This window comes from Ambystoma mexicanum, chromosome 13, assembly GCF_040938575.1.
Source record: "Ambystoma mexicanum isolate Mex_15411 chromosome 13, UKY_AmexF1_1, whole genome shotgun sequence".
NCBI lineage: Eukaryota > Metazoa > Chordata > Amphibia > Caudata > Ambystomatidae > Ambystoma > Ambystoma mexicanum.
The window spans coordinates 805,283,298-805,427,476 of NC_090938.1; the positions used below are offsets into that span (position 1 = coordinate 805,283,298).

General features: G+C 50.3%; 1 protein-coding gene across 1 annotated transcript; it reads right to left on the minus strand.

Moving 5' to 3' along the window:
* Positions 1-289: 289 nt before the first annotated feature.
* Positions 290-80,184, minus strand: SLC39A7 (solute carrier family 39 member 7). The gene is made up of 8 exons (XM_069635245.1): positions 79,894-80,184; positions 31,993-32,393; positions 18,784-18,952; positions 3,638-3,718; positions 3,197-3,331; positions 2,644-2,787; positions 1,774-1,970; positions 290-1,304 (listed from the first exon to the last, which is right to left on the minus strand). Exons 2-8 carry the CDS (start codon positions 32,389-32,391, stop codon positions 1,053-1,055), a joined length of 1,377 nt encoding a protein of 458 aa, XP_069491346.1. The 5' UTR covers positions 32,392-32,393; positions 79,894-80,184; the 3' UTR covers positions 290-1,052.
* Between the last annotated feature and the right edge of the window lie 63,995 nt (positions 80,185-144,179).

Genomic DNA, 144,179 nt, shown 5'->3' on the forward strand with positions numbered 1-144,179 from the left:
CCATTTGAGAAAGTTACTCAGCTGTAATTCTGCATTACCCTTTTCTGTAAAAAATAAAAGTCGATATATGCTGGCTACCATATTCTGTGGACATTCCTATAAGCACCCAGATCCCCCCCTGAGCTTAGCTTTGGCTGCTTTGCTACGCTTACCACTAGGAGAGGGAGGCAGACTAGATGTACATCCTGTTTCCTAACGTCAATCGGGTTTTCCTAAACCCTGCGTTCAGGATATGAGGAAAACCAACATGCAGCAGCTTCCTGCAAGAAACCCAGAAATAACTCAGAGCAGCTGCTTCACTTTCTCTTTTATTCATTTTTTTAAAATCACAATCTTAGATTTTGCTGAAGGAATATTGGCTGTTAAAAAAGTGCCTTTAGAATTTGTACAAAACATGAAAATCATGTCACCGGGATGAACATTGACCTAAAATAGGTATTTCATTAATCAGGCACCACATAACTGTGCAATCCTTGACCGTTTCCAGAAAGTAACATGCTAAGAAAGCAAACGCACACAATGCGTGGCTCTCAAAGGCTAAAATTAAAAAGACACACTAAGCCCACAAAAATGCCTTGCCACTATCAAACCCTCCCCACCGCAGAACCAACAGGTTTGGAGCTACTGCTTAGGAAAAGGTGGACCCCAACCCCCTTCAATTAGATTCTCTCTGAAGGTTTCTTTATTGCGTTCCAAGTACCCTCCCACCCTCCATTTTGCAGGATGGGTGGAGTGCAGCAAATGTTCTCTATACAATCTATTTTAGGAAGGTGTGTGACAAGACCGGATCCCCTCCATTTTCTCATGATATCACATGACAAACGCCAGAATGCACTTGGTCCTGATTCCACAAACATTGGATAAAAACTGTTACAAAAAAATTTCAAAAGTAAAAAAAACAAAAATGGATACCCTCCACATAATGGAATGAAGCAACAGTTTTCTCACACCCTGGAAGGGAAAAATCCAGTCTTCTTTCCAGCATCTAGCGCGCTGGGTCAAACAGTGATCCTCAACAATCACCAATCCAGCAGCAGTTCCAGACTACGCTCCTATTCATACTGAGCGATAAGCACCATCATACCAACGCCAAGCAAGAGACCCAGGATCTCCAAGAAGGACTGCACAGGGCGTGAATCCTTCAGCAGTTCAGGAATGACTGACACTGTAGCAATGTAGATGAAGCCACCGGCCGTGAAGGGCAGGATCCAGATAGTGGCAGTCTCTCCGATGCCTTCGGCCAGCAGGGAGCAGGTGGTGCCCGCCAGCGCCCCCAAAGCCGTGCTCAGCTGAAGCATCATAGCCTAGAAGGGAAAACAAGGACATTGGCCACGGGGACAAGAGAAGAGCCAGGGCAGAGGTAGGACTTCAGAGGAGATGCACTATGATAGCATGAGGATGAAGGGCACAGAATCATTATGCAGGGGCTGTAGCATGATGGCATCATGTGGGCAAACTACCATTTAAAGAGGCACAAGTAGCTCTTAATCCTATGATGTGGCAGGAAGTAGTATCCGGGCACACTGCATGCTAATCCTGCATGCCATCCGTTTCAATGACAAGTGGGACATGAAGTGGTTCTAGAACTGTAGCATCCTGACCCGGCAGAGAGGAAAGGGTGTAAGCTGAGAAGTTGCAATGGAGGAAGTTAAGTTGAGATGTACAAAGGAAATGTGCAGAAAAGAAAGTGCGCAAGATAGGCAAAGAACTAGGATGAAAGATGAAAAGGAACCACAAAGTCGCAGAAAGAAAAGCAAAACAGGAGGAGCCTACCTTCCTCTTGGTACAACCAGATTGCACCAATATAGCAAAGTCCCCGATTTCATGGGGCACCTCATGCAGCAGGATGGTGATTGTGGTGACGATGCCAACATTGGTGCTGACCAAGAAGGATGCTCCGATGGCCAAGCCATCTGTAAAGTTGTGGGTGAAGTCTGCAGCAAGATTCAGGTAGCCAGACACCTTCATTTCTAGAGTTGGAACCAAAGACAGGCCTTATAAATGGGGGATTGCCACCAGACAAAGGTAACCATAACCAGGGGAACAGCTTCATCCATGCAACAACAACCTTTGAAGACCTCGACCGGTCACAGAGAGCTCAGGTATCAGCCAATACTACAATGCCCCCACCCACCATCCATCCCATCAGTCTGTGATGCCATTAAGCGCAAAGGCACCCAGCTTAGTACCTCCCCAGATTTGGCTAGACAATGAATGACAATCACCCACCTGCAGGTCATCTCAACCATACAAGACCATGGAACATCTACAACCTCTACTCAGCCAATTCACAAATAAGTACATTGTAAAGTAGTACCCACAGCCAGACTCAACCGGTGCCTTCAGCCACCCACAGCCAGACTCGACCGCAGCCTTGAGCCACCCACAGCCAGACTCAACCGCAGCCTTGAGCCACCCACAGCCAGACTCAACCGCAGCCTTGAGCCACCCACAGCCAGACTCAACCGCAGCCTTGAGCCACCCACAGCCAGACTCAACCGCAGCCTTGAGCCACCCACAGCCAGACTCAACCGCAGCCTTGAGCCACCCACAGCCAGACTCAACCGCAGCCTTGAGCCTCCCACAGCCTTGAGCCATACTCTACCATAGCCTTGAATTGTCCACAGGCCTGGATCGCCTCACCACTTCCTGGCACTGCCTCCTGTGGCTGTGCACTGGTTTTCTTGGACTTGTCCGTGCCGCTGCCCTTTTTTCGCTGTCTCACACCATCTGCTCTATCCTCTGCACCATCACCTTCCTCCTCCTCCGTCGAATTTACCTTTGTACCTGTTGCCAACAAAGTAAAAAAGACGGGGCTGAGTGGGGGAATAATACTGCAATGTAATACAATACACTACAAGCACGCAACCTGCCTATTGGAACACTACCACATTGCTTAGAGCAGAGGAGTGGACAGGGATGGGATTCAACATTTTAAAAACAGAAGCAGAAATAGAGCCTCAGCTTAGTGTGATTTTCCCTTACAAAGTGTGCTATACAATGAACACAGGGCATTTCCAGGGGGACAGTATTAGTACAAAAAAAGGTGTGCCCGACAAATTACCCATTACCAAGGAGAGTGGTGGGCTGCTTGCAAGGCTTGCAATACGGCAAGGGAACCTGAGGAGGCTCAATGCTGGTAGAAATAGAAAGAGTGCATTATTTCATACAAAGAACTGTTACTTGCAATACGTACCATCCGTCTGGGCATGGCCGTGCCCATGGCCATGACCCCCCTTAACATGGCGAACAAACTTCTCCACAATGAGGAAGGCCACGATCCCGGCCAGAACCCAAAGCCCCACAGACATCATCTGGAAGTGATCATGGCCTAGTAAAAAACAGACGGGAGAATCAACAAACGCCAATACAGAAACAATTTAAGTTAAGGTCACAAAGCTTCCAATTTCTCCCACATCAGGCCACCTCCCAGATGCAGATAGGCAATGGTGGCCAGCTGCCCCACCCCTCCATTCAGCTACACCTTCACCCAATACTCCTGGCTTGAGGAGGGGGGGGGGGGAGAGAGAGGAACTCCATGCCATTTCGCCCTGAAACCAAAGCATGGTTATTTCGTGGCACCACATGGAGACCTACACACTTATGTCATGCAGAGAGCCGCTGTGGTCCGCTTTACCTCCATGAGAGTGTCCATGGCCGTGGGAATCGTCTTCAGCCTGGGAGTGACTGTCACCTTCTCCATGATGGGAATGAGGCTCTGTGGAAAGACGGATCATCTGGAGTTAGAGGTACATTAACTGCATGGCACCTCTCACCACAACTGCATCTCCAAGCGCAACGTTGCACTGGCAAGAACCTATATGCTATGCATGTTTTACACACTGTGGCTTGCCTCCAAAGGGCAGCTCTAGTAATGTACCCAAAATAACCTCCAGGGAGGTATTTAGCACATCCATGTAGCCTAGAATAAACTAGTTAGCTGGTGTGACGAAGCACAAGACAACCACTTGAGAGAATCACCTTGGGGATGTTGAATACAGTAATAAATGGACAAAATGAGAAAGAATGCTATAATGACATTTCCACACTTTCCTCATTTGATAACTGTCTAAGTCCACCCACATAAAAACCTATGTAGATGCCTAACAGAACCATTCTTCCATCTATGTAATACTGTGACGAGGAGAACAGGATATGGATGCATAAGCAGGTCGCGAGAACCAAGATGAGCTTTTGAGGCAACCACAAGTGTCAAGCCGGCCACGTAAAAGGCAGAGGGACAGGCAAGGCCAGTTGGTACACAGCAGTACTAGTAGAAGTCGGAGTGGTAGAAGCAAAGGAAGCAGACTAAGTAAAGAAAGATGCAGGGAAAGAACGCATACCCAGGAATGATCCAGCCAGGATGTAAACGGCTCCTGGTTTGGGTGGAAGACAAGCCACTGGAAGCAGAACCCCTCCCCACAGGAACTTCACCAACTGGTGTGATCCTCTGGGCAGAGACACACACATCAAAGCCGTGGCAGCTCCCTTTCTCCCGGCGGTGGTGATAACCAGACCAGACAGCAGCAGAGCTATGCTAAAAGGGTACTGGCAGGATGAGGAGTGGTCCGGAGACAAGAGGCACAGTTGTCCAACATGAAACCCAGACAAAATATCTTGTCAAAAGCTATTTAAGCAATAGCTTCCTCTGGTGGTGCAGGGGAGGAGCGCAAGACATGGCCTATTGGGGAACCAAGCCCAGAAAATAAACGACTCACCACAATAATAAAAACAAGTAGTGCTGGGCAGATGAGAAAACTCAGCCTGCTGATAAGTAAGACCATGCAAAGGAGAAGCATTACTCTTCCTTGTCCGAGTGTTTGGATTAGCAATACCATACATGGGAATAAATCCAGTTCATCGCGGAGAGGAGCCAAGAGGAGGGAGTTACCCTGCGGGCCCATGTAGAAGTGGAAAAAAACCAGGGGAAGAGAACTGTCCCCCTTGGACCTGGTCCAGGGGAAGGAAGTCATTGTAGAACTTCCTTTTTGGAGGATCTTGGTTTATGAAACACTATTTTGCATCACTGTTTTGCCAGTGAGGCCGGGAACTGTTGAACCCTTGTTACGTTCTAGAAACTATGCTTACTCAGTTGTCTTGACTTAAGCGTTAGGGACAGTAATAGGTTTTTTGACACGACCATGACAGACTCTTTTAGTTTCAGACTTCCTGGCAGGTTCACTAGTTTTCCTGTGAGGCAAGGAAACCCCTCTTAGCGTTGGGGTCAGAGACATTTTCCCACCCCTTTATTATTCGACAAAAGCATATCAAGAAATATGCCACGACTGTCAGTCTTACTTCTGGTCCCTCACACTGGCCATTGACCGGTACCGGGAGCTACGTTTTTCTCCCCATGTAAAAGTGGGCTGGATAAACAGACAAACATAGCTGTGACATTAACTGTGTGGGCGTTTGGGATTATGTAGAAAATAGCGCATCTAGGAGGACATTTAAAGCACAATGGATCACATGTAAAATGGGCAAAAAGCTTTAGCTTGCATCTCGTGTGGAGGTTAGATTTACAGCACACAATTAACCAGTTCCTCGCTCACCCAAAGATAGCTTCTGCTACTGGGCGAAGCCCGATACCCAGGAGCCAGTTTTAGCTCCTGCTCATAACATTCAAGATTCAAGGCAGTCTGTGATTCTTAGCGTTGGCCATCAGAAGGTCACAGCAAGGAATCAGCAAGATACACCGGCAGCAAAATCCCACATGGCAAACTGCCATTTCGTACCCTTAGCAGTCCAACGCACTACATAAGTATTCACACAAGGAAAAAAGGGAGTTCAATCTGGTCCCAAACAGGCGGTACAATCCATTTCCCCACTTCTCCAATTGAAGCCCCAATTGCAGACAGGGTGGTGTGGACTGATTGGGAAGTGAGTGAGGAATGGGGATGGCTAGAGGCTGGTAAGAGGCACGAGCGAGGGTCAGGTCGCTGAGGTAGCAGGGAAAGATCAGAAGATAAAGAACAAAGATAAAGAACACCTGACGAAAGGAGGAGAGTTGTCAGAGAACATGTACAAGAGGGAGGAAGTAGGAGACATCGAATAAAGGAGTTGGGTGGGGGAAAGAAATACATCTTGAAGGAGGAAGTAAGGATTAGAAAAGGTAGAGGGTGAGAACAAGGAGGAGGTGAAGTGACATCAGGGGAGCAACACAAGTTGGACTACCCCAAGACTGGCTAAAGGAAAACACAATAGTAGAGGCAAAAGGCAGTGCTATGAGGAGCCATTGGGCGTAATGCGAAGGTGGAGCAGTGGAAGGGGAAGATATGGTATGGTAATGTTTATTGGTAACGCGCCTATACACAAAGCAAGTGTTTCAAAGCGCTGAAGGAGGGAGGGAACAAGGGGGGAGAAAAAAAAATAGTCATCCAGAGCCCTTGAATTTCTGAACGATACAAATCTGCACAGGCAGAATAAGTGCATGTAATACAATTAGCAGTGTAGATAACAGCAAATAGGTTTCACAACGATTCTGCAGTATTTCAAAGTGCACTGAGGCTCCAGCATTGAAAGATGGGAATTGGGAGGGGGAGGGGTGTGAGGGGGTGACATCGGAAGACAGACAAATGTGCGCCCAGTCAGTAAGAAGCTGGGGTAAGTGCTGAGAGATGCCCCTCTCAAGGGTCACTGACCAAGTGCAGTAACGATGAGGCAAGTGCAAGGCCCCAAGGCAAGTGCAAGGGGAATGGCAGGGTGCCAGGACCTGTGAGACTCTGAGGTACACCTGGCAGCCAGTCAGCAAGATGAGCAGAAAAGGAGTGAGAGGGATAGAGCGGGGAGAGGTCAGCAGGATAGAGAAGGAAGAGGACTGTCTTAAGGAGTTTCCGGAACTTAAGGATATCAGAGTCAAGACGGAAGGCAGTTGGGAGGCTATTCCATAGGGAGACCCCTGCTGAGGATAAACATCTACCTCCACATTTCTACTTGGAGAACCGGCTCACTTGCAGAAGGTTGGAGGTAGATGAGCGGAGGGCTCGGAAAGGACAGCATTTAGGCAGTGTTGCAGATAGGTAGGTCCCAGACCCCAGAAAGCCTTGTGGACAATGTAGAGGGTCTTTAATGTGATCCTTGCAGCCACGGGGAGCCATTGGAGGGATTGCAGCGCTGGAGAGATGCAGTCCCCGGGCTTAAGGCCAAGGATAAGTCTCGTGGTTCTGTTCTGGATGAGTTGGGGAGGGCGCAAACAAGAGGCAGGGAGGTTGAGAAAGAGGCTGTTGCAGTAGTCCAGTCTTGAGAGAACCGGGGCTCTGGAGACAGTGAGCCGCTGGGGTAAGGTGAGAAAAGGAAGAGTACCTATGAGGAGGTGCAGCTGGTAGTTGGACTTTTTAGAGGTGTACAAAATGTGAGTGGAAAAGGAGAGAGTGGAGTCAAAGATGACGCCAATGTTTTTTGCCTCGCAGGTGGGTGCAGGGCCAAGGGAGGCCGGCCATAGTGTGAGTGGGAAAGCGGGAGCAGGAGTCCCAATGCAAACAATCACAGTCTTACTTGCATTGAGGCAGATGTTGTTTGCAGCACACCATGACTGAATTGCAGACAGACAGATGAGCGAGGTAGAAGGGGTGGCCGAGGATAGCCTGAAGGAGATTTGCGGTCATCCGCATAACACTGGAAGTTAGAGATGAAAGTGGCAATCACACATGCTAAGGCAGCCATGTTAAGAACCTGGGGGATAGGTTAGAACCCTGGGGGAACACCACAGGTTGAAAGAGTGATAGTAGAGAGAAAGGACCCAAGTTCCCCTTGGGATGGGCAGTCGGAAAGGAAGGAGGTTAACCATGCCAGAGCCTGACCTGCGATTCCCAGGGTGTCGCGGAGACGTGCAATCAGGATGTTGTGGTTTACAGTGTCAAAGGCAGAGGAGAGGCCAAGAAGAATGAGGACAGAGGGGGTGTTCGTGTCAAGATTTGAGAGCAGGTCTTCACGGGTTCTCAGAAGAGCAGTTTCCGTGCCTCTTGATGCTCTAAAGCCAGATGATGGTCATGGAGGCAACTAGCACATTCAGTTCGGAGGGTGAGCTTAGAGATAGCCAGTTTGCCCAGGAAAGGGGCGATAGAGATAGGGAAGTAGTTTGCTGGAATGGAGGGGTCGGCAGAGGGTTTCTTAAGCAGAGGGTGCACAAGGGAGTGCTTAAGAGAAGTTGGGAAAACTCCAGTGGGAAAAGAGATTGCAGATATTAGCCATGGCTGGAGTGAGAGTCAATGTTGTCCTTAATGGTTTTGGAGGTGCAGGGGTCCACCTGTTTGGATGAAGCCTTCATAGACCGGACTTGTCTGACGACGGAGTGAGATAAGAGAGGAGAAGTGGTGGAGGGGCAAAGGGAGGCTCCAGAGGTGTTGGTGTATGATGTGGTGTGGAAGTGAGTGAGGAAAGGAGGTCTTGGCTTTTTGCAGTGAAGTGTGCAGCCAGGGCCGAGCAAAGGTCTTGGATGGGTGTGACAGAAGAGGAGGCTGCTGCATGATTGGCCAATTCCTTACAGACTTTAAAGACACTTTCCGAGCAGCCTTGAGCCAGCCATTGCTGACCCGGAGGATCCCGCGAGTGCCCAGGACTAGGAGGCTTTACCTGAAGTGAATGACTCCCAACAGTCAGGCCTCACCTTACCATGCAGTTGAGTGGTAAGGTGGTGGAATATCCTTCTGCCATTAAATAGGCATTCACATTTATTATCATTGCGTCACTACGATGTACTGCCAATAATACACTAACCAATAACTATCCAAATAAAAAATAGGCCACACCCCCCCGAGGACATCACAACAGTAAAGCCATTCAATTATTTTCATTCCTTCCATTGGACTATCAATCATGCATGATGTGTAGGATTGGAAAGGTGTTGTTCAGCAATAATCCAGGCCAAGGACGTACGCCCCATGTGATTATAGAAACTAGTATCTGGTAAGGAAAATTGGACTGCTCACATAGCAAGATGTTGCCATGATGAAAGTGGCATCTACGTCCGCTGGCAGGAAACAGGAAGTCATGACACAGTAACCAGAAGTTGAAAATGAAACAAGGCTAGAGATCAATGAAAGGAAGTAGTGTGTAGGCGAGAGGCGGGATGCTCCTGCAGGAAGGCCTAACAATCTTTTCCAGAATGCTCTTATACCTCAATTGGGTCAGATGTCGGTTGACCTATAAATGTGAGGTGTATGAGGGTGGGTTAGGTTAGTGCAGTCTGTTCCCGGTGCACATAGGTTGCTGGGTTTCTCGTCATGAAATATAAAAGTTGAGCATGGTTTCTCCGACAGTCAGCCAAGATTCACAAACAATGTGGTACAGAATAGTATACGACTTTTTAGATTTGTGTACTCCCAGAAACAGTGCAAGAGTACTCTTTGTTGCAGAAAACTCATTGAAGTGATCTAAGGAATTGGAGGTATGCAAAAGTCATTTTGGAATGCACATAAAACATTCCACTAAATAGCGTGTTACCAATGTGGACTTAAAGTCCAAAGGCGCATCCCACTGAAACACACATCGTCGCCAAATCCCAATTGTGGTTTAATCGTGGAGGAGACTGGGTCATGCATACTCAAACTCATAACCAACAGTATTTGGAACAAAGGTAGACTAGTGTACCAAAATCCGAAAAATACGACCCTAATCAGTAAAACAAGATGAGGTGATATTAGAGATAAACACATGCAATATCGGAATATAATGATGCTTGGTTCACTTTGAGTGATGTACTTCCCCTGCAAGCAGTTTGTGTTTATGAAGAATGATTTCGCCATTGCGTTGTATGGCGATTGGTAACTATGTATTGCCACCATGTTGAAATTGGGATGAGTATGGGAGCTTTTGGTTTTGTCATTAAAGTTGGAAAAGTACCAGAAAATTAGTTCAATAAGTATGTTAGTGCCTGAGGGTCTCGAGCATGTCCAATATATTCAGAAGAGAATAGTGATAAGAAAACATAAGCAGAGGGGGAGATATAATGCCCAAGATAAGACAATTTCAGACATCTGGGAATAATGATTAGAACCATTGCCCTTGTATCAGATCAAATTAACAGGGGGTGCGTGTGGCATCACACAACCCTTCACTTATCAATGACGTCATGAGTAAAAATAATCCTTGGCCCCGATGATTGGCCAGTGAAAGCGTTTCAACAATATTGTGACAGGATCAGTTACCTTCCCCTCTCACAAGCGGAATGGAACCCATCTCAGCGTGGGGTGGGAGGCATACCAAGGTGGATGCCAAAGCCAGTCCTATCCCAGAGGGGAGCAGTGGCAGTTAAGAGGGCCCCAAATTCAGTGTCCTCAAGTGCCTTTCTAGACATGGGTAGTAGCCATTTTCCTCTCACCATGCTTTACAAATGCTTGCCAGGTGCTCACTTTCTGTTATAGACCCAAAGTTAGCGCTGCAGCCGGAGCAAGGAGGCAGCAGAGAAAGCACAACCCATTAGTGTCCCACACCATCTGCCTTTCAGCAGCAGACCAGCAAAGCTAGAAAGAGGCGAAGACACAGCGGAGAGCTATTGCGGCTGCTTGGCATGCCTCAGGGCCGGTGTGTACAGCAGTGACTAAACCAGGATTTCAACCACAACAAGGATTGTACCACAGGGGATGCCATGCCAAGGCCCATGATTACACGAAATTCAATGCAGAACACTGCTGCTCCTACATAGCTACCCGCACTGAGAAAAAAGGGAGGAAGGGAGCTTGACCCGCTAACTCCAATCCACCACCAATCATACCCAGAAACTATTCAACATTGTCAAGTCCCTCTCTAAACCACAATCCACACCTCCAACCACTGCATTATGCAACTCCCTCATGAACCCTTTCATCTCCAAAATACACATCAGGACAGCCTTCCCCATAGCGCTCCCACTCCCAAACATTCTAACACATGGAACACCTTCCACTCCATCGGCACCCTCCCTGCCAAACAAAACCTGCACACTTTCTGGATGACGCATGCCCACCTCAAGCTGCATCCAACTGCATCACTGCACTAGCTCAATATAATCAACTCCCGTCTCACACGGTACTATCCCCAATGCACTCAAAACTGAAATTTCAACCATCCTCAAAAAACCATCGCTTGACCCAACTCGCCCTGAAAACTACTGTCTCATTACTAGCCTACCATATCTTACCTGAATCATGGAACGCTTTGTGACTACCCAACTGCAACACCACATCACCACAAATGACCTTCTGAACCCATTCCCATTTGGCTTTCGGACTGGACACAGCACCAAGACCACTACTCTACACATCCTCGATGACCACCACAGCATCACAGACAAAGGACACACAGCATTTCTTTTACTCCTCGCCCTCTCTGCAGCCTTCGACCACACCGTTCTCCTAGACATCCCAGCCCACATGATGAATCTCCCTGGCACTGTACTCGACTGGTTCACCTACTTTCTCACCGACAGGACATACATTGTCTCCCTGCCCCCTAATCAATCAGACCCCACCCCTGTCAAGTATGGGACCCGCAAGACTCCACCCTATCTCCACTCCTCTTCTACCTATATGTTGAATCCCTTGGGCAGACCCTTAGCAAACAACGTACATTTCCACAAATAGAGATGGTACGAATATACTCCCAAATATCCCCTTAAAACCAGTTTCTCCATCACCAACTGGATGGCCACCGTTTCCTCAAACTCAATCCTTCCCAAACAGAATACCTCCTCATCTGCCCTCAAAGGCACAACACCGACCTCACCCCCTGGATCCAAGAACTTGCCACAGACAACTCACACATATCCCTTTCAACACCTGTTAAATCCCCTGGCTTCACCATCAACGCCCACCGTTCCTTTACACACCACATTGCCGTGGTCATCAAAACATGCAATCTCCAACCACTGGTTCCTTCTAAACTGGACTATAGAAATACTCTCCTCATAGGACTCCCCAACACCATCCTTGCCCCCCTGCAAGCAATACATAATGCAGCAGCCAGACTCATCCTCCACCTACCCAAACATTCATACATCACCCTCACTCTTGCCATGCTCCACTGGCTTCCCAAAACCCAGATAATTGCCTTCAAAGGACTCTGCATTGTATTCAACGTCATCCAACTCAAAACTTAACTTCACGACAAACTCAAACCCCACATAAACCACAGACAAGCCAGCCAACATCTTCTACACATTGCACTCTGCAAACTCACATGCACACAACAAGCATTTCCCCATTGGCCTCCGAACATCATAGCTCTTCACATATACACTGCATCCTCCATCACCACTTTCAGAAAGAGTCACAAACATACCTCAAACATAACCTAGCACTTTTCCACTGCCATCGCTTGTCTTCCTAATCCTTCCATCCCTTCTTGACAAAAATGGTAACTTATTTTTCAATTCTACCCGTTTCAATATTTGAACCATGAAGGGCGCTCCGAGACCACCCTCTAGGTAGGGCCAGTGTCGGGAAGAAGAGAGGATCTTCCCACCTCCCCTAGGTGATTCTGAAAGAGAAAGGATAGACCGCACTCAGAGGCCAGGGGAAGGGAGTGAGGGAGGGGTGGTGCGCACAGGAGAGTGCACGATTGCCTAGTGCATGCATTAGGAGCTAAATAGTAGAGGCAAGTGTAAACACCATCTTAGGTATTGGCAGCCATTTTGGAACGTAGGCCCAAGCGCAAGGACTGCACCAAACTTGTTAGTATTAGGCCTGCATTATTAGCACAGACATAACCCACACCATGAGCGAGCTTCAGGGAGTCACAAGCCTTTAATTGTCTCAGACGGTAGGCCTTCGCGACGCGGGAAGAATGTACTCTGCAAGGCCACAAGAAGGGGACAGAACACCTCTTGGCAGAATCCCATAATGCAGATAGCATGGCTCAATAGCCCCAACACCCCACCCCCGCGCCTGAGCTACAACCCTCCTATGCTGGGGCCCTAAGACCCCCACATACCAGGGTGGCAGCCAGGCCCAGACCACTGACCAAAAGACACACGATCGATCAACCGATCAGAAAAAACGCTATTTCGCCTTCACATTTGGGTCACTTGATTTGTGCTGCAAGGTGCCACGGAGGGATGAAATGGATACAATTATAGCCCAAAACGAGGGTGGAAGACCTTGCGAGGTTGCTGGCGCATCTGGGAATGAGTGAAGTATGCGAGTTGGTATGACCTCGCCTCTCCCCCTAGGCCCATATCTGTGACTGCCAGGTGCACCGTTACAGAGATAAGAGTAACATGGTTTTCAAAAGTAACCAATTGCTTACTAGGCCATGTTCTGCTGCGGATGACGAGCCCAGAAGCACTCAAGCGGACGGACAAGAAGGCTGGGTCCAATGGCCTAGCATCCCCTATGGAGTGGGCCGCCCATGTATAGGGTCTCGGCAACCAGCCTTGCGGGTGTTCACTGTATGTAATGACAGGTGCCCTATTAGCTTGCTGCACACCCCTAACTTGGCAGAAAGTTCAGCTGCATCAGAGTTCTTTGCTGATGCACTCCTGTTTTGTAGGAATAAAAACTTGCTATCCTTGCAAGCGTTGTCTTGGGCCTTTTTCCCTAGCGCGTTGTTTTTTTCTGGTGTGAGCGTAATGGGACTTGCCTTCATCAGATCTAAACAAACATTCTAACATTTGAAAAATGTTCTGTATATAATACATGCTGGGTAGGGAAGAGAGGACCAGCGTTGCCAGAGTCCAACGACAAACCAAGCATGGGGATTAAAGAGGACCCACCCCACCAAAGAAATTAGAAGTTGTGAGGTCAGAGGAGGAGGTGGCAGAGACCAGGAGGAGGATGGACGGTGGACAAGAGCGTGGAGGCGAATTCTAGAAAAGGTGAGGTATTAGTTAGCAAGTGCAAGGGCTACTGCGCCAAGTGTGTGAGATTATGAGACGTAGTGTAGGGAGTGAATGGGACGCAGTCAGCACACGAGAGGAAGCAGACCAAGTCGGCAGTGTCTGAAAAGCCCATGCTGAGATTCTCTGATAGCTACTAACAATTTGTTAGTGTAGGGCGAGCTTATAAAGTCCCTGAGGGAGTCTAAAGCGGTTGCCTTTAGATTGTCCCAGTCAGCCAGCCTCGGGCTACGGTGGGAAAGTGCTATTACTAGACGAGAGAGGGGGGACGGAGGGGGGTGGGGGCGACCGCCCTAGAGCACAGCTGAATAAACTCATAAAAACCCCTTGAACCATCTCCAAGAGTGAAGTGTCCTTTGAACCAACTGCAGCAATATGTATTGGAAAGCCATGGCAGCCTTATGTAAATAAGCAATGATCAATGACGGACGCAAACACACCACTCGCTACCAAAACTAAAAAGCTATACGATTAAGGAGGTAAAAATATAGCATTCGTATTTCCCCTCATCACACAGAATAAACGCGACAGGTTATCACTATTATTTATCCATAATTTATTAGGCGCCTATACAACCAAATGGGGTTCAAGGTACCACAAGACAAAATGAGGAGGGAGCAAGGGCAGCAAAATAATAGTGGCAAAAACAGTAAATATACTATTGCCACAAGATGAGTGGGGGGCTGGGTGAGGGGAGCAAAAGAACAGTGGCAGAACAGAGTTGGAGTTAGAGAAGCGGAGGGCTCTAGCAGAGACATATTTAGGGAGGGAATGTTCAAGAAAGCGTGGTCCCAGGCCCCAGAAAACCTTGTGGATGATACAGAGGGTCTTGAATTTGATCCTTTAGGCCCCTGGGAGCCAGTGGAGAGATATCAGAGCTATATCTCCAGGCTTAAATCATCAAAGGCTCCGGGCCAGATGGCTTGTCAAATGTACTAATTAAATCAAATCCTAAGCTGTGGGCTCTGATTTTGACCATTATCTTTAATGACGTCCTTAACTCCGGGACAATTCCTCCCTCTTGGCAAAAATCTGTGATAGTCCCCATCTTTAAAAAGGGGTCCCCATCTTTAAAAAGGGGTCCCCATCTTTAAAAAGGGGGCCGTCAACAGCCACAGAGTTACCGCCCAATTACGCTGTTGGACGTCCCAGGAAAGTTATTCTCTAGACTCATCCTACGCGACTTCACAAAGTGGTTAATGCAAAAAGAACTAAATGATCCACATCAAACGGGGTTTATTCCCGGTGTTGGGACTGCTATAAATTTGACAACAATAACTGCAATACAACAGCAGGCCCAGTCCTCGAAACAGAGCATATACTTTGCCTTTGTGGACTTTAAGTCCGCGTTTGATTCAGTTAGTTGCAAACTTTTGCTAAACAAGTTAATAGCGGCTCAATGCCCGGTGACTCTTGTGGACTTGATTTCTCAAACCCATTTTGATACGTCAATCTGCGCAAGACTAAACATGCAAGGACTGTTGTCCGCCCCAATCTGGACGTTTCGCGGTCTCAAACAAGGCTGCATACTAGCGGCAATTTTATTAAAATGTTTAATTCATGATTTTCGAATCAATTTCTGATCCTCCGCGTTTAGGTATTGATTGAGTTTCCTGGCTCCTTTATGCGGATGATCTCATCTTGTTATCCAAGACACCTGTTGGTCTTCAAAAATTACTGTCTGCTTTAGAGCAATATGCTCATTCAAATGGCTTGGAAAACACAAATAAAACTAAGGTCCTACGCTTGCAAAATAAAAAAACAATCTAGATCTTCTACTTATAAATGGCACCTAGACACTAATACACTAGAAACTGTAAACGAGTATAGATATCTAGGTGTCAGTATCAACAACGATCTGAATTATGATCCATATGTCGAGTTAAAGAGAAGAACATCCTTCTGTGCTTCGCAAGCGATTCGTATACAAGGAAAATACGGGAAGTTCTCTTATCAACCGGCTATCACTTTTTACATTCAGAAGGCGTTAGCTATAATTCTGTAAGGAAATGAAACCAAACCAATAAGGAACCTTTCTTTCTGGACCAAAGTTGAAGGACTCTTATTGGAAGAGACTATTAAATTTGCTGATGAGTCAACCAATGTGTCTCAAGACACGAATTAGGCCTTCCGTCATTATACGTTATGGCTGATTGGAAATTCCTTGAGTTATATCGCATGTTTATTCTCATACCTGATCCTAACTTTATCAAAACTTGTGAAGTACATGTTGGAATCTTCTCAAGCATATCCACGATCATGGAGAAATCTTGTAAACTCATTGATGGTTTCAGCAGGTATTTCCGAAACTCGAAACAAAATCCTACGCGTGCAAAATTAAAGCTATGGTGGTTAGATTGGAGTACCACCATGGCTTGCTGTAAAAACTACAAACATTTTCGGGAACATCCCTTTGAAGGAAAGACATTTAAAACAGATACGTATTTATAAAAATTTCCCCAGCAAAGGTTACGAAATACATTTCTACGATTCCGTTAAAATGTGTGTCTAACTAGAGATCTACGTGCCTCTAGAAAGCAGTTAGACAGGCGAGAGTTTGTCGATTGTGCTGATCGGTCGATTGATGAAACTTTACAACATCTTGTGACTGAGTGCCCTGCCTTGTTAAATAAATGAATCCTTTTATTCCAACTGCATTTCCACTGTCAGATAATCCTTACTTCTGAGGAACTATGAAAGACTTTTTAATGCAAAATCCGTGCGCTTGCAAATAGCAATTGTAAAATATATACTTTCACTTGATTTAGAAGCGTAATTGCTTTTGTAAAAATGCAAGGCGTGTTAAACCTTACATATTGATACCAGTGTTTCACATATGATCTTTAGTGGTCATTTTAACGTACGAGTCAACTTGTGACTTGGAAGGAACTGAAATTCACAACGCAAGTTCCTTAATAAATACTGGTACCGCTTGACTAAGGCGTTTTAAGTGACTAAGCACCATGCTAACTAAGAGTTGTTGCTACAATCCTAAGCGCGGCATTCTGTTTGAGTGATTTGTCATACTGCGACATTTCCTGGTCTTAAAATCGGTCTGTTAAATTTGGGGAACAGTCTAATATGAGTCCTTGAATTGAAAACGATATTCTTTTTGTATTTGAATTTTTAAGAATATTTTTTTTTATTATGATCTTAATTGTATATTATATGTCTAATAATAACTATATTGAAAAGTTGTATAACAACTATATCAATAAAACAAAAAATGTATCAGACCTGATGAGATCTGGTCCCTGGGCTAAAGGCCAAGGATAGGTCTTGCAGCCCTATTATGGATTAGCTGGAGGGGGCGGAGAGAGGAAGAGGGCAGATTGAGGAAGAGGCTGTTACAGTAGTCTAGCCTGGAGAGGACCAGAGCTCTGGGGACATTGAGCTTCTGGCGAAAGCCGAGTAAAGGGAGAATGCCACCAAGGAGGAGATGCTGGAAGTGTGCCTTCTTGGCAAGGTACAAGATGTGAGGGGTGAAGGAGAGAGCGGAGTTGAAGATGACCCCAAGGTTTATGGCCTCACGGGATGGTGTGGGTAGAAGGCCCAAGGAGGGCGGCCAGAGAGAAGGAGGGAAACAGGGTGCAGGGGTCCCAATGAGCAGGATCTCCGTCATACTGGCATTAAGAGAGAGACTGTTAGCCGCACACCATGCCTGGCTGGCGGTCAGAGTCGGGAATGACAGGAGAGGGAGGAGGAGGAGGTAGAACAAAAGAAACAACCGCATATTGGCTTTTAACATATCAGGAGCCGGATATATGGTTCCAAAATCTGTAGCTCTGTCGCTGGACATATTCTTTCTAAGTTCTTTATGGGGCAATGTTCATTTTAATTCCATCCCCTTTAGCGCTCACATTTGATAGACAACCAAATGGAAGAACAACAAGATATAGTGATGTGTGCAAGATCGCATCATTTTCTAGTGGGAAAATAAGGTTAAGGACGCAGACTTTATGGTTCCAAAGCAGTTACCGTGTTTTTGCCATGCCCGTTTCCACCGCAGCCATTTTAAAATGTGGCATTTTTTGCTGCTGCGGTTTTTTGCAATTTAGTTTTACAGAAATGTGTATGTTTGGGATAGGGGATTTGGGGTGGTGGCTTAGATGGGGGTTGGGACCCTCCCACCCCATTTAAAAAAACAATTTTAAAAATAAATTGCCAAAAACGGCCAAGGCGAAAACACCCAGATAAAAATAGCCATGGCAAAAACATGTGAAACCTTCCAAAGTTGGAAACATTTCCGCTAAACAGATTCTCTTCTCCATTTCCCACCCTCTCCTGCCTTACTCCCTCACTGGTATCATCTTGTTCCTTTCCTCTGCTGGTCGGTTGGGTGGTGCAGCAGGAAGAGGCACAATTCTCTGGTCATATGAATACAGAGTTGAGGGATGCTGCTAAGTGGTGAATGCGTATTGCATAAGTGTACTAATGTAGGAATGCGCGTGTGGGTGGTGAGGTTATGCCCGTTTTGAGACTGGGGTGGATGAAGAGTGCTGCACTGCATTGTGTAGTGTTGAAATGTTTCTATGGAGTTGGTGGACTAGTGTGTGGAGATGTGCATGTGGGACTGTTGGAGGGTTGTGAGATGCTTGGGGTGGTATGTCAGAGGTTGGATTGGATACCTGAGCAATAAAATCTCACAGCTGTCCAGTTGGTAATCATTGCTGATCTCTTGCTGGTCAATATTTCAAATTCTGCTTAATGGTCATGTCAAATGGCTCTTCTTGCAAATCCCGTCTAAGGTCATTGTTTCTGCTTGAGGGGCACTGCATGGGCCTTACTGGTTCATGAGCATGAGAGAAATGTGCTTCAAATGCAGGTTTGGAAGAACTCTTACAACGTTTTAAAATGGTTAGAGTTACTTGCTTGGAAGTCCCATACTTATATTTCACACTGATCAATCGTTTGCGGTAAATATTTTGTTTGGCAGAAGATTCTGCAGCGCTTCTCAAAGAGGAGATACTTACCAAGGGCATGGGGGATGAGGTGCAGGAAGGCGTCCCCCAAAAGCCCCCCTGAAGCAAAGCTCAGCAGCAGCTTGAGTAGCGACTGGTGCTTGGAGGTATTGGACTCTACAGGAATGAGGAAGAGGATGAAGAACGGGGCTGCGCTGATTAGCAAGGTTGCACCGATGGCCTGAGAAGAGACGAAAAGACTGCATGAAGACAGACTCCTTTAAAACTAACAGGAAAAGTGCAACCGATCCTGCTGCATGGCCAAGGTAACAGTTTCACAATACCAAAAGGCGCCAACAATACTGCAGGGTAAAACAAATACTAAAATACTATTTCATGTCTAGAACTCCACTTAGACTCAAAGAATAAGGGGACACCGAATAACCTAGGAGGAAACAAGGCCGCGTATAATGCAGCAGCCCCGGTAGGCAGACTTGTTACAGAAGCACCGGCACCAGTAGCAACAGTGCCAGTGCTTCCGTCTTCCCCACTCCCATAGAGTGCTATGGGACTATATGGGAATGGGGAGTTACAAAATCCGGCACCTGACTTCCCACGCCGCCAGGACTTGTAATGTCCCGGTGGCAACGGGAAGTTAAGCGCCGCCGGATTTGGCGTTACGGGGTTACCGCCAACTTCATAATGAAGCCCATTCTATCTCCACCAGTGACTCACAGGCTACTGCTACACATCAATTCCTTGACAGCCCTTCATTGACACACCTACAAACTCATTTTTTGTTTACAAAAGAAGACTTATTTTAGAAAAATATGGACTATATTTCATGCATAAATGTTATTTCTTAAAACAGTTTAGTCTTGAATGTATACCTTATCAAAACCATTATTTAATTCTTGAAACATACCTTACATGAATACATTCAGATTTAACTTGTTCACACAAATCAACCCTCCACCGGGGAAGATACAGAATAGGAGGGGAGTTCCACCATTTGCTATTAGCGTCAGGGGAGTTTTCCTTAAGTCCTATTGGCAGTAAGATTTTAGTAAGCTATCCCAGTGTTTTGTAGATCCCCCAACTCTTAGTAACAATCTGTACTAGCTCAGGACCTTGGTAGTGTGGCAGAGCAGTCAGGCTTATCTTGAAGATGTGAGCTGATGCAAGCACACTGAACCTTAGCTAGACATGCACATCAAAGAAACTCTTACACTTATAATTTATATAAAATTATATATTATATATACACACACCAGAATCACTTTAAATCCTTAGACGTTTACACTAGAACACTTTCGAATACTTGATAATACACTCAAAAGGGCACTTTCACTTTTGTGTTTATTCGCCGTTACATTTGTAGCAAAGTTAGAAAGAGAAAAGACAATGTTATCATATTATCGGTTACTTCGCGCACCTGTGGTTTTTAACAGTTCATTCAGCAATTCATTTACTCTGCAAACACATATAGTAAAGTTAATTCAACAAAAGGTAGCAGGCGCCCCTCTCTCGGAAGAACAAGGCATGATAACCTGTTCAGTGGTTGTTAACCACATTGAGAATTCGCAGCCATCTGCTTTTTGCTCACTGTACCTTTCAAAGATGGGAAATATCCATTTGCATATCAGTCTTTGTCCCACCCACATGGGCAGTCCAGCACCGAAATGCTATGGCAATTCCTCTCTGAACAAGAGTACCAACAGCAACCCCATACTCGTGTTTCAGCCTTGTTGGGCATCATCAGTGAGGTGAAGCTGAGCCTCTCTAAGCACAGTGAGCAGGGAGTCCACGTCTGGTTGCCCCCAGGTAACCTAGGGTGGCCAACCCCAAGTTCCTTCAAAAAATTCAACAAAGGTAGCAGGCACCCCTCTCTCGGAAGAACAAGGCATGATAACCTGTTCAGTGGTTGTTAACCACATTGAGAGTTTGCAGCCATCTGCTTTTTGCTCACTGTACCTTTCACACAAGATCTTGGTGTACATTTTTGCGTCTATAGTAAAGTAACTTTAAAGGAGGAAAATGGTTATTTAGTGTAACATTAGCCTGGTTGCGGCTTCTAGAGATGGTTGCTACACAGAGCAAGTCTATTTTTTTTTCAATTACATTTTTATTAGCATTTCTTAAACAAAGTTTCTGATGTTTGTTAATCTGTTTAGAATCACATGCTGTGCATAGTCCGACATCCAGGGGTCACTGCGGAGTATTGCATTTTGTTTTTCGTAATCGAAAAGGGGACGTCGACATAGGCGTGTCTGTAATACTATCCCTATAGTGACGTGTAGAGAAAATAAACTTAGCCCACCCCCCAACCCTCTCCCAGGACAGTCACCTTTCCTTTTTTATCTTCGTCCCGGTCTCGTTTCCCGCTGCTTCCTTTCTCGTCTCCCTGCCTCTGCCGGCTTGTCCTGTGTTATGTACTCATTGCTCACTCCTCTTTTTGCCCCGTTGGTGACGTAGCCTCTTTTTACTCCTTATGTGCATCCTTCCACCACAAAGTATCGGACGCCACCCCTATGCCAGCCCCAGAATCCTAATTTCTTGGGCACCACGCTCTCCTGGCGTCCTCTCATAAGAATTGCAAAACCAAGTCCCAGTCCAAGAGGAACTTCTGGTGTTCTCCTCTTATTGAGTATTTTCCCTATCCATTCGTGTTCCGTGGGCGCCCCATTTAGCTTTCCATTTGTGGGCCACCAGCAATGCCCCTGCCATCACTAGGATTACATACATTTTCCTTTGGCACCATATGTGCCCCCAGGACACTTCCCCCCACAACAAGCCTTGGACGCCTCTCGATATATAGTGAGGTGGCACTGGTACATCAGCTTTGCCCACATTTCTTGAATTTGCAGCGAGTTTATCAATTTGGGAATATGTACCCACAGCTCTTGCCATTGGGTCCCCGTTTTATTTCCTAATCGACCTCCCTTTCCCAGTTGCCCATGAACTTCCATTCCCCTGGACCCTCCCCTTCCTCGAGGAGTCTGTAGACCTCCACTACTAGGTGTCTATGCCCTGTATTGGTTGAAACGTACCTCTCAAATGGGGTCAACTGTCTCGCATCTGCATTCTTTATTTTATTTTTAATTTTATTTTTTTACATTTGTATAGCGCACAAGCAGCCCTTGGGCATCGATTTATGTTAGGGTGCTGGGCCCAGTGCCTTAACTGGGCATATCTGTACCTTTCCCCCTCCCCTATTCCAAAGCCTCTCTTGCATTGGGGGAAGGATTTCACCTCCTCCCCTTCATACAAGTCCCTTAACACCCAACATCCCCCTTCTTGACATTTGCCGAAACCTGGCGTGGCCCACCCTGGCATGAATTGCAGATTCTTGAAGACCGGGATAAAAGGCGATGGAAAAGTGGTGATTCTAGATGGTCGGTTGGTACCCTAATAACTGATCGATGGATTTCGTTATGTATATACCTAGGTAGCGTATTTTATCGGGGACCCAGGAATACGGTGAGCAAGCTTTCTATACCCTTTGCGTGGCGTTTGTAAACTCAGCACCTCCGATTTGTTCTCATTTATCCTCAACCCTGCTACCTGCCGAACTCCGCCATAGCCTCGTCTACTGCTTTCAGGGACTCTTGTGGGTTTGTTAGAGTGAGCAGCATGTCGTCTGCGAATGCTGCCACTTTGTGGATCTTTCCACCAAATGGGACCCCTCCGATATCTTGTGTAGATTTAATTGTGTTCAGGAGTGGTTCTAAATGAAGGGCATATAATAACGGCAACAGGGGGCATCCTTCTTTCGTGCCCGTCGGACACTGCTACCGGGTCAGAGAGTTCCCCATTAATTAGTAGGCGTTGCAACAGGTTTTTGTAGTTTGCTTCTATTTTGGACATGAAGGCCTCCCCGAAACCTATTTTACGCATCGTACAGAAAAGGAACCGCCACCCCACCCTGTCAAATACATTTTCCACATCCAGCACGACCACTAGGGCCGCGGTACGTGCTTTATTAATTTTTTCTATGATATGGCCAATTCACCTGGTGTTATGCGTTTGCCTTCCCCGTATGAATCCCGATTGGTCGGCGTCCACTAATCCTGGGAGGAGAGGTTCTAGTCTATTTGTTAAGATCTTGGTGTACATTTTTGCATCTAGATTAATCAGAGCAATTGGCCTGTATGAGCCGCATGCCGTGAGGTCCTTCACTGCCTTGGGCAAGAACACTACTTTTGCCTCCTCCATTGACCGTGTTATCCCTCCCGTACTCAAAATTATTCAACAGAGCTGCCAGTCGGGGGGCGGAGATGTCGCCGTATGATTTATAGAAGTCAGACGTAAAACAGTCAGGCCCCGGGGCTTTGTTAGTTGGGTGTGCAGCAATTGCCCTCTGCACCTCTTCTCAGGATAGCTCCTTCTCTAATTCCTCCCTCTCTAGGGCTGTTATTTCTGGCAACGCCCATTTGTCTAGATAATCTGCCTGGGCTATCCATCTGGTACACTTCCCCATAGTATTTCTCAAATTCCCTCTTAATTGATTGGAGGTCCGAACTTTCTTCCCCCTCGGCCGTCTTAATTTTTAAGATAGTGGGCCTCATTACGACCCTGGCGCTCCCGTAATGAAGGGTGCCGGTACGGGACCGGCACCCTTCATTACGTACCGGCACCCTTCATTACGGGAGCACCTAGTACGAGGTTCCCTTTGCGGGACCCGGAACAGACGTCTGGTAAAACCAGACATCCTTTCCGGGTACCGCGAGGGGAAGAGGGAGCTAATAACGAGCCGTTAGTAACGTTCCCGTCATTACCTCCCTTCCCATTCCCCAGGGCTCAAATAGGAATGGTTCCTTCAAGGAGGAATTACCGGGTTCTCCAATGTTGGAATGACCCAGTTATTCCTCATTGAAGGAACCCGGTATTGGAGCCCGGTATGGAGGCAGCCATGGCGCTAATAGTGGCTAATGCTAATGAGGCCCAGTTTATTCTTTTTCCTCCCTCCTAAGCAATCTAGCCAGGGGTCCATCAGCTCCATTAGCCTTAATGTAATACTTCTGTTTGAGGTGTATGAGGGCCCTCTCTGCTCTAGCGGATTGTAGCATTTCCAGCAGTCCCTTGACCGCCCTATATTCTTTTCTAGTCTCCCCTGATGGTTTTATCGCCATTTCTTGCATGATTATTTTCAGCCTGTTCGAGGTCTTCTGCCTTGCTGAGCTCCGTCCCTTCTCGCCTTTATCGCTATTATTTTCCCTGGAATGGTGGCTAAGTATTGTTCTATCGCTTCCCGAAGCTACCTCCTCATGATTTTATCCTTGAACATGTGTGCTGGGTACCTCCATCTCCACAGCCCCGCTACTTGTTTCAGTTGCGTGAATTTGAGTGTAATTGGGGCATGGTCTGAGAAGGCGATAGCTTTCACCTCCACTTCTGTCACTCTACCCAACAGGGGGTGCGATACCCATACATAATCTTTTCTTGACGCCGTTCTATGCATGTGGGAATAGAAGGTTTATCCCCTAGAGTCCCCTTTCTTTTCCCTCCACGAGTCCACTAATGACAAGGATTCCATCTTTTCCTGCAGCTCCTGCGATGGTCTATTGTAGGAGCTCACTACTCTAGCACTTCTGTCCCTCTCTGGGTCCCACGCTAAATTGAAATCCCCTGTGAGAAAATGATGTTCCCCTTGGCGAACCCCTCTACTTTATGCAGCGCAGTTTGAATAAAGTGATCCTGTCCGGTATTGGGTGCGTAGATTGATGCAAGTGTTATTGTTTCCCCACTCCTTGAAGAATGACTGCTATGAACCTGCCTATTGTGTCTTTTTTTGTGTACCCATAATTTTCAGGTCTAGATTGTTTTTTAGGGCTATGAGAAACCCTTCTTTCCAGGGTTATTTGCTTGTTGAATATGGCTGTATCCCTTTCTTGTTCTCTGTGTGTCCTTCTCTTTTTCTCTTGTATGTGGGTCTCCCGTAGAGCTATTATATCTGGGTTCTCCCTTGCTAAAACATCTCCAGCTTTTTCCTTTTTATTGGGGAGTTGAGCCCTTTGACATTTATGTATATAATTTCCAGTTGCCTATCCTTTGCTATCGCTTACCTGTGTTTTGTTTGACCTCCTTCACTTGCAGCCTATTACTTCCTCCCCGACCTGGATCCCCCTGATCCCCCCACACCCAACTGAGTTGGTTCAACCGGACTGTAGGCCCCCCCCGAACCTCCTCGGGTATTGAGAACCCCCCCCCCAGTGGGTCGTCCTTGACCCATGTGGTGATCCAATCATCCCCCCCGCCCCACTGCTCGTATACATGATCTTGTTGTCCCCTCCCCGGGCTCTCTTACTGTGTCTTTGAGTCATAGTTGTTGGTCAGTTGGGGCTTCTGGTCCGGGGGTCCAATTTCAATGGCGATCGGTGGGAAACTCTGGCCCCTCCTTTCCGTTGCCATTTTCTTTGACACCTGTATTGACCACTCCCATGCCTTCCTCTTCGGGAGCTCCCTCCTTGTGTGTCTTGTGGCTCTTGCCACGTCTGGTCGGCGTCTATTCCCAGCATCTCCGCCTCCTCTCCTATAGTGGTGGTCCTGCCTTTTGTCGACTTCAAACCGGAGGCCAAATGGGAAGGTCCATTTATACCGGATGCCTTGTTTAGTTAGCTCTTGCACAACCAGGTGCACCGGTCTTCTCTTGGTGAGGGTGATTTGTAATAGGTCCTGATATAGCTGTATCGCGGCCCCATTAATATTAAGGTTATCTGACCTTCTTGTAGCCAACAGAACCTTCTCCTTTAGTGAATATTTGTGCATTGTCACTAGTACGTCCCTTGGCCTAGATCCGGGTTCGTTCCTCTTGGCTCCCACTCCTTCCTTTATCGCCCCTGTCAGTTCCTCCTTCATTTTATCCAGTTGGGTTTGCATCACACTTGCCATTCTATCCCCGAAAGCACTGTTCCATGAATAGTTTTGTGACTCCTCTTTCCTCTTGTTCTTGCCCTTGGGGGTGGGGGGCTCCTCTTCCTCACTCCTGTACGCCCCCGCATCATTGTTGGGATGGGGTCCCTCCTCTCTCCTCCACATCTTTTTCAGCACCCCTTCAAGGTTCTTCGCGTCTCCCTTTGCGCTGGCCTTTGTCCTATTTTTGACATACTCGTCTCTTCTCAGGCTTGTCCGGCCGATGAGATTGCGCTACTCGCGCGTTTTCCGTTATGCTTTCCGGCTCCCTTGGTATGCCACAAGGCCTTGTTTTATATTGCCCTGGGTTTTCTCTTCGGGTGTGGGGGGCACCTCCTATATCAAGTGCCCTTGCGGTTGGTGATATGTTCACCGCTCCGCCATGTCTTATTTTCTAGGCCCCGGGCTCCCTCTTCTTCCCCCTGTCTCCATGCGTCTCCCCACTGTAGGGCTCCACCCTCTGTCCTATGGCAGTCTAAGGGGGCTTGTGGTATTCTTGCTGTACCCTAGGATTGATCGTTACAATGTTCTCCCCCCCTCGGACGGCTGCTTATTCCCCAGTGAGACCCCTCTTGTGAGGGTATACTTATGTGGGTCTTGGTGGATTGGTGCAAGCCGTGTGTCCCCTCGGAGACCTCCTTTGGCTTCCTTTTGGTGTCTACTTAGCCTGCTCTGTGTGGAGCCTTTTAAAACAAGGGGGGGGTGGACTTCAATTTGACAGCTTACCGTGTGTGTGCTGGCTCCTCGCAGCTGACCCTCTCACAGGTTCTACTCTGTACTCTTTGGTGCTATTGGGGGCTTGCTTCTTCTCCGTGCTGCTTCTAGTCCTGATACTCCGCCTCCTCTCCGTTACCCGCTGCTCTTTGCCCGCCCAGCTGGGTGTCCTCTCTGCACCCAGTCTTCACGCCCGCCCAGCTGGGTGTCCTCTCTGCACCCAGTCTTCCGTGATGTGCTGCTGGGCTTCTTCCCTTGGCTCTGGCCCGGTCCGCACCTCCTCCACTCTTCCTGCTTCACCGGAACCAGAGATGGCTTCCGCTGCGGGTCTGATGGAAATTCTCCCTCACCTGGTCTCCGCTGGTCCCTCTTTGTGGCTCCTGCTGCTCACCTGGTTGAGCCTTCTCCTCGCCTCCCACTGGTCCGGTTCTGGCTCCTGTTCTCTAGCCGCGGGGTGGGTCCACACTCTCCTTCTCCAGCTCCCGACCCGGCAACTGCTCCTCCTCCATCTCGCTGTTCTGGATCGGACCGCCCGGTGACTTCTCCTCGACGGCCGTGAGCTCCACTGTCCGACCCATATGCCCTTCAATGGAGTGCACTTTTCTCCCCAGCTTGGGGTTGCTTTGTTGCGTGGATGACAGCGCACCTCTCCTCCGGCCCGCAACGCCCCTCGTGTCCGGAGAGGCCGCCAATTTCTCCCCAGCTTGGGGTTGCTTCATTTTGTGGATGACAGCGCACCTCTCCTCCAGCCCGCTACGCTCCTCGTGGCCTGAAAGGCAGTCCCCCCGTGGCTACTATCTCGATGACGCCGCCTGCCTCAGTCTATCAGCTGAGGTTTGCCGCTGTTAGCTTCCTCAACGCTCGCCGGTGGGTGTCGCGGAGGACCGCTCCTCTCGCTTGCCTGCTGTTTTACTAAGACTGTGCCCGGGAAATGGGATTTAGCCGTGGTTTCCTCCTTTTGATGGCGGGGTTGTGGGGAGCACTGTTAACACAGTGCTCTCACCCCAGCGGGCATCTTGGATCCACCACACAGCAAGTCTTTTAAGACCAAAAACGCAACACTAGCTAAAAAAGGTAGTTCGGAGAGGGCTCAAAGTCTTGACAAGCAGCAGAATAGGAAGAGCTCCAGGGGATTTCTTCCAGTCTGTAATGTTATAGAAGCAGCAAGTTAACAACTAACAAGGGAGACCTGTAAAAGGACTCAATGAAGGAACACAAGCAGCGGCTTGAGTCTGAGGTAAGAGGGGTTGACCCTGGACACGACTAGGTGCACTCCACCGCCCTCGAGCGACTTCTTGGAATCCTTTTTCCTCACAGTACCTTAGGTTTGAAGAAAACGTTTGTGCTGGATGCTCTGCGATGTTGCAGCTCTGGACCAGACCTTCAGATTCCTTTGTCTGATGACTGAAGGCAGGACAATGGATGGGATCTCTCAGTGCACCGAGATACAGAGTCAAAAGGCTACCCTGCACTTACCATTTGATCACACAACTAAGGTGAGAGTAGTACAGATAAAACAAAATGTTTTCATATTCAAAAATGCATATATTAAGAAACATATTAAAAAACAGAACAAACAGGGACTAAATCATTAGACATGTATAGAGCAGATAAGCATACAGTTCTGTACATAATGTGGTGAATAGCAACATGAGTTATTTCGTGTACTGTTCGAACATTAACAGTACGAATCTTCTGTCGACACAGCAAATAGCGGTTTCAACATCAAGTTCACAAGGGGACACTGAATACTCATCAGGACACTATGGAGTGCTGTTTACATGAAGGCCTGTTGCATCAGATTGGCCTATTCATCCATGATGCTGGGGTGGCGTCTTGAGCTGAATTACTTGAATGCTGTCTTGGGTACATGCAGTAAGCAACCTTTTTCTTAGGGGCTTTGAAGAGAGCTGATCTTGCAGGGCTAGGGATGCTCTTTAGTGAATTAGCTGGTCATCGCATGGAGCCAGAATAGCTCTTGAAGATCAGGAAGTCTTCAGGAGCAGGGGCAAGCGTCCGGTGAGCTGCTGGCCTGGGCAAGTTAGTGGCTCCATGGGCACGCCACAGAATAAGGGCTCTTACTGCATGTACGCAAGGCAGCATTCAAGAAACTACAAGTACCAGGCCGTAGGAGGGCTGGCGAAAAAAGTGATCATATATAGGGTAAAGCAAAATCCCTGTACAATCGAAAGACTGATCTACAAGCAGTGTGAGGAAAAGGGAAGTGAATCCCACAACGAAAGTGAACCGTGAGAAACCAATTGAGTTGAATCCAAAGTCAAGAGGGGTTGGAGCTCAACCGAGGGAGATCTAGGGGTGAAGCTGCCACCAAAAGTTGATTAATGAACTGTGATATATTTTGGAATATGATTGAGAAGGATCATCCCCCAGAAGAGGGGGGATCCAGGGGTGGACCCATCACCCAGCGAACATTGGAAGAGAACTTTCATTGGTTAAAGGAACTTTTTTTCTGTTTGAACAAGTCAGGCCCTCGAAAGCAAGAGACTTTCAAGTGAAACGAGACTTGGCCATCAAAGGCCCCGATAACGGAAATCTCGAGGGTTAAAAGCTGAACTGTCATCTTGTGCTAGAAAAGCCTGAGAATGTGTCTAAGATCCGCCATTGGAACCATCGTATCGTGCTGGAGAACCCACAGACTGTACTGTGCTCCAAGCTCCCATCTGACCCTGTGTCCCAAACATGGGGAAGGGAGACCCAGGCTACTGCATCCTGACATATTATTTGAGAACACTTTCTTTTCTTGAGAACTATAACTATCCCACACACTTGTTTGTATTAGTTGTGAGGTTTGGCAATAGTATAAGCCTTTTTGATTTCACACAATACCACCAGGACTGCCTTGTTTTTCCATTTGATGGTTGACGATTACCCCCATTTTAGGATGATTAGGCTTTTTTCCAAACGGCATACAGCATTCATTATTCAATAAACACCCTTGAACTGTGATCACTTGCGTCTGTCTTACTTGTTGTCACCATGAGTTCCTCATTTGCCAATCTCTAAAATTGTAGTCTATTAAGAACTGTAGTTACTTGAGGATACAGAAAAAGAATCTTAAAGGAGGAACCAAAGGGTCCCCAGCAACACTGCCCGTAAGGAGATGCGTGCTGCAGTACTAAAATCACAGATGCCTTTAAGAGCTATGGAGCAGAAAGACTCCATAGTACAGGTTGACTACAAAGAATAGAGTTCCAAAAGACAGAGCCCACAAGAATGGATGAGTGGAAAAAGACTCCACTCATTCAGGATTGATAGAAAATAGTCCAGCGAAAAGTGCTGGGGGTCTCACTAGGAGAGGGGATGAAACACACACGATACATCTCCCTAACAATTAGCCACTTCATTTCCAGATCTCAAATGCGGGATCCGGATCTACCCAACATGCTCTGGTGCATTGCAAGTGCATTATTTGCCTCAGAACAGAAGATTCACTGATTAGGGTTTACATTGTGTTTCTACATCCTTCTACTGCGGGGGCGGGGGGGTGTGCGGGGGAATAGTAGGAACCGCCGAGTATATGCAGGAAATTGAAAGATCCGATTGCAATAGCCATTAGATTGTTGGTCTCTGTAAGAATTACCTCTACGAGTCGCAATTTTGTATTGCTACCAAGTCAATTCTTGGCTCCTCTATAAAAAGTGACAAACTCCAGCAATCAGAGACAAATGAGTTGTACATGGCCAGTCAATACAGGCTCATCTCTGGGGGGGAAATCCCCTCTAGGATCTTCACTTCCGCCACAGAGACAGGCAACAGGAGGTCACATTTCTATTGTAGGATTTTACCAATATACCACAAAGTGAGACTAGCAGCTCATTTCTCTCTAGCCATCAGACACAGCAGATGGTTCTGGTTTGATGGGCATTAAAAAAAAAACATTAAAAAAATTATATATGGGAACATACTCCACTTGGACCCTTATCTTTCTAAAACTGACATTGCAATTATTATCTTCATTTATACAATCCATTTGTTCTACAAAAATATTATTATATACACACACCACACCTTTAACAGTGCATATCAAACTCTGAAGCATGAACCCAGTTAATAGCACACTTGTCTCTTTTTAATCATTTATCTTGCTCTAAAGAAAAAAAAGATATCCTCTGTAGTAGCTCTTCTAACTGATCCAGGTTTCAATGTTTACACATACAATATCCAAAATGTGTATACACCTGACATGTTCATTTGGTGGAACTAGGGAACCTGGTTCTGTAGGACCGGAATATGGAGTACATGCATCTGCTGTTGAAGGGCTACTGTTTTTATTGCCCCAAAACACATTGTGAGGCTACGTTGGTGAAGTTTCCTCTGACTACTTCTGGATTCTGACTATCGAGGCACATAAAGTCGAATCTCAGGAACTCTTAAAAATACTTGGAAGACCAAGTATGTTTTTAAAATATCTTCTTTGTCACGTCACACTTGATCTTAGGCTGTCTGTGGCCGGAGACCAAACTATCTGCAACTTGCTCTTACTAAATACTCTCCCTCTAGATCTCTATGTTCCTACAGCATCAACTGTGTGTGTGTCAAGCGCTTCACTAAACAGAAAGCCGGTGGCGGATCCCTTTCCTCAGCTGGCTCCCTCTTATGGAACAGCAACCCCCCTTCTTCCTCGTCTCTAGGCGGATCTTCTCAAATTCCAGAAGCTCCTCAAGACTTTCCTTTTCACCTCCTTGTTCCCTTCCTCCCTTCCCCTGCTAATCCAACTCTCGCCGAGTTTGGCGACTAGGGCCCTTATGTGTCCTTCTGAGCCCTGGCCTCCCACTGCCAATCGCCTTCAGCCTAGCACTTGCCTTGGCACCCACTGGCCCATGTCCACTGTAGGCCTGCACTGAACTATTTATTGCAGCTGTCCTCTCCCTAGCACTTCCTCCACTGGCCACATACCTCTGCTGCTTACTCATGAGCATGGGCACTCCTAACACTTACCCAGCCCCCTCTCCCCCTCTCTCCCCCCCCCTCTCTCCACACTTGCACGTTCTGTATGCTCACAAGGCCTAGTAGGTACGTTTTTATCCTCCAGTGTATTCATTGTTTCAATCCCTTGTTCCTTTCCTGTTGCCCTGTGGGCGCTTTGAAACACAATTTACTTGGTGTGTGTGCCTAACAAATGCACAATAAATAAAATCTACACCCTTTGTTTATTGTCAAGAGGAGCCAGTGTTGCTCAAACCCCACTTTGAAGGAAAGAGGGAGCTTTTAGGTGGGTGGAAGGGGCGGGTGTTGCTAGGTCTGAAAACGATCCGGGGCTACGCTAATGTCGGGACTGTCAGGACTAGCTGACCTTTTGATTGTAGCCCCTGAGCTTCTATCCGGGGCTACAACCAAAAGACCTGAGGCTATAGCCCCATCAGCCCCTCCCCCAACCCTGCCAACACATCGGTGGGGCTGCGTGGGGATTAGGGGGAATGAATCACCTCTTGCAATGCGTGAGAAAAAGGGACCTGAAACTTCAACTCTGACAAACCATCAAGTACTCACCATAAACTAAAAGGGTCAACCATGAAAAATCAGGACACAGGGGAGATATGCAAGAACACAAGTGAGGTTTCAACATAGGGGAACAACGTTGAGGAAAGACTTGGGACAGCAGAAAATGAGGATGAAGCGAGCCAAAATACTCACATGTGTCCACAACTCCACAGGGTCTAACTTTTCCTTCCCAGAGAGCTGTTCAAGATTATCCTCCACATCGGCGACACGTTTGCTGCGACTCGGTGCTTGTGCACGATCAGTGTGCCCCTCATGGCTGTGTCTGTGGTGGCTTTCTTCATGCGCGTGTCCATGGTGTGCGTGGCTGTGTCCGTGATGAATATCCTCATGGGAGTGTCCGTGATGGGCATGGCTGTGTCCATGGTGTTGATCCCCATGAGAGTGGCCATGGTGGGCGTGGCTGTGTCCATGGTGAAGGTCCTCGTGGGAATGACCGTGTCCACTGGTTGTATGGACTAGCACAGCACAAACCACAAGCACTGCTACTCTGGCACAGAGCATGATTCCCGGCCTCCCAACTGGTGCTGCCATTCCTGATAGGGGGAAGAGAAAGAAGCAATTAGAACAGGTAACAAGCACCTGCAAATGAAAATCTAGAATGCAAGATCTAAACCACGGATGAACAACTTGCGACCACCTCCAGCAGTTTTGGCCTATGTCCCCAACTAATCCGAACCATTTACTACGCTGACTAGCATGATGGAAGTTAGTGAAGAGGAAGTGACGAGGGTGTATGGCAGAATGGTGTGTGACTGAATTGGGTAGTGTGAGAAGACCATGTGGTGGCTTATTATTATTTTTGTTGTTATAACTATATGAGAAGCGAAACAGAAGTGGGATCCTTCCTGAGCTAGGGAAGAAGGTGGCGCCATATTTCAAATTGTGATGAGAATATAAAAGTAGGGGCCCTGTATAATTAGAGAGCTCGGATTCCTTTGCCCAATGTATCCCGGGTGGGGGCATAAGACGACGTAATGGTTATTTTAGTTTATTGTTTTGGTTTGTTGTTTTAGTGTATTAAACAGTTATTGTGTAGCAAGCAGAGGCCAAGCGTGGGCCTGTGGAAGAAGTAATGTGGGAATGAGGTTCAAGGGTGGGCAGAGGGCGACTGGGGAACGAGAACGACGGACTGATAGGACCTTTATGGCAAAGTGTATTTGCTATATGACCTAATATCTTTTGAATATAAGGATTGTCAACATGGGGGTAGTTACTCCGTTGAAGTATATATGCGGTGCATTGCCATTGTATAAAGATAAGAGTGAGAAATATCACAAGCAGTGGGTAGCGGAGATGCAAGGGGGATGCCCTGCCCATTGCCAGAGCAGGGTACGAACAACCGAGGGATAGTGGAACACATGCACACGTTTCTAGCTGCTAAATACAAAGGTAAAAAAGTTTAAAGGATGAAAGAGATCCTAGAGTTATGGAAAATAGTTGAGGAGAGAGGGCAATGATGAGTGCAGGCCTCAGTGTGACAGCAGCCCAGCCCCAAGTGTAGTTAAAGCAATAGCACCTGAAAGAACAGTCACCCTCGCCCTAAAGGGGGCTTAGTCCGCTCGCCATTCTCTCTGCTTCAGGATAAACTAACCCGACATATGTGCCCTCGTCTGCCACAGCACTGCCCCATACCAAACGAGCCCTAACACTGCAGTAACTTTAGATAGGAAACCGCAGAAAGAACTAGAAAAATCTTTACAGGCAGCACACGCAGAGTTAGTGTGATTGAGGGCCCTCTGGGAAGAAGAGGGTAAATCGGGGCATAGCCTAGATGAATGGAGGGACGGGGACATTTGGTTTAGATTGGACATCACTGCGATCAGCGATGTGAATACTGAGAAGGGGGAAGGATAACTAGAGAGAAGCGGAGAGTGTAGCTTATGGGACAGTGAGGTTGGACGGAGATACAGAGACTTGCGGGAAGGAGAATGGGACACCATGAATGAAGAGGAGGCCCCAGAAGTTATCCCAAGGGTAGAGAGCTTGTGGGGTCCGCAGATTTGGGTGGGCAGCAGTGGCTAGGAAAAAGGGAAATGGCAGCAGGAAGACAAGGCGGGAAATGGGCATGCACATTGCGATTATTGCAGAAAGGCTCCGGTAGGGCACAGTATGATGGACAAGAACAACTTGATTAAGGGGCTCCCGCCCCTCACTGCGGGGGATGGCCAATGGATATATGCGTTTGAGAAATAAACATCGGGGATCCCGTTAGCAGCAGGAGACATAAAAAGCTTGCTCGTAGCAATCATGTGAGATCAGGCTGGGGGCATTTGGGTTAAAGCTGGGTGCTCATTAGATGATGATACACATGATGGGACACTCTTTAAAAATATCAGAGCGCATATGTGGATGGCACTGCGGCAAACCTATCCCGATACGCCCGACTTGCAGTCCATAATGCACTATATGACAAGGATGAAGAACCCGCTTAGTACATTTTGCACGTGCAGGAGATGTTCCTCTTTTCTATTCAGTTAGCAAAAGTGGATTGCCCAAAGACGTGCAGAAGGCACTCAAAAAGATAGTCGGTATTGAGGCGAAGGTGTAAGCTGAAATACAGACTATAAATTATGCAGATCTGTAAGCAGATCAAAGAAAGAGAAATGGAAATAACACAAAGGTTGCAGATTGAGGAAGCGAAACTGTTACAGAAAGAAAATGGGCAAAAACAGCAGTTGAAGGGGTGGTAACGACACTCACTCAAACACAACCAACAGAGCAGGTAGCAGCTCGAACGGAAGCAAGAAAAGCGGCAGTCTGGTCAGGCGGAGGACAGGTGCAATGAGCGGTGGACCTCAGCCACAGTATTCCGAATGATATCGAGGAGGTCAGCAGCATGGAAGGGGGTGTTCCAAGGGGGTAGAGGTGGATTTGGAGAGATGGGATCTTGACAGGGAGCAGGAACAGTTGAGTGTTGGGGATGCGGAAAGGTGGGGTAATTTCACATGGGAATGTAGAAGCAGAATGGGAGCAGGATACAATCCATACACCCCTGCTGGCCCAGTACAACAACACTTCCCTGCACCCCTGATGCCCACTTCCATACCATACAAAATACATCAAGCATACACCACGGCCCCCACAGGAGCAGCAGCCTGTCTCATCAAGCACCTAAATGCAATCCCCACCGCCAAATCAATCATACGGTGGTCCAATATCCTCAAATAATACCGTCCCAAATGGAACTGTCGCACCTTGTAAGGGGGTGAGTGTCGTGGGAGGTAATCCTTTCACTTTCCCAGGTACCAATACATATCCTGAATAATACAGCCCACAGAAAGCTCTTGCATGCTCAGTCCGGTCCGACTACTGGAGAAAACAGTATTCTTCCACCCACTCCCTCGGGATCTTTCCTTCAGGTGGCCAGGGAAGGGACCTCACTTTCGGATCCTGACCCTGGGGGTGAACAAGCAAGGGAGGATCACACGAGTGAAGGTTCACGAGGCATTGAGAGGAGGATATCTAAGGGCGAGACATGGTATTTCACCAGTACCAAAAGCACCAGACCCTACTCTTCCTCAGCATTTATGCGGTATCTCCAGTCTCACCTCATCTTCTCCTCCCCATTGCCACCAAATACTGAGACGAGGAAGATGACTGAGATCAGTAAAGATTACCCATAGGAATAACATGGGGAAAGTAAGGGAAACCTACCATAGAAAGAACTTAAAGTTTTCCCACTAATAGTGAGGCAGGGTCAGGCATTCACTCATAACCACTTGACTGGTCTTTTCACTATAAAAACGGTGTGGTCTGACACAAAGTTATGAGCGAGTAGGAGAGTCAGCAGGAGAACGGGTGGGGAGGAGAGCCGAACTGCCAGAATTGCCAGAGACCAGGACGCTGAGATGCTAAGGAACTGCTGTCCAGATGCATGGCCAGGGAGCCAAGAAGGGTCTGTATGCAGATGCAAAGAGGTGTGCTGGTGCCGCACAGATCCCGTTTGTGTGAATGCTTGCTCCCCTGGGCTGGTGAGACAGCCCAGGAGTGTGAGACGGGCAGGTGGCGAGACCCTGACGTCAGAATGACGAGCAGGAGAGAAGCGGCAGTGCAGAAGTCAGCCCGGTTATGTCGGAAAGCTTTGCAGAGCCAGGTTGTGAAGAGCGCGATACAAGGTAACGCCAGAAATGCTTAAGAAAGAGGAGTGTCTTTGAATGGGCACTGATTGAAAGATGCAAGTAACAGTGTAAGTGCAAGACGCGCATGTGTGTATTGAACTATAATACGATATGAATGATAGAGGGCCAGGAGCCAGTGGAGAAGGTGCAAGAGGCAAGAAGGAAAGCACAGTATAAAAAAAAGGGACCCGAAAAGAAAGAAGCAAGTGCAACAGTATGCAAAAGTATGAAAGAAGCATGCGAGAGGCACAAACAAGAAGAATAAAAGTCAGTTCAAGTGTGCACGGAAAAGGCTAAGGAACATAGGAAAATTGTGCCAGATGCAGCTGATGATAAAAAGTGCAAAAGGAAGTGAAAGTAACAAATCAGGAGAGGGTCAGAGTGGTCACGCTGAGGAAAAGAGACTAGCGTTTTCGAAAGACTCCGACTCTACCCCACAAAAGGATGCTATGCAGGAAAAAAAACTGCACATGAGAAAAGGCACATGCTGACCAGCTGCTTATCGTTTTGAAAGCTGGAAGAGGCCTGAGCTTGGGGAAGGGAACCCTGTGAGGCCTATTGCGAAAAATAGACTGTTGTACATTTAAAGCTGAAAGTGAGCACTTTAAAGCTTGGGGAAGGACATTGGAGGTGTTTGAATTCACTATAAGGGCTCTGTGGAGTAGGTAGTACGAACAGCACGGGTGAGTGAACACCTCTTTGCATATGGTTTTTCCCCTTCTGTGATGGCTTGGCAGGCTGAAAAACGATGGTCTGGAGGGTTGCCCAGAGCTTTGCCCGTGGTTATGATTAATTCAAAACCTTCCAGCCATCAACTTTCTGTTTTGCTAAAGTCACCCCGAGTGGGACGGGTATGCCCAGATGTGGGTCCCGAGTCTGCCGGGCCTAGAGACCCAAGCTACTCCTCACTGATGACGCCCAACAAGGCTGAAACATGTCTGGGGATGCTTGTGGTCTCGTGCAGAGGGGATGTGACCTAGCAGTTCGGGCTGGACTGCCCCTTTTTGGGGTAGGACCAAGCCTGATTTGCATATGGTTTTTCCCCCTTCTGTGAATGGTTGGCAGGCTGAAAAACGATGGTCTGGAGGGTTGCCCAGAGCTTTGCCCGTGGTTATGATTAATTCAAAACCTTCCAGCCATCAACTTTCGGTTTTGCTATTGGCCAAATTGCACCTGGTGAGAATTCCACCTGAAACTACCTTTGGTTTTGCTATTTTTAAAGAATCGCTATTTTTCCTTTCCAAAAGATTTCCTATCACATTTTTGTACAGCGTGAGGGCAAGCATAGGTTTAAGACACAGACAGACTTTTGTTTTGGACTATTAGACGTCCCATCAGACCAAATCAGTTAACCCCTTAAGTGCCAAGGACGAGATACCTTATTCTTTTTGGCACTGTTTGCGCGATTGCTGCAGTGCAATTGCTGCAAAGCAGCGATCGCACAGGCTTTAAATCCAACCCCCGGGCTATGTGAGGAGGAGGCTCCTCCACACGACCCAGGGGTTAGAATTCCTTCAGTAGGTTTCACACCAGCAGCCATTTCTGGCTTTGGTGGTGAAAAACGGAAGGCAAGTTCCTCCCTCGATCGCAGGCATTTCTATGCCGTTTTGATCGAGGGAGGTGTCGTTGCAAAGAGGAGAATCTCCCCTTTCCAACGTCACCTTCGCTGAAGCATTGCTGGGTGCGGATCCACGCCCAGCAATGCCACTAGACCACCAGGGATATATTATTGAAGTGGGGGCGAGGAGGCCGATTACTATGTAAGCAGCCCTCTCCCTCCCCGTCCCCTAAAGCATGGGGCAGTACATTTGCCCACCCTCGGGGCAAATGGACACAAACATTTTTTTAATGCTTTTTTGCTGGGGTTGTTGTGGGGCCTGAGGGGCTCACTAGACCAACAGGGACGTTTGCATGGGAAAGGGGGTGGCCCTTTCCCCCCACCCCAAATGGATGGGGAGGCAGCTCATGTAACCCTCCCCAAGGGCAGATTGCTAGTGCAATCTGCCCTAGGAAGGGGTACATTTGTGTAAACTCCCTCTCCACCCCTGCCCCAAATGAATGGGGCATGTCATTTAGCCCTCCCTAGGGGCAGATTGCTATTGCTAGAAAGGGGCAAATGTGTATTTACTGGGACGTGAGGGGATGGTTAAGGGGGGGTGAGTGCCCCCCCCCCGCCCAAATGGATGGGGCATGTAATTTAGACCTCCCCTGGGGCAGATTGGCAGTGTAAACCTAGGAAGGGGCAAATGCATTTTTACTGGGGGGTGAGGGTCACTAGACCACCCGGGATGGCTTGAAAGGGGGGGGTGGTGATGGTGATCGGAGTGTGATAGTTATGATTTGTTTTTGCTGGGCTGAACACAGATAATGAATGTTTTGTTTACAGGTATTTTCACTTGAGGAGCTTCAACGTCGATGGAAACCACATCACAACTGCCAAAGAGGTCAAAACCCTTGTAGTCCATCTCGACTCCTCACTTACTGTCTCATGGCAGGTCAATGCCATCACCTCGGCATCCTCCTATACAACGTAACGCATCACAGGCCCGTAGAAAATTTCTTACAGAAGAGACCATATCACCCAGGCTAGAGCATTAATCCTCTCCAGGAACAATTACTGCAATGCCATTTTTGCAGGCTCTTCATCAAAAAACATCATGAAACTCCAAACCGTGCAGAACGACGCTATAAGAGCAGCATTAAATAATCCCAAATCAGACCACATCTCCTCCGTCAGAAGAAACATCCACTGGCTACCAGTGAAGGACCAGATTAAATTCAAAGTACTCACGCTCAAACATAAATGCCTCTCTAACACTGCCCCAGCTTGATAACAAAAAAAACGGCCTGACAGACATTCCTGAGTTGCCTATCTGGGGCATCTGACCAAGCCTAGATACAAAAGACAAAGAGCAGGTGGCTCAAGTTTCCCTGTCATGGCGGCGAACTACTGGAATGCCTTGCCAGTGGCTATAAGGATGGATCCTGCCTTACTGTCATTTCGCAAACAAATGAAATCTTGGCTTTTCAGACAGGACATCTAGTTATACTATCTTCACCTGCTAGTAACTAGGCACAATGTACCTCCTCCTTTATAGGCCTTACCAGCCTTGTTATTACTCCTTTCAGGTGACACAAAGTGCAACACAAGCCTGTACCATGTCTCTCCTGGAACCTAATACTCAAGCATGCGTTGCTTATGTTCTGCATAACCTGTAACCAAATTCTTAAGCTTGTTGAGCATGTAACCAAATTCTTGTGCTCGCTGATCATGCAACCAATCCTGTATGCCTGCATGTCATCTAACCAATCTTGTAAGCCTGATTTTACTTGTAACCATATTCTTAAGCCAATGCGCCCAGATGCCTGAGGGTTAGGCGCTCAATACAAATGTAATAATAAATCAATTAAATAAATAAACGCTATGAAAGGTTTTTTCAACAGTTAGGGCCCATTGTCAGTGGGGTGGGTGGCACTGGGGCTGGATTGTTGGTGGTGTGGGCAGTCTGGGGATGTATTTTGGTGGGCTGTAAACAATTGCAGGGTCAGGCCACAAATTGCCCCCATGCAGGCAGAACATGTGCGTTTCCCTCGGAGCGTCCGTCTCCCATGTGGAGCGACCATCCCCAAGTGCAGCAGTAGTCCCTGGGAGCCCCAGCAGGTTCCCTATCCCTCCCCGGAGGGAAAAGCTGTAACGCAGCCCAGCCAGAGCTCCAGGTTGGGCTTGGGGACCGTTGACCTACATGGAAGACAGGCGGCCAAGGATATCAACCCCGACCATCCTGGAGCCCTGGCTTGCCAGGTTACAGCTTCTCACTCTGGGAAAGGACGGGGACCCTGCCGGGCCTCCCTGGAACCTCTGCTGGGCTTGGGGACGTTCAACCCACATGGGAGACAGGCGGCCAGAGACATGACCCCCAACCATGCTAGAGCTCTGGCTTGGTTGTGTTACAGAATTTCCCTTTGGGAAAGGGAGGGGGACCCTGCCGCGCCTCCCTGGGCTTGGAGATGTTCAACCCAGATGGCAGACCGCCGGCCAAGGTCAATCGACCAACCCGAAGCACAGCAGCAGTCCCAGGGAGCCCCGGCAAGGTCCCGGCCTTTCCCAGAGGGAGAAGCTGTGCCGCATGTCAACCAGAGCTCCAGGATAGTCAGGGGGTGATGCCCCTGGCCTTGCGTGGCCGTCTCCCGTGTGGGTTGACCATCCCTAAGTGCAGCGGCAGGCGCAGGGAGCTCCGGCAGGGTCCCCATCCCTTTCCGGGAGGAAAAGCTGTAACGCAGCCCAGCCAGAGCTTCAGGATAGTCGGGGGCAACATCCCTGGTCTCCCATATGGGCCAACCATCCCCAAGTGCAGCAGCTGTCCCGGGGAGCCCCGGCAGGGTCCCCCTCCCTTCCTAAGGAAATCCTGTAATGCAGTCCAGCCAGCGCTCCTGGATTTGCAGGGGTGATGTCCCTGGCATGGGGTGGCTGTCTCCAATTAGGGATGACTGTCCGCAAGCCCAGGGTGCACCTCTGGCTGGGCTGCGTTACAAATTTGCCCTCTGGGAAAGGAGGGGGAACTCTGCCAGGGATCCCTGGAACCACTGCTGGGGTTGGGCGGGGGAAAAATAAATAAATAAATAAAAAAAAGAGAAAAAAAACAAAAAACCGCTTACCTCTCACAAAACTGATGGTAACCTTATAAAAATATGTTTTTCTCATTTGCACGCAACCTGTTCTTGAAAGCCTGGAAAATTGTGAATTCAGAACAGCAAACCATTTGTTCCTAGCTCTTATAAGGAAAAAACCACATGCTTCCTTGTACTTTTTCTTTGTTATTTTCTCTCACGCTCCCCCTCCCCCTACAGCAACCCAAGATTCATTGGTGGCGTTATGACTGCCTACATGTGGGAAGAAAAGGGGCAAAATTTGGCCGACATATCACATGTAACAAAAACGTTACAAGGGATTGAAGGGCTCCGCACTGGGAGGGAAAACCATTGTGAGTTAAGGGGTTATGGGAGCCATCCTTTCAGAGTTAAGGACAGTCAGGCATTCCACCATCCCAGGAATCTTAGTAAATAAAGGTTTTAAAATGAATACTTTTGAGCCTGTCTCTCACTACCCACCCTGACGAGAATCCCTTCTAGACGCCGAGATAGGAAACATGCAATTATTCTTTATGGTTGATATGGGTGCCACTAAATTAATTGAGGATAGCACAGTGGCAAGGCGCTGTCTTGGGAGCAAGACCATGCAGAGCAACAGAGGTTCGAATCCCAGGTCCGCGCTTAGAAACCCAACTCAGGTATAGTATTAGGCGTGTTACAAAAAAACGAATAAATGAATGCACCAGTGAGGGAAAATTCACAGGGCTCCGCTGGTGCTGTCGCGCGGTGTCATAGACTGAAAAGGTAGCCATTAAAATAGGAGGGAAAGTAGTGCATGCACCCTTATTGTATTCAGAGACATCCCCAGTAAATTTGTTAGGGCATGACTTCTTGAGTAAGTTCAACATGACCAGCTCATTCACAGACTGAGGAATACTATGTGCCACCCCAGGAATGTGTGCCACGAGGGCAATGGTGCTAATAAAGGCCTGAGATGGGAGTGTGGGGGTGATTTGTGGCATTCCTGTTGACCTGGATATGTTTTACTTGATGCAGTGCCCCAAATTGGTATGGCTTGTTGGCAGGTACCATTTGATTTTTGATTTTATTTTATTTATAAAGCGCAAAAAACCAGGCCCAGGGGCAACTGGGCGCATACTCTTAAACATGTTACAAAAAGCAGTAGTTACAGTGAGTTACAAAAATATACAGCATATATACATGTACCGAAGGGTACCATTAACAGCGTATAATACAGGGACAGAGCAGAGAGAAAATGTATATTCAGTTCTGTACCCCACATGGAGTCTGGACTGTGTCAAGGTCTCATGAGACTTGGGAGAGCAGCCATGTTTTAGCATTGTTCTTGAAGGAGTGGAATGATGGTTCAATTCTGATAGGTGTGGGCAAGGTGTTCCAGAGTTTGGAGGCCAGGACGGGGAAGCTCACCCCACCAGCTTTTTGGAGTTTGCATCTAGGCACGATGAGGCTGCGAGTTTGGGCTGCTCTGGTAGGTTGAGTGGAGTTGTGGCGTGAGAAGCGAGTGGACAGGTAAGGTGGGGCGTTGTTGTTCAGACATTTGTGAGTCAAAGCTAGGGTTTTCAGGGCAATTCTCTGTTTGACCGGGAGCCAGCTTAAGTCCAATCTGACGGAGGAGATATGAGAGCGTCTCGGGATGTTTAAGGCTGCCCTTAAGGCATTATTTTGTACAGTTTGCAATTTATTAAGGTTAGACTGACTGGTCCCTAGGTAGAGAGCACTACAGTAGTCGATTTTGGCCATAACAAGAGTTCTGGCGAGTGTGATACAGTTGGTGGAGTTTAGGAAGGGTCTACAGGCAGTGATAAGTTTGCAGGTATAGGCCGAAGCTGACCTAACTGCATTTATTTGTCTGTTCAGAGAAAGCGAGGAGTCAAGATAGACCCCTAGCGTCTTAGTATCTTTGGAGACTTTAATGTCATTGCCGTCAATAATGAAGGACTTGTAGGTTTGGTCTAGTTTGTTGAGCCGATGATTTGATCCTAAAAGTAAGAGCTCAGTCTTATCATCGTTAAGGCAGAGTTTGTGCTGTGCCGTCCAGGCCTGGATGACCGAGTAAACATCGTTAAGGGCGTTGGTGTCAGCTGTGTAGTCTCCTGTGATAGGGATGAGTATCTGGGTGTCGTCCGCGTAGTTAGTGTAGGAGACACCCAGATAGTCAAGCACATCGAAGAGGGGCTTGGTGAATACGTTATACAACGTAGGGGATACACACAAGCCTTGAGGAACACCACAGTGAATGGGGGAGGGATCCGCTGATGCCAGCGGTGAGAAGACCCTCATGGATCTATTGCTCAGGAATGAGTGGATCCAGGCATTGGCAGAGTCGGAGAAGTGGGCTGCGGATTTGAGATGCTGGCAGAGTATTTGGTGGTTGACCAGATCAAAAGCCGCAGAGAGATCGAGAAGGAGAAGAGCTAGCTTTCCATTGTCCTTCAGTGACTCCATCTGAGTTTTCAAGTCGATCAGAGCGGACTCCGTGCCATGTTTAGGGCGGAACCCTGACTGTCTTAAGCCCAGGAGATTGTTTAGTTCGAGGTAATCCTGAATCTGCAGGTAGGCTGCGCGGTCCAGGATCTTGAGCAGGAATGGGACCGTAGTGATAGGTCTGAAGTTAGTTGGGATATTAGGGTCAAGGGAGGGTTTTTTGAGGAGTGGGATAACCCATGCATCCTTTAGGTTTTCGGGGACAATACCCGTCTTGAAAGAGGCATTTATGAATGCTGTAATGAACGGGGCTAGCTCATGAGATGCTTCTTTGATAATAGGTGCTGGGCAGGGGTCGCCTTGGCAATTGGAAGGTTTTAAATTGTTTATGATGTTTTCTACTTCGAGAGTAGTGAGTGGGGAGAAGGAGAAAGGTTTATGCGGATAGGTTAAATGTGTATTAAGTGTAGGTGTGGTCGGTGGTTGGTCAAGCTGTAGGGATTTCTGTTTGTCCCTGATTTTAGATTGGAGGGTAGCAATTTTACCCAGGAGTGATGACTGAATATTGGTGCACCAAGTGTTGTCTTTGGAGCAAGAGTCAGGGGGGGCTGCAGGTGTCTCGAGTTCCTTAAGGATATTAAAGAGTTCCTTAGTATTGGACTGGGCTGACATAATGCAGTTATTATAAGAATCTTTTTTTGCCTGGAGTACAGCTTCTTTATAGTTAAGGGTGGCTATCAGAAGACTGTCCTTGTGGGCGTCGGAGTGGTGACTTCTCCAGCGTGACTCTGCTGAGCGTTTCTCTTTACGTAACACTCTAAGCTGGGGAGTAAACCATGAGTTAAGGTGTGCTCGTTGTTTGGGTTTCCTCAGTTTGAGCGGGGCGATAGAGTTGATGGCTGCAAGCAGTGACTGGTTATACATGTCGGCTAGGTTGGTGGGGTCTGAGCAAGTGTCAGGAGCGTTATTTAGTGTGGGAAGGATACGGGGGAGTATTTTTTCTGTCTTAATCTTCTTTTTATTTCTAGTGAGGGTGGCTGGGGCGACCAAAGGCCTGGGTGGTGGGGCTGCTTCAATGCTGAAAGTGATGACATGGTGGTCAGACCACAAGCAAGGGGCGTTGGAGATTACGCTAATATTGCAATTGGTGTCACTAAGCCAGTCAAGGGATCGCCCTTTAATGTGGGTGGGTTCCTGTATGTGGCGAGTGAAACCTAAATCTGTTAAGGTATTAGCTAGGTCGAGGGCCGCAGGATCATTAGGGTCTTGGTGTCCTAGATTGAGGTCGCCAAGAATGATGGTTTGGGAGTTGGATTTAGCATTGTTGAGTACTAACGTAGAGATATCATCCACAAAGGATGTGGGTGGACCAGGGGGTCTGTATATTAGGTGGATGGTAGCCGTTTGGTTAGCTGAGAGTCCAAGCTTGACAGAGAGTAATTCTGCAGTTTCCACCTTAGTGCTTGGGATGGTTCTAAGTCCTAATGAGTTTCTAGCGATGAAAGCAATTCCTCCACCTCTCGAGGTGCGATCACATCTGATGATGGAGTAATCAGTGGGGATGGCCAATGAGAGTGCAGGGCCGGAAGCCGCGTGCAGCCAGGTCTCGGTGATGGCGATGAAGTCAAGTTCCTGAGTTTTGATAAGATCAGCAATGTCCAGAGCGTGCGCAGCTAGGGATCTTGCGTTAATCAGGGCAGCTGATTAAATCTTTAATGTAGTGGTGACCCCAGAGATTGTGGCCGGGACGATACTCACTGGATTTTCAAGGCTTGGTGGTGTCGGCGAAAAGGACGATCGTGGGTGGAACGGATTCTGATGGGTGCGAGTGGCGCACTGTGTGGCGTATTGAGCCAACGGTACCCCTAAAAGAAGTAAAAGATGCAGAATTGTTTGAGGATCAAGTGGATGGAGAAATTCTGCTGGTTATTTGTATTCCATGGAGATCATGGTGTAATACCATAGAGTGCAATGTTTGATGACCCTTGTCGCCCCGCCCTCCTTCACCGAGAAAGATCTAGAGCAGATCCCAGAAAGGTTATGGACAACCAGTGCCCACGATGTAGGGCTCCTGCCGGGAGTGGCACCGGTATGGATCACACTCTAGCCAGGTGTGGTACTGCCCGAAGCAAGACAATATCCACTGTCGAAAGAAGCAAGAGGGGATACGAGATGCCATTTCTGCACTCCTAAACCAGGGGATATTGTGCCCTCCAACTGCCCATGCAACACGGCTATGTACCCGATAAAGGCAAACGAGTTGGGAAGTTGGAGAATGATCCAGGATCGCTGCCCCTTGAATGACATTGTACATGCAGAATTTCCTGTAGTTCCTAACCCTGTGTGAATTTTGTGCAGCATCCCTAGAAAAGCAACACATTTTACTGTGGTGGATTTGAAGAATGCCTTCTTTTCCGTACCTTTGCACACAGACTCGCAATACCGTACAGCATTTACGCATGGTGGAATGCGGTTCGAACATACAAGATTACCACAAGGGTACTGTGAATCCCTGAGTATCTAATAGAATACTGCATGTTGATTTAGAAAACATTGAGGTGCCCAGTACTTTCATCCAATATGTGGACGATCTGCTAGTGTGCAGTGACAATGAACAGTGCCGAAGGGACCCTGCCACTCTCCTCCAGCTGTTCGCATATAAAGGGTACAAAGCAGAGTTACAATATTGCCTTCAAATTTTCTACTTGGGACAACTGATATCTAGAACGTGCCACATCAGTGTGCACTGAACCACAGCCGGGAACTGTCAAGGAAATGCAGAGGTTTCTAGGGTTGTGCAATTACTACAGAGTGTTGATCGTAGACTACGCAGCTTATACCAGGCCCCTGTTGCAAGGCCTCAAAAGAGGCACAAAAGAATGACAACAAAATTGTCTGGACAGAGGACCTGCTCAGTTTTAATACTGCTCCAGTGCTAGCAACCCCTGACTACACTCAAGAGTTCCATTTGTTTTCTCATTCTAATAGTCAAAAGGTGAATGCCGTGCTCACGCAGAAAAACACTATGGGCCACAAGCCATTGGCCTATTACAGTGGAGCGCTGGATTCAGTAATACTGGACCAGTTCACTTGCAAACAGGCACTTGCTGCTGCATTTGAGAAAAGCGCCAGATTGTCAATGGGTGTTCCGTAACACTGTACGTGAAGCATGCAGTATTTGCCATCCCTGAGCAATCAAAAACTACTTTGACCACGCAGCAGGCATCCGCGTATGAGATCATTTTGTCCAGTCCACACATCCACATAATGCGATACAAAACAGTAAACCCTGCTACTTTCTTAAAAGAACTGTGTACTGAAGACACTCTTACAAAACATGAATGTTTGACATTTGAGGGTGACGAAGATCTGCCAAAAGTGAAAGACAGCCCACTTGAAGGGTGTGGGGGTTTATTTTCAGTGATGGTTCAGCAACTATTGACCAGGGGACAGGCTCCAGGCACACTGGTGTGGCAGTTGTCCACCTAGTAGATGGAGAGTATGAGGTGGTGGTGCAAAAGTCTGCCCATCCACTATTCAGCCCAAACTGCAGAACTCATAGCGCTTATTGAGGCTCTTTCTCGCATCCCAGGGGTGCTGGGTAACTATTTACATGGACTCTGTCTATGCTACCACAACAGTGCACTGAGGGCTTGCACGATGGGGGAGGCAGGGGTTTAGGAGGGCCGACGTGTCCCCAGTACAGCATGCAGCATTATTGGACAAACTGATCGATGCGCTTTCCCAGGCCTCCATGGCAGCAGTGGTGAAATGCACCACCCAGACTAAATGATTAAGACGAGGTCTCACTCGGCAACACCGCCGCAGCGGCCAAACAAGCAGCATATTTCCCTGTGCCACTTATTTACGAATATCCAGTCATAACACAGGGCAAGCGCAATTGCCAGAACGTTACAACTCATTACCAATTGCACACATTATTGAATCGAGGGGCCGCGCCCAACAGGAAAAGGACATGTAGCAAAGGAGGGGATGTAAACAGTACCCTACAGTTTTACTGCGACGGCAAGAAACATCAGGCAAAGCAGTTAAGCCTAATGAGCTGCTGCTGGTCGCCTTCGACCAGCTGTACCACCAATCCCATGTGTCCAAACAACATATTGCTGCAGATTTACTGGAGGACTGGTTTGTCCCCAATCTGCAAGAGGCACCAACAAAAATGGTGATTAAATTGCACTACACGTCAAACTTACACTACTGGCCACAACCTAAGAACTACCCAAGGTACCCTACCCCGCTCAACTAGACCATTCCGCGAGTTGCATGTTGACTACGCAGATATGGGGGTGGTGTATTGAGTTTCATTCTATGATAGTTATCTTGTCCCTTCTCACAATGGGTGGAGGTAGGACCTTGTGCACACCCAGATGCTAAATACGCAGCCCCATTTTTGGTCTGCTCGGTTTTCCCCTCGATGGGGAGTCTGCAATGTATTAAGGTCAGACAACAGCACCCACTTCTTCAATGAGCTGTTCAAAGAAAACAGCATTACTGGGCATCAAGAACGAGGTGTACAATTTACCATCTGCCAGCCAGCGGGGTTGGAGACCGGATCAATCATCTATTAAAAGGTAAACTTTCAAAACTGCCATAGTTTAGCATGTTCACGCATCACTGTAAGGATAATGTATTGCCTCATGAGGTGGTAACAGGGCAGCGAATGCATGCGCCCCATCTCCCGTCAGAAGAGCTTCAGACGCTCACAGGGCTGCGTCCGTTCTGAGGGGGATGAGTTCAGACCTCATCTTGCTGCCTTAACAAAAGCAATAAAATGTTCTCTCTGCAGATAGCACCACCACGGTTTGAAGATCCAACCAGCGCTGCATCTACTTCAGTGACGTCACCACCTCTCCAGCTATTTCCAGGGGACCAGATTTTTGTCCAAAATGTTATCTGCAGATGCAGTGAGCCTAGATACAACAGTCCCTTTCCCGTTGTCTATGCCACTCCCCAGGCGAAAAAAGGTTAGGGAGCTACGGTATTGGTTACATCTTTTGGATGTCCGGAAAGCCCCCCCCCCCTACATGCCACACCACCTGCACAGGTTGAGTAAACATAAAAAGTTTGAGAACAGTGACACTCTGATCCATTGATTTGATTGATGCTCCTAAGCATATGTACATAACTATAACCAGCAACATAACATTGTTCCATGATATCACTTTTGTGATGTGTTTTAGCAGCCGGTCTACCTCCACAGAATATCAACGCTGCTATGCACAATTTGCACTTTCATTCTACCTCCCTCTTAACCTCTGCACGTTTTGGAGCAGGCATTATATGTATAGGGTCGCACCAACAAGCTACTTGGATTCGTAATCTGTATAATCTACATCACTCATGGCGCTGTGTACCTTAACTTATTGCTTATTCTGTTTTGGTTAGAGCAACCCGTAGCAGCAGAGTTCTTTGCTGCTGCATATTTGTCTTTTTTATGAGAATAAACCATGTTTAGGTTATCCTTGCAAAAGATGTGCGGGGCCTTTTTCCCTAGTGGGTTGTATTTTCTCTGGTGGGAGCGTTGAGGGGCTCATCTAAAAAGGCCACAAGTTGGCCACAACTGCTCTAAACGATTCCATCCCAGTATAAAATGATCACATAAAAGATGTAATAAGTGGGACACACTCCATGCTGTATAAGCCAATAACATATTCCCCACAACACTAACTGCATCCCCTCTCATCAGCTTGCTGCCAAGCTAGAAAGTGTGCCATTAGTGAGGTTGGCAAATCTGATAATCAACAAAGAAGTGGTGGAGACTGCTTGCAGTACTCAAACAGCCTCCAACACTGTTCCTGTGACAGCCCCTCACATCTGCACATCAAGCTGGTCACAGTGCAGTCTGGGTCTCTTCTTCCTTACCTTCTACAATTGTACCAATTGCCTGAATCTGGGGCAGATTAATTGGACAGAATGATTACATCTGGGTTAGGAAGGGAATTATAATTATCATATAACAATTGTTATTTTATAACGTGCTTAATACCGGAGACCAATTTCTAAGCGCGAGACCAGGATTCAAACCTTTGTTGCTATACGTCGTCTTGCTTCCAAGACACACACTACAGTAAAAGGCCTCTTGCTGTTGACCAAACAGACAGCATTTCGAAGCATGTTATTTCCGGTGTCCAATATATTGCCTGACAGGTGTCAACATTTTCTCCTCATCTTACATAGATGGTATCCCACCCATCACACAGGTGGGTGGCGATTCTGTGACATCCCATCCTCCATTATTGTCTACGTGAATCTTTCCTTTCCGTCCTATAAAAAGGGGTCTGTCCATCCCAGTACTGTGGGATACAAGAGCATGGCAGCCTGCTACGGTGTGCAGATGAGATTAGCACTCGTGAAGCCACACTGATACACAGAACATGGTCAAACATTTTGACCTTATTTTGGTGTGAACTGGCACTGCCCATCCCCAGCACAGCTTTTGTCTCAGAGCAGAACGATAATGCGATCTGCTCTTTGCTTAGAGCAAACGGAAGGGCACCCAGAACAGAATTAAGGTAAAGGTTAGCTTCAAATCTCACGAGTGCCTGGCCACAATGCCAACACTATTTTAGCCGCACAGAACAGGAAACCTCAAATAAAAGGAGCAGTGGAAAGCCACACCTTTCCCACGCTTATTCGAAAAGAATTAGTTGGAACAGCAAAAGAGTGTTGTCTCCTGGCCCAGGTAAGAAAATGCAGTCACATCCTAGCATTACACACTTGTACCGTAGGGATCAGAGTCTGCATGGCCAGCTAAGGAAGCCAGTCACTTCCCAGCACTGTACAACTGTGCAGTAGAGATCTCAGTCTCCAGGCTCAAGTAATGAAGCCAGTCACTTCCCAGCCCTGTACACCTGTGTCGTAGAGACCACAGAGTCACCAGGCTCAAGTAAGGAAGCCAGTCACTTCCCAGCATCACAAACCTGTGCAGGATCTATCTGGCCCACATAAGGAACACTTCCCAGCACTGTACATCTGGGAATGTAAGGCCCTCTCTTTTCTATTTTGTCCACTACTAACCATCCTTCTCTGCCTTGTCCTCCACCTATCTTCAAACAACAAAAGTAATCAGGATGAGAGACCCTCAAACAGTTAAATAGTTTTTGGACATGACATATTTATTTAAATCTCAAAAACAGTTTTACATTGCTTTCGCCAAGCACGAAAGTGACACGGACAGATTTTATACAACATAGGGAAGTACAATTATGTACCTTCCTCGAAAGTATAGAGGAAGAGTTCCCTGACAAAATGCACAGGTGAGTACAATGATTGTGTGAAAGATAGCTCCAGTGAGTGCAACCCGAGGCTGCTATTCAGTCCAGGTGTGTTTAACAAACGGTGTACACAACACTATATAGAAACATACAAGGAGTTTTTGACAGTTGTGTCACAGGTCTACTTTGTTTGGTGTATCCACCACACCACAATCCCTAGGACTGATCCCTGGATTGCCTACAAGCACAGCTACTCCGCCTCACTCGTGTTGGACGATAACACCCACGGACAAACACCCATGGACAGACCCACTCAACAAGTCTCTCCTGATGAAGGCCACCACAATAACAAGCTTTAATCTAGCCCTTGGCCGAAACACTACGTGTCGATGACCTGTGACACAACTGTCAAAAACTCCTTGTTGTATGTTTCTATATAGTGTTGTGTACATCGTTTGTTAAACACACCCGGACTGAATAGCAGCCTCGGGTTGCACTAACTGGAGCCATCTTTCACCCAATCATTGTACTCACCTGTGCATTTTGTCAGGGAACTCTTCCTCCATACTTTCGAGGCAGGTACATAATTGTACTTCCCTATGTCGTATGAAATCTGTCGGTGTCACTTTCGTGCTTAGCGAAAGCAATGTAAAACTGTTAAAAACTGTTTTTGAGATTTAAATAAATATGTCCAAAAACTATTTAACTGTTTGAGGATCTCTCATCCTGATTACTTTTGTTGTTTGATACACGTACCCTCCTGGGCATATCAGGACTCCGCCAGGCGCCCTGTAGATATCTTTGCTCCACCCATCTTCTCCAGCGTTTCCACCCGCACACCCTCCAGGCATCACCCAGTCTACCAGCTCCAGTACTGCCTCCTCTTCCATGCCATGTCACCTTCATCATCTTACATTCTGTCTCATCGTCTCCTCTTACAATTTCCATGGACTTCTACCCCCAACACTGCCTGACCAATGACCTTAAACAATTACTTTCAAAGTCATGCCTCACCCCACCTCCCAAGCAAATCCAGCCCTGTATCCCCTATATTCTCTGCACAGGCCTCCCTTTCACTCTAGCCCTGCTCCTTTTCACACACATTCTCTCAAGCACTGCACCCCTCTCTTCTCTGCCCCCATCTGACATGCTCCCTCTCTACCTCTGCCGCATTTCTCTAGCATCAACTGCCCTGCCCCCTCTACCTTGGCCTTGCCCCACTATCTCCAATAACACCCCCCTTCTATGCCCTCTACCCCACCAGTAGTTACTGCTTGTCTGCATTGTTGTCCCTCCCCCGTCATCATTGCCCCTCTATTCTCGGTGTGGTCTCCCTACTATGCCCACTGTAGCCACTGCAGCATCTGCAACACGTTGTCCTGGACCCTCCAGTATAGCATATCTTCTGTCTTGTTCACCACTAACAACTATGTTCTCTACCTTGTCATCTCTGACCCCTCCAATCTTCTATGCCACGCCACCCCCTCAACACCAACCCTTCTCCCTGGCCCACTCTTCTTTTTACCAAGTCATGGACCCCTACACCCAATACTGCCTACTCCCTGTACACAATCAACACTACTGACCGTGTTCTATGTCCTGTCCTCTCTAACCCCTTGCCCCCTTCTGTCTTCGTCACTATCCTTCTAGTTTCTGCCTTGAACAACTATCCTCTCCAGCCCTGACCCATCTCTACTTTGACCACTACCGTCTCCAGCACTGCACGCCTCACTTCTCTGCATAGGCCGCCATTCACTCCACCCCAGGCTCCTCTCTGCTGCCGTGGCCTCCTATCGCCAACAGGCATTTCCGTCTCCTCTGCCATGTCCCTTATCCTCACTAGCCCTCTAGCCTCTGCCATGTCCCATATCCTCTCCAGCCCTGTCCCCTCTCCTATACCATGTCCCCACATTTTCACTAGCCCTACCCACCTCCTCTGCCATGACCCCAATACTCACCAGCCCTCTCTCCTCTGCCATGTCCCCCATCCTCACCTGCCCTCTCTCCTATGCCATGTTCCCCCATTTTCACTAGACCTACCACCCTCCCCTGCCTTGTCCCCACCAGCCCTTCCCCTCTGCCTTGCACCCCTATACCCACCGGCTCTGCCCCCTTCCCCATCACACCAGCACGGTTCTCGTCTGCCTCCACCACCTATATCTTCTATAACGCAGCCCTTGCTCTCCTCAGCTTTGGCCCCTAATCCGCACCAGCGCTGCCCCCCCCCCTTCTCTGCCTTTACCCCACATCCCCACCCTCTCCTCTACCTTGGTCCCTAACCCCACCAACTCGCCTATCTCTTCTCTGCGTTGTCCCCATCCTCTACAGTCCTGTTATCTTTGTCTCTCTCTCTTCTGCTTTGTCCACCTGTATCCTTTCCAGTGCCGCCTTGTCTCCCTGCCCTGTCCCCCTACCAGCCCTCTCTTCTCTGCCTTTCTCAACCAACCATATCCCTTCTGCCTTTATCCCCCTACCAGCTCAGCCCCTTCTCTGACTTTATCCCCTTACCAGCCCCTTCTCTGCCTGTATCCCCCTACCAGCCCAGCCCCTTCTCTGCCTGTATCCCCCTACCAGCCCAGCCCCTTCTCTGCCTGTATCCCCCTACCAGCCCAGCCCCTTCTCTGCCTGTATCCCCCTACCAGCCCAGCCCCTTCTCTGCCTGTATCCCCCTACCAGCCCAGCCCCTTCTCTGCCTGTACCCCCCTACCAGCCCAGCCCCTTCTTGGACGTATCCCCCTACCAGCCCAGCCCCATCTCTGCCTGTATCCCTCTACCAGCCCAGCCCCTTCTCGGCCTGTATCCCCCTACCAGCCCAGCCCCTTCTCTGCCTGTATCCCCCTACCAGCCCAGCCCCTTCTCTGCCTGTATCCCCCTTCCACCCCAGCCCCTTCTTGGACGTATCCCTCTACCAGCCCAGCCCCTTCTCTGCCTGTATCCCTCTACCAGACCAGCCCAGCCCAGCCCAGCCCCTTCTCTGCCTGTATCCCCCTACCAGCCCAGCCCCTTCTCTGCCTGTATCCCCCTACCAGCCCAGCCCCTTCTCTGCCTGTATCCCCCTACCAGCCCAGCCCCTTCATGGACGTATCCCTCTACCAGCCCAGCCCCTTCTCTGTCTGTATCCCCCTACCAGACCAGCCCAGCCCCTTCTCTGCCTGTATCCCCCTACCAGACCAGCCCAGCCCCTTCTCTGCCTGTATCCCCCTACCAGCCCAGCCCCTTCTCTGCCTGTATCCCCCTACCAGCCCAGCCCCTTCTCTGCCTGTATCCCCCTACCAGCCCAGCCCCTTCTCTGCCTGTATCCCCCTACCAGCCCAGCCCCTTCTCTGCCTGTATCCCCCTACCAGCCCAGCCCCTTCTTGGACGTAACCCTCTACCAGCCCAGCCCCTTCTCTGCCTGTATCCCCCTACCAGACCAGCCCAGCCCCTTCTCTGCCTGTATCCCCCTACCAGACCAGCCCAGCCCCTTCTCTGCCTGTATCCCCCTACCAGCCCAGCCCCTTCTTGGACGTATCCCTCTACCAGCCCAGCCCCTTCTCTGCCTGTATCCCCCTACCAGACCAGCCCAGCCCAGCCCCTTCTCTGCCTGTATCCCCCTACCAGCCCAGCCCCTTCTTGGACGTATCCCTCTACCAGCCCAGCCCCTTCTTTGCCTGTATCCCCCTACCAGACCAGCCCAGCCCAGCCCCTTCTCTGCCTTTATCACCAGACCAGCCCAGCCCCTTCTCTGCCTGTATCCCCCTACCAGCCCAGCCCCTTCTTGGACGTATCCCTCTACCAGCCCAGCCCCTTCTCTGCCTGTATCCCCCTACCAGACCAGCCCAGCCCATCCCCTTCTCTGCCTGTATCCCCCTACCAGCCCAGCCCCTTCTCTGCCTGTATCCCCCTACCAGCCCAGCCCCTTCTCTGCATGTATCCCCTACCAGCCCAGCCCCTTCTCTGCCTGTATCCCCCTACCAGCCCAGCCCCTTCTTGGACGTATCCCTCTACCAGCCCAGCCCCTTCTCTGCCTGTATCCCCCTACCAGACCAGCCCAGCCCCTTCTCTGCCTGTATCCCCCTACCAGCCCAGCCCCTTCTTGGACGTATCCCTCTACCAGCCCAGCCCCTTCTCTGCCTGTATCCCCCTACCAGACCAGCCCAGCCCCTTCTCTGCCTGTATCCCCCTACCAGCCCAGCCCCTTCTCTGCCTGTATCCCCCTACCAGCCCAGCCCCTTCTCTGCCTTTATCCCCCTACCAGACCAGCCCAGCCCATCCCCTTCTCTGCCTGTATCCCCCTACCGGACCAGCCCAGCCCATCCCCTTCTCTGCCTGTATCCCCCTACCAGCCCAGCCCCTTCTCTGCCTGTATCCCCCTACCAGCCCAGCCCCTTCTCTGCCTGTATCCCCCTACCAGCCCAGCCCCTTCTCTGCCTGTATCCCCCTACCAGCCCAGCCCATCCCCTTCTCTGCCTGTATCCCCCTACCAGCCCAGCCCCTTCTCTGCCTGTATCCCCCTACCAGCCCAGCCCCTTCTTGGACGTATCCCTCTACCAGCCCAGCCCCTTCTCTGCCTGTATCCCCCTACCAGACCAGCCCAGCCCATCCCCTTCTCTGCCTGTATCCCCCTACCAGCCCAGCCCCTTCTCTGCCTGTATCCCCCTACCAGCCCAGCCCCTTCTCTGCCTGTATCCCCCTACCAGCCCAGCCCCTTCTTGGACGTATCCCTCTACCAGCCCAGCCCCTTCTCTGCCTGTATCCCCCTACCAGACCAGCCCAGCCCAGCCCCTTCTCTGCCTGTATCCCCCTACCAGCCCAGCCCCTTCTTGGACGTATCCCTCTACCAGCCCAGCCCCTTCTCTGCCTGTATCCCCCTACCAGACCAGACCAGCCCATCCCCTTCTCTGCCTGTATCCCCCTACCAGACCAGACCAGCCCATCCCCTTCTCTGCCTGTATCCCCCTACCAGCCCAGCCCCTTCTCTGCCTGTATCCCCCTACCAGCCCAGCCCCTTCTCTGCCTGTATCCCCCTACCAGCCCAGCCCCTTCTCTGCCTGTATCCCCCTACCAGCCCAGCCCCTTCTCTGCCTGTATCCCCCTACCAGACCAGCCCATCCCATCCCCTTCCTGTATCCCCCTACCAGCCCAGCCCCTTCTCTGCCTGTATCCCCCTACCAGCCCAGCCCCTTCTCTGCCTGTATCCCCTTACCAGACCAGCCCCTTCTCTGCCTGTATCCCCCTACCAGCCCAGCCCCTTCTCTGCCTGTATCCCCCTACCAGCCCAGCCCCTACTTGGACGTATCCCTCTACCAGCCCAGCCCCTTCTCTGCCTGTATCCCCCTACCAGACCAGCCCATCCCCTTCTCTGCCTGTATCCCCCTACCAGCCCAGCCCCTTCTCTGCCTGTGTCCCCCTACCAGCCCATCCCTTTCTCTGCCTGTATCCCCCTACCAGCCCAGCCCCTTCTCTGCCTGTATCCCCCTACCAGACCAGCCCATTCCCTTCTCTGCCTGTGTCCCCCTACCAGCCCAGCCCCTTCTCTGCCTGTGTCCCCCTACCAGCCCAGCCCCTTCTCTGCCTGTATCCCCCTACCAGACCAGCCCCTTCTCTGCCTCTGTCCCCCTACCAGCCCAGCCCCTTCTCTGCCTGTGTCCTCCTACCAGCCCAGCCCCTTCTCTGCCTGTGTCCCCCTACCAGCCCAGCCCCTTCTCTGCCTGTATCCCCCTACCAGCCCAGCCCCTTCTTGGACGTATCCCTCTACCAGCCCAGCCCCTTCTCTGCCTGTATCCCCCTACCAGACCAGCCCATCCCCTTCTCTGCCTGTGTCCCCCTACCAGCCCAGCCCCTTCTCTGCCTGTATCCCCCTACCAGACCAGCCCAGCCCTTTCTCTGCCTGTATCCCCCTACCAGCCCAGCCCCTTCTCTGCCTGTATCCCCCTACCAGACCAGCCCATCCCCTTCTCTGCCTGTGTCCCCCTACCAGCCCAGCCCCTTCTCTGCCTGTGTCCCCCTACCAGCCCAGCCCCTTCTCTGCCTGTATCCCCCCTACCAGACCAGCCCATCCCTTTCTCTGCCTGTATCCCCCTACTAGTCCAGCCCCTTATCTGCCTGTGTCCCCCTACCAGCCCAGCCCCTTCTCTGCCTGTATCCCCCTACCAGACCAGCCCAGCCCATCCCTTTCTCTGCCTGTATCCCCCTACCAGCCCAGCCCCTTCTCTGCCTGTGTCCCCCTACCAGCCCAGCCCCTTCTCTGCCTGTGTCCCCCTACCAGCCCAGCCCCTTCTCTGCCTGTATCCCCCTACCAGACCAGCCCATCCCTTTCTCTGCCTGTATCCCCCTACCAGCCCAGCCCCTTCTCTGCCTGTATCCCCCTACCAGCCCAGCCCCTTCTCTGCCTGTATCCCCCTACCAGCCCAGCCCCTTCTCTGCCTGTATCCCCCTACCAGCCCAGCCCCTTCTCTGCCTGTATCCCCCTACCAGCCCAGCCCATCCCCTTCTCTGCCTGTATCCCCCTACCAGCCCAGCCCCTTCTCTGCCTGTATCCCCCTACCAGCCCAGCCCCTTCTTGGACGTATCCCTCTACCAGCCCAGCCCCTTCTCTGCCTGTATCCCCCTACCAGACCAGCCCAGCCCAGCCCCTTCTCTGCCTGTATCCCCCTACCAGCCCAGCCCCTTCTCTGCCTGTATCCCCCTACCAGCCCAGCCCCTTCTCTGCCTGTATCCCCCTACCAGCCCAGCCCCTTCTTGGACGTATCCCTCTACCAGCCCAGCCCCTTCTCTGCCTGTATCCCCCTACCAGACCAGCCCAGCCCAGCCCCTTCTCTGCCTGTATCCCCCTACCAGCCCAGCCCCTTCTTGGACGTATCCCTCTACCAGCCCAGCCCCTTCTCTGCCTGTATCCCCCTACCAGACCAGACCAGCCCATCCCCTTCTCTGCCTGTATCCCCCTACCAGACCAGACCAGCCCATCCCCTTCTCTGCCTGTATCCCCCTGCCAGCCCAGCCCCTTCTCTGCCTGTATCCCCCTACCAGCCCAGCCCCTTCTCTGCCTGTATCCCCCTACCAGCCCAGCCCCTTCTCTGCCTGTATCCCCCTACCAGCCCAGCCCCTTCTCTGCCTGTATCCCCCTACCAGACCAGCCCATCCCATCCCCTTCCTGTATCCCCCTACCAGCCCAGCCCCTTCTCTGCCTGTATCCCCCTACCAGCCCAGCCCCTTCTCTGCCTGTATCCCCCTACCAGACCAGCCCCTTCTCTGCCTGTATCCCCCTACCAGCCCAGCCCCTTCTCTGCCTGTATCCCCCTACCAGCCCAGCCCCTTCTTGGACGTATCCCTCTACCAGCCCAGCCCCTTCTCTGCCTGTATCCCCCTTCCAGACCAGCCCATCCCCTTCTCTGCCTGTATCCACCTACCAGCCCAGCCCCTTCTCTGCCTGTGTCCCCCTACCAGCCCATCCCTTTCTCTGCCTGTATCCCCCTACCAGCCCAGCCCCTTCTCTGCCTGTATCCCCCTACCAGACCAGCCCATCCCCTTCTCTGCCTGTGTCCCCCTACCAGCCCAGCCCCTTCTCTGCCTGTGTCCCCCTACCAGCCCAGCCCCTTCTCTGCCTGTATCCCCCTACCAGCCCAGCCCCTTCTCTGCCTGTGTCCCCCTACCAGCCCAGCCCCTTCTCTGCCTGTGTCCCCCTACCAGCCCAGCCCCTTCTCTGCCTGTATCCCCCTACCAGACCAGCCCATCCCTCTCTGCCTGTATCCCCCTACCAGCCCAGCCCCTTCTCTGCCTGTGTCCCCCTACCAGCCCAGCCCCTTCTCTGCCTGTATCCCCCTACCAGACCAGCCCAGCCCATCCCTTTCTCTGCCTGTATCCCCCCTACCAGCCCAGCCCCTTCTCTGCCTGTATCCCCCTACCAGCCCAGCCCCTTCTCTGCCTGTATCCCCCTACCAGCCCAGCCCCTTCTCTGCCTGTATCCCCCTACCAGCCCATCCCCTTCTCTGCCTGTATCCCCCTACCAGCCCATCCCCTTCTCTGCCTGTATCCCCCTACCAGCCCAGCCCATCCCCTTCTCTGCCTGTATCCCCCTACCAGCCCAGCCCCTTCTTGGACGTATCCCTCTACCAGCCCAGCCCCTTCTCTGCCTGTATCCCCCTACCAGACCAGCCCAGTCCCTTCTCTGCCTGTATCCCCCTACCAGCCCAGCCCCTTCTTGGACGTATCCCTCTACCAGCCCAGCCCCTTCTCTGCCTGTATCCCCCTACCAGCCCAGCCCCTTCTCTGCCTGTATCCCCCTACCAGCCCAGCCCCTTCTCTGCCTGTATCCCCCTACCAGCCCAGCCCCTTCTCTGCCTTTATCCCCCTACCAGACCAGCCCAGCCCCTTCTCTGCCTGTATCCCCCTACCGGACCAGCCCAGCCCATCCCCTTCTCTGCCTGTATCCCCCTACCAGCCCAGCCCCTTCTCTGCCTGTATCCCCCTACCAGCCCAGCCCCTTCTCTGCCTGTATCCCCCTACCAGCCCAGCCCCTTCTCTGCCTGTATCCCCCTACCAGACCAGCCCATCCCCTTCTCTGCCTGTATCCCCCTACCGGACCAGCCCAGCCCATCCCCTTCTCTGCCTGTATCCCCCTACCAGCCCAGCCCCTTCTCTGCCTGTATCCCCCTACCAGCCCAGCCCCTTCTTGGACGTATCCCTCTACCAGCCCAGCCCCTTCTCTGCCTGTATCCCCCTACCAGCCCAGCCCCTTCTTGGACGTATCCCTCTACCAGCCCAGCCCCTTCTCTGCCTGTATCCCCCTACCAGACCAGACCAGCCCATCCCCTTCTCTGCCTGTATCCCCCTACCAGACCAGACCAGCCCATCCCCTTCTCTGCCTGTATCCCCCTACCAGCCCAGCCCCTTCTCTGCCTGTATCCCCCTACCAGCCCAGCCCCTTCTCTGCCTGTATCCCCCTACCAGCCCAGCCCCTTCTCTGCCTGTATCCCCCTACCAGCCCAGCCCCTTCTCTGCCTGTATCCCCCTACCAGACCAGCCCATCCCATCCCCTTCCTGTATCCCCCTACCAGCCCAGCCCCTTCTCTGCCTGTATCCCCCTACCAGCCCAGCCCCTTCTCTGCCTGTATCCCCTTACCAGACCAGCCCCTTCTCTGCCTGTATCCCCCTACCAGCCCAGCCCCTTCTCTGCCTGTATCCCCCTACCAGCCCAGCCCCTACTTGGACGTATCCCTCTACCAGCCCAGCCCCTTCTCTGCCTGTATCCCCCTACCAGACCAGCCCATCCCCTTCTCTGCCTGTATCCCCCTACCAGCCCAGCCCCTTCTCTGCCTGTGTCCCCCTACCAGCCCATCCCTTTCTCTGCCTGTATCCCCCTACCAGCCCAGCCCCTTCTCTGCCTGTATCCCCCTACCAGACCAGCCCATTCCCTTCTCTGCCTGTGTCCCCCTACCAGCCCAGCCCCTTCTCTGCCTGTGTCCCCCTACCAGCCCAGCCCCTTCTCTGCCTGTATCCCCCTACCAGACCAGCCCCTTCTCTGCCTCTGTCCCCCTACCAGCCCAGCCCCTTCTCTGCCTGTGTCCTCCTACCAGCCCAGCCCCTTCTCTGCCTGTGTCCCCCTACCAGCCCAGCCCCTTCTCTGCCTGTATCCCCCTACCAGCCCAGCCCCTTCTTGGACGTATCCCTCTACCAGCCCAGCCCCTTCTCTGCCTGTATCCCCCTACCAGACCAGCCCATCCCCTTCTCTGCCTGTGTCCCCCTACCAGCCCAGCCCCTTCTCTGCCTGTATCCCCCTACCAGACCAGCCCAGCCCTTTCTCTGCCTGTATCCCCCTACCAGCCCAGCCCCTTCTCTGCCTGTATCCCCCTACCAGACCAGCCCATCCCCTTCTCTGCCTGTGTCCCCCTACCAGCCCAGCCCCTTCTCTGCCTGTGTCCCCCTACCAGCCCAGCCCCTTCTCTGCCTGTATCCCCCCTACCAGACCAGCCCATCCCTTTCTCTGCCTGTATCCCCCTACTAGTCCAGCCCCTTATCTGCCTGTGTCCCCCTACCAGCCCAGCCCCTTCTCTGCCTGTATCCCCCTACCAGACCAGCCCAGCCCATCCCTTTCTCTGCCTGTATCCCCCTACCAGCCCAGCCCCTTCTCTGCCTGTGTCCCCCTACCAGCCCAGCCCCTTCTCTGCCTGTGTCCCCCTACCAGCCCAGCCCCTTCTCTGCCTGTATCCCCCTACCAGACCAGCCCATCCCTTTCTCTGCCTGTATCCCCCTACCAGCCCAGCCCCTTCTCTGCCTGTATCCCCCTACCAGCCCAGCCCCTTCTCTGCCTGTATCCCCCTACCAGCCCAGCCCCTTCTCTGCCTGTATCCCCCTACCAGCCCAGCCCCTTCTCTGCCTGTATCCCCCTACCAGCCCAGCCCATCCCCTTCTCTGCCTGTATCCCCCTACCAGCCCAGCCCCTTCTCTGCCTGTATCCCCCTACCAGCCCAGCCCCTTCTTGGACGTATCCCTCTACCAGCCCAGCCCCTTCTCTGCCTGTATCCCCCTACCAGACCAGCCCAGCCCAGCCCCTTCTCTGCCTGTATCCCCCTACCAGCCCAGCCCCTTCTCTGCCTGTATCCCCCTACCAGCCCAGCCCCTTCTCTGCCTGTATCCCCCTACCAGCCCAGCCCCTTCTTGGACGTATCCCTCTACCAGCCCAGCCCCTTCTCTGCCTGTATCCCCCTACCAGACCAGCCCAGCCCAGCCCCTTCTCTGCCTGTATCCCCCTACCAGCCCAGCCCCTTCTTGGACGTATCCCTCTACCAGCCCAGCCCCTTCTCTGCCTGTATCCCCCTACCAGACCAGACCAGCCCATCCCCTTCTCTGCCTGTATCCCCCTACCAGACCAGACCAGCCCATCCCCTTCTCTGCCTGTATCCCCCTGCCAGCCCAGCCCCTTCTCTGCCTGTATCCCCCTACCAGCCCAGCCCCTTCTCTGCCTGTATCCCCCTACCAGCCCAGCCCCTTCTCTGCCTGTATCCCCCTACCAGCCCAGCCCCTTCTCTGCCTGTATCCCCCTACCAGACCAGCCCATCCCATCCCCTTCCTGTATCCCCCTACCAGCCCAGCCCCTTCTCTGCCTGTATCCCCCTACCAGCCCAGCCCCTTCTCTGCCTGTATCCCCCTACCAGACCAGCCCCTTCTCTGCCTGTATCCCCCTACCAGCCCAGCCCCTTCTCTGCCTGTATCCCCCTACCAGCCCAGCCCCTTCTTGGACGTATCCCTCTACCAGCCCAGCCCCTTCTCTGCCTGTATCCCCCTACCAGACCAGCCCATCCCCTTCTCTGCCTGTATCCACCTACCAGCCCAGCCCCTTCTCTGCCTGTGTCCCCCTACCAGCCCATCCCTTTCTCTGCCTGTATCCCCCTACCAGCCCAGCCCCTTCTCTGCCTGTATCCCCCTACCAGACCAGCCCATCCCCTTCTCTGCCTGTGTCCCCCTACCAGCCCAGCCCCTTCTCTGCCTGTGTCCCCCTACCAGCCCAGCCCCTTCTCTGCCTGTATCCCCCTACCAGCCCAGCCCCTTCTCTGCCTGTGTCCCCCTACCAGCCCAGCCCCTTCTCTGCCTGTGTCCCCCTACCAGCCCAGCCCCTTCTCTGCCTGTATCCCCCTACCAGACCAGCCCATCCCTCTCTGCCTGTATCCCCCTACCAGCCCAGCCCCTTCTCTGCCTGTGTCCCCCTACCAGCCCAGCCCCTTCTCTGCCTGTATCCCCCTACCAGACCAGCCCAGCCCATCCCTTTCTCTGCCTGTATCCCCCCTACCAGCCCAGCCCCTTCTCTGCCTGTATCCCCCTACCAGCCCAGCCCCTTCTCTGCCTGTATCCCCCTACCAGCCCAGCCCCTTCTCTGCCTGTATCCCCCTACCAGCCCATCCCCTTCTCTGCCTGTATCCCCCTACCAGCCCATCCCCTTCTCTGCCTGTATCCCCCTACCAGCCCAGCCCATCCCCTTCTCTGCCTGTATCCCCCTACCAGCCCAGCCCCTTCTTGGACGTATCCCTCTACCAGCCCAGCCCCTTCTCTGCCTGTATCCCCCTACCAGACCAGCCCAGCCCCTTCTCTGCCTGTATCCCCCTACCAGCCCAGCCCCTTCTTGGACGTATCCCTCTACCAGCCCAGCCCCTTCTCTGCCTGTATCCCCCTACCAGCCCAGCCCCTTCTCTGCCTGTATCCCCCTACCAGCCCAGCCCCTTCTCTGCCTGTATCCCCCTACCAGCCCAGCCCCTTCTCTGCCTTTATCCCCCTACCAGACCAGCCCAGCCCCTTCTCTGCCTGTATCCCCCTACCGGACCAGCCCAGCCCATCCCCTTCTCTGCCTGTATCCCCCTACCAGCCCAGCCCCTTCTCTGCCTGTATCCCCCTACCAGCCCAGCCCCTTCTCTGCCTGTATCCCCCTACCAGCCCAGCCCCTTCTCTGCCTGTATCCCCCTACCAGACCAGCCCATCCCCTTCTCTGCCTGTATCCCCCTACCGGACCAGCCCAGCCCATCCCCTTCTCTGCCTGTATCCCCCTACCAGCCCAGCCCCTTCTCTGCCTGTATCCCCCTACCAGCCCAGCCCCTTCTTGGACGTATCCCTCTACCAGCCCAGCCCCTTCTCTGCCTGTATCCCCCTACCAGACCAGCCCAGCCCATCCCCTTCTCTGCCTGTATCCCCCTACCAGCCCAGCCCCTTCTCTGCCTGTATCCCCCTACCAGCCCAGCCCCTTCTCTGCCTGTATCTGTCACGCCGCCTGCATTGGGGTCCACTTACTTGAAGCGGCGCGCCCCGTCCTGGAGGCTGTACCCGCGCTTGCGCTTAGGGGTCCCTGGGTTGTTCTGGTCATCGGGCGCTTCCGGGTTTCCTGGGCAGGTTGGTCAGCGCATGCGCGGGCGGCCGTTTCGCGGTCTTCGCGCATGCGCGCTGCACGGAGTACTCGCTTTGGAGGACCTTGCGGTCCACGCCTCTCTCCGAGCCAGCCAACGCTTGGGAGACGGCACGGCGTGCGTTCCAAGCCTCCTAGGGGTTGGCAGTCCTATTTAAGGAGCCCGGTTGTTCATTCAAACTGCGTCTCAACGCGGTTTGATTAGGATCGTGTTTCCTCGCCGGTTCCTTGTGCCTTCCTTACCTGTTACCTGATTCTTGTCCTCCTTGTTCCGGTACATCTGTAGTTGCCTTGCCTTGTCCTCCCTTCCCTTGTCCTGTGGTTGGGTGGTTCCTTTTCCCCTCTTCTGAGCTGGGTGGTTCCCCTGTGTCTATTAGTTGGTCCTTGCCCTTGTACCTTGTCTGCCTGCCCATTCAGCCTCCCTCTGCCTTGTGTTTACCTTGTGAGCCATACTTCTACCTTCCTTTCCCGGATCCTGCCTCCTACCAACTTCCACTGTGTCCTCTTCCTTGGGACTTCCATCTTCCGGATCCAGTCTTCCTTGGGACTTCCATCTTCCGGATCCAGTCTTCCTTGGGACTTCCATCTTCCGGATCCAGTCTTCCTTGGGACTCAGTATCGTCATCTGGAAAGGCTCCCCCCGTCAGTGCTTGCACTGTCCTGACGTCACGTTAATCAGGGGTGAGCAGACTCGTGGCGTTAGGAGCTGGTTCATATCCAACCCGGTTCCATTCGGGCGGGAGCTGGGCTGGCTTCTCGCGTCATCAACCACATCAACGCAGGACTCCTGACAGCCTAACATCATCATCAAGGTCTTCAACCAGACGAACAGGTACGCAACGTCCTCGTGACGCAGTCTATAACAGTATCCCCCTACCAGCCCAGCCCCTTCTTGGACGTATCCCTCTACCAGCCCAGCCCCTTCTCTCCTGTATCCCCCTACCAGACCAGCCCAGCCCCTTCTCTGCCTGTATCCCCCTACCAGCCCAGCCCCTTCTTGGACGTATCCCTCTACCAGCCCAGCCCCTTCTCTGCCTGTATCCCCCTACCAGACCAGACCAGCCCATCCCCTTCTCTGCCTGTATCCCCCTACCAGACCAGACCATCCCCTTCTCTGCCTGTATCCCCCTACCAGCCCAGCCCCTTCTCTGCCTGTATCCCCCTACCAGCCCAGCCCCTTCTCTGCCTGTATCCCCCTACCAGCCCAGCCCCTTCTCTGCCTGTATCCCCCTACCAGACCAGCCCAGCCCATCCCATCCCCTTCCTGTATCCCCCTACCAGCCCAGCCCCTTCTCTGCCTGTATCCCCCTACCAGCCCAGCCCCTTCTCTGCCTGTATCCCCCTACCAGACCAGCCCATCCCCTTCTCTGCCTGTATCCCCCTACCGGACCAGCCCAGCCCATCCCCTTCTCTGCCTGTATCCCCCTACCAGCCCAGCCCCTTCTCTGCCTGTATCCCCCTACCAGCCCAGCCCCTTCTTGGACGTATCCCTCTACCAGCCCAGCCCCTTCTCTGCCTGTATCCCCCTACCAGACCAGCCCAGCCCATCCCCTTCTCTGCCTGTATCCCCCTACCAGCCCAGCCCCTTCTCTGCCTGTATCCCCCTACCAGCCCAGCCCCTTCTCTGCCTGTATCTGTCACGCCGCCTGCATTGGGGTCCACTTACTTGAAGCGGCGCGCCCCGTCCTGGAGGCTGTACCCGCGCTTGCGCTTAGGGGTCCCTGGGTTGTTCTGGTCATCGGGCGCTTCCGGGTTTCCTGGGCAGGTTGGTCAGCGCATGCGCGGGCGGCCGTTTCGCGGTCTTCGCGCATGCGCGCTGCACGGAGTACTCGCTTTGGAGGACCTTGCGGTCCACGCCTCTCTCCGAGCCAGCCAACGCTTGGGAGACGGCACGGCGTGCGTTCCAAGCCTCCTAGGGGTTGGCAGTCCTATTTAAGGAGCCCGGTTGTTCATTCAAACTGCGTCTCAACGCGGTTTGATTAGGATCGTGTTTCCTCGCCGGTTCCTTGTGCCTTCCTTACCTGTTACCTGATTCTTGTCCTCCTTGTTCCGGTACATCTGTAGTTGCCTTGCCTTGTCCTCCCTTCCCTTGTCCTGTGGTTGGGTGGTTCCTTTTCCCCTCTTCTGAGCTGGGTGGTTCCCCTGTGTCTATTAGTTGGTCCTTGCCCTTGTACCTTGTCTGCCTGCCCATTCAGCCTCCCTCTGCCTTGTGTTTACCTTGTGAGCCATACTTCTACCTTCCTTTCCCGGATCCTGCCTCCTACCAACTTCCACTGTGTCCTCTTCCTTGGGACTTCCATCTTCCGGATCCAGTCTTCCTTGGGACTTCCATCTTCCGGATCCAGTCTTCCTTGGGACTTCCATCTTCCGGATCCAGTCTTCCTTGGGACTCAGTATCGTCATCTGGAAAGGCTCCCCCCGTCAGTGCTTGCACTGTCCTGACGTCACGTTAATCAGGGGTGAGCAGACTCGTGGCGTTAGGAGCTGGTTCATATCCAACCCGGTTCCATTCGGGCGGGAGCTGGGCTGGCTTCTCGCGTCATCAACCACATCAACGCAGGACTCCTGACAGCCTAACATCATCATCAAGGTCTTCAACCAGACGAACAGGTACGCAACGTCCTCGTGACGCAGTCTATAACAGTATCCCCCTACCAGCCCAGCCCCTTCTTGGACGTATCCCTCTACCAGCCCAGCCCCTTCTCTCCTGTATCCCCCTACCAGACCAGCCCAGCCCCTTCTCTGCCTGTATCCCCCTACCAGCCCAGCCCCTTCTTGGACGTATCCCTCTACCAGCCCAGCCCCTTCTCTGCCTGTATCCCCCTACCAGACCAGACCAGCCCATCCCCTTCTCTGCCTGTATCCCCCTACCAGACCAGACCATCCCCTTCTCTGCCTGTATCCCCCTACCAGCCCAGCCCCTTCTCTGCCTGTATCCCCCTACCAGCCCAGCCCCTTCTCTGCCTGTATCCCCCTACCAGCCCAGCCCCTTCTCTGCCTGTATCCCCCTACCAGACCAGCCCAGCCCATCCCATCCCCTTCCTGTATCCCCCTACCAGCCCAGCCCCTTCTCTGCCTGTATCCCCCTACCAGCCCAGCCCCTTCTCTGCCTGTATCCCCCTACCAGCCCAGCCCCTTCTCTGCCTGTATCCCCCTACCAGCCCAGCCCCTTCTCTGCCTGTATCCCCCTACCAGACCAGCCCAGCCCATCCCATCCCCTTCCTGTATCCCCCTACCAGCCCAGCCCCTTCTCTGCCTGTATCCCCCTACCAGCCCATCCCCTTCTCTGCCTGTATCCCCCTACCAGCCCAGCCCCTTCTTGGACGTATCCCTCTACCAGCCCAGCCCCTTCTCTGCCTGTATCCCCCTACCAGACCAGCCCAGCCCCTTCTCTGCCTGTATCCCCCTACCAGCCCAGCCCCTTCTTGGACGTATCCCTCTACCAGCCCAGCCCCTTCTCTGCCTGTATCCCCCTACCAGCCCAGCCCCTTCTCTGCCTGTATCCCCCTACCAGCCCAGCCCCTTCTCTGCCTGTATCCCCCTACCAGCCCAGCCCCTTCTCTGCCTTTATCCCCCTACCAGACCAGCCCAGCCCCTTCTCTGCCTGTATCCCCCTACCGGACCAGCCCAGCCCATCCCCTTCTCTGCCTGTATCCCCCTACCAGCCCAGCCCCTTCTCTGCCTGTATCCCCCTACCAGCCCAGCCCCTTCTCTGCCTGTATCCCCCTACCAGCCCAGCCCCTTCTCTGCCTGTATCCCCCTACCAGACCAGCCCATCCCCTTCTCTGCCTGTATCCCCCTACCGGACCAGCCCAGCCCATCCCCTTCTCTGCCTGTATCCCCCTACCAGCCCAGCCCCTTCTCTGCCTGTATCCCCCTACCAGCCCAGCCCCTTCTTGGACGTATCCCTCTACCAGCCCAGCCCCTTCTCTGCCTGTATCCCCCTACCAGACCAGCCCAGCCCATCCCCTTCTCTGCCTGTATCCCCCTACCAGCCCAGCCCCTTCTCTGCCTGTATCCCCCTACCAGCCCAGCCCCTTCTCTGCCTGTATCTGTCACGCCGCCTGCATTGGGGTCCACTTACTTGAAGCGGCGCGCCCCGTCCTGGAGGCTGTACCCGCGCTTGCGCTTAGGGGTCCCTGGGTTGTTCTGGTCATCGGGCGCTTCCGGGTTTCCTGGGCAGGTTGGTCAGCGCATGCGCGGGCGGCCGTTTCGCGGTCTTCGCGCATGCGCGCTGCACGGAGTACTCGCTTTGGAGGACCTTGCGGTCCACGCCTCTCTCCGAGCCAGCCAACGCTTGGGAGACGGCACGGCGTGCGTTCCAAGCCTCCTAGGGGTTGGCAGTCCTATTTAAGGAGCCCGGTTGTTCATTCAAACTGCGTCTCAACGCGGTTTGATTAGGATCGTGTTTCCTCGCCGGTTCCTTGTGCCTTCCTTACCTGTTACCTGATTCTTGTCCTCCTTGTTCCGGTACATCTGTAGTTGCCTTGCCTTGTCCTCCCTTCCCTTGTCCTGTGGTTGGGTGGTTCCTTTTCCCCTCTTCTGAGCTGGGTGGTTCCCCTGTGTCTATTAGTTGGTCCTTGCCCTTGTACCTTGTCTGCCTGCCCATTCAGCCTCCCTCTGCCTTGTGTTTACCTTGTGAGCCATACTTCTACCTTCCTTTCCCGGATCCTGCCTCCTACCAACTTCCACTGTGTCCTCTTCCTTGGGACTTCCATCTTCCGGATCCAGTCTTCCTTGGGACTTCCATCTTCCGGATCCAGTCTTCCTTGGGACTTCCATCTTCCGGATCCAGTCTTCCTTGGGACTCAGTATCGTCATCTGGAAAGGCTCCCCCCGTCAGTGCTTGCACTGTCCTGACGTCACGTTAATCAGGGGTGAGCAGACTCGTGGCGTTAGGAGCTGGTTCATATCCAACCCGGTTCCATTCGGGCGGGAGCTGGGCTGGCTTCTCGCGTCATCAACCACATCAACGCAGGACTCCTGACAGCCTAACATCATCATCAAGGTCTTCAACCAGACGAACAGGTACGCAACGTCCTCGTGACGCAGTCTATAACAGTATCCCCCTACCAGCCCAGCCCCTTCTTGGACGTATCCCTCTACCAGCCCAGCCCCTTCTCTCCTGTATCCCCCTACCAGACCAGCCCAGCCCCTTCTCTGCCTGTATCCCCCTACCAGCCCAGCCCCTTCTTGGACGTATCCCTCTACCAGCCCAGCCCCTTCTCTGCCTGTATCCCCCTACCAGACCAGACCAGCCCATCCCCTTCTCTGCCTGTATCCCCCTACCAGACCAGACCATCCCCTTCTCTGCCTGTATCCCCCTACCAGCCCAGCCCCTTCTCTGCCTGTATCCCCCTACCAGCCCAGCCCCTTCTCTGCCTGTATCCCCCTACCAGCCCAGCCCCTTCTCTGCCTGTATCCCCCTACCAGACCAGCCCAGCCCATCCCATCCCCTTCCTGTATCCCCCTACCAGCCCAGCCCCTTCTCTGCCTGTATCCCCCTACCAGCCCAGCCCCTTCTCTGCCTGTATCCCCCTACCAGCCCAGCCCCTTCTCTGCCTGTATCCCCCTACCAGCCCAGCCCCTTCTCTGCCTGTATCCCCCTACCAGACCAGCCCAGCCCATCCCATCCCCTTCCTGTATCCCCCTACCAGCCCAGCCCCTTCTCTGCCTGTATCCCCCTACCAGCCCAGCCCCTTCTCTGCCTGTATCCCCCTACCAGACCAGCCCCTTCTCTGCCTGTATCCCCCTACCAGCCCAGCCCCTTCTCTGCCTGTATCCCCCTACCAGCCCAGCCCCTTCTTGGACGTATCCCTCTACCAGCCCAGCCCCTTCTCTGCCTGTATCCTCCTACCAGACCAGCCCATCCCCTTCTCTGCCTGTATCCCCTTACCAGCCCAGCCCCTTCTCTGCCTGTGTCCCCCTACCAGCCCATCCCTTTCTCTGCCTGTATCCCCCTACCAGCCCAGCCCCTTCTCTGCCTGTATCCCCCTACCAGACCAGCCCATCCCCTTCTCTGCCTGTGTCCCCCTACCAGCCCAGCCCCTTCTCTGCCTGTGTCCCCCTACCAGCCCAGCCCCTTCTCTGCCTGTATCCCCCTACCAGACCAGCCCAGCCCATCCCTTTCTCTGCCTGTATCCCCCTACCAGCCCAGCCCCTTCTCTGCCTGTGTCCCCCTACCAGCCCAGCCCCTTCTCTGCCTGTGTCCCCCTACCAGCCCAGCCCCTTCTCTGCCTGTATCCCCCTACCAGCCCAGCCCCTTCTTGGACGTATCCCTCTACCAGCCCAGCCCCTTCTCTGCCTGTATCCCCCTACCAGACCAGCCCATCCCCTTCTCTGCCTGTGTCCCCCTACCAGCCCAGCCCCTTCTCTGCCTGTATCCCCCTACCAGACCAGCCCAGCCCATCCCTTTCTCTGCCTGTATCCCCCTACCAGCCCAGCCCCTTCTCTGCCTGTATCCCCCTACCAGACCAGCCCAGCCCATCCCCTTCCTGTATCCCCCTACCAGCCCAGCCCCTTCTCTGCCTGTATCCCCCTACCAGCCCAGCCCCTTCTCTGCCTGTATCCCCCTACCAGACCAGCCCCTTCTCTGCCTGTATCCCCCTACCAGCCCAGCCCCTTCTCTGCCTGTATCCCCCTACCAGCCCAGCCCCTTCTTGGATGTATCCCTCTACCAGCCCAGCCCCTTCTCTGCCTGTATCCTCCTACCAGACCAGCCCATCCCCTTCTCTGCCTGTATCCCCCTACCAGCCCAGCCCCTTCTCTGCCTGTGTCCCCCTACCAGCCCATCCCTTTCTCTGCCTGTATCCCCCTACCAGCCCAGCCCCTTCTCTGCCTGTATCCCCCTACCAGACCAGCCCATCCCCTTCTCTGCCTGTATCCCCCTACCAGACCAGCCCATCCCCTTCTCTGCCTGTGTCCCCCTACCAGCCCAGCCCCTTCTCTGCCTGTGTCCCCCTACCAGCCCAGCCCCTTCTCTGCCTGTATCCCCCTACCAGACCAGCCCAGCCCATCCCTTTCTCTGCCTGTATCCCCCTACCAGCCCAGCCCCTTCTCTGCCTGTGTCCCCCTACCAGCCCAGCCCCTTCTCTGCCTGTGTCCCCCTACCAGCCCAGCCCCTTCTCTGCCTGTATCCCCCTACCAGCCCAGCCCCTTCTTGGACGTATCCCTCTACCAGCCCAGCCCCTTCTCTGCCTGTATCCCCCTACCAGACCAGCCCATCCCCTTCTCTGCCTGTGTCCCCCTACCAGCCCAGCCCCTTCTCTGCCTGTATCCCCCTACCAGACCAGCCCAGCCCATCCCTTTCTCTGCCTGTATCCCCCTACCAGCCCAGCCCCTTCTCTGCCTGTATCCCCAGACCAGCCCATCCCCTTCTCTGCCTGTGTCCCCCTACCAGCCCAGCCCCTTCTCTGCCTGTGTCCACCTACCAGCCCAGCCCCTTCTCTGCCTGTATCCCCCTACCAGACCAGCCCATCCCTTTCTCTGCCTGTATCCCCCTACCAGCCCAGCCCCTTCTCTGCCTGTGTCCCCCTACCAGCCCAGCCCCTTCTCTGCCTGTGTCCCCCTACCAGCCCAGCCCCTTCTCTGCCTGTGTCCCCCTACCAGCCCAGCCCCTTCTCTGCCTGTATCCCCCTACCAGACCAGCCCAGCCCATCCCTTTCTCTGCCTGTATCCCCCTACCAGCCCAGCCCCTTCTCTGCCTGTGTCCCCCTACCAGCCCAGCCCCTTCTCTGCCTGTGTCCCCCTACCAGCCCAGCCCCATCTCTGCCTGTGTCCCCCTACCAGCCCAGCCCCTTCTCTGCCTGTATCCCCCTACCAGACCAGCCCAGCCCTTTCTCTGCCTGTATCCCCCTACCAGCCCAGCCCCTTCTCTGCCTGTGTCCCCCTACCAGCCCAGCCCCTTCTCTGCCTGTGTCCCCCTACCAGCCCAGCCCCTTCTCTGCCTGTATCCCCCTACCAGCCCAGCCCCTTCTTGGACGTATCCCTCTACCAGCCCAGCCCCTTCTCTGCCTGTATCCCCCTACCAGACCAGCCCATCCCCTTCTCTGCCTGTGTCCCCCTACCAGCCCAGCCCCTTCTCTGCCTGTATCCCCCTACCAGACCAGCCCATCCCTTTCTCTGCCTGTATCCCCCTACCAGCCCAGCCCCTTCTCTGCCTGTATCCCCAGACCAGCCCATCCCCTTCTCTGCCTGTGTCCCCCTACCAGCCCAGCCCCTTCTCTGCCTGTGTCCCCCTACCAGCCCAGCCCCTTCTCTGCCTGTATCCCCCTACCAGACCAGCCCAGCCCATCCCTTTCTCTGCCTGTATCCCCCTACCAGCCCAGCCCCTTCTCTGCCTGTGTCCCCCTACCAGCCCAGCCCCTTCTCTGCCTGTGTCCCCCTACCAGCCCAGCCCCTTCTCTGCCTGTATCCCCCTACCAGACCAGCCCATCCCTTTCTCTGCCTGTATCCCCCTACCAGCCCAGCCCCTTCTCTGCCTGTATCCCCCTACCAGCCCAGCCCCTTCTCTGCCTGTATCCCCCTACCAGCCCAGCCCCTTCTCTGCCTGTATCCCCCTACCAGTCCAGCCCATCCCCTTCTCTGCCTGTATCCCCCTACCAGCCCAGCCCCTTCTCTGCCTGTATCCCCCTACCAGCCCAGCCCCTTCTTGGACGTATCCCTCTACCAGCCCAGCCCCTTCTCTGCCTGTATCCCCCTACCAGACCAGCCCAGCCCAGCCCATCCCCTTCTCTGCCTGTATCCCCCTACCAGCCCAGCCCCTTCTCTGCCTGTATCCCCCTACCAGCCCAGCCCCTTCTCTGCCTGTATCCCCCTACCAGCCCAGCCCCTTCTTGGACGTATCCCTCTACCAGCCCAAGCCCTTCTCTGCCTGTATCCCCCTACCAGACCAGCCCCTTCTCTGCCTGTATCCCCCTACCAGCCCAGCCCCTTCTTGGACGTATCCCTCTACCAGCCCAGCCCCTTCTCTGCCTGTATCCCCCTACCAGACCAGACCAGCCCATCCCCTTCTCTGCCTGTATCCCCCTACCAGACCAGACCAGCCCATCCCCTTCTCTGCCTGTATCCCCCTACCAGCCCAGCCCCTTCTCTGCCTGTATCCCCCTACCAGCCCAGCCCCTTCTCTGCCTGTATCCCCCTACCAGCCCAGCCCCTTCTCTGCCTGTATCCCCCTACCAGCCCAGCCCCTTTTCTGCCTGTATCCCCCTACCAGACCAGCCCATCCCCTTCCTGTATCCCCCTACCAGCCCAGCCCCTTCTCTGCCTGTATCCCCCTACCAGCCCAGCCCCTTCTCTGCCTGTATCCCCCTACCAGACCAGCCCCTTCTCTGCCTGTATCCCCCTATCAGCCCAGCCCCTTCTCTGCCTGTATCCCCATACCAGCCCAGCCCCTTCTTGGAAGTATCCCTCTACCAGCCCAGCCCCTTCTCTGCCTGTGTCCCCCTACCAGACCAGCCCATCCCCTTCTCTGCCTGTATCCACCTACCAGCCCAGCCCCTTCTCTGCCTGTGTCCCCCTACCAGCCCATCCCTTTCTCTGCCTGTATCCCCCTACCAGCCCAGCCCCTTCTCTGCCTGTGTCCCCCTACCAGCCCAGCCCCTTCTCTGCCTGTGTCCCCCTACCAGCCCAGCCCCTTCTCTGCCTGTATCCCCCTACCAGCCCAGCCCCTTCTTGGACGTATCCCTCTACCAGCCCAGCCCCTTCTCTGCCTGTATCCCCCTACCAGACCAGCCCATCCCCTTCTCTGCCTGTGTCCCCCTACCAGCCCAGCCCCTTCTCTGCCTGTATCCCCCTACCAGACCAGCCCAGCCCATCCCTTTCTCTGCCTGTATCCCCCTACCAGCCCAGCCCCTTCTCTGCCTGTATCCCCAGACCAGCCCATCCCCTTCTCTGCCTGTGTCCCCCTACCAGCCCAGCCCCTTCTCTGCCTGTGTCCACCTACCAGCCCAGCCCCTTCTCTGCCTGTATCCCCCTACCAGACCAGCCCATCCCTTTCTCTGCCTGTATCCCCCTACCAGCCCAGCCCCTTCTCTGCCTGTGTCCCCCTACCAGCCCAGCCCCTTCTCTGCCTGTGTCCCCCTACCAGCCCAGCCCCTTCTCTGCCTGTGTCCCCCTACCAGCCCAGCCCCTTCTCTGCCTGTATCCCCCTACCAGACCAGCCCAGCCCATCCCTTTCTCTGCCTGTATCCCCCTACCAGCCCAGCCCCTTCTCTGCCTGTGTCCCCCTACCAGCCCAGCCCCTTCTCTGCCTGTGTCCCCCTACCAGCCCAGCCCCATCTCTGCCTGTGTCCCCCTACCAGCCCAGCCCCTTCTCTGCCTGTATCCCCCTACCAGACCAGCCCAGCCCTTTCTCTGCCTGTATCCCCCTACCAGCCCAGCCCCTTCTCTGCCTGTGTCCCCCTACCAGCCCAGCCCCTTCTCTGCCTGTGTCCCCCTACCAGCCCAGCCCCTTCTCTGCCTGTATCCCCCTACCAGCCCAGCCCCTTCTTGGACGTATCCCTCTACCAGCCCAGCCCCTTCTCTGCCTGTATCCCCCTACCAGACCAGCCCATCCCCTTCTCTGCCTGTGTCCCCCTACCAGCCCAGCCCCTTCTCTGCCTGTATCCCCCTACCAGACCAGCCCATCCCTTTCTCTGCCTGTATCCCCCTACCAGCCCAGCCCCTTCTCTGCCTGTATCCCCAGACCAGCCCATCCCCTTCTCTGCCTGTGTCCCCCTACCAGCCCAGCCCCTTCTCTGCCTGTGTCCCCCTACCAGCCCAGCCCCTTCTCTGCCTGTATCCCCCTACCAGACCAGCCCAGCCCATCCCTTTCTCTGCCTGTATCCCCCTACCAGCCCAGCCCCTTCTCTGCCTGTGTCCCCCTACCAGCCCAGCCCCTTCTCTGCCTGTGTCCCCCTACCAGCCCAGCCCCTTCTCTGCCTGTATCCCCCTACCAGACCAGCCCAGCCCATCCCTTTCTCTGCCTGTATCCCCCTACCAGCCCAGCCCCTTCTCTGCCTGTATCCCCCTACCAGCCCAGCCCCTTCTCTGCCTGTATCCCCCTACCAGCCCAGCCCCTTCTCTGCCTGTATCCCCCTACCAGTCCAGCCCATCCCCTTCTCTGCCTGTATCCCCCTACCAGCCCAGCCCCTTCTCTGCCTGTATCCCCCTACCAGCCCAGCCCCTTCTTGGACGTATCCCTCTACCAGCCCAGCCCCTTCTCTGCCTGTATCCCCCTACCAGACCAGCCCAGCCCAGCCCATCCCCTTCTCTGCCTGTATCCCCCTACCAGCCCAGCCCCTTCTCTGCCTGTATCCCCCTACCAGCCCAGCCCCTTCTCTGCCTGTATCCCCCTACCAGCCCAGCCCCTTCTTGGACGTATCCCTCTACCAGCCCAAGCCCTTCTCTGCCTGTATCCCCCTACCAGACCAGCCCCTTCTCTGCCTGTATCCCCCTACCAGCCCAGCCCCTTCTTGGACGTATCCCTCTACCAGCCCAGCCCCTTCTCTGCCTGTATCCCCCTACCAGACCAGACCAGCCCATCCCCTTCTCTGCCTGTATCCCCCTACCAGACCAGACCAGCCCATCCCCTTCTCTGCCTGTATCCCCCTACCAGCCCAGCCCCTTCTCTGCCTGTATCCCCCTACCAGCCCAGCCCCTTCTCTGCCTGTATCCCCCTACCAGCCCAGCCCCTTCTCTGCCTGTATCCCCCTACCAGCCCAGCCCCTTTTCTGCCTGTATCCCCCTACCAGACCAGCCCATCCCCTTCCTGTATCCCCCTACCAGCCCAGCCCCTTCTCTGCCTGTATCCCCCTACCAGCCCAGCCCCTTCTCTGCCTGTATCCCCCTACCAGACCAGCCCCTTCTCTGCCTGTATCCCCCTATCAGCCCAGCCCCTTCTCTGCCTGTATCCCCATACCAGCCCAGCCCCTTCTTGGAAGTATCCCTCTACCAGCCCAGCCCCTTCTCTGCCTGTGTCCCCCTACCAGACCAGCCCATCCCCTTCTCTGCCTGTATCCACCTACCAGCCCAGCCCCTTCTCTGCCTGTGTCCCCCTACCAGCCCATCCCTTTCTCTGCCTGTATCCCCCTACCAGCCCAGCCCCTTCTCTGCCTGTATCCCCCTACCAGACCAGCCCATCCCCTTCTCTGCCTGTGTCCCCCTACCAGCCCAGCCCCTTCTCTGCCTGTGTCCCCCTACCAGCCCAGCCCCTTCTCTGCCTGTATCCCCCTTCCAGACTACCAGACCAGCCCCTTCTCTGCCTGTGTCCCCCTACCAGCCCAGCCCCTTCTCTGCCTGTGTCCCCCTACCAGCCCAGCCCCTTCTCTGCCTGTGTCCCCCTACCAGCCCAGCCCCTTCTCTGCCTGTGTCCCCCTACCAGCCCAGCCCCTTCTCTGCCTGTATCCCCCTACCAGCCCAGCCCCTTCTTGGACGTATCCCTCTACCAGCCCAGCCCCTTCTCTGCCTGTATCCCCCTACCAGACCAGCCCATCCCCTTCTCTGCCTGTGTCCCCCTACCAGCCCAGCCCCTTCTCTGCCTGTATCCCCCTACCAGACCAGCCCATCCCTTTCTCTGCCTGTATCCCCCTACCAGCCCAGCCCTTTCTCTGCCTGTATCCCCCTACCAGACCAGCCCATCCCCTTCTCTGCCTGTGTCCCCCTACCAGCCCAGCCCCTTCTCTGCCTGTGTCCCCCTACCAGCCCAGCCCCTTCTCTGCCTGTATCCCCCTACCAGACCAGCCCATCCCTTTCTCTGCCTGTATCCCCCTACCAGCCCAGCCCCTTCTCTGCCTGTGTCCCCCTACCAGCCCAGCCCCTTCTCTGCCTGTATCCCCCTACCAGACCAGCCCAGCCCATCCCTTTCTCTGCCTGTATCCCCCTACCAGCCCAGCCCCTTCTCTGCCTGTATCCCCCTACCAGCCCAGCCCCTTCTCTGCCTGTATCCCCCTACCAGACCAGCCCCTTCTCTGCCTGTATCCCCCTACCAGACCAGCCCCTTCTCTGCCTGTATCCCCCTACCAGCCCATCCCCTTCTCTGTCTGTATCCCCCTACCAGCCCATCCCCTTCTCTGCCTGTATCCCCCTACCAGCCCAGCCCATCCCCTTCTCTGCCTGTATCCCCCTACCAGCCCAGCCCCTTCTTGGACGTATCCCTCTACCAGCCCAGCCCCTTCTCTGCCTGTATCCCCCTACCAGACCAGCCCAGCCCCTTCTCTGCCTGTATCCCCCTACCAGCCCAGCCCCTTCTTGGACGTATCCCTCTACCAGCCCAGCCCCTTCTCTGCCTGTATCCCCCTACCAGACCAGCCCCTTCTCTGCCTGTATCCCCCTACCAGCCCAGCCCCTTCTCTGCCTGTGTCCCCCTACCAGCCCATCCCTTTCTCTGCCTGTATCCCCCTACCAGCCCAGCCCCTTCTCTGCCTGTGTCCCCCTACCAGCCCAGCCCCTTCTCTGCCTGTATCCCCCTACCAGACCAGCCCAGCCCATCCCTTTCTCTGCCTGTATCCCCCTACCAGCCCAGCCCCTTCTCTGCCTGTGTCCCCCTACCAGCCCAGCCCCTTCTCTGCCTGTGTCCCCCTACCAGCCCAGCCCCTTCTCTGCCTGTATCCCCCTACCAGCCTAGCCCCTTCTTGGACGTATCCCTCTACCAGCCCAGCCCCTTCTCTGCCTGTATCCCCCTACCAGACCAGCCCAGCCCCTTCTCTGCCTGTATCCCCCTACCAGCCCAGCCCCTTCTTGGATGTATCCCTCTACCAGACCAGCCCCTTCTCTGCCTGTATCCCCCTACCAGACCAGACCAGCCCATCCCCTTCTCTGCCTGTATCCCCCTACCAGACCAGACCATCCCCTTCTCTGCCTGTATCCCCTACCAGCCCAGCCCCTTCTTTGCCTGTATCCCCCTACCAGCCCAGCCCCTTCTCTGCCTGTATCCCCCTACCAGCCCAGCCCCTTCTCTGCCTGTATCCCCCTACCAGACCAGCCCAGCCCATCCCCTTCCTGTATCCCCCTACCAGCCCAGCCCCTTCTCTGCCTGTATCCCCCTACCAGCCCAGCCCCTTCTCTGCCTGTATCCCCCTACCAGACCAGCCCCTTCTCTGCCTGTATCCCCCTACCAGCCCAGCCCCTTCACTGCCTGTATCCCCCTACCAGCCCAGCCCCTTCTTGGACGTATCCCTCTACCAGCCCAGCCCCTTCTCTGCCTGTATCCTCCTACCAGACCAGCCCATCCCCTTCTCTGCCTGTATCCCCCTACCAGCCCAGCCCCTTCTCTGCCTGTGTCCCCCTACCAGCCCATCCCTTTCTCTGCCTGTATCCCCCTACCAGCCCAGCCCCTTCTCTGCCTGTATCCCCCTACCAGACCAGCCCACCCCTTTCTCTGCCTGTGTCCCCCTACCAGCCCAGCCCCTTCTCTGCCTGTGTCCCCCTACCAGCCCAGCCCCTTCTCTGCCTGTATCCCCCTACCAGACCAGCCCAGCCCATCCCCTTCTCTGCCTGTATCCCCCTACCAGCCCAGCCCCTTCTCTGCCTGTGTCCCCCTACCAGCCCAGCCCCTTCTCTGCCTGTGTCCCCCTACCAGCCCAGCCCATTCTCTGCCTGTATCCCCCTACCAGACCAGCCCATCCCCTTCTCTGCCTGTGTCCCCCTACCAGCCCAGCCCCTTCTCTGCCTGTATCCCCCTACCAGACCAGCCCATCCCCTTCTCTGCCTGTGTCCCACCAGCCCAGCCCCTTCTCTGCCTGTATCCCCCTACCAGACCAGCCCAGCCCATCCCTTTCTCTGCCTGTATCCCCCTACCAGCCCAGCCCCTTCTCTGCCTGTATCCCCAGACCAGCCCATCCCCTTCTTTGCCTGTGTCCCCCTACCAGCCCAGCCCCTTCTCTGCCTGTGTCCCCCTACCAGCCCAGCCCCTTCTCTGCCTGTATCCCCCTACCAGCCCAGCCCCTTCTCTGCCTGTATCCCCCTACCAGACCAGCCCAGCCCATCCCTTTCTCTGCCTGTATCCCCCTACCAGCCCAGCCCCTTCTCTGCCTGTGTCCCCCTACCAGCCCAGCCCCTTCTCTGCCTGTATCCCCCTACCAGACCAGCCCAGCCCATCCCTTTCTCTGCCTGTATCCCCCTACCAGCCCAGCCCCTTCTCTGCCTGTGTCCCCCTACCAGCCCAGCCCCTTCTCTGCCTGTGTCCCCCTACCAGCCCAGCCCCTTCTCTGTCTGTATCCCCCTACCAGCCCAGCCCCTTCTTGGACGTATCCCTCTACCAGCCCAGCCCCTTCTCTGCCTGTATCCCCCTACCAGACCAGCCCATCCCCTTCTCTGCCTGTGTCCCCCTACCAGCCCAGCCCCTTCTCTGCCTGTATCCCCCTACCAGACCAGCCCAGCCCATCCCTTTCTCTGCCTGTATCCCCCTACCAGCCCCTTCTCTGCCTGTATCCCCAGACCAGCCCATCCCCTTCTCTGCCTGTGTCCCCCTACCAGCCCAGCCCCTTCTCTGCCTGTGTCCCCCTACCAGCCCAGCCCCTTCTCTGCCTGTATCCCCCTACCAGACCAGCCCATCCCTTTCTCTGCCTGTATCCCCCTACCAGCCCAGCCCCTTCTCTGCCTGTGTCCCCCTACCAGCCCAGCCCCTTCTCTGCCTGTGTCCCCCTACCAGCCCAGCCCCTTCTCTGCCTGTATCCCCCTACCAGACCAGCCCATCCCTTTCTCTGCCTGTATCCCCCTACCAGCCCAGCCCCTTCTCTGCCTGTGTCCCCTACCAGCCCAGCCCCTTCTCTGCCTGTATCCCCCTACCAGACCAGCCCATCCCCTTCTCTGCCTGTATCCCCCTACCAGCCCAGTCCCTTCTTGGACGTATCCCCCTACCAGCCCAGCCCCTTCTCTGCCTGTATCCCCCTACCAGACCAGCCCAGCCCCTTCTCTGCCTGTATCCCCCTACCAGACCAGCCCAGCCCCTTCTCTGCCTGTATCCCCCTACCAGCCCAGCCCCTTCTTGGACGTATCCCCCTACCAGCCCAGCCCCTTCTCTGCCTGTATCCCCCTACCAGACCAGCCCAGCCCCTTCTCTGCCTGTATCCCCCTACCAGACCAGCCCAGCCCCTTCTCTGCCTGTATCCCCCTACCAGCCCAGCCCCTTCTCTGCCTGTGTCCCCCTACCAGCCCAGCCCCTTCTCTGCCTGTATCCCCCTACCAGACCAGCCCATCCCCTTCTCTGCCTGTATCCCCCTACCAGCCCAGCCCCTTCTTGGACGTATCCCCCTACCAGCCCAGCCCCTTCTCTGCCTGTATCCCCCTACCAGACCAGCCCAGCCCCTTCTCTGCCTGTATCCCCCTACCAGACCAGCCCAGCCCCTTCTCTGCCTGTATCCCCCTACCAGCCCAGCCCCTTCTTGGACGTATCCCCCTACCAGCCCAGCCCCTTCTCTGCCTGTATCCCCCTACCAGACCAGCCCAGCCCCTTCTCTGCCTGTATCCCCCTACCAGACCAGCCCAGCCCCTTCTCTGCCTGTATCCCCCTACCAGCCCAGCCCCTTCTCTGCCTGTGTCCCCCTACCAGCCCAGCCCCTTCTCTGCCTGTATCCCCCTACCAGACCAGCCCATCCCCTTCTCTGCCTGTATCCCCCTACCAGCCCAGCCCCTTCTTGGACGTATCCCCTGTCACTTTGTAGTCCGCCTCTCCTCTTCACTGCGCACCTCTGCTTAATCATTCCACCTGGTCACCTCCTAACACACCTCTAGGAGCAAGCTGCCTGTCTACACTTGACCCATCGCAAGAGCCCGGGCGTACCTCCCGTCTGCTTCCGCCGGACCCTTCCACTGGCACTGGCACTGGCACCGGCTCCGGGTCCCGCTCACACACAGACGTGGCAGCAGTTCCTCCAGCAAGGGGAGGGACCTCGCGCACTGAGGGGCGGGGCCACGAGCGGAAGTCGCTGCTCCAGTGGGGCGGAAGTGTGCCAGGGGACTGAATGGAGCGGTGCACCTCGCCTCGCGCACCGGAAGGAGCGGATTGTCGTCGCCACTGCTGGAGTGGCGCGTGTACAGAGCGTACACCCCGGATGTTGACGTGTCCCAGTCTTCATTGTGACAGGTGCGCGTGCTTCTTGTCTCCCGCACAGGGGCTGCATCCACATGCATGTGGTGCGTAGTAGACACTGCTTTAAATGGAGAAAAGGAAGTGCCGGTGCTCGCCAAGCTTCGGCGCACGCCTTGGGCAGAAGTCCCGTTTAGTCACACCCTGTTCTTTGCAGGCAACGCCCATTGATATTAAATGATGTGCCAAGGAGCACACACCTTGATAAAACAGTGTATCTGAGATCCTTTCACACACACTTCCAATTCATTGTTATGCATCGTGTTAAGCAAGCTTGAACATTTATATTAAATGACTTTCTTTTTTGCAAATCAGACTAGCAGATACAGCTTTAAACTAAGCTTCAGAAGGGGAGTTTTATTATTGCTAGCTTTCATTGACTAATGAGAAATTCGGTAGGAAACCGGAGCTCTGTGTGAGTTTTCAGTAGAAAACGTCACACTTCCAATTACTAACATTTACATTAGAATAGGCACTGCTAAAAACAAAGAAACATCTTAAAAGTAACTTCCCAGGCTTTCCAAAACAATGCCTGCTCCGTCAAAGAACACCAATGGTAAAAGGTGAAGCCCACTTAGCGAAACAATGTTCTGTGCCTAGTGTGCTGAGAACACAGTCAATGCACATTTGTCCCTTATTTTGTTCAGTAGGGTGGGCCCTGAAGGAGACATTCTGGGCACTGCGGGTGGTGGAGGAGGGAGAGGACGCTACTTTCCCCAACAAAGGCTGCAGAAGAATAGTCCTTTAAGTTGCAATAAAGGGAACTGAAAAGCTTTAACTTTCACCTTGCAACATAGTTGAGTACCAGTGCTCTCTTTCATTTGTTGAGAAGTGCAGGTACTCAAATGCTCAAAAATAAGAAGTGCAGTTCTCTGTCTCACGTTCCCAGAGACTGTTCAACCTAAACCTCTCTAGGTGAGGAATAGATATTTCATTTGTTCCCACTTTTGGGGTCTTTTAACGTCTTTTAACACTTTTTGTGTTTCATGCAGAACCTATCGCTTTCTAAACTTTCTAGCAAGCTTGTTTTGTAACATAATATAATAATAAACAAACAATATGTATTTTCAAGCCTGCGCCATTGCAGTCCAACATTTTTAGATTCAAACTTACTCCTTTTCTTTTGGGTTCTTTCTCCCTATAGGGCATCATGAATTTGCCCCGATGAAGGTGGCAACACATAACCACCGAAACACAAAAAAAGATAAGGAGGACTGGCTTCCAGATTTTACCACTTTGGACATTTGGACAATTGTTCCCACTTTTGGGATCTATTAGACAGTCTGGGAGCATACCACTGTTTGGTTATCTTTTCAACACTAGTTACGTCTTTTGCTCCCCCCTACATCCGTAGGCAAACCCAGTGGGGGTTTCCTTATAGAGTCCAGCAAAATATTAGTTCTCAAATAAATATAAAACTCTAGGACTCACTCAAATTAAGATGTACATAAATACACAGCAGTGGAGTGTGGCTGCGAGTGTGCAGTCTTTGGCAGTCACTCTTCTCTTTCAACTGTTCCTGGGAGGTGCTACCACTGCTGTGGTTCTACAAGACTCACTCCAGACCGCGGAGCGGGCCGCCGAGTGTGCAGTCTTTGGCAGTCTGTGCATGGCTGCAATGGCGCAGACGCCGGACTCTGTGCAAAACCAGGTCCTTGACCATGACTCCAGGGAAGCGGAGGAGGGTCGCCTGCTTAGAAGTGCGTTCCCACATTCCCACACAATGTCTCAAAAACCAACTCAAACCGCGGTGTGCTAAGTCAGCTGAGGAAATAAGGGCTCCAGGCAGCAGTGATGAAGAAGCAGTAATTTATTTCATTACAGCGACAGCGGCCTATGAGAGCCGAGTGCCAACATGGCTCTCTCCCTGCAGTCTGAACTGTAACCCATCAACATTCTTAGAATAACATTCTTAGAACTTAATGAGCTCATAGTGCAGCTCAATGCTTAACTAGGATCTGGTAATACATTTTTATGAACTTGTTTTAACTTACACTTACATCATAACACATCTCATCCCTTATGTGCATACAGCTGTTTACTCCACATAATAATCCTTAAACCAGCTGGGTTTGTTCTTGACTCTATTTGAATGTGTCTCTGCTGCAGACCTTGAATTGTTGTCATCCTTGGAACACTTATCTATGACACTAGAGTCTCTGATGCTGTTATTAGCAAATTCACCATTGTCATGTTTATCATGTGCATTGTCCTTCATGCATTCTGGACATTTCACAATTCTGGACATTGACCAACACTCCCCCCCCCTTCTACAATTACTACATTGTTTCTTACTGCAGATATTTTCTTGGGACCAATGTATTTGCTTTCTACACATTTGGGAGTGAATCTAGGGTTCTTTATGAGAATACAATCTCCCACTTTCCAGATATTACTTTTGACACTCTTGTCCTCATCAAATCTTTCTTTGTACACATCCTGTGCTTCTTTGATGAGAGTCATAATTCTCTCGCGATCAATGTTGGAACTTTTGGCTAAGTCCATCCACCCTGGACATAGTTTTGTTCCAGGTTGTCTCCCTTTCAATGACATGAACGGAGATACATTTGTAACTGAGTGTGGTGTGGTACAGTAGTTCCATATCATTTCTCTTACTACACCAAACCATCTTAGAATAGAAGCCATGGCCAATTGCAAACCACCCTTTATGAACCTATTGGCTCTCTCAACAAGGCCGTTGGCCCTTGGATGATATAAAGCAGTTCTAGTGTGTCTGATGCAAAATTTCTTCAAGAAAGTTAACATCCTTTCAGAACAGAATTGTACTCCGTTATCAGTGATTAATTCTGTCGGGAAACCCTCCCTGTAAAACACTTCCTCGAAGAATAACACCATCTCTGCAGTGGTTGCCTCACGCAAAGCCTTCCATTCAATCCATTTGGAATGGTAGTCTACTAACACAACAATGTATTTATACTCATTGTCAAGGTTTTGTAAATGTCCTATCAAATCAACTGCAACTTTTTGCCATGGTTCACTCGGTACTTTGACAGGATTTATTGGTACTTCTCTAACCATCTTGGTCTTGTCACTCTTACCACACTCTCTACAACCCCTAACACACTTCTCTGCATCGCTGTCAATCCCGGGCCACCAGAAATATTGCCGCAAATATCTCTTTGTTCCTCCCATGCCCAGGTGACCTTGATGTGCTATATTTACTAAATGAGATCTGACTCCACTGGGGGGTATTATCATATTTCCTTTTCTAAGTTTACATCCGTCCTCAGGCATACTTAACTCGTCCTTCACACCAAAATATCTGTCAAACTCTTTTCCCACAATATTCTTGTGAGGCCATCCTTCTCTGGTCCAAATCATAACTTGATTCAATATTAAATCCTCCTCACCAGCTCTTATACACATCTCTTTATCAATGGCATCATGCTCAATTTCTGCAATGCTCACATCTTGAAATTCAGGTGCTCCCTCCAATTCACCATCACACACAGGTAATCTGGATAAACAATCTGGTACCACATTCTCCCTCCCGGGAATGTAACACACCTTGAAATTATAACCCAAGAGTTCTACCATCCACCTCGAAACTCTTGGAGACCCTTTGGCCCACTCAATACCGTTCATCAATTGAACCAAAGGCTTGTGATCTGATCTGACAATAAAAGGTCGGCCCCATAGAAAGAACTTGAAGTGCGTGACTGCCCAAAATACTGCTAGTACCTCTCTTTCAATGACCGAGTAATTTTTTTCTGCTCCTCTAAGTGGCCTGGATGCAAATGCAATTGTGTATTCAGTTTTACCTGAGTCAAACTGAGTCAAAACTGCTCCTAAGCCAAGGGTACTAGCATCAACTGAAAGCAACGTTTTCCTGCCAAACATGAATCCACTTAAGGATGGGGCCTTGACTATACAATCTTTGATTTGCAAGAATGCTTCCTGACACTCTTTGGACCATGTGTACTTCACATTCTTTTTTAGTAACTCCCTCAATGGAGATGAGATGGATGCAAAGGCATTCACAAATTTATGGTAATATTCCGCTAGTCCCATGAAAGAACGTAGTTGGTCATTGTCTTGGGGCTGAGGAGTATTACTAATACTTTCTATGAGTGACTTTTTGGGAGAAATACCTTCTTTCGAAACTTTGTGTCCCAGATACTCCACTTCCTTAACACATATTTTACATTTGCTTCTTTGGACCGTTAACCCAGCCTCTTTCAGTCTGCATAGTACTGCCCTAAGTACTCTGTCATGCTCATGCTCATTACTTGCAAAAATCAGAATGTCATCTTGAAACACCTTAACATTTTCCAACCCTTTTAACACTTCCTCCATCACCTTTTGGAACACAGATGCGGCCGAGGCCAACCCAAATGGCATGCAATTGTATTTATAAGTGCCTTCGGGTGTGTTAAAGGCAGTGAGATGTTGCAATTCTCGGGAAAGGGGAACTTGGTGATAGGCAGCAGAGAGATGAATGACAGAGAACAATTTGGGTTCGCCAAGAGTGGAGAGTGTCTAGGAAATGTTGGGTAGGGGATGTCTCTCCACCAGAATATTGTGATTAAGACTGCGCAAATCTACACAGAGTCTTAATTTACCATTATTTTTGGCCACTAAGACAATGGGGGACAACCACTCTGTGGCCTCAACAGGTTCAATGACACCCTTATCTACTAAGTTATCGCGTTCACTGTATAGTTGCGCTCTCATGTTTAACGGCACATGTCTCACTTCATGAACAATAGGCTGAGATTCTTTCTTTAGTCTAATATGATGTTCAAAGTTCTTGAGTCTGCCCAGACCTTCGGTGAAGACCTCTGGGAACTCTCTTGACCACATATCATCAATCTCGGCAATGGTGACAGGCTCAGTGGCACTAGCTTGCACCCTGACTCTCAACTTCCTTTGTTCCTCCCAAACTAAAAGGGAGGCTCCCTTTCTTGCAACCAAAATGTCAGCTATGCATTCTCCACCTCTGTATTGCACACGTGCAGTAAACTGTCCCAGCATCTCAATAGGGGATTCCGCATAGCCGCAGGGCCGAATTCTTGGTGGATCCAGCATTGATTCATCCTTTTTTAGAACATGTTTAAATGTCTCTTTAGAAATGATGGTCCATGGGGAACATGTGTCAACTTTCATGAGTATTTCTTGACCATCAATTACAAAAACATCTGTTGGACCTTTGCTGTCTCCTCTTCCAATGGTCGAAATCTCGAAGACATGTCTGGGGTTGTCTTGCGAGGAGTATACCTCCTGTATGTTGTAAGCTGAGTGAGCACCTTCTTCTTGGTTGTCTCTGGTTTCTAAGAGATTTATTGATGACCTCTTGCATACATTAGCGAAATGTCCTCTGGTCCTACACTTGAAACATTCAGCATTCCTTGCTGGGCACGAAGGGTAATTCGGACCATGCTTGACACTGCCACATCTGGTACACTTCGCACCCCATGTTCCTTTCCTGCTTGTATTGACATTAAGTCTCTTCCTGTGATCAACTGCGCACACAGCTTGGGTACTCTGTTTGTCAGACTTCAGTTCTTTGACATATTGTGAGGTTTGTTCTATGCTTCTGGCTAGGTGCACTGCTTCATCCAACTTCATGTCTTTTGCCAACAATTTCTCCTGTATCCTAATATTATTTGTGCACCTCACTAACTGATCTCTAATTAACGAGTGTCAGGAAAGGAAGAAGGCGATGAATATGGCAGGGGAAATGTGCACAAAATACACAGTAAACAACCTTGAATATAACAACGTGCATTCAATACCCAAGACTCGTGTATACCACTATATGAAAAGGAATGTAGGGTAAGCACTTAGAACCTCCTTATGACTGAAAGGAAAGTCGGCAAACTCCTTACCCACTATGCTATTACAGATACTGACAGCGCTAAGCCCACGTAGAGGGCAAGCAGGGACAGAATCTGTAAGCTGACACTCTAGACGGTACTGAATAAAGAATTTGGAAACAGTACTCACAAGGACCGGAATGACCACATGAATGCCAGTACTCACGAAGACCGGAAAGACCACTTGGATGTCCGTATTCACGAGGACCGGAAAGACCACTCAAAAGTCAGTACTAACCCACAACCCTGTAAATCAAACAAGAACCCAGAAGGCAGTAAAGGCAAAGAGTGAGGATGACTAAATACCTAAGCCCAAGTCAAGAGGCAAGAAGGAATAGTACAGTGTGGAAAACAAAAGATAATCACACAGGAGCTAGTTACAACAGCTTCCCACACCTAATAATAAAATAGGAAATAAATGTAAAAGTGTAAAGGAAAACATGGCATGGATCCCAATAGAAGGCAAGGATCAGGAGCAGTGAAAACGATATCAAAAAGGGAAACTGTCCCACCCATCCAAGGTGAAAAGGCAGGAAACTAAACCTGTAAAGGAAAGATTAATGCAACAAGTCTTTCAGTAGCAAAGGACAATTTCTAGGAAACAGTGAACACAGGCAATTGGGCTACAGCAAAAGGAAAGCTCAGAGAAAGGCTGCCTGCAGACAGAGAAAGGGAGAAAGGGATTTCCAAAAGGCAGAAATCAATTAGGCATACAAATACGAATTCCAGGACAAGGAACAAGAAACACTAACTAGAAACTGGGCACAAAAACTAGGAACCAGGAACAAGGGACCAGTCAAGACAGGAACGCTGCAACAATGACCAGCGCTGGACTGAAGCAGACTGAGGCTTTTAAAGCTGCTTAACGAGCACACCCCTCAGGCGTGTCGCCTGCTGCACCTGCAGCCACAGGTGTTGCCTATCCTCCACCCAGCCTTGTCCTGCAAGGGAGGAGGTGAGGCAGTGAGCCAGGCATTCTGGGAAGCATAGTCATTTGATTAAAGCAGCAGTAGCATGCTGGCTGCCAAAAACCTGGAATGGATCCGGAAGGGAAGTAATTTGGGAAATAAGGTTTTAGCGCTCCCAATTCATCAGGACACTGTAGCATAAGGTTCGGAGGAAATGTCCAGTAGGGAAGAAACCCCAAAACATGCCCCCAAGTGGCGGGAACGGGAGTGAAGGGAGCGAGTCGTGACAACGAGTCAGATAGATGTCCGAAATCACAGGAGTGGCTTAATGTTCTTAATGAGGCTATGTACGATTCCACGGATTCTGAGGACTCCTGCGTACGCTGAAAGAACTTGTGCCTCTCGAATGTAACATTTTTTTGGCTCAAAATAGTCCTTGAGTTGTTTAATCGCAAGGGCATATTCATCTGTGTCCTCCGCTTCACCAGCTTGTGCACTGCCTAACCCATCAAACACTGCATGGCCTTCCACACCAAGATTGTGAAGTAATAATGCCTTTTTGCGAGTTGAGCTGAGTCTCTCTCCTCCCATTGCCACCAGGTAGTTTTCAAACATGTCTTTCCACCTGTCCCACCTAACTTGGGGGCGTCCAGGTTCATTCAAAAATGACATTGGCGCAGGTATTGAAGCTGCCATGTCTTAAGCGGTAAAAAAAAGTGGTAAAGAGTGGGCTTGCTAGATGCAACCAATAGACTTTGGATCAGTTCAAGTATGCCCAGTGGATGCACAGACTGAGCAGTGACAGTGCTGTGCTATGCAGACAAAGGGATCAGTCTTGTATGAGTACAATCCCTTGTGTATGATGTCACAATCCTCCTTACATCAGTCTGAATTGGAACGTGATGGCTGCTCATCCACAGAATGGATACATGTCATAATGGCTGGCTCCTGAAACTTGCCAGAACTGCATGGGCAGGTTGCTCAGCAACGATAATGTCAATGCTAGGGAGGCCACGCCCACTTCCTTGCTCAGTGACTAGTGCTCGGGCCGGGGATCCTTGAAAGTAAACACTGTTGCTTTGGAACAGAGTCAATACAGTAATGGGGAAGGCAAGATTACACCCCCAGGGGACGCGCCTGCTGACCTGTTGTTCCGCTCCTCCTGACCTTCCTGCAGCGTCCGCTGTCGCACGGCAGTGTGGGATAATGCAGGCCGCGCTATGACAAGACTTCAAAGGAGTAGGGAGACACTGCTGAGAGCCATCCTCATCGCCAATGAGGAAATAAGGGCTCCAGGCAGCAGTGATGAAGAAGCAGTAATTTATTTCATTACAGCGACAGCGGCCTATGAGAGCCGAGTGCCAACATGGCTCTCTCCCTGCAGTCTGAACTGTAACCCATCAACATTCTTAGAATAACATTCTTAGAACTTAATGAGCTCATAGTGGAGCTCAATGCTTAACTAGGATCTGGTAATACATTTTTATGAACTTGTTTTAACTTACACTTACATCATAACACAGGAGTGGGCCGCAGAGTGTGGCTGCAAGTGTTCAATCTTTGGCAGTCACTCTTCTCTTTCAACTGTTCCTGGGAGGTGCTACCACTGCTGTGGTTCTACAAGACTCACTCCAAACCGCGGAGCGGGCCGCCGAGTGTGCAGTCTTTGGCAGTCTGTGCATGGCTGCAATGGCGCAGACGCCGGACTCTGTGCAAAACCAGGTCCTTGACCATGACTCCAGGGAAGCGGAGGAGGATCGCCTGCTTAGAAGTGCGTTCCCACATAAGGTCTCAAAAACCAACTCAAACCGCGGTGTGCTAAGTCAGCCCCCGTCAGGTTCAATACAGCCTCATAAACAAAATAAACTGCCATCTTTACCAACTTCCCACGCCCGCTTTAGGTGGGCGGATACACCTGATCAACCCACGGTGGAAGGCGCCAAAAAGGAAAATAGCCTAAGGCAACAAATATCGACAGAAATGGAGGGAGCTTTATTGGACATACCTGTCTCCGTGTCGAGGACACAAACGCCGGAACATCCAGTGCGCCTGCCGGCGTCGCTACAATCGCAGACTCCCCTTCAACAGCTCCAGGATCCGGTGGCCTCCGGAGGGAGGACCGCGTCTCGTGAGCGGGGCGGGGCGCCTGCAAACGTGCGGCAGGAACTCCAGCAGCGGCACCCTACTCCGGGAAAGGAGCCCGGCAGGAGCCTTCTGAACTCGGTGGAGGCAGCTGCGGTAATGGTGGGGAACAACGTGAAACAGCTGCGGGTCATTCAGGGGGAGGAGCCAAGACCTGCTCGCTCGCCTCCGGTTACGGCCCCAACATGTGTGGAAACTCAAGGAGCGAGTTTAGACACGCCCCCTCACACGGAGGCTGCACCGGCTGCAAACCCCCAGGAGTGCCTGGATCAAGGACTCGCAAGGAGGGAGAAGGATACAACAAAAATGAACGGAGCAGTCGAAAAGCAAATCTCTCCTAGCAATAAACATAGAATGCAAATCAAGGCCCAAGTTTACCTTAACCCACCTGCAATAATTCCTCCAAGTCAAGACTGTATTCCCCCCCGGCCCCGGGTGGAGAGTGGGGTCCCAGAGATCAACGTGATGGTCCAACCCGCTATCATAATCTGCGGGGACCTAAACATCAAATGCTGTGAGGGCCCAGCGAAGTCGAACAAACCTTCAACCTCGACGCCAGCGGGGAAAAGAGGGCACCTCTGGTCGGCCTTAATGTCCTCAAGAAACCTGGAAAACTTGAACGATGTATTCCCAAACATCCATCGTCTACCAACCTGGGAACAAGGCACCCTCAACGCCACTATTAACCACATTTATATTTCAAGACAACACTTGGGAAAGGTGAACTCATTTGAAGTACGCAAAACAACAGCCAGTGACCATAACCAGCTGACGATGTCATTGGTCAACCATTTTACACAGCCTACGCCTTACACTCAGGCAGTAGAATCAAATCACAGGGGAAACAGACTGAACTTGACAGCGCAAGCAGTTACTTCCTTGCGTGCCAAGTATGTTCGTGAGGGGAGCACAGAGAAAAAAAGAAATCTTGGACTACGTCCCTCTACTGGTACAACACAGGGCAAAATCCAAACAGCGGCCTTCCTCGTTCACGCAACCAAGACACTCCTACGACGCTACTCTGGTAGTGAAAAGACGAGAGCTGTGCAGGCTGAAGAGACAGCTGGGAAGTCTCCCTCAAAATAGAGACCAACTAAGGCTGGCAATAGTAACCTACAAAAATTGGGTCAAAAACCACTGCCATCAACTCTACCAACAGGATGCGGAACGCATGCTCAAGGCCATTTGCGGAAACAAAGCAAAAGACTTTTGGTTATTGCTAAAATCATCGTCTCTTTCACCAAACAATTCAACCATCAATGCCATAGCCGAGCAAAAATGGACCCCCACTTTTCCACAGTCTTTCAAGCACCGGAAACAAGCGTCCCTGCCACAGATGCCCCATCGGGCAATAATCAGCCGGTCTCGGACTGGCTAAAATTGAACGATCAAGCCGAAATCGGAGCGCTCATAAAAAAATTGAAGATCTCGAGAGCAGCAGGCCCCGACGGCATCTCCAACATACACTTGAAAGCAAATCCAGTAGATGATCGCAGAGATTTTCGCAAAATGTGTGGCGCAGAAATCCCTGCCGCCTTCGTGGACCAAATCCATCATTGTCCCGATTTACAAGAAAGGCGACATCACAGATCCAAAAAACTATTGCCCCATTGCACTCTTGGATTGTATTGGTAAAGTGTATGGGAGCCAACTCCTGAAAAGATTCCAAGCCTGGGCAGAGTTGGCCCTGTGCAACGATAAATTCCAAACTGGCTTTAAAAAGAAGATGGGCACGGCGGCAAATATTCTAACCATCAGCACCCTAAAAAGTAAGGTCTGGGAAGGAAAATCTCGAATTTTTGTTGCTTTCATCGACCTCTCCCAGGCTTTCGATCTAGTGGATCGGAATCGACTATGGCAAAAACTAGAAGCGTGGAACTGTCCTCAGGAGATCCTGCAGCCCATTAAAGCCTTACATTCGAACACTACCTTCAGGATCCCATTGTCTCAAAGGGGGAATCTGTCAGGGGAAATCGCGACAGAACAGGGCGTAAAACAAGGCTGCCCCATGGCCCCAGCACTGTTCTTGGCGTACATCTGCGACCTTGAGGCATCAGAAGTCCTGGCCCGCACCTTCCCACCACAAGTCGCAGACGTCAAAGTAAGTCATCTTTTGTACGCCGACGATCTAATTCTACTGGATCAGACAGTGATTGGGCTCCAAAGGCAGCTTTAAAATCTCCTCACCTGCATGAAGGAAAATAACCTAAGAATAAACAAAGAAAAAACTAAAATCTTGATAATGGCTGCCGGGCACAAAAAAACCAACGACAAATTCACATGGCGCCTTGAGGAAAATGAGATTGAGAGGGTCACCGAATATAAATATCTGGGTGTCTCGATTGACAGCTCGAAACTTGAGATTTCCATGCAGGCCGCCCTACAAAACAAAACTAAGAAGCTGGCCGCACAAGGAAAAGCAATTGACACTAAATTTGGAAAATTCTCCTGTATTCCAGTGCTTGAATTTTACAAAAAAAAAGTTGTGCCGTCCATCATCTATGGGGCGGAAGCCATGGCATCGATTCCAGTAAAAACCTGGCAGAACCTAGAAAGCCAGTTTTGGAAGTTGGTCCTTGGCCTTCCTAAATCCACATCTATTGTTGCAATTCGTCGTGAGCTGAGTCTTCTGTCATTAAAGGCAACGGTAAACATCAATGCCCTCAGGCTTTACAGGAAATGCATAATGGATGACAGCGACCATATTTACGGCCTCCTCAACAAAGAAGTCCACTCTGGCAAGGTGAAGATGTTGACAGCCTGGAGAGAGTCCAATAGGGCCCAGCTTGAATCGGTGGAATGTTCGGAACTCGACCTCACCACAAACTCCACAAGAATCTACCAGAAACTGAAACATCTAGACTGGATCCAAACTCAAGAAGCAGCATCCAAAAACAAACTCCTTTTTCACCTCCCTCCACTGTTCAACAAACTCAACGAACCAATGAAATATCTGCAAAAATTTCCCAGCAGGGGGGCCTGAAATGCGCTCCTAAGGATCAGACTGAATCTACTAGAAACCAACGAAATCAGGAACATCAGGGGTTTAGCAGACTCAAGCACATGCCGCCTGTGCGAATCCAAGACCAAATCGATTAGACACCTGTTGATGGTCTGTCCGAAAACCGTAACGCTGAGAGCTGCTTACTGCAAACATTTAATCGGCGAGGATAGAGGGTGGGACGAAGAAACCTGGTGGACAAGACTGATTGGAGGAGACCGTATATCATGGATCCTAGCAACAACAAAAATCATGGAACATACCATGAAAATGTTAACATCGTGATGCTCCCACCCTGAGTAGTCACCGCGATTTTGTTCCTTTTTTCTTCTCGCAACTTGTTCTTTGTAAAGTTCAATTTTGAACGTATACAAATTACAAAAAAAAAGAAAATACACAGCAGTGGATACCAAAGACTTGATGGGTTTGATTACCTTTTTGAAATCATCAGACCTTTCCACAATTTGATATACAGAACTGTTTCTATAAAATTGTTTAGTTTTTTAAAAACACTTTAAAAAAATGTTTTCGTTATAATCTCTTAATTTATCTCCACTCATCTCTATCCTTTCTTGTCTTAATTAGAGGATATTTTCTTCCTCTTTCCCCTCCTTGAGCACTGGGTCTCGGTTTACCTACACTTCCACTTTTTATTACTCTCTTTATTACTGTCTCTTTACTTGATCATTTGGAACAATATGATTGGAAAATTATGCAATTTTCTTTTTTCATGTTTATGATTTCATTTGGGTTCAAGAAGAATCTTTTGGTTCAAATTTGGAATTGAACAAATTGTAACCTCTGTCCGTATTTTCTTCATGCTATTGAAAGTGCAAAAACATTATAATTTATATATTAAAAATGTTGTGGCGTATGTGGCATTTCTTTACATGAACCATGCATTAATATGGTTTAAACTAAGGGTTTGATTTGATACAAGAAAAGCCCAGTTACTGAAAGGTACTCCACTAACTGAGTAAACTGTGTAAGGTGTAGAGTACATTCTCTTTTTGCAGCCATGTATTTGTATGTTATTTAACTTTCACCTTGCAACATAGTTGAGTACCAGTACTCTGTTTCATTTGTTGAGAAGTGCAGGTACTCAAATGCTCAAAAATAAGAAGTGCAGGTACCGAGGGCCGGGTAGTACCGGCCCATTCACACCACTGTGTGTAGATAACTGCTATGAAAGCTGTTTGTGAGTGGGACAGTTAACCCACTTAGCTGTCAAACCCACTTCCACTTAGGGTGACCAGATGTCCTGGTTTTGGCCCTCTGTTGTCTCCCCCAAAGCCCTCAGTTCGGCTCACCGTTTTTCTCACAACTCTTTTCTCAACCCAGTCCCCTTGTGCCCCTTTTCTCTGTCCCCAGACCCCTCACCCCACTTTTCTTGGCCCCTGTTGTGTATTGAAGTTAACGTATGTATTGTTAGAATAGATAGAATATAGAACGATAAGGGTAGATAAATTCTAGAAGAAGGGAATACAAATTCAGTTGAAAGGTAATAAAGAAGATGGCAGGACGAGCATAACGATGTCCGTGCATTTATTATATTTGCTTTGAAGATACATAACAGTGGCGACAAAGGGAAATGAAGTCCACAAAGCTGGAACACATTTGGAGAAATAAAGCGAGTCGAGTGGAAAAGGATAGACGTATAGTAGCAGAAGAAAATTGAACACAAGGAAAGGATTAATGAATCGTGTGCCAAAATATAATTAAGGTAGGCGCACGCAGCGAAAGGACGGAAACAACGTAATATTGATTATAACCGGGGTTAAGCATCAAAGCATTTTTTTAATGTTAAATAACGTACCAACAGTGCATGAAGGCTGGTACGCGGTTTAAGGAAACACAGAAAAAAGGACCCTATGTCACGTAAATACGTGATGTTTCAGGAAGTAAACAAGTAGCCTGCAGCATTAGAGAAAAGGAAATAGGAGCGTCAATTGACGTGCCACCATCTTGAAAAAAAAAATGTTACCATATGAAAATATGAAACGGATTAATATAAACATAAACAAACACAGACACGGACGATTGAAAAGAAATAAAGGCACAACCAAAATCGGAATATGAGAAATGTTAAATGCACATTATACAAAGTGAGGCGGACTATCAGACCATAATGTAAAGTGCATAAATGTGAAACGTTTGATATTTACAGGAGTATACAAGTATGAAATATTGTGTAAATACACTGTTGACAAGCAATACAAAAAAAACAATAAAAGAGCCACATTAAGACAGAGTTGAATTTGATGTTGGATCACTTGTGAAACTCACAAGAAAGAAAGCAACAGAGAGTTTGAGACATTCAAAGGTTTGCCCATAGAAATACGCATGTCAACAGATAATGCAGTTGGAGATGTGAATGGACAGCAGAGCACATCTCAGAGTATCAAGTGTACACTCATGGCAGCTAATCCATTAAATTATTTGCAATGCCCAAATCCTTTCACCTTAGAACCACAGGAAACCTGGGGCCAAAGATGGCAGAAGTGGATTGATGAATTCAAAGAATTTTTAAGAGCGGTAGGGGATCAAAATGCCTCAAATAAATTGGATATTTTTACAAACTTAGTGGGAAAGGAAGTGAAGACCATAAATAAGACAATACCATTACAAGACAGCGCAACGTATCAGTCATTAATAGCAGCAATTAATGCCCAAATAATAATTCTGCTCAACAGAGATTATGAAAGATATGTATTCAATCAATGCTCACAGAGCCCATATGAGACCATAGCCCAATTCGTACTGAGGTTGCAAAAAGAGCAACATTTTGTGAATTCATCAACTTTAATGATGACAAAGCAATACGTCTGAGGGTCATTGAGGGATGTTTATCATCACAATTCAGAAAACATCTATTAAAAAAAAACCTCTACCCCTAAAAGAAGTGTTAGAGCTCGCAAGAATATGTGAAAGAGTAGACACACAAGCAGCTAACATAGAAAATCCAAAGAGGATGGATACCATCGCTGTCATGAATAAAAATGCACAATGGCAGGAAAGATATCCTGGCATGGCTTCACCAGGATCAGTGCGCAGAAGTGCAGGAGAAAGGCAATGCTATAGATGCGGATTCGAGTTTCCCCACAAGGGCCATGTCCTGCTTTAGGTCAATTATGTTTACAATGTGTCCAGGAGAATCACTTCCAAATGATGTGTAGAGAAAGAATGACTACACCAATGAGTCATTACAACCATCAACTGATATCTAATAAAAGATATGATAATAAAAGGAGTCAAGGAGGGCGAATATATACAGAGAGAGAAATGAGACACAATCTTATTTCAAGACCTAATCAACAAATAGCCCGACCAGGATTTGTTAGAGCCATGGACGGTTTACAAATTGAAGCAACAGACCAGAGTGACACAGAATTGAGCCAGAGGACAACATCATTTCATCAGGTTCAAAGCCAAGTAGAAATAAAGTATGCAGATCCATATGAAAACCCACCTGTACCTGATGAAGAAATAAAAATGACAATTAACCATTATCAGGAATATAAGGAATACGTAAGACTGATAGCTGACAATGAAAGTGGTAAGACTGCCATAGGAGTGGTAGTGAATTTATGTGGAGAAGAAATACCCTTCTTAGTGTATACTGGAGCTACAGTAAACATCATGAGTGAGGAAGCATATGAAAAAATTGCTAATCAATATCCATTACGTGTATCAAAGGCTGAACTATTTCAATGGGGTGCGGAACAACCATTACTGAACAAAGGTCGGTTTCAATGTGATTTGATTCATGAAGGGCATTGTGTACCAACTAATATACATGTCATCAAAAGTCCTGTAATTGGTAGGTGTCTCATTAGCTGCAAGACTGCCACAGATCTCAAACTCATTGATGTGCGAAACAAACAATCAGAAATGATACATGGTATTCCATCAGGACATTATGATTTAAGATTCATATCAGGAGAAGTGTTGGATCTGGAAAAGTTGAAAGCAAAATTTCCGAACTTGTTTCAAGGAGTTGGAAAACTGAAAAATAATATGATACATTTACACATTGATAAGACAATTCAACCTGTCCCTCAGCATCCAAGGTGCATAGGATTTCACCTGCAAGCAAGGGTGTCACAGGAGTTGAAACAACTAAGGGACAATAATATCATTAAAAAAGTTGAAAATGGTCCAACACCCTGGGTATCCCCGGTGGTGGTTGTACCCAAAGCGGATGGACGTCTTCGTCTATGTGTAGAAATGAGAATTCCTAATGTGGCCATTATGAGAGAAAGACACCCAGGACCTAACATAGAGGACATGATAATACGGCTAAACCAGACCAGCAGGTTTAGCAAACTGAAACTAAATCAGGGATACCATCAGCTAGTGATTGATCCAGAGTCTCGACCAATAACCACTTTTAGCACCCATGAAGGTTTGTTTAGATATAAGAGACTCAGTTTCGGGATCTCGTCGGCAGCAGAAATATTTCAGGAAGCAATAAGGAATGTTATTGCGCCGGTACAGAATGCATTTAATTACAGTGATGACATTCTAGTCTATGGTACCAATCAATGTCAACATGATGAGGCGCTGGAACAAGTATATAGACTGCTGCAAGAAAATGGTCTGACTCTGAATGGACAAAAATGTGACATAAATAAAAAGAGTCTGAAATTCTTTGGACATATATTCTCGGAGAATGGTATGAGAGCAGATCCAGAGAAAGTGAGGAATATATAGGATCTAAAATCTCCCAAGGACATTGCAGAATTGAGATCTTTCCTGGGGATGGCCGGCTATTGTGCAAGATATTTGCCAAACTATGCAATTCTCATCAACTCGCTGAGGCAGCTGCTGAAAAGAGATATGGCATTTGTATGGAATGACGATTGTGAGAGAAGGTTCAAGAAAATAAAAGAGTAACTGATCAGTGACAGACGGCTGGCATATTTTAATCCAGAGTTGGAAACTGAAATAATTGTGAATGCCAGTCCGGTGGGTCTGGGGGCGATTCTAGCACAGATAGATCCAAGGGAGGAGCAGAGAAGGGAACGACATATTGTTGCCTATGCTAGCAGAGCGCTAAGTGAGATTGAACAAGCTTATTCTCAAGCAGAGAAAGAGAGTTTGGCCGCTGTATGGGCATGTGAAAAGTTCAACCACTTTGTGAAAGGGAAACCTTTCGTTCTTGTCACAGATCACCAAGCCCTAATTTTGTTATTTGGAAATCCTAGGATCAAGATGCCACCCATAATTGAAAGGGTGGGCATGCGACTGCAAGAGTACGATTATAAAATTGTTCACAAACCAGGAAAAGATGCGAATCCAGCCGACTACTTGTCGAGACACCCTACAGGCATAGCAGAGACTGAAATGCAGAAAGATGCAGAAAAATATATATCATATATTTCACTGAATGCTCTGCCAACCGCAATTACAAAAGAAATATTCATAGAGAAGAGCCAAGCTGATGATTCTAGTAGCAGTTCGGCTCACTCAAGCAGGGAGATGGCATTGTCTAAGCATGGAAGAAGGTTTGGAAAAAGGGGATATGAAGGATCTTCAAAGACTGGCGAGAACGAGTAATGAGCTGTCAACGACAAAAGAAGGAATGCTAAAGACTAGTAGCTCCAAAAAGCCTGAGGAAGACGTTAGTGATGCTGGCACACGAGGGTCACAGACAAGTTGTGAACACAAAGAAAATTCTAAGGAATGAAGTATGGTTCCCTGCATGGATATCATTGTGGAAGACATTTTACAAAACTGCCTGGCTTGCCAAGTAGCTACATCCAGTGCTCAAGCAACACCTCTTCAAATGGTACCGCTTCCTTCTGGCCTTTGGAATAGGGTAGCTGTTGATTTTTTTGGACCCCTAGATGAAGGAGGATACTTACTGGTAGCTATAGATGAGTATTCACAGTTTCCTTTAGTGAAACATGTAGGATCTACTGCATTTCATCATGTGGTAGTGGTCCTGAGGAGCTTTTCAGTGATTGTCGAGTTCCTCAAGTAGTGAAAACAGACAATGGGACGCCGTTTCAAGGTCATGAATTTAGCAGATTTGCTGCACACATGGGCTTTAAACATCAAAGGATAACACCATTACGGCCCCAAGCAAATGGGATGGTCGAAAGATTTATGAGTAACTTAAAGAGAATGTGGCAGAAAGCAATGGTGGATAATGTGCCGTTACCACAGGTGGTGTCGCAGATGCTAAGAAGCTATCAAAATACTCCTCATGAAATAACTGGACATTCTCCTTCAGAGTTGATGATAAAATATAAGCCACATACAAGACTCCCATGTGTGGAAGATTATACGGCTGAGGAGGACAGTGTTATCAGAGAAAGAGATCAATTGAAAAGAATGAAAATAAAGGAGTGGACAGATCAGATCGTAAACAGAAGGCTGGGGAAAGCAATTTTCAGATTGGAGACATAGTAGTGGTTCGCCAGAAATAAAGAAGGAAGATGGATTCTAAATATTGGCCAATACCACTGAAGATTAAGAGTGTCAAAGGATCTATGCTCACTGCTGAAGGAGGTGACTGTGAGTTGACCAGAAATGTATCCTTTTTCAAAAGACTGTTTCAGAGTAAACAGGAGGGGGAGGATGGTGAGATGAATATGTCGGGGAAACCAAATGGGTTAAATGACACTGATGTTGATTTAAGCATGTTGTATGATGAAGACTGGGAAGCAGCTGATCGTGGTGGACAAGTGGGGAGCGGTGATCTAAGTGAGGCAACTGAACCTGACATTTTGGAGCCTGGGGATTCTCTAGGTAATGGCATAGGTCCAGAATCACCAGAAGTGAACTGTCAATGTAGACCTCAAAGAGTTGTTCGTAAGCCGACTCGTTTGATGGAGCAAATGTAATATTTATTGTATTTGGGTATGAACTTACATGATAAGCAACGGGGAGGGGGTTGTTGTGTATTGAAGTTAACGTATGTACTGTTAGAATAGATAGAATATAGAAGGATAAGGGTATGGAAATTCTAGAAGGAAATGCAAGTTCAGTTGAAAGGTAATAAAGAAGATGGCAGGATTAGCATAACGATGTACGTGCATTTATTATATTTGCTTTGAAGATACATAACAGCCCCCACACCCCATTTTCTTGCCCCCTTGCACCCCTTTTCTTGGCCCCCAGCCCACTCGCATCCCTTTTCTTGCCCCCTCATACCCCATTTTACAGCTCCCTTGCACCCCTTTTCTCAGCCCCAGCACCCTTGCACCAATTATCTTGGCACCCTTGCACCCATTTTCTCTGTGCCCTTGCACGCTTTTTCTTGACCCCACCAGCCCCCTTGCACACATTTTCTCCCCCTGGCCTCCTGCACCCCTATTTTCCCCCCAGCCTCCTCGCACCTCTTTTCTCAGGCCCCAGCTGTCAGGATCGGTGGCTGGAAAGTGTGGAATTACTGGCGGCATTAATTCGATTCTGGGTAGCGCTCTAGTCCTCATCCAACATGGCGGTCTGCACTATAACTTCTGGCTCCTCCCCTTCTGCCGGTGCGTTGTATCTGTTTTCCTCTTGCTACTTCGCTCGCACTCCGGTGCTACTCTTGTGCATTTTTCTTGTGATTACTCCATAGCATTCCGGCCCTCCTCCGGGGGGGCCATCTATTTTGGTATCTGTGTTTTCTATTTCTTCTTTGCTTTTTGTACGGACTCCTGCCTGTTTAACTGCTACCCATTTTCTGATTGCCTTCTGTTGCTATTCTTTCATCCTCCCTGCTTGCATTCACGGCGCCTTGCCATACTAACCCTGCCGCTTTTATTTAACATGCGAACGGCAGAGTTTCTTTTCTGTACGCGAACAGCTCTCGCGACTTACATTTCATTTTCTTACTTGCTCCCGGCAACTAGCCGGTCCTACTTAACTTAGTATTCTTTCAGTATTAGGGGATTCCTTTCCACAGTTTATACTTTATTTACATTTCCTGTCCGCTCCAGTACTTTTCCCCTGAATTTCAGTTCAGAATATTCTTCTGTGTTATTGAGCCATTCACATCTTGCAGTACGAGATTCATTACTAGATTTTGGTCTTTGGAAACAACTTTTACGTTCCTCTGCAGAACCAGGGTTTTTTCTGCCATCCGGCTTTTTCCCTGGGGCGAGGCTGGCCCTCCTAGGGGCCTCCCTGGGCAGTTTCTCATCTCTGTCACGGTGGCCTCTGGAGGGGCCAGAACTTATTTACACGAAAGAAGAGGTCGGAAACTAAGGGATAACCAACCCAAGGAAAGGAAGAAGGACAATAAGAAGCCTGAAACCGTACTTAAGGATCGTTCCTCTGAGGACTCAGGTGAGGAGAAGGGGGAGTTTGAACCTGAACCTGACAGCATACAACGTCCAACTCACACTATGGCATCATTGGAGCAATACCAAGAACTGTTTGCTGCAATGCAGAATTTAACTGTGGAGGTTCAGGCCCTGAGAACGGAGAATATTGCACTCCGACAACAGGTAGTTTTACGTCGGGATGATCATGGTGACTTGCCCTCTATGCCACTCTCTTTCGGCAAGTACAACGGGGACCCTGGAGGTCTTAAGGACTTTCTAGATGCATGTAAGGTGTACTTTGCCTTCAGGACCCATGCTTATGAAACGGCCAGATCAAGGGTCGGTTTCATCATCGCAAACCTTTCCGGAAACGCATTATCCTGGGTCACACCGTTGGTTACTAATAATGACCCGTCCCTAAATGATTATGACCGTTTTGTTGAACTATTCAAGGAAAGGTTTGACAGACCGGAGGTTTTCTACTCCTCCTTGGAAGCCATTCTGGATGTTTGTCAAGGAAACTCTGATCTTCAAACCTACGTTTCCCGCTTCCAGAGATTAGCAGCTAAGGCTGACTGGCCAGATTCAGCCCAACAGACCATTTTCAGACGAGGTCTTCACGACGAAATTAAGGATGAGCTTGCTAGAGTTGCCAGACCAGCATCCTTCCGAGATTTAGTATCATTGTCTCTCCAGATAGAATTTCGCCTACAGGAAAGACGACTAGAAAGAAGACGAACCAGAGGAACTCCTCAGACCATGAGTCTCCCTTCTCCTCAAGCAAGACCCTCAGCCTTGGCAGAAGAACCCATGCAGATGGGAGCCACTCGAGGTCCCCTGACTCCAGACGAGCGAAGAAGACGACGGGACACAGGATTGTGTATGTACTGTGGATCTTCCAAACATTTTCTGAGAGACTGCCCGGAGGTACCTCCTCGACAGAAGGGAAACTTCAGCCCCCGCTCTGCTGCAAGGGAAGTGTCGGGGGACTTGACAAATACCCTTGCAATAACTCAAGAACCCTAGATATCACGGAAGAGAACAGTCTGATGGTGTTCAAGGTGAAACTGTGGCTGTCTAATTCTGCCCCCACGGAGGTATTAGCCATGTTGGATTGCGGAGCAGCAGGTAATTTCATGGACATTAGATGGGCTAAGGAACACCAGGTGGCGACCAGACTCAAGTCAACTCCTATTTCAGTAGAAGGGGTTGACGGCAGGCCTTTATCTTCTGGACCCATCACCTCAGAGACTTTCCCGCTGAAGATGGAGATGGGCCACCATGAAGAGATCTTGGTGTTTGATCAGATCAGAGCCGCTCATTTTCCTGTGGTTATAGGGATCCCGTGGTTAAGAAGGCATAACCCTCACATTAACTGGACAGACAATAAGGTGAGCTTTGATTCACTGTTTTTGTAAGACCAACTGTATGGACCTGCCTACTACCCAAACCACCAATACTAGATTGGAAGAAGGAAGATCTACCCACAATTCCATGATCATTTCTTCTGTCCCTCTTCAACATCAGGCGTTTTCCGAAGTATTCCTGGATACCATACCCAAGATTCTGCCTCCTCATAGGGCTGAGGACTGCTGCATCGACTTGATACCAGAAGCCATAGTTCCCTTTGGACGCATGTATCCGTTATCGCTTCTGGAACGGAATGCACTTAGGGAATACTTGAATGCTAATCTACAGAATGGCCTTATCCGAGAATCAAAGTCTTCTTGTGGGGCTTCGTTATTCTTTATCCCTAAGAAGGATTCTGTAGAGTTACGTCCTTGTATAGACTATCGAGGCTTGAATAAGGTTACCATCCGTGACAGATATCCCATGCCACTTATAAGGGATATATTAGAAGCCGTACAAGGAGCGGTCTATTTCACTAAGCTCGACCTAAGAGGGGCTTATCACCTATTGCGGATAAGACAAGGAGACGAGTGGAAGACGGCATTCCGCACCCCATTTGGTCTATATGAGTATAGGGTCATGCCATTTGGCCTTGTAAATGCTCCAGCGATATTCCAAAGATACATGGATAAGGTGTTTTCCGATATGTTGTTCATAACAGTGGTGGTTTACCTGGATGACATCTTGATATTTTCCAAGACGCTTTCAGAACACAGAAGACTAGTTGTACAGGTGTTGCAGCGCCTTAAGTTCCATCAGCTGCTTATCAAGCCGGAAAAGTGCCAATTTGAAGCTACATCAGTATCCTACTTAGGATTCATCCTATCTAAGGAGGGTATAGAGATGGACCCAATGAAGATCAAGGCTATCAAAGGCTGGAAGGAACCTACCAATATAAGGGAGCTACAGAGTTTCCTGGGTTTAGCAAACTTTTATCGGAGATTTATATCCAATTTTTCGAATACTGTGCTTCCGCTTACCTCTCTGTTGAAGAAGGGTGTAAGGATCATCTTTGATGAGCAACCCAGAAGAGCCTTTATCACACTCAAGGAATGCTTTTCTAAGGCTCCTATACTTATACAGCCAGATCCAACTAAACCATACATTTTGGAAACGGATGCTTCCATAGGTGCAGTCGGGGCTATCCTACTACAGAAGTCAGAGGACGATGTGGAACATCCTGTGGCCTATTTTTCAAAGACCCTTACGACTAGTGAGCGCAACTATTCAGTACTGGAAAGGGAACTTTTGGCAATCAAGTTAGCCTGTCAAGAGTGGCGTCATCTGTTGCAAGGGGCCGCTCACAGCTTTGAAATCAGAACTGACCATCGTAACCTTAGGGTCTTACAACAAATGGAATGCACCAATGCACGCCATGCCAGGTGGGCCTATTTCTTCCTGCAATATGATTTTAACATCACCTACATTCCGGGTACAGAAAATTTGAAGGCGGATGCCTTGTCTCGTAGTCTAGGGGAAGGCTCTGGAACTTATAGGGGACACGAATTGGTCTTCCCAGGGCTTAGGATTGTTGCATCTACTCTATCCTTTCTTCAAGATTTGATACCTCAATATCAGACAGGCTCGGATCCTCCATCCTCTGTCATCCAAGGCAAGGATGGGTTATATTATCATGGTGATGCCTTGTTCATTCCCACCAAGAAGGTTCAGACTCTAGTCCTGTCCTGGTGCCACGACTCCCCTTTAACAGGACACCCAGGAGTCAGGAAGACTTATAACTTGCTACGCAGGGGCTTTTGGTGGCCTACTCTGCGGAACGACGTTTGCCAATATGTTTCTACCTGTTCGGTTTGTGCCTCCAACAAACATCGAACAGGAAGACCGCTAGGACTACTACAGCAAGACTCCTTACCTGAACGTCCCTGGGAACATATTTCCACTGATTTTATCGTGGATCTCCCTCCTTCGGATGATATGTCTGTGATCATGGTAACAGTCGACTCCTTCAGTAAGTTGGCTCACTTCTCCGCTTTCAAGCATGTTCCATCAGCCTCAGAGACAGCAGCTGTATTCCTCCGGGATATAGTCCGCTTACATGGGTTGCCTCGGACTGTGGTTTCAGATCGAGGACCTCAATTTACTTCGAAATTTTGGGCTTCTCTTTGCCAGTCACTGGGAATTCACAGAGCTCTTTCTTCGGGTTACCATCCTCAGAGTAACGGACAAACCGAGAGATTGAATGCCAGTCTGGAACAGTATCTAAGATGTTTTTGTAGTCCTCAGCAGGAGAATTGGTATCGCTTCCTTCCACAAGCAGAGTTCGCCTACAACAATGCCATTCATACGTCCATCCAGATGAGTCCTTTTTTTTGTACCTATGGGTATAATCCCCAACATTTGCCCTGGTTCAGTACACCTTCCACCAAGATTCCTGCTGTGGACGGGGTTCTGAAGGACTTACAGGAGGTACATGTACTTGCGCAAAGGGCACACCTGGTCAGTCAACAGGCTCAAAAGAAATGGGCAGACAAGAGTAGAAGCCCTAACCCTACTTGGCAGGTGGGTCAATTGGTCTGGTTGTCTACCCGTTTCCTGCCCCGGTGGGTCCATTCTGGTAAATTTTCCCCCCGATTCCTCGGACCTTTCCCCATTGTCCAACGGATTAATCCTGTTGCTTTTAAGATCAAACTCCCTGATTACCTCAAGAAGGTACATCCGGTCTTCCATGTCTCCTTACTCAAGGAATACAAGGAAGATCCTTTCCAAAGACCAGTCCACAGGGTACGTGCTCAAGTTAAACCAACACCTGAAGAATATGAAGTGGCCTATTTGGTTGATTCCCGGTACCGCCAGGGTAGGTTACAATACCTTGTGCATTGGAAGGGTTATCCGTTGGATGAGAGATCCTGGGAACCAGTGAGCCATATTCATGCTCCCCGATTGGTTAAGAGATTTCACCACTTCCACCCGGGCAAACCAGGGGGACCCCCGAGGAGAAGGGGGTATACTGTCAGGATCGGTGGCTGGAAAGTGTGGAATTACTGGCGGCATTAATTCGATTCTGGGTAGCGCTCTAGTCCTCAGCCAACATGGCGGTCTGCACTATAACTTCCGGCTCCTCCCCTTCTGCCGGTGCGTTGTATCTGTTTTCCTCTTGCTACTTCGCTCGCACTCCGGTGCTACTCTTGTGCATTTTTCTTGTAATTACTCCATAGCATTCCGGCCCTCCTCCGGGGGGGCCATCTATTTTGGTATCTGTGTTTTCTATTTCTTCTTTGCTTTTTGTACGGACTCCTGTCTGTTTAACTGCTACCCATTTTCTGATTGCCTTCTGTTGCTATTCTTTCATCCCCCCTGCTTGCATTCACGGCGCCTTGCCATACTAACCCTGCCGCTTTTATTTAACATGCGAACGGCAGAGTTTCTTTTCTGTACGCGAACAGCTCTCGCGACTTACATTTCATTTTCTTACTTGCTCCCGGCAACTAGCTGGTCCTACTTAACTTAGTATTCTTTCGGTATTAGGGGATTCTTTTCCACAGTTTATACTTTATTTACATTTCCTGTCCGCTCCAGTACTTTTCCCCTGAATTTCAGTTCAGAATATTCTTCTGTGTTATTGAGCCATTCACATCTTGCAGTACGAGATTCATTACTAGATTTTGGTCTTTGGAAACAACTTTTACGTTCCTCTGCAGAACCAGGGTTTTTTCTGCCATCCGGCTTTTTCCCCGGGGCGAGGCTGGCCCTCCTAGGGGCCTCCCTGGGCAGTTTCTCATCTCTGTCACGGTGGCCTCTGGAGGGGCCAGAACTTATTTACACGAAAGAAGAGGTCGGAAACTAAGGGATAACCAACCCAAGGAAAGGAAGAAGGACAATAAGAAGCCTGAAACCGTACTTAAGGATCGTTCCTCTGAGGACTCAGGTGAGGAGAAGGGGAAGTTTGAACCTGAACCTGACACCAGCCCGCTTGCACAGCTTTTTGGGGATACTAGTCCCTTGCACCCCTTTTCTCAGCCCCTAGTCCCCTCGAACCCCTTTTCTGCAACCCCAGCTTACTTTCTATGCTCCCCAGCCCCTGACACAGAGCTTTCCTCTTTTGCGCATCCATTCCCTTGCTTCGGCTCGCATTTGGCCCTGGCTCAGCCCTAGCCAAGAAATCCCTGACTCTCCAAGTTCTTTAAGTGCAATGCACAGTGGCTTCACGTCGGGCTTTGAGTTGCCGAATCTTCCTGAATTGCCTTGTCTGGCAAGTGAGCACGTACGAGACTGGAGAAAAGGCAGCACCGCGGATCTCTGCAAGGCTGCACCTGCAGACAGTTGAAGATCTACCGCTTCACTGATTGGTCCGGATTCCTTGCAGCTGCCTGACACCTATGGGTGAGCACCCCGCTGGGCAGAACAAACATCAAAGCTGGTGACATGGGGCAAACTGGCTGTTTGCAGTCTGCCCAAAGCAGCAGTGCAGAATGGAATGAAGATTCCCCCTGCTAATAGCGCAGGGAGCTCTTGATTCTATTAAAGACAAGGAGGCGAGCATTAGTGCAAATAAATAAGAAGATGAAGCATAATGCTCACCTCCGTCTTGACATAGAATCTGAACGTTGAGCCCCCACTCTGTTGCCTGGGCACTCTAGTAATAGCTTTCGAGTCGGCGTGTGTAAAGGGGGGGATGTCCTTAGAACACGTGAGACAGAGGGGCCAGCATGCCCGTTGCATAGCAGCCGCCCTGCCAGGCGGAACATAAAGTGTCAGTTGTGTCTGGGCCTGCGGCTGAAGTACACATTGCTTGCAAAACTTGCTGCCTGCAGGACGATAACTCTCGAGAGTTGGCGCAGGGCCACATCCAAGCTGCTTTGTATGGGCTCTGGAGAATGGGTGAAGGCCGGTCCAGGGGGTCTCGCCACTGTCACCAATGATTGGTCTGTGGATTTCACATTCGAACAGTCTAGGAATGCTTGTTTGCCTCTCCTCACCAGACTACCACGCCGGACTATTAGTGAGTGAGCTTGCTGTGCATGAATGGAGGTGCAGGCTATCATTTTACAGATATGAGAAAGGTTCCGTTTTTTTGAGCTACTTGTTTATAAGCAAACATGAGCCGTGTTATGTGTCTTTTACATGGAGTTCATCTGCAGATTTTTTCATTTCCGAAGTGCTGCTAAGCATACTTGTGTGGCTTGCAGTCTTTTCTACGTGGAAAAGAACAGTGTGTTATTGCATTTGATCCCAAATGTTTTATTTGAGAATTACATGTCCCGGTTTTCCAAGGGGAGGGGGACGTAACTGAGCATGAACCCAAGAAATAAAATGTTTCTACGTGTTGTGACGAATCTTACAGCCTCTTCACTGATTCCCTGGAGGGGAGGGTTTCCTACGTGGCCAGGAAAAGACGAATCTACCTGCAAAGGTGGTGAAGGTGTTCCTCGTCTCCCGAATGACCAAGAAAAGGGAATGAGGTAGCAAAAAAAAAAAAATAGAAGGAGGAATTGAACCCTCGAGAGGACAGTTAGCGAAAGGTAAGCGATACCACTAAGAGTAGTCAGAGGAATAAAGGATAAGAGTACCCCGGGGAGTAGAGAAAAGGAACAAATGATCATATGAGAATGGAACAGGAAGGGCACACCAAGAAAGAGACCGGGTAATAACTCAAGTATAGATAGAAAGGAAAGTCAGAGCGACTAGAACTCAGTAAGACTGAAACGTGTCAACAAAAGATACAAAGCCTACAGAAAACCAAAGGAAAGAAAGTCGAGCGCTGAACACCGAAGGATGCAATTAAATCAGAAAGCGGTAGAGAAGTGAAAAGGATAGAAAGCACCTGGTAAAAAGGAAAGGGGAAACCGAAAGTAAAACAAGAGTTCCACACGTACAGGAACAAGAAAGAAAGAAAAGGCACGGAATAAGAGGAGCGGACCGGGAGAAGCCGAACCCGGAACAGCGCGGAGAGAAAGTACGAGAAGAGGGAAGAAATGGCAAGAACGCACAGAGCAGTTTGCTAGTACTAGGCAGCGGTACCAGCAGCGAAGGTCCACGGACGGATACAACGCACCATGTATCCGAAAGTGACCGTCTATATTACCCTGGCGGCCATTTTAGGGGTAGACTAGACCGTTGAATACGATTAGAACGCATAACGCTACCCAATCTCCACTGATTCCAGAGTTTACATGGACGGAGCGTGACAACAGCCTTCAGCTGTGCTAACCCCGGGCTTTTGCTCACTTCTTATGGGGAAACTGATACGTTCTTCAGACTGTCAGTACTGGGAAACTATGTTTCCCTTAGTCTTCGACTATATTGCCATTTCTTGGTAACTTTTTAATAGTGCACAATGCACCTTCCAGTACTGTGCGCTGGGGTCCTTTTTGTTTTATGGCCCTAGACACCCTCAAAGTGTTTTACTTCTTTTTACATGATCATATCGCGTTTAACGCATTTTGTTCAAGACTGTGGCCGGGTCTGAAAATGGCCCGAGCCACAAAGTCTTTTATTCTGTCCTACTGCCATTTTGTTCCTTGCCTTCCCCCAGGTCAAGTGACCCAAGTTTTCCTTATTTGGGCATGCAACCTCCTGCAAAAACCCATCTCTTCTGCTGGCTTCTGCATGTCACGTGTCTGTACCCAGGAAGCGGATTGGGGCTGTCTGGTCCCAATCACCACTACTAGTGCCAGGATGTCTGGAGTGCTTGAATGACTGGGACCACCATGGGCCGTGATTGGTCCATGACAAAGATGCCTGCATGAGAGCAGCTCTTCAATTGGAAGTCCTTGATTATGGCACAAAGCTAATCTTTTGATAAGAGAGGGGAATGTGCATCCATCCCAATTCGATCACCTGAGTTCTCTCCAAACTACAGAAGGCCTATGGCCTTCTGGTACCCAATGGGAGCAAGAGTCGACCATCAAAATGAAAATAAGGCAGTCCTAGTGGCGTCATGTCAAAATAAAAAGGGCCTATTCTAAGAAACCTATTGCCAAACCTTACAACTAATACAAAAAGGGTGTGGGATGATTTTCAAGAAAAGAAAGAAGTGTTCACAAATAATATGTCAGGATGCCGTAGCTTGGGTCTCCCTTCCCCACGTTTTGAGCACGGGTTAGGGTGGAGTCTTGAACACAGCACAGTCTCGAGCTTCACCAGCACGAGATGACAGTTCCCCTTTCAGCTCTCAGGGCCGTCGATGGCCAAGTCGCGTTTATACTGAAAGTATCTTGCCTTCAAGGACCTGAGGTATTCAAACAACAAAACAAAGTTCATTTTCTCTGTAGGGGATGGATGCACCCCTGTGTCCCCCTCTTCTGAGCGCTGATCCTTCACAAATCGTATCTCAAAATAACAGTTCCTTCTCTTAATGGACTTTGGGTGATGGCTTCACCACTCTATCTCCCTCATTCTTGCTCAGACAGTTCAAGAACAGTTCCTATCAATACCAAGGCCTTCTGTGGTTTTGCCTTCTAATTCCGAGGGCCTGATAGGTTCATATAAACAATAAACAAAGTTCCTTCAACAAAATGACAGTTAATTTCCTGGTGGATGATGATTCTCGCTTGGGTCGCCCTCTTCAGGGCGCTGACCCTCTTTACTTTCAACCTCCCTCCTCTGGGTTCACTATAGCTTGTCTTTTCACTTACAAATCTTAATGTCTTTTTGAACCATTCCAGTGGACATCGCTCGGTCGGGTTCACCTTTGTCAACACACTGTTTCTTGGGACTTTATACTTTGCCCCCTTCTCGTCAGCATCCCTCTTCCGTGTTCCCTCTTGCCAACTTCACCTTCACATTTACTGTCTACGGGATTCACTTCCCTTGCTTTCTCATGTGACGGGATTCATTTCCCTTACTTTCACACAGTTTGTAGATGAAAATCTTTCGATTGTATGGGGATTTTACTAGACCTCCTGTATGACCACTTTGTCCTCTTTTGGCAACTCTCCTGTGGCCTTCTGATACCCGTAGTTTCCCTCTAATGGGTATCGACCAGCGTCTCTTGAGTTAGCACCCACGTGGTTTCGGGTTTCCTCTGCAGCTGGTCTCCCCTTAACACTTTTCACAGTTGATTGAACTTGGTTCAAATGTGCCACTTTGCGATTCTCATTGAACACAGCCTGGTTCTTTTCAGTTCTCACCTCGACTCACCAGCTCTGATGAAGCACTTGGCTTTCGGCCTCACTGGAGTCAAGGGCGGTACCACGGTCGCAGGAGCTTCCCTCGCTCCTGCTTATCGGCTTAGGCTTGCCTCGTGTACCGTTGACATCTGCTGCAAGACACTTTCTATTGTTCGCGTTCTTATGCTCTCTTCCACGAAGGGTCCGCGGCCTGGGATGAAAAGTTCAAGGTTGTTTCTCTCCTCGCCACCCTCTCGATTCCTGCCGCCTTTCTCCTTCTCTTGAACTGCTGGACCCCGTTAGCCATCTCTTCTTGCTGTCTGCTGTGCTCGTACTGTGCTCTCTTGCTTCACAGTTTATTCCTGTGGGGAAGGGAAAGGGCTGTCCGGTGTGTGTGATTCTGATCAGTTACCTGACTTTGTCTGACCCTTTTATTGGGACATGTCAGGTAAACAGCTCTGGTGTAAATCCGTTCTCTGGTGTGTCGTGCAAAAATGTTTGTGTCGAAAAGGGGGGGGGGCAGTGTCACAGGTTCCCCCTTTCTCACCTGTTTTCGCTGCTTGATGGATTCCGTCGTAGAAGTTTTCTTCCTTATGGTTCGGGTCTTGTACAAGCCCGCTCGGCCGTCTTCGGCTTCCACTGTTCGTTCACTTCTTGTCCGGGATCGATATTAAACTCCAGGAAATCCAGGAATAAGTAAGGAAAGAAGCACTCGGAGGCGGTACACGGATTCCAGGAGAAGGTGGGGTAGAAGGAGAGAGGATAGAATGAAGCAGGGGTCCGGGAACTAGGAAAACAGCAAAGTTCCGAAAAGGCGAACTACGTAGCACACATCTAGGCACAGCTAACAGTAGCGTTGAGACACGCGGAAGCGCAAGGGTGTGGCTAATTTATCCAGTGTGCTGCAATGAACGTGAAGACTGGTAGGCAGCGCTCAGTGTTTGCAGCCATGTTGGTAGTACAACAGAGTGTAAGCCCCAACGTGACAGGGACCAGGAGGCCCAGAAGGGGCATGTCCGATGGGTCCTGACAGGCAGGGGTTTTGACTGTCCTACACGATAGGATGGGGAAATGGTCTTGAAAGAAGGAGGATACTGCATCTCACCCGTCGGTGTCCCACTCGCTGAGCATCCCCCACCCAGGTGATCCTCCCTCACTGGTCCACCCCCATGAACTGGATCCAATAGTGATTGCCGTGTCCTGACCACCTGGATGACAGATCCCTGGGGTTTAGCCAGGGAAACACCTTCAGGTTTCTCACACTACCAATCAGTCCTTAGGTGTTGACCTTTCCAGTAGTCGCAATGTTACAGTAGAATCTGTAGAAAGGCAGCTCATACCAACAGACTTAGTCCTAGTGCCCTCCCAAGGGTATGTCTTGCTTGGAAACACGGTCTGGATGTCATGGCCGGGGTGGTGGACCCAGATGTCATGCTGCGATCATGGAGGCACTGGCAAAGGAGGAAGTTCCAACATAGAGCGATTCAGTCTCTCCATTAAGCAGAAGTTGCAGTCCAGTCCTCACCCAACATGGCCGCCGCAAGTATAACAACATACTGTGCCGTAGGAACGGTGCGTTGTATCTGTCTTTCTTTGCTGTGCCTCACAGTTCCTTCTTAGCTTCTTATTAGCTATTTGCTCTTCCTACCGGTTCCCGGCTGGTTCCTTCCAGGATCATATGCCCTGTTCCTATCCTTCGTTTTCTGTTCCCTTTCCTAGCCGCACTATGTGACTTTCACATCTGCGTCTTCCCTTCGCGGGTGTGCCATCTTGGTTTCAAGGCCATTGGCCGCTTACTTTCACTATTTTCCTTTCCGCGTTTGATCAGTCCTTTCGACTGATATTCTGCCTGTACTTTGCCTTACCTTTCTTTCTCGCTCTCTTGCATACTGGTTCAGCGACTCTTCGCACTCACTCTTACCTGTTACTATTTCCTTGCTATTACCTCTGCTCGCTCTCAAGATTTCCTTCTTTCGCTTACCCGCTCCGGGTCTCTCTCTTCCCAGCAGTCAGTCGGGTTTCTTTCCTGAGTGAAGTACACCTAGCGCATTGGTTTCCTGTGTCACTGCGCTTCTTCCTGGAGTATCTGAGTGTTACCATCATTATACCCACTGGTGCAGGACTTGCTCCTCAGGGTTCCCTTTGGCTTGGGTTGCTTTCCCTGCTAAGGTGGCCTCCGGGGGAGCTGGACCCTACCTACACGACAAAAAGGAAAATAAGACCAAGGAAAAGAAAAATAAAGAAGCAAAGAAGTCAAGAAGGAAGGAACAGACTGAGACCTGAGACAGCTCATCTGAAGAAAGAGGTGAGGTGGAGACTCGCAAGGGTTCACCAGGACACCAGACTACCGGTGTGATGTCAAAGTTCTACTCCGGAACAACAGTAAATATTCTTACCATCTAAAGACCGGGGAGGAATTCACACATGGGATTTTAGAAAAGGCCCTATTTCCCAAACCTGTAGAAATCGGAGAGCAAAACCTGACAGAAAGCAGGACCAAAGGCTTTGGGAAGCTGATCAAGATCTGCCCCCAAAGAGAAACACCAAAGTCCTGTACAGAAGGAAGTGAACCTGAGATAATCCCTGACATCACATTCGCACAACGCAATGACCCTATTCTGGCAGAAGCCTTCCTCAAAGTAGTTCCCGAGGATGAAGGCAGATGTAAAGATGGTCCATTCTTTTCCATAAAACAGAGGTTGTTATAATGGGGAGATACCAGTCAGTCAAATAACTTTATTCGGCCTTTAGGCCATAAAAGCACATACTAGCAAAACATTTCTAGGCTACTATTACAACAATTCACCCATATTAGGCAGCATTAACAAGTCTCTTTTATCAGTCCTACTGACCCAGTTCCACATTACTCACAGATCGCTGCAAGCCCAGATGAGTGAGATTCGCCCCGGATAGAAATTCATTACCACAGAAGATTCCAGGGGAGCCCACAGATTCAGGAATGTGGGATGGACTGACTACAATCCCACTTCTTGGGGGCCGGCCAAACCACTCAAATGTTCTCAGGACATCCCTGGCCATTCGTTCATCCTTAAAGACCAGTTTAACATAATCTATGGGATAGTCACTGGACAGTCTGGAGCACCCCACCATCACGTCCTTAGTCACGAAGGCACACTCCCCAAAGGAATGGAGCCAATGAAGGCATTTATCTGAAAGGGCGTCCCTCGGTTCTCGTCTATCTATGGGTAATTTTGGTACCCCATGAAGAAACACAGTGGATCTTCTTGGCCCCTCATGCGCCTTGAGCTTTGGCAAATACCTCCCATAGCAAGGGTTACTTACACTGATTACCCTCTCAACAGTGCACTTGGCTCGAGGCATTAATTGCCAACTTGGGGGGGAGTCAATATGATATGATATTTTATTTATATCACGCTCGTACACAAGTGTTTGTGAAACAGATAATAAATAAATAAATAAATAAATAAGGCAAAAACACGTGGTAGTGCAGCCAGCAAGTGTCAAGTGCTGGGTTTAAGGCAGCAGGCAGGGTATGTCTGATAAGTGGAAAAAGAAAAGAAAAGGGGGGGGTTGGGGAACTGTATGTGTACAGATACAGACCCCAGTGCAAGAGGTAGCCCGGAGGCAGTGCAGGAAGGTGGCAAGATGAGCAGGTACCTGGGCCCGGGGGACAGAGGGTGGCCAGGTGCACAGTGCCAAGAGAGAGCAGATCCACAAGGGAGAGGGGGGGCGAAGGCAGAAGCATAGAGGAAGGTCTTGAGGAGCTTCCGGAACCGGAGATGGTTCTCCCAAGTTTCATAATTGGGGCCTTAAGGGGCTTTCTGGGGGCATTTGTTTTAAGTGACTGGTTGATCTCGGGGGTTGCCTCCTCAGTGTTGGTACATTGAGGGCAGCAGGGGCTTTGGATGGATGGGGACACAAGGAGTGTGGCCCCATATCTACAATGGGTGTACACATAGACCCTTTCCACCACTCCGCGCCCCTCCCTTCCCCTGGCCCTCGATCAAATCCAATAGTCGTTTTTTATGACTGCCAGTGCAGAGAGCACTGGTTTGCTGGAGCAGCCCTGGGTCGTGTTGGGCTCTGGGTGTGATGGGTCTAAAATGGGCGGATTCCCTTGGGTGGAGACTTGGCTGGCCAAAGGGGTGTTAGGCGCAGGAAGGAGCTAGCCCCAGAGTGTGTGACTAGCATAGTCTCACTCCAGGTACCGCTGGTGGAACTAAAAGAGGGCTTATCTTCGCCAGTTCCTTCGGTATCCAAGTCCATTAGTTCCGTGGAGGGGGGGCAAGAATAGACGAGAGATGGGCAACATCGGGGCCCGGTGCCAACCATGACTCAGGGGCCAGGTAAATAGTTCCATGAGCTGGTCCTAGTGGCGGGCCAGAGGGCACAGATGAGGCCAGAGAGAGGTCCAGTAGGTCACAAACCCCAATGAGTCTGGATATACCAAGGGTCAGCTTCTCATTTCCCCTGCCCAATGAGTAAAACAAGTCAGTGGCATCCATGCAGACTGGGTTGAAACAAGAAGAAAGGAATGGATTTATTGCGCCTAGATCAAATGTTTTTAATTGTAGATTTGATTTTAGAATCAGTTACATCTTTTTTACTAATAATGAATTGCAATATAATACTTCAATCCCTCGACACGTGTTTCTCCACCTTAGATTCAGGGGTGGTTCATCAGGAGAGATCAAATAGTAAAAAATGACATTTTATAACCTAAAACAAAATATTTTCATCAATTTTGACTGTTCCTAATGCATCTATTTATACTTTTGATTTCAGACTCAACAATTCATAAGTTGTTAGAAAATAGCGATACTTACTATTGGTAATATGTGCTAACTTAATATTCGTTCCATAGTGGCCTGTTAATTTGAAATGTAACACTTCTTTACTTTACTCTTCAATTTTTCCAAATGTGTTCCAATGTTCCCTGGTAATTCAAAGTGGAACATTTCTTTACTTTGCTCATTAATTTGTCCAACCGTATTCCTAAAAGATATAAGTGAACATGTTCCATTTACTTTGTGCGGCTATTTACTGCATATCAACATTTCTGTAAGTAATATAGAATAGGTGTCAATATGTCAATATGCAGGTCCCTTCCGCTTACCTTATTAATTCAAATTCATGACGGTTTCCCGTTTAGGAGCTGTTTTCCTCGCGGCATAGTAACCACGGGAAAATAAAATGGCCGTCTGTTTATACTAACGTGATGATGCAGTCAAGCTAGTTATGTGCGTCCGCGTCATCACGTTTTCTCCATTTTGCTTTGGGCTCAATGTGGTAGTTAAGTTAAATGCTGCGTGCACATTGTTCATATTCTTAGTTGTGCTTTGCTGTGCAGCCCTTGTCTATGGTGTAATTAAATTATAATTAATGTTGCCTTATTGAATTATGTCTTCATGTTGGTCTGAAATAAAAGATATTTGCAAAAATCTTCAGGAAATTGATATTGTTATATATCCTATCTCCCATTAGTAATGTACCCTGAAATTTCAAAAAGCACAGTGGTACGTACATTTGTCAATATGAAAAATAACCTACATCATGCAATAAACAATAAGAGAGAAAACAAAATTTCACTGAGGCTGGGCTTGCTGTTCTCCTTATTGCAATATAGTTCAATATCAATGAATCTTTAGATGACATTTTGTGATGATTTTAAAGAAAGTGGTGCATCTCCGAATCCACATTTAACCCTTCAAGGCAAGCGTCCATTAAGCATATCCAGGATCCTTCTTTACATCGCAACATATTTTCTTTAGCCCCTCCTCTGGGAGGCATACGGATACTTTCAAGTCCAAAAAATGTGATATTTTCTGTGGAATCCTCACTATGGTTTTGCTGGAAGTGATATGCCAAAGGAAATCTTACATCCTTATTTGTAATGGATTGTAAATGTTCTGCTATTCTTACTTTCGAAGACCGGATAGGGCTTCCTGTATATAATTTGAACAGGTGCATTTAATGCCATATATAACATACTTTGTGTTAAAATTTATGAACTGAAGAATTTTTCCAGTGGTGCCATTTGGTATTTGAATTTCTTTCCTTCCATTGTCTCAATAGGGACATACTTTACAGTTGCTGAACGTATAGTTTCCTTGTAGTGCCTTCTGGTTCCACATTTGTGGGAGACCTTTATCTAGGTTCTTAGCCAGAAAGTGCGATGGGCTTAGTATATTTCTCAATGTCTTTGCTTTACGGAATGTTAAACAGGGTGTACTGTCCAGATATGTCAATAAATCTTCATCCAGTTGTAGGATTGACCAATGATTGGACAACAGTTTTCTGATGTTGTGCGTGTTAGAGCTGTAAGTGGTTATAAACCGTACATTTGTATTAGTTGATAAACTTGATTTTGGTTTGATAAGGAAGCCCGCTCTTGTACATATTTTAGTTTTTTGATACATTTTTTGGAGATGCTTGCTCTCATAGCCTCTTTCTTTGAATTTCTAAATTGAATTCATGCAGAACGGGTTACCTGCAATGGTGACAGATTTGTATTGAGTAGAGGTGCAACTTGGTTCATGCTTGGATGGCCTCCCCTGGGGGTCCTCGTGGAGGGGGGAATGACAGGGGGTTGAATTGTTTCATGTAATTGTTGGAAAGCCTCCCCTTTGAGGCTGAGCATGCTGCTAGGTTTCACGTAGGTTATCTTCCTTGCTACTCCCCCCAAAGCACAGAAAGTGTTATCAGCAGCTGAGGCAGGGCCCTTTCCCAGATCGGCATTAGTATCCATAAACTGAGATCCACCTCTGCCCTGAGGAACCAGACAGCCCTCCCCCACCCCTTCATCGCACCACCTGGAACTTGCGGCTTAATTTAGGCTCTAAATGACCCTGCAGATTAGAAAGGAGAGCGACTTGGAGAGAAAATGGGAAGGAAAGGGGGACAGGGATTCCACCGCCTCCTCCATTGCAGGTACTCTTGCACTTCTTCAGCAATAGCCAGACCAGTCCTTCACAACAGAAAAGCTCCCCTTCCCCTGGGCTCAAGTCTCTCATACTTTCTCACCTCCTTTCCAGTTAGGTGGGATGCAGCAGCCTTTGTTGTGGGTTGGCAGGGCTCCAGCAGCAAACAGCAAGGACAGACCCAACGGGAGCAAACACCTGCAGACCTACCCCCTGCAGGCTTCACCTTCGCGGGGGGATGCAGCAGCTTTTGTTGTGGATTGCTGAGCTCCAGCAGCAAACCGTAAGGACAGACCCAACGGGAGCAAACTCCCGCAGACTTACCCACCGCAGGGGTATATCAGGGAGATACAAGCAATGAGGGGACCCTTAAACCCCAGATAGTGGTCCCAAGAAGCCATTGAACGGTAGTCCTAGAGATCGCACATGCCCACGTGTGTCATGCCCGCGCCGCACGCATTGGCAACCATCATGGACTACTTGGTACTCATTTATCCTCCTAATACTCCTTGAACAACTCCTTTTCACGCCTTGGTCTTTTATTTCCATTTGCTCAACTTTGGTTCTTTCTTATTTTATTCAATTAACTACATTTACCATAATGCACCTGGCTGCAGTCCTCAATTCCTGGCTATTCTCATTCATCGTTATTGGGACCACAATCCCCAGAAGCCCTAGCGGCCAGTGCTGCTTCCACCTGCTAAGGACCAGAAAGGGAGGAGGTAGATTGTCTTCAGGTGTGCTGCTACAGGTGCTGTCAATTAGCCTGCCTCAGAATAGGGCAGGGCTGTATATAAGCAGCTGCCTGCAGGAGCACAGTGTCTTGCATCTTGAGATCTCCCCGCTCCTGTTTGCCTTGACCCTCTACTTTGTTTGCTGTTCCTGTTGCTGCATTTCCCTGTTTTGGATCCAGTGCCCTGCCGGGCTCTCTACTTTGCAGCTGATCTCGCTCTGCTGCCTTCCAGCCTCCGCCCTTGCCCTGCCGGGCTCTCTACATTGCATCTGATCTCGCTCTGCTGTTTTCCAGCCCCCGCCTGTGCCCTTCAGGGTTTCCTACCTTGCAGCCTATCATGCTCCGCTGCTTGCTACCTACCTTTTTCTGCTGGGTTCTCAGCCTGGCAGCCTACTACAGTCCTCTGCAGCCCTCTACAGTCAGTGACCCTGCTCCTCTTGGATCACTCCCTGCTGCCCTGCTCGTCTGGGCTCCCTGCCTTGCAGCAGATCACGCTCCGCTGCCTTCTACCTACAGCCCTTGTCCTCTGGGCTTCCTGCCTTGCAGCCTACTACAGTCCTCTGCAGCCCTCTACAGTCAGCGGCCCTGCTCCTCTGGGCTCACTCCCTGCTGCCCTGCTCTTCTGGGCTCCTTGTCTTGCAGCCTGCCTCACTCCGGCTGCCTACAGTCCTTGTCCTCTGGGCTCCCTGCCCTGCAGCCTGCACCTCTTCGCTGCCTACAGCGCTTGTCCTCTGGGCTCCCTGCCTTGCGGCTTGCTACACTCCTCTGCCTTACAGCCTGATTTACACTTAGCTGTCTACAGCCCTGCTCCTCTGGGCTTCCTACCTCGCTGCCCTATTCTTTTGGGCTCTCTGTCTGTCGCCTACTACTAATCTCTCTCTGTCCTGTTCTTCTGGACTCCCTGCCTTGCAGCCTGCTACAGTCCTCCGCAGTCCACTACAGTTTGCCTGTACCTAGTGCCACTCCTGACTGCAGACCTGCTTCCTACATTGCAGCCCTTCTGTTTTCCTGACTGCTGCTCCCTTGTTCTCTTCCTTGAGTCCTCTGTACTCCACCTTAGGTTATCTACTTCAGTCTAACTGTCTTTCCTTCATTTCCTTCTGCTAGATTGCTCATTGACTTCCTTTTCGCTGGATATTTCTGTTCTTGTCTTCTTATGTGTCTTATGTAATCCCTTTGTACAGATTTTCCCCGTTGGTTTCCGGCAGGCAACCTCTGCCCCTTCCCACGTCGCGTTTTCAGTGTTACAGACACCCACTGCTGCTGTTCCCAGCCATGAGCATACAGCGTGGGCCTCTGTTATAGCAATCTGTGCAGAAGGCTGGAGTTTCCTAAGGTTCGTGGAACATTCTTTCCCATTTCAGCATACACCCCAAGAGGGAATCCAGTTTGTTTGTACCTTGTATCTTTTGCCCCTTTTGGCTCCCAGCTATAGTTTCCTACTCTTCTTTCTTGTTGAACTTCCTGCTGTGTGTGCTTATCTGCTACCTTACTTCAGCACAGCCACCCAAACCCTACCGGGGTGCCCTGTGCCACTCCTGACAGAGTGCCATTCCTGACAACGTGACTTTGGGAAATGGCAAACACTTTGGGATGGCAAACATGGGGACAGGTTGTGTGCAGTGTGAGGAATCCGATGGAATCACTGATTTCCCCCGGGGTCCTCCTTCGTAGTGGCCAGGGGACAGCAGCCCCTACCTATTCATGACGCAGGGGGTGGCTATATAAGGGAGGATCGCATGGGGGTGACAACCTCTGGGGAGATGTCATAGCTTCATTGGGTGAGACATGGTATTCCCCATTTTCTCTTGAAAATAACCCTCCCATATCTAGTAACCTCATGGCCTATTGTTGTACACCCACTCCTCCCATGAAGAATAGGGAGGTCACTGTCTCCAGTTCCATCTATCATTCATCCAAAACTCATTCACCATTTAAGACTACTGAAAATGTTTATTTAAGTTTTCCAAAACAAATCCCAAAACTGGACGTCCTCTCCCAGAATGACCAAAGTACTGGGATGAGGAATTAGAATCAAGCAAGGCAGAGCTAGGGAGGCCACAACTCCAGTAAACACTCTAGTGGTTTCCGGTACACAAGTGATCAGAAAGTTTAAAAGCCATGGGAGGCAGAAAGTCGCTGTCTGCTGCTGGCGGGAGAGAGCTGTGTCTTTCTGTGAAGCTGCAGAATCCAAAAGGCAATTACTGGCGTATTGGAGCAAGGCGGTTCACCAGCAAAGTAAGAAGAGACTGGTGTGTGAGAAAGACATGGTGTGAGAACGCTAGGGGCCGTTGAGAGACTCCTGGGTATTCACAGGTGAAAAGGAGCAGCGCGTACCTACCGGAGCCCGGAATGAAGCAGATGTCTGAAGTGGAAGCCACGAGGGCTGAAGAAACCAACGGGAAGTGATTGCGAGAAAGAAGCCGATGGAAACTTTTTTCCTGTTAACTGTGGGAGAATCCAGGAATGCCAGAGAAAGCTGGTGAGTCGTCCCAGAGGCAGTGGGGACCCCCGGGGTATCAGCGCCACATTGAATGCAAGTAATTGAGCAACCAGCAAGCGAAAGAGAAAGAAGGAATGAATTTAATATAAATGGGGGATTAGGGTGCGGATAAAACCCTTATAAGCAGATGATTGCAAATTGTTCAAACACAGGAAAACCCAGGACCAGATAACATATCTGGAGGACATATATACAATAAAGTATGAATGCAATTTTGGGGAAGGGCAAAAAGCCCATGTGAATACAAGAAGTCCTGGCAAGAGAGTACACCAGGCAATCACAAGTGTTTGAATACAAAAAGCCCTGGCAGGAGAGTATTCCAGGCAACCATAATTGTGTGAAACAAAGAGGTTCAGAGAAGAAACATCAGGACTAGAAAATGATTGTGTGAACTAGGTGTTCAAGGGAGATATAATTGAAAAGCCAAGACAAGTTTGTACATCCATATTGTTGTGGGCAAAGAAAGGCTCAAGGAACTATTATATGTGAAACTTCAAAGAACAAAGAGAAATCTAGTGGAAGGGAATTACCCTCTGGAGCAAGGACCTTTTATCCTTGAAGAATATTTGTGTTGGATTCATTTATCCTTCTTTTGTGAACACTTTTCTAAACCTTCCAAGCTTAAAGACATTTCCTGTTTCACCTTAGAGTTAGTGTGAGGGTTAGAATAGAATTTTGGACATGGGTGTAAGGAATCAGCGGCTGCAAGCAGGATTCCTGCTCGCCGCCCGCCAAACGCACCTGTTGTCCTGGAGGCTGGGGGCATGGTAAAGCGGTGCCTCTGGGGTGCTGCATGTCTCTCTCCTCCTGTAGGGGGCCTTTTCCAGATTCTGCACGTGCCAATGTGGTGTAGGTGAGGATATTCCCCTTAGAGCAGGGTCAGTGAGACAGTTTCCCAACTCCTTTATTTTCAATAAAAGTATTTAACCAAAAACATGGCTCCTTGTTTCTGACTTTCATTCCTGACTCCTCACAGCAGGTTTTACTGGCTAGGTGTGCATGCGGACGTTAAGACTTTTGTCGCTACAGGTTCTCTCTGCCAAAAGACGGCTCCATTACAACCTTTGCCTATAATAGAGATCCCCTTTTGCTGGATATGGATGGATATAATAGGCCCATTGGAACCATCTAAGCTTCGGAATAGGTACATGTTGTTTATAGTTGACTATGCCACACGTAGGCCTTCACGTTAAGGAATAATACATCTCAGCAGATCTTGAAACATTTGATCCCTTCTTCTCAGGGTTGGGCTTCCCAAAAGAAATTTTAATAGACCAAGGGACCACATTTATGATTAAGATCATGGCGGAGGTAAAACAGATTCTGCAGATTAAAACCTTAAGAACTTCTGTCTGTCTGTTACTCACCGGTATGGGGAGTGCGTAAAAAACAGACCGGTCCTCTTGTGCTGGGGATTTGCTTGAAGAGCTCGGGTTGGAGCCTCCACCCGAGCCTCCTCTCTGTGAGGGAATGAACTCTTTAAACTGATATGACCACCTGCTGAACTGTACAGACAAGGGGACCGATCAATCAAAAGAGCGGGGAGAACACACCGCCACGGACCCAGCTGTAAAGAAAAGACAAGAGATGAATATTCTAGCGGAATCAACCCTGGCGTTCCCCAAAAATATTAGCATTAATAGAGCACCAGAGTGAGTTCCCCTTAAGCCACAAAAAGGACCTGGAGCAACCTATAAAGCAGAAGAGACTCTAGATACTAACTAAATGTGAAAACTGCCCACTGATGGAAATCAAGGAATAATGCTTTACCACTGGTGGAGGTAAGAATAGTGCAAAGAATCCTGGGCAACAACGAAATTATAAAACAAAAAAAAAGGAAGGTTAGTAGGGTAGCTATCCCCGGACGGAACGAGGGTCACACTGGTTTCGGGATGGTGCACCACAGCAAAGCGTTCCAAAATGCACTTTAAAAATAAAGCAATGTTATCCAAAGATGAGGTAACAGTTTGATGAAGAACAGGATTCCAAAATGAAGAATTGTCTTTACCAGTGTTATTCCCCAGGAGAACGCAAACACTGTGAAGAATGGGCTCAAGAGTCCGTGGTCAAGTGAGAGATGGTATTCATACAGGAAGTAGCAGTAGCAAAGTCTTAAACCAGGGATCCAGGAGCAGGCAAAAGGTCTGGTACACGAGCGGACAGCAAACAAAACCAAATCACAATCCAGGAGTCCAGGAGCAGGCAAAGGGTCTGGTACACGGGCGGTCAGCAAACAAAACCAAGACAGGATCAAGAACTAGAAGTCCGTGTGCAGGCAAGGTCGGTACACGGGCGGACAGCAAACAATATCAAGGTAGAATCAAGATTTAGGAGTCCGTGTGCAGGCAAGGTCGGTACACAGAGAAAACAGGAGACTTCCGGAATTAAGGTACAGAAAGTAGCACTTCAGAAAAATGCCGGTTGCAACTATAAACAGAAGCGGTGTTCTGAAAACCGCTGTAGGTTAAATACAACAAGGAGGCAGAACATAATCAAAAACGAGGCTCTCGTATTAATGCCGGGAACTACAACCCATGTCAGGTTTTCTGGGAAATGAAGTTTATTGCAGCCATTCTCCATGGCAGCTGCCACCGTGAGAAAAAAGGTGCATGACAGCGCCGTAGCCCCTTATGAAGGGCAACCACTTTCTTGTTCCTCTTTCTGGCTTTACATAGAGCTCCCCAACTGTTCTTGTTAACGCGGGAGACTGAAGAGGCACGGGGCAGACACTGGGGAGTGTGATGCAGCGAATGTCGGGGTGTAACACTGTCACCCTCAGATGGATGGGTTGGTTGAATGCTTCAATAAGACCTTAAAAACCTTTCTGTAGAAATTGGTAGAGGCGGCGTAAAGAACATATGGCTGTGGTATGTAATATAGTACATTCCCACCTAGCGAAAGTTCAGGAAAGTCAAAAATACTAGTATGATAGAAAAGCAATACCTTGATAAAAGGTATTGGTTCTTCTACCCACTCCAGAACACAAAATGCTGTCCTGCTGGCGTGGCCCATATGAAGTCTTAGAGAGAACTGGACCCTGTAACTATCGAGTTGCCCAACCCGATAGACTAAATAAGACCCAAATATACAATTTTAACCTCTTGAAGGAGTGGAAAGAGGACCAAGGTGAAGCTTCCTACATGGTAATGGCCAGTTTATTGTCAGAAGCAACAGACGTGACCAACGTAGTACCCCCTAACCTTCCACCACAGCAACAGCAGGGCATCCAGGATCGTTTGGTCCAGTTCCTGTATGTCTTTAGTTGTGAACCCGAGAGAGTGAAAGGAATCCAACATCACATCCTCACTACACCCGGAAAAATCAACTTAAAGCCCTATCGGATCTGTGAAGGCATCATGAGTCAGACATGAATAGACAACAGGTTCAAGTTTGTTTAGCAAAGTTTTATTAGCTCATAAAGGCAGAATTAAGTAATGCCTAACTTGCCCTATTCTAAGTTGGGATTTCCGTACCTAAAGAAAATTAAGGATAGTCTGCGTCAGGAAGTTCAAAATGATTGTCTGTCTGTGTCCAAAACCTATACTTGCCCTCACATCTGATTGCATACAATGTGTAGGGATGTCGGAATCAAAATTAATAGTGTTCAAAATAAAGTTCAGAGCTTCTTCTGGATCCGGTCTCGTAATCAGCTTCCCCTTCCCCAAGTTAAGAATAGCTCATAAAGTACAGGGATTCCCTTCCCCAAGAGTTCAAATCGTCCTGCTTTCAAAATAACACTTGATCTTCCAGCTTTCAAAACAAGACAGGGGTTTCCTTCCCCATGAGTTCAAATCCTCCAGCTTTTCAGAATAGAACTTGACTTCAAAATCACCTAAAAGGTTATTGCAAAACACAAGCTTCTTTTATGGGTGTTTTCAGTGGCTTTTCCACTCAGGAACACCAAGTCAAGGTGCAGTTGGTGGACCACACGGTCCACCCATTACAGGTCATGCAACAGTTACCCTTTCCTGACTGTTTTTCCATCAACACCAGCCCACTGCTTCTCCTTAACAGTGATGCTTGCTTCATTCACATGTGTCAAACTGTCCTGATGCGGCACCGTGGCTTTGTTGCAAACATGCACTTGGTACACTTGTTTTTGTTCTCTTGGCCTTGTCAATTCTTGTTTGCTTATAACATATAGTTCCTTGAACTCTCTGGGCTTTGGTTAATGCTTGATTCCTCATACAATACACTCTTCGTGCTCTCTTAACTTTGCTAGCACTCGTTTCTCAGGTAATACAGTTCCTTGTAATTTGGCTATTGCCAATGCTTGGTTTCTCATTTAATGCATACAACTCTTTGTATTCCATTGGCTTTGCTAGAACTCTTTTCTTGGAAACTCAGACCCCTGTATTGTGCCTATTGCCAATGCTTGGTTTCTCATATAATGCCTACAACTCTTTGTGTTCCCTTGGCTTTGCTAGTACTGGTTTCTCAGGCAATGCAGTCATCGTTTCAGTACCACTCACAACTTTCATTAAGATTCACTATCTTCCTTTCACTCCTCACAAGGTTCAAGAGTGTTCACAACTTACTTTCATTTTGTTCAGTTTTCAAATTGCCTTATTTCTGCTTTCATTCAAATAGCAATGCGTGTTGCTTTCATTCCATTTAAATCATTTTCCATTACTTGGTTTCTATGTTTGCCTGCCAGCCCAGTGTTCCCCTTCTGGTTGCACTCACCGGTCGGATTTACGGCTTCTTATGAGGTCCTCCACCACCACGGGTTCCTTTCTCTCCGTGCGGTACCTTGTGTCTTCTCCCAGCGGACTTCTGCGGCTTGTAGTGCGACTCAGGTCTCACACAACCGTTTCCCTTGGTTATGCCGGTCTCCTTCCTATGGCTTGCCAGCGGCCTCCAGTGTCCTGTACCTTTGCTTCCTGCTGCATAGACTCTGCACTTTTCCATGCGTCTCGAACGATTCTCTGGTGACACCACTACACTGTAGCGGTATGCCTGCATCCAGAAGTTCATGGGCGTTCTCCCACAGCTGACCCTGTTTCCATCTTGATTCCAGCTTTTAAAGCTCCCTCCTCCATGCTTATTCCAAAAAGGACTAGACCGCTTACCACTAAAGCAGTAATCCTGCTTTACTCCTGTTGGCCTCCTTCTCCTCGTCTCAGTGCCTGGTTGGGGTCGATATGTGTCTGCCTCAATAAAGTGAGGAGGCGTTGCTCTAGTTGTCCTTTTCTTTGCCCCAGTATCCAAATGAGGTTGATATGTGTCTGCATTAATAAAATGAGGATGGGTTGTTCTAGTTGTCCCCTTGTTCGTCCCAGTAGCATCTTGGTGGGAATGTTTTTGGGGAAGAACAAGGAAAGGGCCGACAAAAGCCTATAAAGGCTTTAGGCATGGAGGGTTCATTGTAAAAGGGAAATGGGGATACAATGTCTCTCCTAAGGATGTCCCATCCCCACTCCCCAAGTCTCCTCCATCCAGGTGATCCTCCCTCGCATATCCACCCCAGGGTTAGAATCCAAAAGCGAAGGCCTTTCCCTGGCCACCCGAGAGGAGGCCACAGGGGGAAAAGAAGTGCGGAATCCCTTAGGTTCCTCACATACCCTTCCCCTAAGAATAGGGCCTCCCGCACAAGGGACATGTACTAATGGCTTCTCAGGGGTTGGGGGGGTTTGCTTTGAGTGTTTCGGGATCAAGGGCCAATCCCACACAGAAGTTGTGGGTAGAAAGGGTTCTTCTTGCCAAGTTTGGAAGGGTGAACAATGTGAATGGGATGGGCTGACTTCCTGTAATAGCGATGGGAATCTAGGGATGTCAGTCCCAATGATCGTTTCTTCTGGGAGACCTGGGATAACGGCTGACGGAAACATTTTAGTTGTTGCTTGCACATGTATTGGTATAGCAACTTTGGGGTAGATTTCTTTCGTTAGTAACAGGCCCGTTATTAGCTCCCTGGTCCCCTTGCGGGACCCGCTAAGGACGCCTGGTTATACCAGGCGTCCTTACCGGGTCTCGCAAAGGGAACCTCGTAATAGGGCGTCCCATAATGAAGGGTGCCGGTCCCGTACCAGCACCCTTCATTACGGGACCACCAGGATCGTAATAAGGCCCAGTGTTTTCGTAAGAACATGGATCCTCCCATTCTTCTTACCATACATCCAATTTCCATGGGTTCTTCCCTTTTATTTTGGGGGCAATTCCTAGCTAGATGTCCCAGTTCTTTGCAGGAAAAATATATAGGGATCATTGGTTATACTGGTCTGCCGTCTTCCTTCCTTACTTCATCTTTTGCTTTGGGATCTGTTTTTCTCTCTACCTTCTCCCTCTCCCTGCTATTAAAGTACCTGGGTTGACTGGGGATATTCATCCTTTCTCTGAGTGAAAAGTTAGGGTGGGTTGGTCCTCTATTTTCTTTCCACTCTTCCACTCAGTGTATAACTGAAAATATTTGTTGGCATCAGCGAAATTTTGGGCCATTTCAATATCTAAAGAGAGGGTGGGCTTGTTCAGTTGTAAGATGGCCCGTTGAAGTGAAGGAGGCAATGAGTTGATAAATTGTTCTACGTTTAGGGCTTCCAACACGTCAGGTAATGTTTTCTTTGCCAACCATAAAGACAATGGGCCTCATTACGAGGTTGGAGGTAACCATGCCCTTAATAAGGGCATGGCTACCCCCAAACTCGGGCCCGGCTCCGGGTCCCGCGAAAGGGGAATTACCGGGCCATTCTGACCTTGGAGGGCCCGGTAATTTCCCTTTCGCAGGACCCGGAGCCGGTATGTCCCCATTCCCATTTGAGCCCCCAGAGTGCTCAACGGGAATGGGGAGGATGGTAGCAGCGGTACTGTTCATAACGGTACCGTTGCTACCATCCTGTTCTGCTCGCAGGTACCGCTCTGCACGCCTGGTCTGACCACGCGTGCAGAGCGGCACCCGCAAGCAGAACTCGTAATGTGGCGGCATGGTAATAGCGGCGCCGGTAGCACTACCGGTGCCGTTATTGCCTTACCGCCACAGATGTGATGAGGCCCAATCGGTCTCATTACAAGAATGCCGGTCCGGAAGGAGCGGCACATCACTAGTCGCGTTGGCGGAAATACTGTTACCGCAAACCCACATCCACGTGCTAATGCATCCGGCAACACGGTGCACGCAAACTGCGGAATGTGCCACTGGACGTGCCTGAAGTACCAGCACAGTGGTAATACAGGCACATTCCGAGTACCAAGTACATGGAAACACCACAATAAAAATGCCGTTAGCACCGTGAAGACCGCGTCTGTAATACCGGCACCGCAGACCATGCGTTAAACAGTGCCAGGTGTACAGCAACAGGCCCCAGGTGCCTAAAATCAACACAGCTGCACACCATTGACCATTGGGAATGTAGAAAAGGACCACACCTACACCCAACCCCCCTCCCAACACAACAATGCTGGCAGTTGCAGTAGCAGCAATTGGGCTGGGGGCCCTGCAAGGAGGTATAGAAGAGGAAGCAGCAGGGAGACAGAGGAGGCGGCAGGAGTGCAGGAAGCGAATGAGAAACCAGAGGGCCATACAGAACATCAATGGCCAGCAGGCAGCACCCCGCAGGTAGCCACCAATGCCCTGTGTCAGGGCCACTTCCTGGAACCTGACCCCAAGCCAAATACACACCCTATACCTGATACATGACGACTTAGCCAGCCTGATAAACATACAGACTGCAATCCAACATACCATGGGTGAGCTTCACGGCTCACCTGTTTCTCAAGGTTGCTGTTCCAGGTCCTGGATGCACTCCTACGCCATGTGGCAGACCACATTGCCCTACCCCGAACCCCTGTTCAGGTGAATGCTACCAAAGTCGCTTTCCATGCCCTGGCAGGCATGCACAACATCATTGGTGCGTTGGATTGCACCCATGTGGAGTTGATGGCCGGACATGCCATTGAGGTATGGTACCAAAACCGGAAACTATACCACCCCCTAAATATGCAGATGGTCTGTGATGCTAAACACCTCATCACCCATTGTTGTGCTCGGTTTCCGGGATCTACCCATGACTCAATGGTACTAAGGAACTCCACGCTGCCAGGGTACATGGCACGGTACACCGGAGATCGCACCTGGCTGTTCGGTGAGTAGAATGACCAATGCATGAGCTCTGTGTAGTGGGGGAGAGGGTTAATTCCCCCTCACCACAGTGCACCTGGCTGTTCGGTGAGTAGACTGACCAATGCATGAGCTCTGTGTAGTGGGGAAGAGGGTTAATTCCCCCTCACCACAGTGCACCTGGCTGTTCGGTGAGTAGTCTGACCAATGCATGAGCTCTGTGTAGTGGTGCAGAGGGTTAATTCCCCCTCACCACAGTGCACCTGGCTGTTGGGTGAGTAGACTGACCAATGCATGAGCTCTGTGTAGTGGGGGAGAGGGTTAATTCCCCCTCACCACAGTGCACCTGGCTGTTGGGTGAGTAGACTGACCAATGCATGAGCTCTGTGTATTGTGGGGTGTACATGCACAGGTACCACAGCATGTGCTTAAAGCAACCTAATACACACAAATAGCATCCTTGAGTTGAATGGCATGGAACGCATGTATCAAATGGGCAGACGGATCACACCCAATCACAATCATTGTAAAGCGGAGAGTCATCTCAAAAGTACTACATGTACCCGAATGCAACACACCATTTGCACAAATCCCTGCAATAATACTGGGCACATCCCCCACCGCCTGCATCACAGACTAGTCAATTGTATGCAATCTTACACACCACCAGCAGTGAACCTCACAGTATGTAGTCAGTACACATGCCTGTCACTGGAGCACATACCCACATGCATGTGACATGAATGCAAACCAGAATGTGGCACATATGAATGAATGGTATTGATGACCAATGTACGCCATGTAAACGGACACAGTATGAGCTCACGTAAAGGGCATAGGAGGGTGGTTAGAAGGCATAAGCCAACATGGCAATGAGTATGAAAATCATTGATGGAAAAGTGACTCCAAACCACCCAGTCAACATCCCTCATAGGGACCAAGGCAATTGTCGCCATACCAATCAACATCCTGCCATGCCCTACACAACTGTACAGCAAGCCCCAATTGCACATTACAATGCATATACTTACCTCAATCAGTACCCAATATTGACAATGACTGACACTCACACCCATGTTGCATCATGAGTGATCAATGAGAAACATATCACTGCACACATGTACCCACATCCCAAATAGATGCACATCACAGTCGACCTCATAACGAGCCCGGCGGTAACCCTGCCGGTGCACCCTGCGGGTTGCCGCCGGGCTTGTAAAGTTTTTCCGGCACCTTGCTTCCTGGTGCCACCGGGTCATTACATGCCCAGCGGCCCGAGAAGCAAGATGCCGCAAAAATATAAGTCCCCGTTGTACTGCGAGAGCGATAAACCCCTGACCGGCCCATAGAGTCAGAGCTTGCTCTGTAGTACTTTAAGACGAGATAGCTGCACCTTGAGGTGGATGGGGTGTAGGATTTCTTACTCCAACACCAATCAATAAGGACAACTCAATGGTTTGGCAAAGGGGAGTCCGTTTAATGACAAGTACAAAAAACAGAGAAACATGGAAATCAACAGTGATGTGATAGCCCATCTCGCTTCAACTCCCAAAGACTTCATGCAAACAGTAACAGTTATACCCAAAATTCGTCAACATTGACATGTAACACTCAAAAGTTTGTCATGCAATTCTATTGGTTGGAAAAGGTAACTTTAATATAGGTGCTATATCTGTATATGGTAACAGAGTGTGAGGATTGGATAAACATCATTAGGTGGGCGTCTAAGCCCTTCCTTCAAAAATGACTACGGTGGACGTCACTAAAAGTACGACGTCCCTTTGGTTCTACTATCTATACGACCCTAGATTATTTGGTCCACTATGATTGGGTTGGCTTCAACCCCATGCATAAATCTCCACTTTAATTAGCAGCACGCAGAATGGTCAACCAGGTGCAGGATGCCACAAGATTCACCCGTCCTCCCTTCCATCAATCAGTACGTTAGTGCTATGTGTCAATTAGTTGGCGTGGTCGGCCTCGAAACTGTAGCTTCTTGTCAGGAAAAGTTATGGTATCTTTTGTTTGGGAGACAGCCAGGCGTAGGTGCCTCTTCTTGCTTGGACCGCCTCTACACTCTTACCATGGAGTCCCATAGTACGCAATGGAAATACGGACTCGGGCGGATCGGCACCATTGGTAATGTTGCTGGTGCTCCCATGACCACACTGCCTACTGGGGCCATAGCGCCCAGTAGGGCGCTGGGGCTTGCTGTAGCCTAATTTGTAGCATCGTAACAGATACAAGGATCCTGGTAGGCAGCCGCGCACCCTTGTATCCATACGAACATAGGTACACGTAGCAGCATTCTAGACCATTCCCATGTATGACTGCAGACAGTGATCACGCAGATCAGTCTCAGATCAAATGACTGACCAACCATTTGAATTGGGATATGCCATTACTCATGACATTGCACCAGTCACTAGGCCATCTGTACCATTTGCAATGTCTTGTGCCTTGGTATTTGTGGAATGAGTCAATGCACACTTCACTGACATGACAGTGGCACCACAATGATTACATCCCCCTTCTGTCCCTCCCATGCAGGTGATGCCGGATAGCCCCTCACGCCATGGCTGATGATTCCATCAAACAACCACAGGACATGCACGAAGAGGCCTACAACCGTGCATATATACGGACACGGGGCACTATTGAGCGGACATTTGGGTTGCTTATGGCGAGGTTCCGCTGCCTCAGCAGATCTGGTGGTGCCCTTATGTACAGCCCCATTAAGGTGGGCAAGATCGTCCTGGCCTGTGCAATGTTGCACAACGTGTGTATAAGACACAATATTCCACTGCCCCCGGACATAGACCCTGCTGAGGAGGCTGATGGTGATGACAACAATGACGAGATGCTATTGAGACCTCTCCGGGAGGGCATGGATGGCCGTGATGCACGTAATGCACTCATCCATCACTATTTTTGAACACTTCTCACAGCCACATGGTGTAGGACTAGTGACACAAACTGCAGAGCACATGAAATTAAACACATTATACTCACAATAAGAAGGAATGTCCAGTCAGGATTTGCATGCAACACCAAGTGTATTTAAACTCAAATAAAGTAACTGCAGGTGGCCCAAAAACACCCCCTCCACAACTATCCTGCCCGCTCCTTAACTAGTCGCATGTAGTCCAAGCGTTGCCTGGCCATGTGTCATCCATGCCATCTGGATCAGGTAGCCCTACTTGTGCCCATGCCTGGTAACAAGGCCCGAACTGGGTGTCGTGCCTGACAGGCGCATGCATAGCCTCCTTGAGGAGCCCTGTTGCAAGCTTGCGGGCGTGGTGCTGGTGAAGGCCGTCGGTGTATGCCCGCTGCCCCATCTATCCTTGCCCGCCTGGATGGCCAGTGCCATTGTCTTCGCTATTGTGGACATCACGCCGTTCCCCTCACAGACCTTCCTGGCCAACAAAACTATGGCAACAGTTGACTGCCCAAGTGCATGACCAGTGTGACGTCCTGTGGCCTGTGTGCTCTCCCTCATGAGGCGGGCCTCCTCTAGGTGCTGCTGCACCAGGGCAGTGAGGGTGTCCTGTCGCTCCTCCATGCGTCTAAGACGCCCGTCCATTTCCCTGACGCAGGGGTAGAGTGAGCACTGGGGGCTGAACATGCCAAGGGGGCTGAATGCATCCGGCACATCCAGGGTGTGGTCTGTGTCGCCCCCCTTGTCGACACTGACATCTCCTGCTGTACCCACATCACTGGAGTGAGTGACATGATAGTTGAGCTGCTGGGGTGGGGATTGTGACCGCCCCCTGCAATTGCCCTTGTGGGAAATCCCTTTACAGTGCCCACTGCCTGTTGGACTGTGGCAGCTAGGGTGTCCTCCACGGGAGCTGCCTGTTGGACTGTGCTGCCTGTTGGACTGTGGCAGCTGGGGTGTCCTCCACAGGAGCTGCCTGTTGGACTGTGACAACTGGGATGTCCTCCACAAGAGCTGCCTGATGGACTGTTGCAATTGGGGTGTGCTCCACGGGAGCTGCCTGTTGGACTGTGGCAGCTGGGGTGTCCTCCACAGGAGCTGCCTGTTGGACTGTGACAACTGGGATGTCCTCCACAAGAGCTGCCTGATGGACTGTTGCAATTGGGGTGTGCTCCACGGGAGCTGCATATTGGACTGTGGCAGCTGTGGCAGTCAAGTTGGCAGTGGACGTGTCCTGGGATGTGGATGGATGTTGTCTCGTCCACCTTGCATGTCTGGTACCCCTCAACGTGTCTGCTGTCCATCGTTGGTGTCAGATGATGTCAGTGACCAGCATGGCTACCAATTGGACAGTTACATGCAACATGGTGATGATGCTGGTGTGGGCATATAGTGTACATGTCGAACATTTTATTACGACACATTTATATGGCATCACTTATACAACAACAACTTTTTTAAATGCAATATCCAGTACTTTGTCCATATATTCTAGGACTGGAGTTGCATTATATTATTACACCAGTCGTAGAATCTGGGGTGGGGGGTGTTTGGTGTTTTTTCGTACATTGATTTGGCATGTGCGTTTTGACATGTTGATGTGTCACTATGAGTTATTCTTTGTGAATATATGGACCAGCAGGTGTGTATGGGGTGCCTGCAGGGTGTGTGTGTTGCAGTGTGCAGGTGACGCTGTGCCTCATTGAGTGGTTGGCCGTATTCCGCTGGTGCATTGGGTGGGGTGTCGCTGTCCACATGACTGTGGATCTGCTGCCTGACTTCCCTGTGCAACAGGGTCATTGGTAATCACGGCAACGCAAGTGTCCAGGTGGCAGACTTGGCGAATGGTGAGTTTGAGATACCAGCAGCTGTGCTAGTGGTGCCGGTGCTTCCATGCCAGCTCGGCCTGACAGGGCTGCTGCACCCGCCAGGGACACGCTTGTTGGGCGGTGCGGCGCTGGCAGCCTGTGTGATGGGTCCTCATGATGAGTGTGCCGCTCCAGTGATATGTGTGCTGGTGACCTTACAGGCAACCTTGTTTCGGGACTGCCAAACTCTGGATGTGGGCCACTGTGTGGTGCCTTGTCATGTGGTTGGTTATGGGGCATGCATGGGAGGCATGCAGGGCATGTGACTTGTTTTGCACCATTTCAAATTGGTGGGGGGGGGAATACTAGTGCTGGCTCAGATCCGGGTGATGTGGCCAGTGCTATGGCCCTTTCAGTGCAGTGGCGGTACAGAGGGGCGTGGGGGCAGGGTGACAGGTGTGTGATTTAAATTGAGGCGCTTTGTGTACTCACTGGCCTCGACAGGTGTCCCGACTCCAGCCTCCGCTGCACTGACTCCCTCTATCCTCTCCATATGCAGCACACTGCTGCACTTCTCCACCCAGGGCAGCAGCTTCAGGGGGAGGATGGTCCGCCTGTGGATGTGCAGTGCCTGCAGTGTGCTGCCATGATGTTACGTATTCTTAAGCAGAGGTCTTCCCACCGCTTGTGGCAGTCCTTCACACTACGTGGTCTTGTACCCACAGCAGTCACCTTCTGTGCAACTTTGTCCTATATGGCCGTTCTCCTCAGCTGTGTGCTGCGGCACTGGTCTGGCGAGAAGAGGTCCCCGGCATGCTCAACTATGCAGTCAGCAAGCATGTTCAGCTCCGCCTCTCTGAAGCGTGGCTTGCTCTGGCGGGTTTGTGGGATGCGTGATGTCATCTTCCTCACTAGGTTTCAGCACTCAGTAGGGGTGGATGGCGTCCAGAACAAGCAAATTAGAGTGGATTGTGATTTTTGAAATGGTTGCCGGCGTCTTTCCGGTTACTGCGATCATGGAAATTCCGATTCCGGTGTTTCCGTGGTGCAGCTATGTCTGCAGTCCCACCGGTTCTGCAAATCTGGGATGCGCGCGACCATCAAGGCGCAATGCGACCTTGTTTCCGGCGGTGTGTGTTGCCGGAAACGGTGGACCCGCCATCACGGTAACACCAGAATTTTTGCACATTACTCGTAATGAGGCCCAAGGGGTTCTTAACTCGCTCTCCCAATTCCACTGGTGTTACCCCAGGGTTTCATACTTCTTAACTTTTGATGATAGAAATGACTGGTTTGTCTCATGCTTTGTAAGAGACCTTCTTTGAGTTCAGTGACGGTGGCTGTTCCTGGGAGGTTTAGTAATTGGTAGGAACTTTGTAATTCCCCTTTAATAAAGGCCCTATATAGCACAGTTTTAACTCATCCGGCCATCGGAACTGGGTTGCTATTTTTTCAAAGTTTAAGAAACTATTTCCTAAATCATCCTCCTCTTTGTAGGGGTGAAGAACTCCCTGTGGAATGTTTGGTTTTTCTTGAACGACAATTAGCCGTTCTAACCTTGTTAGAAACCACTACTCTGCTTGTATTTGGTGCTTTGCCAACTTGGCTAACGCCTCGTCTAAGGATGCCATGGTGTCTGGAGATGATATTGGTTTACTCCGGTTTTCTTCAGAATCAGAAAGAGAAATAAATTCCCCTTCTGTTTCAGGGCTTGAATCAGTTTCCGTTGGGCTGACTAAAGTTGTGTTTCTTGTGAGACGAAAGGAAAGGGGAGCCTCCTTTTCTAAGGCTAAAAGATCCTAAGGCCCCGGGTTGAATAAATATTTGGGATTTCCTGATGTTTAACAACATTCTCTTCCCGTATTTCAAGTGATAAGTGGTCATGGGAAGAGTGTCAAGAAGGATTTGGAGCTAAATACTCATTCTTGACACTTAATGTCAGGAATTGCGGGTGGAAATTGTGGAACTATTGGAGACACTAACAGTCTTTGTGACTCCCCGCTCTAGTCCTTACCCAACATGGCGGAGTCCCCTATAAATTCCAACTCCGTCCCCTTGCCGGTGCGTTGTATCTGTGTTTCTTTCTACGGCGCTCCATGTACTACTGTTAGTGTTCGTTTCCTTCTCGTTCCTCTTTTGACTTCTCTGTGCTTGATTATCCTTCTATTGTACTACTCATTTTGATCACTCGGCACCCTCCGGCTCTTGCCTTTCTTTCATCTTTCTTACTGCTATTCCGCATCTTGTACTCGTTTGTTTACTATCTCTTCTCTGGCGCTCTTCTGCCATTCCTTTGCGCCATCGACCCGCTCCCGGGATCGTTCATCTCTGCGGCGCTACCCGCCTCCCCCCTACTTATTCATTCTTACCGACCTGCGCCGTTCTTACTGGCTCTTCCTATACTTGGATTCTTAGCCTTTCGCGTTCCTACGCGTATTCCTCTTCCTGCTCCTTGTCCCTAGCTTTCTTCTGTCAGATCTGTACTCGCTCGATTCTGGCTTTAGACTCGAGTGCTTCTTTCCAGGGGCAGACCTTTGTACTGTGTTCCTGTTTATCCTGGGGTTGCCCTTTCGTGTTGCAGTTCTGACTGTATATTGGTTACTACCTCTTCTCTTTCTATTTCTTTCACTGCCCATCTCCGGTATTGCTTTTCCTTCCGTTCTCTCTATTTCTATCTATCTATCTGTCTTACCTCGAATAGACATTTGTTATCAACCCTTAGAGATACTTACCTCAGCAATACTTACTTCGACTGCTGTCGGAGATTGGCAGACCTGCCTTGACAGGGAACTGTTCCTTCCGCACATTAGTCTCCGGACTATTAGCGCAAACCACTTCCTGCATACAAGATCTTCAGGGTTTTTTCTGCCTTCCGGCTTTTTCCCAGGAAGTTGGGGCTGGTCCCCCGGGGTTCCCCGAGGGCAGATTCCCATCTCTGCCAAGGTGACTTCCGGGGGGGGCCAGACCTTATTTACACGAGCGGAAGATCAGGATACCTAAGGACAAGTCATCAAACAAGAAGAAGAGCCGCCAGAAGGCGGAAACAGCTTCCAAGGACATAACTTCTGAGGACTCAGGTGAGGAGAAGGGGGAGGTAGAATTGAAGTCTGACACTTAATCGGAATCTGGAGCTGTATGGATATCGACCTTTTGATTGTTGAAACCCTCTCTTGAGCCTGCACTCACAATCGTTTCCTTTCCTGAGGGTTGCTAGACTACAAGTAACATAAAGGTTTCCCAATTTTAACAATTAAGAGTATCCCACCTCTGACACCATTTGTGAAGGCATCATGAGTCAGACACAAACAATTGGTTCAAGTTTGTTTAACAAAGTGTTATTAACTCTGTGAAATGCAGCCATCTATGATGACGGCGGTGGCTCTGTGACCGGCTGCCCGATTTACCTTGTTTCTCTTCCTGCCTACTCGGTGTCTTACCACACCTACCAATCCTTGTGTCCGACAGGAGGACCATGACCCCTCTCCTTGTTCTGGGACTTGCTGCTCGTCCGCCAATGGAACCTTTCGACGTCCCGGGAAACGGCACAAATTAGAATGCATCCTTACCTGGTGAACAGGCGTCCATTGCGGCAGTCCATCAGATGCTGTTTCAGTGTTAGCGGAAGCCGGTCCATGTCTTACACAACCGGGATATGCCCATGTAAAAGAATATGAACGGCAGCTCTGGCAGGGGGTAGGGCATGGTGAACGGAACCAATTGGGGAACCTCCCAACATAGAGGGTGGTGATTGGCTAACCCGTAACCAAGACGAGATAAGGGTGAACAAAGACGCTGATGGTGTAGTTTTTTTCCTCATACAGATCGGCAGAACGCGAGAGAGCAAAGACGAAGACTGGTGGGTCTATATGGGCTCTAACGAGTAAGAGAACCCGGCCAATTACAAACCCCAGCCATCAAGAGACTAGAAACCCATGAGGGCAAAGCAACCACGAATGGGACATTTTTCTGTCTGAATCACTTTCCAGTAAACTACCACAGAATAAAACCTTGGCGGTAGTCCTTTATTCTTACAAACACAAAAGGCAGGATGGAGTAATGCCGATCTTGTCCTTTATTAACGTGGGATTTCCCTGCCTAAACAAAACTAGGGATAGTCTGCGTCAGGAAGTCCAACATGATTGTCTGTGTCCAAAACCTATCCTTGCCCTCACAACTAATTGCATACAATAGGCCTCATCACAAGTCTGGCGGTAAACCAGAGCAATTTCCGCCAAACAGAAATAGCGTTACCGCCAGGTCATGCAGCAGTATTAGTGCTGCATCAAAACCTGGCGTGAACGCGCACCCGACTCTGGCTGTAATGCTATTAGCGCCAGCAGAAAATCTGCTGAAATAAGGGTTACCAGCATAATATCAGCACGAATAGCGCTACTGCCACCGACCCAGCGCTCTTAGCGCCGGCATAAATTGCATCATCGCTAGAACAGGAAGTGGTGGCCATTTTGAAAAACACATTCCATCAAATATCTCCACTTCCTGCAGCCAACCAGACCTGGAAACAAGCCGGAATGTCTCAGGAGAGGATGAGAGGCAAGGTGGCCTAAAATAAACTTAGGAAACCCAGGTTTAGCCAGGGGGAGCTGATGGAACTCACCGATGAGCTTGTTGCTCACAGTGATCAGCTATATGGCATCAGGCAACTTAAAACCTCAGCACAGTACAGGCAGCCATCTGGCATTCCATCAGCATGTTAAAGTGACAGCTGTGGCCAGCATACCTAGTGACAGGCAGGACTGTCGTAAACGATGGAAGGACCTCAGGGTCAGTGAGCTTGTACTGCTGTCCCAACACTGCCAGGAGTCCCTGGCGACTGGAGTAGGCACTGCAGAGCCACTGGTTCTCATGCCTCGGAAAAAAAGTGCAGCACAGTGCTGGATATGGAGGGAAAAAAGGGATTCGGAGGTGCAGAGGTGGGTGCCAGCAGCCCGGATACAGGGTTGAGTCAACTCGCCCCAGCACAAGTGCTTGCACAAATAACAGTCTAGCATAAGATGCCCCAGTGGACAGGGACACATGTCAGCAGACCCTTACGCTGGGCATGCCAAGAGGGTGGAGTGAGGGGGTAGCACATCAGCCACCCTCCACAGCAGCCATGTGGCAGGGCACCAAGGGCACTCCTGTGCGTTACAGCAGCAGGAAGGGGTGGCAAGTGACCTATCCAAGTGCCATGCACACCACACCCTTGTTGCTGCACCCTGTACCAGCGGGATTGTGGTGCGTGTGCAACCAAGACACCGTGCAGCAGTCACACCAGCAGGTTGCAGGCCCAGTTGGCCTACCACATGTTGGCATGGCAGACAAGACATAGGGAAGTACATATACCCCTACACGGACATGGGCTCAACTAGCCAATCACTGTACACCACAGCGCAACCCTGCTGCTGCACAGCAGTGCCCCATGCCAGTGTCATGGAGTAAGCCACCACCCCCACAAGCTGAGTGCCGCCCAGGGAGGGGTTGTGTGGGCATGAAGGACCACAAGCATGCATGCCAAACATCAGCTGTCACACACACTCATTGCTGCACCCATCCCCATAATGCTGGGCCCCCATGCAGTCTCCCCTGACCAACCAGGCCTATCTGCCCAAATGTGTGGGGTACCACTGTATAGCATAGCAAATGTGACTTGCATGCCGCACACGTGGGAGAACCATACCTGACAATATTTCCTATATCCCCGACAGGCACTCACGCATCGCCAGAGGCCTCAGAGGAGGACAAGGGGGAAGGCCCATCTGGAGTGGCTTATCCAGGCCCTCAAGATCTGCCACCACCACTCCGCAAAGGCGCAGACAGGCTACTCTAAGGTGGATGTCTCGCCGTGAGACACCACAATCGAGCAGGTCCAGACCTATGACGACTCCACAGTCCACCAGAACCACCACAAGGCTGACTGCACACACTCCCGCTGCTGGAGGGACTGACACACCTCCAGGCAGGGTGACTGTGGAGACACACGGGGACACCAGCCCAGTGTCACCACATCCAGAAGGGCCACAAACCCCTGGGCACAATCGCCACTCCCAGCGTTCACCAACACCAGAAAGCCCTCTCCGCTGCCAGCGTGCTCAGTTCCCAGAAAGCCCTTGTCGCCACGTGCTCTAACACCTGAGCTGGACATTGACATACCTTTATATCGCTCCCCTGACAACAGCCCAGAGCCACTGCACAGCCCCCCTTCCATACGGCACACACCAACAAGCAGCACAGTGCTGCAGAGGCTGGAGGAGATGGAGCTAAGACAGAGGGAGATGGAGGCAACAAGGCACACGTACTCGGAGCACTTGCAGACCAAATGTGACAGCCTACAAGGGGCCACCCTCAGGATTGTGTGGGCCATCGCAAAGAATCAGGCTGAGACAATGGCCAGTACGGCCGCCCTGACACTATATGCCCAGAGGGTCAGAGAGATGACCAAAGGTGTCTCTGCACTGGCAGAGGCCATCCACCAGAGCAACGAGTTGGCACGCCAACAGATCCGGCACCAGGCTCCATCCCTTCCAGTTCTACGACTCCCAGAGAGGAGACTCAGCAGAGCACACCGAGGGATCAGTCACAGTGCCATCTGTTCGCAAGATCACCAGGGGCTGGCTGGGGGGGAATGAGGCCACGGTTGACATTGAGGGGGGATAGTGTGCTGTGGAGTTGGTGGTGGGAGGAGGAAAGGGAGATAGTGTGTTGGGGAGTTGGTGGCAGGAGGAGGGAGTAGTGATTGTTGGGGCACTTCATTTCATTCAAACCGTTAAACTGCATCAATACGAGGACATTCCCGATTGTGTAATTGTCCTGTTTATTGATAGCAGTGAGTGTCACACAGTCATGCATGGCTTGTGCCATGTGAAAGTCTCAGAAGAAATTGTGCATCAGTGCCTGGCTGGCCAATCTCCCACCCCTCACGTCATCCCTGGCAATGCATGCATTTGCCTCTGCTACAGGCACTGCATCCTCATCCTCTGAGGTGGCATGTCCACGTCAGGGGTAGCAGAACATTTATCTTCGGGCAGATATTGTGCAGCATGGCACACAGAAGCACACATTTTACCCACTTTCTCTGAAGTGTACATCAGGGCTCCACTGGTATGGTCGAGGCTATGGAATCGTGCCTTCAGGAGGCCAAAGGTAAGCTCGATGCACACACAGCCCTGCTGTGAGCGTGGTTGTAGGCATTATCCTGCAGTGTCTGTGGATCACACACAGGGGTCATTAGCTAGGGCAACAGGGGTGGAGGCACAAGCATTAGTCATGGTGTAAGGTGTTGGGGTGGCCGCCCACAATATCAGAGCAATGGACATCTTATGCATACAAATGGTCCTTCATTTTTTGCGTCATGTGTCTATTCAATGTCTGTGCATGCTGTATCTCTCGTGTCATGCATTGTTTCTGCTTCACATGAACCCTGTTCCCTTGCAGCATATGTTACGTAAGCGGTCTGTCGGTGACATGTGCAGCTGACATGGTTGCTGTCATGTGGCAGTGTATTTCCACTGTGCATGTGACATGCTGGGTTTCCCATGGGCCCTCCCTGAGCATCTGCTGCCAACGGGTGGCCATTGTGATCTGGCCGCACATGGGTGCATGGCTGTGGTACTGGCAGGGTTGTTGTGTGAGTCAATGTGGCCATTTGTCAGCATTGCTTTGGTTTGTGCATGTTGCATTGTGGTGCCTGTAGCTATGTTCGTGTTTATAGTTTTAAAAAAAAAAATGTATTAATTTTATTCAAACCAAACAACAATACAAACAAACCCAACACGCAGTGTAGTTTACAACAATTCCATTAAACACCATTTGTATTTCCATTTTTGCCACTGCTCCCATAGTCCCACCCTCCATTATGAGCCTATTTGTACTTCGCATTCAGTATCTGCTGCATGTGGCCGGGTCTCACTATCCTCGGATTCCGTTGGGTCGGATATAGATCCGAACAGTTCCGCTATTAATAATTTCCATGCCATCAGGGCACTTCTTCCTCCCCACTCATGTTGCTCGCCTCCTGCCATACTGTTGTTTCGGCCTCCGCCCATTTCTGTAACTCCTTCCACCATACCTCCACCCGTGGCTTGTGGCACTTCTTCCATCCCATGGCAATCCTCTGTTTTGCTAGCACGTATGCCAAGTCTTTCAGTTTCTCAACATGTTTAAGTTTCCGTGGTCTGGGGAACCCTCCCAGCAAGCAAGCCCAGACCGTATCTATGACAAGCGTGACCCCCTTTGTCGCTAATTTTTGTGCCACTTCACCCCAGAAACATTCGATTACTGGGCATGACCAAAACATGTGTGTCATGTCAGCGTTTTCCATATCGCGCTTAGGACACGCCTGTCGCCCAGCGTTTCCGAACTTGGATATCCTCAGAGGGGTCATGTATGCTCTATGCGTTATATACAGCTGTATTTGTTTAAGTCTGGCGTTACTTGACACTTTCTCGTGATATCCCAGGGCGCGTTCCCACATCCCATCTCCCATTGGGGCCCCCACCTCCTCTTCCCCCCCTTCCGATATGTCATATATTGCCCCCACAGTAGCATCTGGTTCATCTGTCAATACTGTTTCAGGCCACTTTTTCCGAATTTTCTGAACCATCCTATGGTATGTAACATATTGGCCAGTATGTAATCCCACCTCCTCCCCAAGTTCTTCAAAATCTCTAATGGTCCCCTCTTGCCATATGTCCCCTAACGTTACCAGCCCCATGGATTCCCAGTAGGTTCTGATAATCACCCTCAGCTGCCTATCCCCTCCTGCCAAAGCAACCAGCGGTACTTGCGGGGAGCATCCGACATGCTAGACGCCACATTTTCCACCCCAGCATCATCATCCTAGGGCGCTCCTTCATATCTGACTCAGACAACCATATAATTTCCCTTAAGTAAAATGGGGTACAATCCTGCCCAAACAACCTAAGTTCAGGGGTCACTTCGTCGGAGAGCCAGTTGGCCACATATTGTAGTTGACTCGCTACATAGTAGACCTCAAAGTTGGACAGTTTAATAACCCTCCCTTTCGTAGAAGTTCTGCAACTTCCATAGCGCTACTCTATTCCGGGTACCATGCCATAGGAAGTCCCTACACACACGATTCGGTTTAGCAAAAACCTTCCTGGGTATCATATATGGGATGTTACTAAAATAATGTAAAAGCCTAGGTAGGACCACCATCTTAAGCATTGCCCCCCGTCCCATCATTGCTAGGGGCAACTTCTCCCAAAACTTCATACATTTCCGGATTTTCTCAATAGCTACCTCGGTGTTGTGCTTGTGTTCCTCTTCTGCTGTGTGATACACATCTATACCAAGGTAACGGAAAGAACTAATCACCCATGGTATCTGTAACACGGGTAACCTTTCCACAGGGGTCCCCTTATAGCTACCTAGCGGGAATATACTAGATTTTTGAGGATTCACCGCTAGGCCGGACAACCCCGCATACTTCTCCATCACTTCCAGGATATATTGAAGATTTTCTTCCGGGTATTGCAAGTATAGTAACCAATCATCCGCATATAAGGATATTAGATGCCGCTCCTCCCCAACCTCAATACCTATCGTATCGTATTGTTGCCTGAGGTATATCGCTAGGGGCTCCAGGGCTAGGATGTAAAGCATCGGGGACCAGGGGCACCCCTGCCTGGTGCCTTTACTAAGCTGCCATCTCTCGGATATCACTGATCCCATTCGAACTCTGGCTAGCGGCTCACTATATAGCATTTTCGCCCACCTGATATAACCCGGCCCTACTCCGTATCCTTCCAGGGCCGCCAGCAGCCATGTCCACTTAACGGAGTCAAAAGCTTTTACTGTGTCTAGGGATACAATCGCCATTTCACCTTCATTCCTATCCGCCCATTCGATCACCCGGTGGAGTCGCCTATGGTTGTGGGTAATATTCCTATTCGGGACATAGCCCGTTTGGTCTGGGTGGATTAATTTGCTAATTACTCTTTGCAATCTGTTTGCCAGGACAGCCGTCAATATCTTGCTGTCCTGGTTCAGCATCGACAAAGGCCTGTAGGAGCTACAGCTATGCCCCGGTTTGTTGGGTTTAGGGAGCGGTACTATGATCGCTTCTCCGAGTGACTCTGGCAACCTTCCCATCTCAAACGCTTCGTTAAGCATTTCTAGCATTGGGGGGAGCACTTCTTCTCTATATACTTTATAAAATTCGCTAGGGAACCCATCTGCTCCTGGGGTCTTACTGGTGGGCAACTGCCGCACAACCTCCTCCAACTCCTCCAAGGTAATTGGTGCGTCAAGCTCTTCTCTTTCCTCATCACTTATCTTGGGAAGTCCAATATCTTCTAGTGTTTCAGCTATCTCCTCTTGACTGTCCCCCTCCTTGTCTCCGTATAGCACCCTATAATAATCAGCAAATTCCTTGTTGACTCCTTCCTGGGTGTCTACTACCGCGCCATCTTCTCTAGTTATTGGCCTAATCTGGGATCTAGGGGTTTCGCTCTTGTACTGCCACGCTAAAAGCCTACCCATTTTATCCCCTCCCGTGTGCTGCCTTTCTACATAATTGAGGTTGCAGAGCCTTTCCCAGTGTTCCGCACACTGCTACTGTAGTTTAAGTACTAGCTCCGTGTCCACACTGCTTTTTTTTAATGTTCTTTCTAGTTCATCTTCTACTCTTTGTAGGTCAGCCAGGGCCCCACCTTGCAGGCTCTTTTACTTAGCTATGGCTACTCCCCGCATCACCACCTTAAAAGCTTCCAATAGTGTACCCGCCGAGTCAACACTACCAGTATTCGTTTCAAAGTAGTTAATGATCTCATCTCTTATGTCCTCACGAAAGACCAGATCTTTGAGTGCCTCCGCTCGGAGGCGCCATATCGGGATCCACGCCCTCGGGGGGCAGTATTGCCACCCAAGGACCAGGGGCAAGTGATCTGAGAGGACCCTCACCGTATATTCTATTTCAGTGCTCCCTGTCATTACATCCGGCGTGGCAAAGACATAATCCAATCTCGTGTGCAGCTGCTGCGGGGCTGAGTAGTGCGAATATTGCCTACCATTAGGATGTTTTATTCTCCACACATACACCAAGCCAAAATCATCTAGTAACACCTGCAATGCTTTGGCCGCTGGGGTGGGCCTGTCGATCCTGCTATCAGATCTGCCCATCTTGGGGTTCATTACACAATTGAAGTCCCCGCCCCAAGTATCCGCGTTTCCCACACACATACTAAGGTTGGTGCACAGAGTTCTGAAGCATGCCGCCGTGTTTTGGTTGGGGGCGTACGTATTTACGATGCATACCTCTTTGTTCTCCACCAGCCCTCTCAATATAACCGTCCTCCCATCAGTTTCCGCCACTTCCTGTATTAGCTGAAACGGGACGTGCGGCGCCACCCAGACAAGCACACCCCTAGCGTAAGCAGAGTACGATGAACCCACCAC

What these genes read in the sequence shown, in the direction of transcription:
- SLC39A7 (XM_069635245.1), bottom strand. Translation starts at nt 32,391, where the DNA reads ATGGCAGCACCAGTTGGGAGGCCGGGAATCATGCTCTGTGCCAGAGTA. An exon ending in CTGTGGAGTTGTGGACACAT is followed by an intron (nt 18,953 to 31,992) that starts GTGAGTATTTTG and finishes GTCTCTTCTCAG; the next exon opens with GCCATCGGTGCAACCTTGCT. An exon ending in CTGGTTGTACCAAGAGGAAG is followed by an intron (nt 1,305 to 1,773) that starts GTAGGCTCCTCC and finishes TTTCCCTTCTAG; the next exon opens with GCTATGATGCTTCAGCTGAG.